This window comes from Eucyclogobius newberryi, unplaced genomic scaffold (genome assembly GCF_026437365.1).
Source record: "Eucyclogobius newberryi isolate DKJ021-1_F unplaced genomic scaffold, fEucNew1.0.hap1 SCAF_10, whole genome shotgun sequence".
Classification (NCBI taxonomy): Eukaryota; Metazoa; Chordata; class Actinopteri; order Gobiiformes; family Gobiidae; genus Eucyclogobius; species Eucyclogobius newberryi.
The window spans coordinates 10780999-10925177 of record NW_027315724.1 but is presented as its reverse complement, the minus strand read 5'-3'; the positions used below and the strand labels follow the sequence as shown (position 1 = coordinate 10925177).

General features: G+C 41.4%; 1 protein-coding gene across 1 annotated transcript; it reads right to left on the bottom strand.

Moving 5' to 3' along the window:
* Positions 1-78505: 78505 nt before the first annotated feature.
* foxo1a (forkhead box O1 a) lies at positions 78506-139269 on the bottom strand. Its single transcript, XM_072460562.1, has 3 exons — positions 138488-139269; positions 84013-84204; positions 78506-82728 (listed from the first exon to the last, which is right to left on the bottom strand). Exons 1-3 carry the CDS (start codon positions 139082-139084, stop codon positions 81577-81579), a joined length of 1941 nt encoding a protein of 646 aa, XP_072316663.1. The 5' UTR covers positions 139085-139269; the 3' UTR covers positions 78506-81576.
* Between the last annotated feature and the right edge of the window lie 4910 nt (positions 139270-144179).

Here is a 144179-nt window from a genome sequence, read left to right as displayed (position 1 = left end):
CTGAAGACGTTAGCTACAGGTGCTAGACTCCACAACCTAAATCCTGACTCTGATTTTTGTGGATTTGCTTCCCACACCCATCAAGTGTGAGAACTTTAGAGGAAAAACTGGTCTGACCCTGAGAAACGACTAAAAGATTTGAAGAGAATAGATTTGTTTACGTGTGTGGCCCGGTAAGTCACCTTTAACCTGTTTTTGTGTGTCATTTGTGGGGATATTTGTGGAAAACTGGTGAAGCTGTCCATTACCGGTACTTTCCACTGATTTTTCAATTCCAATACCAATATCGACAATACATTTTTGAGTGTCATCCGATATCAACCGATTACTGTTACTATGTTATGTTATTACTATGTCAACTTCCTAAATGCGCTAAGACTTAACACACTAATGACATTTTTGTACACTCATGACAGTAACTTTACAACAGCACTGTAAAATAAGCTTGATTTTTGTTAAAAAATTCAATTAAGACGTTCTCAAAATGGCTATAATTGGAATATCGGATCAGTATTGAAAGATAGGTAATCGATCCATTACATTTCCCAGTATCAGATAAATGTATAGTCAAATGCTGTGTTTTAGTTGTGTAGTGAACATATTATCTTTACCATTTGAACAACTGGGGAAAATTTTAAAGAAATTAAAAATCCTTCATCAAGAATGTGTCAAAAAAAAAAGTGTCATCATAATCTATTAATTCAACAAATTATGTAAAAAGTGGTTTTCATTTGCTAAAATCATCTTGACGTTCCACATTTGATGATATTCTGTGCTTAATCTTAGTTTTTCCATTGAACTCACGTCACTTTCCTCTTCACTTCACCAGAATTTTGAATATATTTGTTTTCAATCGTCTCTTTGGACTAATAGTATTTTTGTTTTTTTATCTCACGCTATCTTTCTCAACTCGTTACCATATCTGAGTACTACATTTTTAAAAGCGGCCCTACGTTGGTGTTTCCTGCTCAGATGACATAAGTGGCCACAAACCCGGATGACAGGGAGAACCGGCTCTGAGCGGTGCGCTTCTGCCCTGTGTGTGACTCCAGACTCTGGGCACGGAGCCTGGAGCTGGTGCTGGAAGTTCCACAGCTCCTCCAGGGCAGAGGTCGGGACCAAGGCCAAGACCGAGGCCAGGAGTTCCCCTGCGCTCCTCCTGCTCCACCCCGTTATGTAGTCACTAATTTAAAAATACTAAGCTTGAGAAGAGTTAAAGTATCCAAAATAATCACAAGTAACTAAACATTGTTCCTACTTTGTCACTGGTTGCCATAGAAAACATAGATATAATGAATATGATTTAAAGGTTGTTTCAAGTCAAGAGTATTGTTACATAAGTGGAAGTTAAAAAAAACTTAGAGAGAAAGAAAATCTGTTTCCACTGGTTCACTTTGGAGTGGGCCATAAGTGAATCGTACCGGCCGGTTTAAGTTCAAAAGAGAGAATCCAGACGGCAAAAAACAAATAAATTGTTTAAAAAAAAAAAAAATTCACCAAACATTGACTCGATCTTGAGATGAATCGCTGTATTTCCACTGGTGGTAACTTCAGCCGACAAACGTAGCAAAACAAAAGCTAAGCTATGTTCCTGTTCATCAATGCACAAGACTGAAGAGAGGGGAAGAGAATGCAGAAAAAATTGACGATAAATCAAAATTGTTTCTCCTGTATGGCTCCATGGAAATGATACATACACTGGAATATTATAGCCAAAGGTAACATTTCCATGGAAACAAACAGGAGGAGCCTCCTCCAGACAGAGTACAAGGTTTGGTTTGTGGAGAAGCTTTTGCAACTCCCGGGCTTAATAAAAACTTTTGTTAATAATTGTTACTTTGAAATGATATTACATCATGTTGTAGTGTGATTAAAGTACTATGAGCAGTATACTTTATTCACAAAGTTACTGAAGTAAATGTGTTGAAGTAATGTATATACAAGTCATGTACCACTCGGCACTTCGCTACGTCTCCTGCTCCCTCCAGTCTCCTGCTCCCTCCAGTCTCCTGCTCCCCCTCCGTCTCCTGCTCCCCCTCCGTCTCCTGTTCTCCCTCAATCTCCTGCTCCCCCTCCGTCTCCTCTTCTCCCTCAATCTCCTGCTCCCCCTCCGTCTCCTGCTCCCCCTCCGTCTCCTGCTCCCTCCGGTCTCCTGCTCCCCCTCAGTCTCCTGCTCCCCCTCCTTCTCTTGCTCTCCCTCCAGTCTCCTGCTCTCCCTCCAGTCTCCTGGTCCCTCCAGTCTCCTCCTGCACCCCCTCCGTCTCCTGCTTCCTCTCCGTCTCCTGTTCCCCCTCAGTCTCCTGCTCCCCCTCCGTCTCCTGCTTCCTCTCCGTCTCCTGTTCCCCCTCAGTCTCCTGCTCCCCCTCCGTCTCCTGCTCCCTCCGGTCTCCTGCTCCCCCTCCGGTCTCCTGCTTTCCCCAGTCTCCTGCTCCCCCCAGTCTCCTGCTCCCCCTCCGTCTCCTGCTCCCCCTCCGTCTCCTGCTCCCCCTCAGTCTCCTGCTCTCCCTCAGTCTCCTGCCCTCCCTCCGTCTCCTGCTCCCCCTCAGTCTCCTGCTCCCCCTCAGTCTCCTGCCCTCCCTCCGTCTCCTGCTCCCTCCACTCTCCTCCTGCTCCCCCTCTGTCTTCTGCTCCGTCTCCTGCTCCCCCTCGTCTCCCGCTTCCTCCCGTCTCCTACTCCTTCTCCTGCTCCCTCTCCTGCTCCCTCCCGTCTCCTGCTCCCCCCCATCTCCTGCCCTGGCTCTGGATGTCCCGGGCTGATCACTGGCCAGGACATTGAGTTCTGGAGATAAATGGACTAGCACAGAGCGGAGCTGCATCTGGATTTGGCGCTGCGGCCCTTTAAATAGAGCTGGCTTTGGCTGGACTGGAGCAAAATAATTCCTCTGTGTTTCCCTCAGCAGCAGTGTTGACAACAGAGTGATAGAAGAGAAGGAGTCAGTGTAATTCATATCCATGGCCTGTAGTGGGAGTCTGAACACGGTTGCAATATGGACAAGGAAACTGATCAAGGTGGTTTAAGTTATAGAAGACATATTGTGCTTTTCTTAACTACTTATAATTATGTAAAATTTACTTTTATTTAGCGTCGTTCACGCTTGAATTAATCTTGTTTACAAGCTTGTCTTCTCTGCTCCTTCTCTGAGCCTCATAAAAACACTCAAAAGTTTAAAAAGTCACAGATTTCTGAGGTCAAAGGTAGAGATCCGTGGCCTCACTCATTGGTCATGTGTCAATGTATCATTTAGAACAAAATAAAACTTCTCTCATCTCAGATTAACAGCGTAACATGCAACGCTCATCCTTTATTTTTTCGTAGTAAGCATTTGTTTTGATACGTACGGCCCATGTGTGTCCACCTGTCAATCACACCACTCTGAGCACAGGAAGAAGAAAACATTGACCGGACTGAGATCTATCTGCATAAAAATAGAGACTTTGCAGTCTCATGTGTCCTAATGTGAAGCTGTATATAATAGTATAATAGAGCAGGTGGTCCGTTTATAGATTTTCTTTGCATCTTTTTTATTGACACAGCTCCAGAGACAAAGTGACAAAAATCTACAGAAATATTTATCTTAAAAAGCAAATAAAAGCCAAATCAAACTTTGCACTGCACCTCACTTATCTTTGTGCCTACCAGCTGTTGGTTTCTAGTGTTATAGTTTCTGTTTCTCATTCTTGTTTCCTTTCTGTTTCTCTTTCTTGTTTTCCCATGAGTCCATTCCCAGTGTGGAGCAGCTCTCACAAGCTGCCCTATCACTGCAGAGACATGACATTTGTGACATTTCACTAGCAGGGACCACGACAGAGGTAGATACAGAAGAAAAAAACAGATAACTTATAGGAAGTTTGAAAAACACTCTCAGTAGAAGATCTCTTATAAATATAAATGGAGTATGAAAGAATATTTATTGATAATAACGACGATGGATCGACGATGGGGATCGACGATGGAGCGATGATGTAGTGACGATGTAGCGACGATGCAGCGACGATCGACCAACGAGAGTTGGCTGGGTAGAGACTCAGGATGGGGGCTCTGTCTCGGGTAATCAGCCCAGACGATTCAGAACCCCCCCTCCGTAGATGGTGATGTTATAAGGTGAAGATGATAGAGACACGGGGTGAGAGGGTGGGGTCGAGAAAGCAGAGACGACAAGATATGTTGTGAATAGGCCTTATAAATAGGGCTTCTGGGTAATTAGAGGTGTGGTTAGAGAGTGGGGTGTGTTTACTGGTGGAGTAGAAGTTGAGGCGTGGTCCTGCTCCTGAACCCCCTTTGGCGATTAACATCTCCAACCCCACTTCACTAGCAGGGACCACGCCACAACAATGGAGTATGAAAGAATATTTATTGATAAAATCGACAATGGGTCGACGATGGATTGACGATGGGGAGCGATGATGTAGCCACGATGTAGCCACGATCAAGCTACGATGTAGCCACAATGCAGCCACAATCGGCTGGGTAGAGACTCAGGATGGGGGCTCTGTCTCGGGTAATCAGCCCAGCTGATTCAGAACACCCAAAGATGATGTAAAAATTAAGGAAGATGATCTGGATCTCGACGTGAGGCCTGGCTGGAAATTATGTTAACCAAGTGGGGCGAGAGAAGAGAAGCTGGATAGTCGAGGGCCCTCTGGAGGGTAGCCTGAATCTAAAAGCGGTCTGTCCGTTACTGGAGACGAGAATTAATACTGGTGCATTTGAATGGAGTTTTAGCATTTGTGGGTCATCGATGGAGTATGTGGGTGTGAATAAGGTGCGAGTGTGATAGAATGAGGATAAACTGGATTACATGGTGGAGTCGCCTTGCTCCGGAGCGGAGAAAGGTTGGGGAGAGCAAATTTGCATGTATGTAGGAGTTGACGAGCTGGGGATAGTAGTAAGGTCAATGTGAGCGATGAATGAAGGAACATAATTTGAGCTGAATGAGATTTTTTGAGAATGAGTGAAATAAGAGATAGATGAAAGGGTAGTCCGATTTTAAAGTGTTTCCTGAAGATCAAAGAGGAATTGGCGATCATCGAAGTTCGGTGCGAAGCGTCAAATTTTGGAACGGTGAATTGTTAGTAGGTGTTGGTCGATTATGGTGATTTGAGTATAAGCAATGCAGGTGACGGATTGATAGAGGGGAGTAGACAGTTTAGAGACTTATGAGGTGCGGCGTAATAGAATATCCCTTACTGATCTACAAAGACTGGTTGTCGAATGAGTGCCTTCTGAACGATAGTGGGGTATAATACGAACAGGCGTGGAGGACCCGTTAGAGTAGCCGGAAACGAGCTGCCTTCCCTTGGGCCTTGAGGAGAAGAATCATCCTAATGCAGAGTCCGAAGGTTGCCTGAACGGGACGGTAAGCGGATCCTTGGTCTGAAATTAAGGGCTTGTCCTGTAGGATGATGGAGTACGCTGAGCGGTCTTCGATGCATCGAGATGCACGATGGGTTGAGGTGCGTGCTGAGATATGCCTCGTCTGAGAAAGAGGGTATGTGAGATGACTGAGCATCCCGGTGCCCGGTGACTGCTCCGGAGAGAGACGGCGGCTCGGTGCCCGGCGATAGTTCTGGGGAGAGTCTGGGCAAACACACAAGCTCCCTGGGCACACTGAGGACCACTGTGAGCAACATCAGATGTGCCCCCTGTGGCCACACACCAGTATCACGCAAAACCTTGCATCATAGCAAGTTACATCAAAAGACTCAAATTACAGCAGCAATTTTCATTAGTTTACTATTATTACAAGCAATTTGGCCCACTTAAAATACAAAACTCATGTTATTCATGAGCTGTATAGTAAATTATATACAGAGTCCTGCTTTGGCCTGGCTGTTGTCGAGTTGTGGAACAAATGAGATGTACAGTGAACCTTTATTTTTTTACAGTTATTATACAATGAAATACTCCATAAAACATTGAAGCTCACGCGCCCCGCTCTCACCGGCCTCTCCCGCAGCTCACACGCGCGCTCTTACCGGCCTCTCACGCGCGCCGCTCTCACCGGCGTGTCCCGCAGCTCACACGCGCGCTCTCACCGGCCTCGCAAATTTCAATTTGGCAAGAGGTTTTCCGTACGTGTACATATTAATCCATAACGTTATTGACACACAGGTAGAGAAGACGCGGAGAGACTGTTTAGCCAATCAGAATGCAGAACACAGTGCATGATGAAAATCCGCGAAGCAGCGAGACCGCGAAAAGTGAACCGCGTTATAGCGAGGGATCACTGTATACACCTTTCAGACATAACATTTTGTTAACATTAAAACATCAATGTTCCTGTAACTCTTTGTCTGTAAAATATCTAATTACAGTTTTTTTATAAGCATTTCTTCTACCCATAAATTATCTAGTAGTAACAGGATGTAATTATTAATATCCATAAATAACTAATTTTAATAAATGTCACTAGAATATGCACAAATTTTGACTTAAATTTTACATTTTTGCAGGCCTGTCCTTCTCACTTCTCCAGTGGTTGGACACTTTGTCCAGGTTGATGGCTTCTTCTGCTTCTTGCTTTGACTTTGTGCACATCAGCTGCTCCAAAATGTGCCACTTCAAGACCATTTCTGGATGATATGATTAATTAAACTAACAGGCTGTCATAAACCACAGGTGCCCACGTTGTAACATGAGATATTTACACATAAATAAACGCAGTAGTGATGCGTCTTTTGAACCGGGGGTCTCGTGGGGCACGCGGCGCACCCTGCTGTCCGTGGCGCACCCGTGGTCCGTGGCGCACCCTGCGGTCCGTGGCACACCCCGCGGTCCATGCGCATTAGACACGCTTTAGAACAAATCCGCGCTGCACTGCTTGACTAATAAGACTAATTTCTCTGTGAATATGAGTCTGATTGAAATAAAACACACAGCGTTTTGAAACTAAAAATATAGAGAACACAGCGTGTCCCCTGGACAGTGCTTCTTCTGTCCACAAGAATTTTCTACAGTGTGTAAAATGCTTGCGCTTCCTGCTTGGTGGCCGTTTGTGGTGAATTTTATTTTCTGCGCGCCATAGATTTTCTTGTGCGCGCACTATGTGCGAGCAGTGCGCAATTGCGCAGGCGCGAATCTTAGAGGGAACAGTGGAGAGGATGAGTGGGAAGAGTGGTTGAGGGAGGGATGAGTGGAATGAGTGGTTGAGGGAGGGAGCCGGCGTGTGGCTGCTGCCGTGGGTCGGGGCAAGTGTGTGGCCGGCTGCCGTGGGTCGGGTTGAGCGTGTGGCCGGCTGCCGTAGGTCGGGGGGAGCGTGTGGCCGGCTGCCGTGGGTCGGGGCGAGCGAGGCTGCTGGCGAGGTTCGTGCTCGGAGCTAGCGCCGTGGTTTGGAGTTTGTGTGGTTGCTGCCGTGTGGCGACTGCCGTGGATCGGGGCGAGCGTGCACGGTGGCAAAGGCGGTTAGCGCTCTTGCCTCCCAAGAAGGAGATTATGGGTTCGATTCCCGGACCAGACGAACATCACATGATCTCTCTGGGTGGAGTCTACATGTCCTCCCCGTGTTACCATGGGTTCTCTCCGGGTTCTCCGGCTTCCTCCCACCGTCCAAAGACATGCATGTGTTAGGTAGAATTGGCAACTCTAAATTGGCCCTATGGACAGGTGTTGAAAATTAGCATATTCTGCTATATACACTTAAAACATTGCATCTGGTTTGTCCAATGCCCAATGTCCTTAAATAAAAATAAACAAATAAATAAAAGTGAGCGTAGCTGTGAGCTGTTAGCTGGTAGCTGAGAGCTGTAGCTGTGAGCTGAAGCTGTGAGATGAGAAGATTAAGAAAAGTGAGGGAGCGTTTGAACTCTACATTGTTAGGACAAAATTGGGAAGTTGCCAAGTCCCTATGAAAATGTTTAATCTGTTTTAAATTAAGCTGTATGACCTGGCTACCGCCACCAGGTGGAGCTGAGAGGTCGAGCTGCGGCCTTGGGGTAACGGTGACATCATCGACTGCGCGCCTCCGGACGGATGTGGAACCAGGAAGTGCGGATGCTGACGAAAAAAGGATATTTATTGTCTTAGTGTCTGAAAGAAGTGTCCGGCGCGGTAAGGTCTCTGGTGTACGCCTGCGTGGAGACCAAGCCCCCGGAAGCCAAGATGGCCGCCATTGAAACCTATGGAGCGTGCTCATTGACGCATGGTTCCAAAAAAGTTTTTTAGTTCCGCATTACGTCATCGCCATAAGGCTTTGGCGTCGGGAGCGCGCACGTCACAGCAGCGTGAAAGACTGAGAACAGTCAACACGGACTTTTGGAATGATTCGGCTTGAAATAGTCTGTTTACGTAACGTATAATGATGGATTGTTATATCCATCTATAAATATACATGTATCATATTGTAAAGCTCTGATATTTAAGACAATTATAAAGTGTTAAGATAAAAAGTCTGGTTTAATGACAATGAATTACATTTGCTCATTTAGAGGTGTAATAACGTCCTCATCATTTTCTGTAGTTTTTGGTTTGGGTATTTATTTTGTTATTAACTTTTCAGTTATTTATTTACATAATAAAATTTGGCCAATATGCTTTTTTTTAATCAAATGAGAAGAAATATAAAATATAATAATCAATTCTGTTACATAATTGAGTTAAGCAGTATTTAATTATATTCACTTTTTCCTTTTGTGTCGTTTTTGTGTCATGTCAATCTTTAATAAATACAAAACACATTTGTTTATTAATGTATTTAATAAGAATAATGAACATGAATGAACTTGTTCAATAAATGTAAATCTGTTTATAGCTACAAATGATAAATTGATGTTAGCCACAGTTTTAGTTGAGTTTTAAAGCTACAATGTGGGAGTCCCTTATTAAGGAGTTTTGGAGTCTGTACTGTTCATTATTATTATTATCATCATTAATAGAATCAGAAAAGGTTTATTGCCATTGTCAAAGAACAAAATTCACAAACAATGGAACTTGCTTTGGTGATTCAGTGCAAAATAAAAATAGTAACAATGATAAAACAACCTGTATAAGTCAAATAGAACAAACTGAATAAGATAAGATAATCCTTTATTGTCCACACATGGGGAAATTTTGTTGTTGCAACACAGTAGATACAGAGGAAAAGGACAGAAAACTTAAGGAAGTTTAAAAAACACTCTTAATAGATCGATCTTAATAGAAGAACTCTTATAAACAAAAACTCCTATAGACAGAACCTCTCATTTCTTAATAAGGAATGGAGGGGGAAAATAGAGATAAAGATAAAATAAAAACAGCGTAAGACAAAATAATACTACTAATAATGGTAAAATAAACACTCTTTTTACATCAGTTATATGCACATAAATGTGACATTATTGCGTTAAATACTGAATATCTCAGTATTTAACAAGACTTTGTTTCCATGGCTACGCCGTCTTCTGGTGAAAAGGACTTCAGTAAACTCCTCCGTTCAGCTCCATGGTTTGACTGAGCGACAAACAGAACATGTCACAGCTTTAGATTATACAAGTCATGTAACACACACTTCATATGTTTGGATTATACAAGTCATAGAACATACACTTCATATGTATTAGATTTATACAAGTCATAGAACATACACTTCATATGTATTAGATTTATACAAGTCATAGAACATACACTTCACATGTTTATCCTGAAGACACATGTGACACAGCAGTGGCTCTTCAGAAGAACAATTATCATTTAGTTTTTTTGGTCATAACAAAACAGACATTTTATAAATTCAAAGTCACTTTCTTCTGCTTGTGTTTAGTTTCCGTCACGTGTTCTCCTGAGGCTCGTTCATGAGGGTTACGTGCGCGCTCGGTGCGCGTACACCGTTCTCCGAGAGGTTAAAAATGTATTTTTAAAGTATTTTAGAAACAGTCAAAGAGTGAAATTCCTTCTATTTTATTTTTAGACTAAAAACAATTTAGCATGTTTGGTAATTTTAGAGGCCGAACTCTTGAAATGGTCAAACCAAAAGGCTGCATTCTACGGAGTGGCCACTACTCAATTTGGAGCCAGAGGCAGAACCTACCCTATCCAGATAATATAATACATCCATGGTGGCTGCCCACGAGTCCGAAGGTTCACTAGTCCGAAAATTCAGAAATTTTAAGGTTCACTAGTCCGAAGGTTTACTGGTCCGAAGGTTCGCTAGTCCGAAGATGTGAGTCCGCGCAGCGGGCTCTTCTCGCGGCTCTCCTCACCAAAGGTGTGTGTCCGCGCAGCGGGCTCTCCTCGCCTCCCTTTGCCCTACACACTGGCTTTTAAGACTTTTCTAGTGTTGATGCACTTTAATGCACACTTTTGATTAAACTCACGTATTTTCCATAACCGACTTGTTTCTGTACATAGCCTGAGCTCCTTATCGTATTATTAATGAATGAATTAACTCAAATAGCCCAGCAGTTTCGGCCGCGTGCCGCGGCTCTGTAGACACTCCCGTCTTGGCAAGCTGAATTTCCTTTTTGACTACTAAATCCTACGGTGATCGGATCACGCGTATTTCAATTTCGGAACAATCAAACTTTCACTTTTGTGTATATGATGCGAAAATAGTGTGTATAATTCGTGGATTAATCGATAAAAAGCTCTAAGAACAAACAGCTCTGAAAACGAGATGTCCGGAAGTGACATCACCGGATGGGGGGGTGATGGGGGGTGTCTCTGAAACGACAGGCCTTTAATCACACTTGGGGGTTCATGACATGGATCTATTATAATATCTGGATAGGGTGTGGCTAGCCGCAGCATTTCGTTACAACCCCCAGTGGCCACTCCATTGGTACTGCAGCCAAAGAAATCCCGCGGCCCAGAAAGGTTTTTTTCCCTAGAGCGCAATGTAACGAAAAACTGCTCGTGTTCAGCTGTAAAAGCACCTAGAGCTTTCAGAAATGTTGGATATAGCGACAATTCTTACCTATTTTTGGGTCATTGACTTTTTTAATTTTAAGATTGTTCAGTTGTCTTTAAAACGCATTCTAAGCTGGTAGCTTCGGCTACGCTCTGGCGCGCCGCTCTAGTCCAGCTCGTGACTGTCTAGACCAATCAGAGCGCGTGTAGGTGAAGTGAATGGGCCGAGATGCCTTGAAATATCCCAAATGCCACGACTGAGCTACAGGCGTAAAAATATGGATCTATGAGTTTAATAACTGATCAAATCATGGAACTAATGACCACAACGGATCTGAGGGCCCCTGAGGGCCGTGGATCTACTGCTCAGAAGCGATGTCTTTAAATTGTTTTGCCTGAGAAACTGAAAGAACGTGAGAAATGCTGCGGAAAGAAAGCGAGGAAATGGAACGTTTTGCCGGGTATAAACTAATGATGTTACGTTTCGTATCCATCAGTGTTTTATCTGTATGACACAAGCAGCATAAATACTGACTTAATCATGACTTTAGCATAAATACTGACTTCATCATGACTTTAGCATGTTTTGTGATAGATAAACATGTGAATACATTTGACATGTTGTAGAATGATTGGTATTTGGCGGATAAAAAAATCTGTGATTTAAGAAATCAATCTTAGATCATACGTTTCATGTACTTAAGAATCAGAATTATTTCCATTGTCAGAGAAAAAGTTTACAAACTATTTTATGGTTTTATATTTTATTTGCGATAAACCACAAAACACTGAATAATACACTAAAATATTGAGTCATGACAATAAATAGATTTGGTCAATACATATACAAAATGTACAGTTTTGCACTATGTATATAATATAATCAAACTGGCGTGTAAAAAACAAATTGCATTAATGAGCAAATGTTCTGATGTAAAAGTGAAGAAGCAGCACACCAGCATCAGACCAGAAGGTGAAGCTCATATTTTAATAGCTCCATGAGTGAAAACGGCTTGATTTTATGACGACGCAGTGGCAGCTGCTCTCTGCTCTCTCCTCACCTCGTGTTCTGGTCAACTTTTTCCGGTTCAAAATCCTTCAGTTTTCTTAAAACCAGTAGTTTAATATTTTGCTTTATCTCACACTGGGCTCTGCGCTGCTCTTGTAACTCTCTCTGATTGGTCAGCGCAATCACGTGGCACGGAAACTTGGGCCGCACGTCGCTGGAAAGCTAAAGGCATGCGACACTGAGCAGCTCCTATTGACTTAAATGGGCGGCCATCTTGGCTGCTGGGGGCTTGGTTCATGATCAGACTGACCCAGTTCATTTGGTATGTTGCACAGGAATGCAATATGAAGATAGAGGTTGTGTTGGAGATTCAAACACCTGCTTGTCTCCATGGTGATATTGTTTTGACTGGAATGTTTCACTTAATGGCATCATTTTTATTTCAGAGGATCTGATCTGTGCATGTCAGTTACTCGTCAAATCTCGAAGGTTAAGCAGGGATGGGCCTGGTCGGTACTTGGATGGGAGACCACTGGAATAACAGGTGCCACAGGGAGGCAGTAGTGCACACTGTCATTGTGTCCTTGGGCAAGACACTTCACGCACTTTGACTCCAGTGTCCAAGTATGCTGGTGTATGAGAGAGTGAAAGTGGGAAGGATGGAAATTCCATGACTACAATCTGCTGTGCATGAACATGCACTGAACAAGCAAATAAACAAAACATAAATAATAAAATCTAAGGCAAAGCAATATTTTTTTCCTTGGAGGCGAGCGGGTGACAGAGCTTCCACCAAAAAAGTTACCCATCTCCCTCATGTTAAAACAGTTCTTACAGTTCTTAACCCGATCAAATACAGACGGTGATAAAGATGATGTAGAGATTTAAAGGTGCCATAACATGCTTTTTTTCACGTTTCGTAGTCTATCCTAAGTGTATAATTGATAATAATAAGGGTTGTGCAACACCCTTAACATAATAGTTAAGAAATATCACCCAGACCTTGGACCCCCTCACCAACCCGGAAATGCAAACGGCTTGGTTTGATATTCGCCCCCACCCTTGCGAAGAGCGATCTGGCTCCCCCGCCCAACCCGTGACGTAGCCCCACAGCTGTCTGCTCCGCGATGCGCAGCTCCGCGCCAGTGAAGAAGTGATAGAACTTCAGATCAACACTGCTTTGAGCCGAAATAAATCTGGTGTTTATTCTACAGCGTGCGCAGAACAGATATATCTATATATATATATATATATATATATATATATATATATATATGTATAAAAGTCTTATGTCCATCGCACTCTTATTTCCTGGTTTTTCGGTATCGGATAGAACTTCTCTCCGTTTATTTTCCCGGTTGCTGCATCAACTGCCTCATAAACCTTCACCATTGTGATAATAGTAAAGAGTGTGATATCATTAATGACGTTTTGGGCCTCTTTGAGCTGTGTTTCGTCGTAAATCGAAGCAGAAAAACTCCGGGGCTTGTATTGGGAGACGAGCCTGCAGCAGCGCTGAGCCGGGGGGGAAGGGGCGGGAGGCGGCAGGCGGGAGGGGGAGGCGGGTAGAGAGGGGGGAGGGGGAGGGGGAGGGGGGATGATGACGCGTGCCTGTGAACACCCCCCGTCAGTTTGGAGATTCGAGGAAAGGAGATAGTCTGTAATATAGCTAAACACTGCGGGAATCAATCAAAAAAACACTCTGGGTACATATATGAAGCACAAATAGCAATGTAAGAAGGTTAAAAGCTCTGAAAAGTCGATTTTGCATGTTATGGGACCTTTAAGGAGGGTGCACGGTGGCAAAGGCAGTTAGCGCTCTTGCCTCCCAAGATCATGGGTTCGATTCCCGGACCAGACCAACATCACATGATCTCTCTGGGTGGAGTCTGCATGTCCTCCCCGTGTTACCATGTGTTCTCTCCGGGTTCTCCAGCTTCTTGAGAGCTTCCAGCTTCCAGCAAAATTGGTAACTCTAAATTGGCCCTAGAGAGTGAGAGTGAACTGTCTATATCTATGTGTTGGCCCTGCGACGAGTTGGCCACTGTCCAGGGTGTACCCCGCCTAAGGCCCGAAGTCACTAGGATAGGCTCCAGTCACCCGTGACCCCGAAAGGGAACAAGCGGTAGAAAATGGATGGATGGTTTAAGGATGAGACAGAATTTAGTTCATTACAAAGTATGCTGTGGAATATTTTGGTTGATCACTGACCATATAACTAACATATTATGCAATACATACTTTTAGGAGGTTTTAACCAGACCCAGGGGCCAAATAACCCTCACTTTTCATGGCCCTCTGGCTTCCTGGTGAATTGGTCCACATTATCCTGAGAAGAACTTTTTACTGATAGTTTAAGCCTACCATTGTAACCTCAACAAATATATAACAAGTTTAAAATACTCAGATAAACACTTAAATCTTTATTCTCCTACAAACTAGCGCCATGTCTCTGAAAACACGGCTCTGTATTTTTTTCCATTTCTCTGTGATAGTGTGACATTTACCACCATGTAGATATGGTCTCTCAGTGGGCCATGCCAACTGGTCAATGCCCTATATCCATATCTCGTTGGAGCTAAGCAGGGATAGGTCTGGTTAGTACATGGATGGGAGACCACTGGAATAACAGGTTCCACAGTGCAAGAGGAAATATTGTTGTGTCCTTGGGCAAGACACATTAGCCTCCTTGCTTCGAGTGTTCAAGTATGTATGAGAGTAAATGTGTGATGAAATAAATATAGAATACTGATTCACGTGTCACAGATATGTGCTTATTATTAGCACAACGGAGCGCATCGTATCTCTCGTCTCCCGTAGATTTCTGTCCACTTCTGCGTCAGCTCAAACTGTCTTTCTCCGTCTTCATTTTGCCCCGTACACTGAGGGAACTATATTATGATAGATCCATGCGCTTAGGCACGCGGGAACGTGGGGACGCAGCTGCAGGTGAGCGATAGGTGCGTTTTATGATTGATACGTGGCAGGACAAATGATTTATCCACGCCACGAGGAAATATGATAAAAAATTTGCTGAAAAAAATCGTCCATTCCACCTTTATTACATGTTTTCCACTATTGATGAACTTTCATTAGCACAGTGGGAGGTATGCTTGTGATGGTGTTCCTTGAGATGATTTATGTCTCGTATCGTTACATGGAACACCATGGCTTTCGAGTGCCCTCAAAGATAGAAATCAAGAGGGGAGAGATCTGGGGATCTAGGGATCTGGGAGGTCACTCCATGGGACCACGCTGACCAATCCTATGAATGGAAACTTATGGCCCACCCTGTGTAATACTTTATACACATGAGCTTCACGTGAGCAGCTCACGGCGTCGTGAGGTCTCGTCCCCATTTCAGGTTATCTGTCCTGTCTAATAAAGCCTAGGGACCAAACATCCTTAAACAACAAAAAGAATGCTTCGTATGCTTTAATAATTAGCAATATTTGGTTGTAGAATTAAATTTTTGTTCTGCAGGTCATGTGGTTGTGCCACGCAGTCTAATGAAAAGTTAACACAACCTCCACTAAGGATTTATACACAGATTCTATCATTTGGGAACTGACCCCAATTTATAGATTTTTAAACTTTCTTCATCTTTAGTTTACTCAAAGTTATATTGTGATTGATTCCGGCATGTTTGAGTTAATCCTGTATTGTCCTGCAACTGAGGCTCAAGTGCTCAGAAAGATCCTGTTTTCACCTTCCCCCTATCCTCACCCACAATACGTGTAGAGTTCTAAAAGCAGAGTAACTTTTCAGTAATAAAAACATGTACACAAGTTTGTTGCTTATTACAGTGACACTATGTAACAGGAAATCAATGGACCTGTTTCTATTAAAAAGCCTTTTTAGATTTTAGAACAGAATGTAAAATGATGATTTGCTTATGTTATAGTTCTGGTAACTGAAAAAAAAAAACATAATAGGTCTCCTTTAATAGTCGATTTGCATAATATGTCCCCTTTACGTTTGGTTTGGGTTCGTTCACCAGACGATAGGTTACAGCTTGATAAACATCTTAACAGTCATTATATATTAGACATACAAATTTGCAGTGACCACAGCAAGATGGCGTTGGCAGATGGACCTGACTAATTGTATGAGTGGTCAGAGAACAGCAGTCTTGTGTAAAAATAGGCCACACCACCAAAACAAGATTTCTGCACACGGTTTCTCTTTGTAACTTGTAATCAAAAACCTTGGCTAAAAAAAACGTCAACAGTGTTAGGAAGCGACCAATCAATTTCTAAATAAGGTTGATAATACAAGAGTTATACAGACAGTTATTACAGACAATACATTTTACATAGAGTGAGATGTCATCTTTTTACATTAGCTACTGACTATTTGAATAAAGATCTTAAAGGCGCACTGGACGATTTTTCGGCGATTTGAGAACGCAGGCGGAAGTGCGCATGCGCACTCCCCCGTGCGGACTGATACAACACACACGTGTGTTTGTTTATTAGCGCGACGGATCGCATCGCATCCCTCGTCTCCCGTAGATTTCCGTCTACTTATGAGTCAGCTCGAACAGTCTTTCGCCGTCTTCATTTTGCCCCGTACACTGAGGGAACTATATTATGATAGATCAATGCGCTTAGACACGCGGAAATGTGGGACGAACCGCACGCGGCTGCAGGTGAGCGGTAGGTGCGTTTTATGATTGATACGTGGCAGGACTAATCGGCAGTCCACACCACGAGGAAATAAGACTCAGATTTATGCCAAAAAAATCGTCCATTCAACCTTTAAGGCTACGTTCACTTCATTTGAGTTTTATCCATGTTTATGTTGTTGTTTCGTTTACCTGGAGTTGACCAAGACAATAAATAGTCCCACTTCCGAAAATTGGTCTATTTTCAGATAGTCTGAATGTGATTTTTTTCAATTTTGCAAATGTCCAGTATGATGATAGTCCAGCCATTGCACCAAACTAAACTAAACTAGGTCTAAAACAGACTAGGTGCAAATAAGGTTAAACTAAATCTTAAATAATCTACAATAGCTATATTAGTTAGCTGAATAAGGGCTAACTCAGAGGAGGACAAAAATGAGGATTAAATGTGGATTTCACTTTGATTCAGGAAGTATTTGAACTTCAGAGGAATCCACATACCAGCTGAAGCATTTGTGTGCCACAGTTTGAGAACCACTGTAAAACATAAACAAATATCTGACCTGTGACTTGCCTGTCACAGGTCAGATATTTTTACTGTAGAGACGAGCCTTTTTACAGTAAAAATGCATGTTTTGTAGTGTTTTTGGTATGATAGATATTTTTAATACCATAGAGTGGAACATTCAAGGATCCAGAATACACACTTCTTCAATACTTTACAGTCGTTATTTTCACTCTTTCCTCCGTCACGCCTCAAGCCAAATTCAAACAGAAATGTGCAATCATGTGAAGCATGTGCAATCAGTTGTATCATTCACCTATCATTTATTATATATTTGTGTTGACGCAGACGGACCATGCATATCTCTGACCCGACTGATATTGAGCTGTGGACAAATACAGAGATATAACAGTCTGGATATTCCATACTATTCAAATCTGGTCTGTCTTTAAACTAAAATTAACTTGGGTGCTTGGACGAGCTGCTTGTGGACTCTTAAAAGTGGATCTTTAATTTGTGATTTTTGTAAGGATTAAATGTGGACAAAGTTCAACTCTTTACAGCTCCACATGTATTGTTCACTTACCTAATGCATTCCCAGCATCTTTAATATTCACTGCAATGAGTTTCCAAGCACTTTTCTTGAGTTTCTGAGCAGGTTTTGCCCTCCAAGGTAAAGCTAACAAACATAAGCATGCTAACAGCGCACTTAAGTTGCATACCTATAATCCTCTGTACCTATATTCCTTGGTACCTATGTTTCTCTATATATGTTCCTCTGTACTCATGTCCCCATTTTCTAAGGATGGGGGAACTACGGTACTGAGAAATAATGGTTCCTAGTATTTTAATAATGTCTCGTATTCCCCGGGGCCGCTATGGGTCACCTGCACCGTATTTCACAATTGGACGTACCATTGTTTTCAGTAATAGCGACCCCGGGGAATAGCGGTAATGAAGAATATAAGGCTGACCACACACACTTCCCTTTCCTCTCGGAGAATAAAATGCTGTGGTCTCATTTTCACCAGAATCACATCTTTTACACTATATCTATCCTGTGACAAATCACATGTTACTTTATTACACTTTATCACATTCACGTGATAAACAGTGTCGGTCAGATACAGCCCCTTTAATCATGCAACCTCACTTGATATGCCACACAAGCAAAACAAAAAAACATCTACATGACTACATAGCAAGTGGCAAACCCCACCAGAAAACTTACATAGTGCAAGTTATTACCACATAAGCTTTTTTGTCTTATCTGTATTTCTCGTTCATACATTTAAAAAGACGGTTTCCCAGTTCTGTGCTTCAATATTCAGATTACTCAACAGAAATAGCCTTTACTTTTGGACAGACTGTTGTTACTATGCTTCAGGTGAGTGGCCTCTCTGCGTTTCCGGTCGAATGTTTCCACTGATAAGCAGCGCTGCGTCGGAAGTGTTGGAGTACGAGTGATGACACGTGGACTTTGGCTGCGCTCCACTGTCCCATGGTAACTGTCCCATCAGAGCCCATTTGACAGGTGAGCTTCTGCTGCTACAAGGTCCACTCTGCTTCTCTATTTCTCTGGACTATTTTGTGGTCCAACTGACAAATAATGATGTCAGCAGTTTTGATCAGGCTAAAAAAATACTTGCCACTATTTTCAAAGTTATAATGAAGGGAATAGGATGAGCCCTTCTGATGATGTCATGAGGTGAAACAAGGGCAGGATGAAAATGAGACCTCTGTGTGCCATCTTCATCTAAATCTAGAGCGTTTTATTCTCCACAAAGCAGAAAGTGCGCTGTTGACGTGCTAATGTTTGTTATCTTAAGGCTCTGAACGTGGTGAAAAGCACTTATAAATTCATAGAGGTGGTCCCTCTGTAGAGAAATGGACCCCGCCCTCTGAGTTTGACGAGTGACAGGTTCTTTACGTGTTGCACCAACACCATGAAATCATTAATTAACTAAATAGATGTTCAATTATTGTTTAAATGTTTCTTCAAATTATTTATTGACACATTTAATTAATTGTTCATTAAATTAATGAATTGTACATTTAATTAAAGTATTATTCTTTAAATTAATTACTTGTACATTCAATCAATTCACTGTACTTAAAATAAACTAATTGCACTTTTAATTAATTCATCATATACTTTTACTTAATTACTGACATATACATTTAATTAATTGAGCGCTTTTAAGCATTTCATTTTGGCACACAGAATCCTCCATAGTTCTCAAGCCAAACTACACTCTTTTTCCATTCATCTTTTGTCAAATCCTCCTTTTCCATCAATGCTCTCCACATTTGTACTTTCTCTCATTAGAGTACCCTCTTACATAAACGTCTCGTCTTCATTATGACCCATGTTTTCATCAACCTTCAATACCTCTGATTTATGCTGAGGTTACTCCAGGTCAAACCCCTTCTCATCCTGAGCCTATTATGTCACTGCTCTATTAGCGTTGGAAGTAGGCCCCTGACCCAAAAATATTCTTTAATTTATTGATTAATTCCCCTTTTCCCTTTTTTTTCATCAGTCACTCACTCATCCATTTTCCAAAGCCTCTCAAGAACCTGCACGGAGGAGATTTTTTGACACCTAGTTATTAATGCGTGTCCATCTGTGCTCAGGACTGACCAGCTGCAGGGCCAGGTGGCTAGTGTTTGGTTTAGCTGGCAGTGGGATGGGAGCGCAGAGGCCGGAGATTACTGGTTCTCCCGGTTCCAGTGTCCAGCCAATGGGAGAGGCCGCCCGGACCCCCTGATGGTGCCCCAGAATGCCGGTACAGCGTGGATGAAAAGTTGTTTGGTTTTGATAAGAGACGGATGCTTTGTACTGAATCCCAGACCGATCAAAAACCTGGGGAGAAGTTTTGGGATTGGGTCATGGTTGTGTCGGGTCGGATCCCTGCAGTGCTATTGTTGTGATCAGCGGTCAGTGTGTAATTATGTAGGAGTACAGTTGCTTTGAAAGGTTGTTATTGGGCTTTAAACATGCTCTTAAGTACCTTTGCTTTGGCATCTCATGTTTTAGAACCTAAAATAATGTATTCAAAGCTTTTCAACACGCCCAACTTTTTCTGGTCTTGGAATAATCTACAAAAACACCTTTAATTGGAAGCTGTAGTGTCACTTGATTATTCACTAAAATTGTAAAACGTGTGGTGATTGAGGATTTCCGTCCTTTTTAGTTCTGTCTGAATGAATTATTAAATTGATGTGTCTTGCTAAGGGACGCAACAACAATGAAGTCTAGAGGAAATATGTGTACTTTAAAAACACGGAGGAGGAATTCGTGGAGTGGTCTGTCACTGTAACTACCAAAATGTATAATACTGAAACTACCGTCAAAACAGAATAGTCTCAGTAAAACCGTTTTCTATATGTTCACAATAAAAAACTAAAAACAATTAAATTAAAAAAAGCAGCACAAGGAAGCAAGTCCCAGCAAACTGTTCAACCAGAAGAAGGTGTTTCACAAAAAATAATAAAAAGATTAACTCTAAAATGTCAAAACTATGACCAGGACATGTACAGTACTATAGAAACATTGTATTAGACGTTTCAGACGTTTTGGGAAAAATATGCCCCAAGCAAAAGTGGTTGGCGATATATTATGCGTTTTTCAGGAACTTAGTATTGAACTATTACATAAGAAGATCATCATTTAGGTTGAGAGAGTGACGATGTGGCTTTCGTGTGACGTCACTTTGGACCCATAAATATCATATCTACTTTATATTGCCGGTATATAATATTATTTATCCCATTCATTCAGAAACCCATGATATATTGAGCCCCAAAAAGTATTTATTGTTCATCAGTTATTAAACGCGGAGTTGATATAGTAATCATCACGAGCTCTGAAGTGTGAGACTTTAAAATATTGTCAAAAGCGACAGGTTATGATATAGGTTCTTTGACACTAATGGTAGTCTTAGTTAATGCTCTCTTGACCTCCTTTAGCTTTAATTAATTGCTTTCTCTAAAGTCTACATGCCATCCCAAAAACTAAATGTACAAAAATAGTTCTAAAAGCCTGACATTTTTATTCCACCGAACCATGGGTGCATGAGGCACAGAATGGACAACATGGAACACACTCACTGTGACTAATGCTTTTGTGACTAATCCAACTGCTGTCAATCATTACTCACAGCCGGCTCATCTGCATTCCCATTGGCCGCTGCTTCGCCATGTTGTGCTCTTCTGTAACGTCCAGTCCCATGACTCTACGGGTGGAGTTGGGGGTTCAATGCTACACTTTGATGGGGTCAGTAGGAGGGGATATACACAAACTGGATCACCCCAAGCTGATGTCCTGATTCAGAGATATTTAACAAATGTAGAGGAGGAGTTATGGATCTGTTCTAGTTGATTTTTAGTGGTTGTTATGGAGATTGAATATAGGGATCAACTTTTACTACAATGTTCCTGCTTAAATTCCTGGTTCAACCTGAAACAACAATTGGAGACTGGCTCAAGAATAGACGTTGAAGGATTTGTCAAGTACAGAGGACAATTTTCTTACAAAACAATACAATACAATACAATGCAATACAATGCAATACAATACTGTACTTAAAGGAGACATATTGTGCAAAATCACCTTTGATTAACTTTTAACCTTTTTACAACAGTGTTTCCTCATCATTAGTTTACTCATTTAGATTTTTGCATGTTTGATCCGTATTTTCCAACAACTGAGAGCTCAGAAAAGTCCTGTCTTGACCTACTCCCTATCCCTGGCAACAGCAGTGGGAAGGAACACTGAAAAATAAAGCAATAAATGAGGCACGTTAAACCGCAGAACAAGTCTGGTAATGGTTTATAGACTACAGATTTATGGATTTTTACCTGCGACGTAACAATTCAGGGTGAATTGTAAGTAAGAGTTCAGATAAAATGTGCTCGAAAACAGGATTAATGAACATGATGTAATGAAATGAGAATTGAATAAAAAAACATGGCTAAAAGCCCAAAAAATATATTTTAATGACACATGAAGACGTAATGAAATATGTCACTAAAAATAACAAACAAACAAACATGCATGAGTTAGCCATGTTGCACTTAGCTTGTTAGCCACGTTAGCAGAGCAGCAGCAGGTGTTGTGTGCACATTAGCGTGTGTCTGCTAATGTAGCGCTGTGGAGATGTTGCTCAGACACAGCTCTAGAGGCCTGTGTTACTGAACAACCAGAGCAGCAGGCCACGCTAACCTTTCCCCCGCTGGCCCTTAACCTCCAGGCAGGGGGAGCGCAGGCACGTGATACAGGCCTGGACTCTGCCTCCTCACGTCTGCTCACACTCACTTTACATTCTGTGTTTAACTCTGTAGCTAACGAGCACCAACAGTAGAAAGTTAAGGGTGCGCTCACAGGATAGCTTTTTTAACTGAGCCCCTGTTTGTGGAGCGTTCTGTTCAAATGAACCGAGCCAGGGTCCCTGTGGCCCTCAGAGGCAACTGTTGTTGTGATTTTGGGCCTTACAAAAATAAATTGATTTGATTTGATTTGACATCATCATGTAGCACTATTCATTTAAATGTTGTGTTGAAGTGCTAACGCTGTAGCAGAGAAATAAGCTCAGAGGCAGTTCTCTGAAATAGTGAGGAAGATATGAGTCCAATACGCGCCCATCAGGTTTTGGATTACACAACAGTGTGTGGAATTAACATTTATAATTGAATTGGGAAAATAATTCTTAGAGTCTTGGAGATTCAGTATTGATTCTAAATGGCTTATTTTTGTCACCCCTGCATCCGCAGAGAGTATAAATCTTATTGCATTGAAGGTGATCAACATTGTACAGCAACACTGTCTAGTCGGTGTAATCCCTCATTTGTCCGTTTTCTACAATGGAACACTTTCCATTGTAGAAAACGATTCAGTTGTAGTCTTCTGGACACAGTTTTTAGAAAAACAAGACGTTCGAATTTCATCCAAGATCTCAATCTGTCCTAATCTTATCAAGTCTGAGAACACAGATAGTTAACCTACTCTGAGTAGGCCCTGCCCACTCGGCTGGCCTGGATTGAAAATGACTCTTGGATGAGAGTTTAAGTGTCTTACAGCAGGATTACTATTGCAACAACACATCATCAGTAGGGTAAAACTAACCTGTCTCACGACGGTCTAATCCCAGCTCACTAATCCCTATTAGTGGGAACGTGAGCTGGGAATTCAAAACAAAGGAATATAAATACATAAAATAACCGGTGTCACATGGTCAACACCACGACGTGAACAGCGCCCCTTTTAAGCTACCAGGAAGTACTGGCTCGGTTTCGGCCCAACGCGACGCATCGGCGACAAGACAAAACAGGTAAAAACTGGCGTGTATGATTAGAATTAACCTAACGCGCGCAAGTGTTCACTCTTGGCGGATTAGTGACAGAGGAGTGCGGGGAAAGATGCGTGTGGAGCGCCTGGTGCGAATGAATGAAACGGGAAAGCGGGGAGCGGGGAATGAAAGAGTGTGTGTTGGACAGTGCGCGCGGCCTGTTTATGCCCGCGCGGTTGCTCAGCAAACAAACGCCGACTACAGTTAAAGACGGACTGGCTCCGTCACATTATCCCTCCCTTCCAGAAGGTTGACACTGTGGGACAACCTGGACAAGTAATCCGCTACAATGTTCAACTTGCCGGCACGGTGTCGGATGGAGAATCTGAAGGGCTGAAGTGCAAGATACCATCTGGGTGATCCTTCATAGTGTTGATCCACGTCAGGGCACTATGATCAGACTCCAGATCAAACTTTTGTCCTAGCAGGCAGTAGCGCAAGCTCTCCAACGCCCATTTGATTGCAAGGCCCTCTTTCTCGTCAGCAGAGTAGCGGATCTCGCGTGGCTGGAGTTTGCAACTCAAGTACAATATTGGACGCTCCTCTCCAGGTTCCCCCTGAGCCAGGACTACTCCGACGCCAACCATAGAGGCGTCCATATGTACTAAGAAGCGCTTGGTGAAGTCTGGACTCTTCAGCACCGGTGATGAGCACAGGTGGGCTTTAAGGGTGTTGAAGGCATTCTCACAATCCTCTGGCGACTGGGTTTCGCTTGTCTTTGGCGGTGACTGCAGTAAGTGGAGTGGCAATAGTTGCAAACTGTGGCACAAACCGTCGGTACCATCCAGCTAACCCAAGAAAGGAACGCACCTCTTTCTTGGTTCGTGGCCTTTAAGATTTTAGGATAGCCTCGACCTTGTCAACCTGAGGCCTCGACCCATCTGGTAGCCGAGGTAGAGTGTCTCCTGCCGAGCCTACTCACACTTTGCCGGATTCAGCGTAAGACCGGCTCGCTGGATCTGCTTCAGGACTTGGGAGAGATAACATGATCCTCCCAGGTCTCGCTGAAGATGATGACATCGTCGAGATAAGCCGCGCTGAATAGCTCACACCCCTGGAGAACTCGATCCATCAGACGTTGAAATGTGGCGGGTGCTCCATGCAGCCCGAACGGCATCACAGTAAACTGAAACGGTCCAGTCGGTGTTTGGAATGCTGTGTAGGGCCGTGAGGACTTCTCAAGAGGCACTTGCCAGTATCCTTTGCAAAGGTCCAATGTTGTTATGTACTTGGCGGAACCAATCTTCTCCAGCAGGTCATCAATCCTTGGCATTGGGTATGCATCAAACTCGGACACAGAGTTCAGCTTTCGAAAGTCAATACATATCCTGAGTGATCCGTCTTTCTTGAACACAATCACTACAGGACTGCTCCATTCAGATTTGGAGTGTTTGATGACTCCCAGTCTCAGCATTTCTTGGATGTCATCTTGGAGCTTCCCAACAAGCTGCTGTGGAACACTATACGGCCGCTGTCGAATTGACCGACCCTCTTTCAAGTGGATGACATGTTCCACAACTCTAGTTCTTCCAGGGCTGGCACGGAACAGCGAGGACACTTCCTTGAAGGTCTAGAGTAGCTGTGTGGCTTGTTCAGGAGGGAGATGAACCAGCACAGGGGTAGCAGTGTTGGTTAGTCCCTCCAGTCCGTATCTGCATCAACTTTCCTGACCAACAGGATTTTTGTTGGAGCTTGGACTGGACGCTCTCACCACTCCTTCGGGAGGTTGACATGGTACGTCCGTCTGGATTTCTTTTTCTCTGGATTCAGGACCTCGTAGGTGACTGGCGGGTCTTGCGGGTGACAGTGTACGAGCCCTGCCATTTTGCCAAAAGTTTATGGGTGTAGAATGGAAGAAGCAGCACCTTCTGACCAAATTTATTTAAATTAAAGGTTTACACAGACAAATACAAAAGAGTAAGATGCAAATATTTGAACGAAGGGTGGAGACATGAGTGATGGAGAGGAGAGTATAAGTGTAATTATTTTGTAATCCTGTTGAGAAAGAAGTGAGATACGTCAAAAACATTTATATCGTAAGTGTTGTTCTGAAGATCTGCAAAGTTAAAATATCTTAGACTTAGACTTGAACCCCAATAGAGTCTGGGTTAGTTCTGATTTAGTCTTAGTTTAACCCTGGATAGTCTTAATTCAGAGCCGGTTGGTACTGGTCTAGTTCAAATTCTGGTTCAGTCCAGGATCAGTACAGAGCAGTGTTGGTAAAATGTAGTTGAACAGTCCTGGTATAAAGAGATATTTCTGCCTGTTTGTGGTTAGTTCCATGGTCCATTCATGTTTTGTTTGATACTGGTGTGATACTCAACCAGAACATTTACAGCCATATTTGAGCACATTCCTGATATATTTTAACTCATTTGATTAAACAATGTCAGTATAGCTCAGCATCTTTGATTATCACCATCACACATCACTTTCTTACTTGGGAACTATCTTCAAATACACAAATACTGTCTTGATACCGGTCGATCACCTGAGCTACTGTTACTTTTTTCAGTTGATGCTTTAATAAACAGGAAAGAAAACGTGTGTCAATCATGATGGATTAGCATTGGGTGGAATCAAACCCACAACCTTAAGACAGACTTCACAATACGCTCTTCCATGTGAGTAATTCCCACCGCGTTGACGACGACCGGTGAATGTTGTATAACGTTATAGTAACAATCAGTCTGGGAGTGGCTGTGACATCACTAATCCCTGCTGCTGATGGGACGTCTTACGCACACACATACACATACACATACACATACACACACTCACGTCTCCTGTCCCTGGTGCAGTGGTTCTTAACCTTTATGGAGGTACTGAACCCCACCAGTTTCATAAGCGCATTCACCGGACCCTTCTTAATTGGAAAAATTGATTTTTTCAAATTCAAAACATAGGTATATTATTTTACTGGTGCACAAAATGAACCATGCATCAACATCCCTGTGTTCAAAGAACAAAATCATCAAAACATAATTTTCACAGAAAAAAACCCCATAGATGAATATTTACTGCAAATCAGTGTGACTTCTGCTGTTGTCTTTCAGAGACCAGTTCAGAAATGCGCAGCTTCACCTTGGCAAGTGCCATTCTCAAGTCATTTTCGCAACAAAGGGCTGGGGTCACAAAAGGGCAAGCAATAAAACAAGTCCCCCCTCATTGCACAAACCACATTATTGCACAATCCACATTATTGCATAAATGGCCGCTTTGAATGACTCACTTTGAACAGGTGCACATCCATACACTGGGGTCACAAAACGGCAAGCATCAAAACAAGTCCCTCTCATTGTACTGTCCACATTATTGCACAATCCACATTATTGCACAATTCGTATCATGGTTCTACCTTCAAAACACTCTCTTTAAAGGAGTGCCCATCCATACCCTGACGACATTATTGCACAATCAACTGCCCCGATCATATTCAGCCATTTCATGTCTTAATAGAAATATAATTAAAGCCCAAATTGTTTGTGTCCAAGGTCTGGTACAGTTCTGGGGCTTTTAATGTCTTGGACTGAAAATGGGACGTCATTGGCAGATACAATAGCCAAAACACAATATCAGAAAGAACATAAAGGAGCAGTGGAACCACCCATAATAACTACTGCGTCACACCTGGTAAATGCCCTTGTCATATCATGCTGTACTTCAGTGTGAGCTCAATAACTAACTAAAAGTAGGCTCACTGTGGGTTCTACGAGGTCTAGCTCTAGTGTCCCAGTCCTGTACAGTCTCTTGTCCCAGGTCTGGTCTCGTCCTGGGGTGTGTCTGCTCCGGTGCTTTTCTCTAAACCTTGCTCAAACAGACACATTCCCACACTCCAGGGCGCTCGCTCACACGTCAGACATTCTTTGTGTAGAAATGAAATATTGTTGTAGTAGAAGTGGGAGGAGTGCCTGTGTGGAGGTGAAAGGAAGAGTGCTCATATGATCAGTACTTTTCAATTCAGGACACTCTCATACAACAGTAGTGAGTCTTTGTGCCCGGTCGGGAAATAAATAAATGAATTGACTGAACTACAAAATTAATACAAATATATTTAAAGCTGAAGTACCTAGTTTTCTTACTGTAAAAGGAGGAGGTACTGTCCGGCGTTTAAACGTGTCTTACTTAATATCCTCATGTATTCATTTTAGGCATGTACAAGGTTTTAGAAGTACTTTTTTCAGATGGTGAAATGAAACTGGAGTGGACCACCTAAACACAGCCAATCAGAGCGAAGCATTTGGCTCTTAAATTTAGCTTGAGGAGAAATAAAATACTTTGTTTTTACATCCAGACAGCATGCAGCAGTCTCATTTTTGTCACAAAATCTTGCTTTTACAATTTACTCTTTGGGTAATTTACACTCATAAAACAGAATGCTCTAACTTTCACTCGTCTAAAATTAAAAGGCATCCGAGGGTCAGTAGATGTTACAGATATTAGTAGCTATAAACAAATCATTGTAAAATAACTTGGTAGTTTACCCAAAACTATTTACTCATAGTTGCAATTACTACATTAAGAGGAAATAATAACACAAACAACTGTTGGCGCCTGTTTCATAAAACAGCTTCTAAGTGGCATTAGTTCTGGTTCTCCTCTTGCTGAACTGGTTCTCTTCCTGCTGAGCTGGTTCTATTTCTGAAGAACTGGTTCTCCTCCACTGTCTCTCTCGCGTCCGTCTGTCCGTCTGATGGAGTCAGATCTCTCCTTCACTCTGGAACTCCTCAAGGAGGTTTTTTGTAGTTTTTCCTGGCCGAGAAGGAGGGTCTAAGGACAGGTGACACTGGAACATCGTCCCTCGTCCCTATGGACATTGTTTAATCAGTTTTTTTATCGCCCTTAGAGGCAACTGTTGTTGTGATTTTGGGCGTTACAAAAATGAATTGAATTGAATTAGTTACCGTGAAATACATGTGTAACATTTTACATTTTTATATTAATCATCACAGACATTATTGCTCTATGGAAAGTTGTTCTTAAAGACATGTCATTTATAGCATTCTTTCATGGATTTTCTAATAACCAAAGCATATTTTTATGAATAGAAGTTAAGCGGTACTTAATGCTTAGCGTTAGCCTTATCCAGGTAGTAAAACTAAAAAAAACACTCCTCTTTGGTGTGTTTGTAGTCAAAGTAACGGCGCACAGAGTTTGACACAATTGGATTGGTCTTGGATTGAAATGAAATCAGCCGCTTTCACTTCCACACGAATACAATTTTTAATCACAGCCAGCACACAGTCGAGGAGCTCATTCTGAACCATTTTGGACGTACCTTTTGTACACAGATGTCTGTAGATGCAGTTTTAAGTCGTAAACAAGGAAAATATGTATGTATATATATACACATACATATATATATACATATATATACACATACATATACATGTATATACACACATATATATATACATATATATACACACACATATATATATATATATATATATATATGTATGTGTGTATATATATATATATATATATATACACACATACATATTCTTCTTTTAGACATTTAAACTAATAAGATTATAAAATAATTCTGAACAAATTATATTCTTTTTAGACACAAAAAAATGAACGTACTTGGCTGATTGACAGGGGGGCTGCCAAAATCACAACAGCAGTTGCCTGCTACTTTGTAGCCTTATAGTTTAGAATTATATTGAATATACTATGCAAAACTTCAACCTCTTCACAGAGATAAGCAGCGCACCTTTTCCCATATACTCTAAAATAAATATATAAAATATTCTATATATTTTCTATATTTGCTAAAGTGAACTTGAGCCATTACAGTTTGCCGTTGACTGTCAAACTGCTTCCTCTGCGATGAAACTCTTAAATATTGTGTTACATATTGACAGTAAAATGCTGTTCTTAAACTAAGATGTTGTTGGTTTGATCCTCTGAGCTCCGGCTCACGTTGCTGTTGTGTTGACTCAGAAACGAAAGTGGATCAGGAACCTGCAGAGCGCCCCGATCGTCTGAGCAGCTGTCCCAACAAGCACCGCAGAGGTCTGGAGGAGGAGAGGGAGGGAAAGGAGTTACTGAATCCAACATGGAGATCGGTCCCGCTGATACAGCTCAGGCAATCATTTTCTCTCTTGGGTCCAAATCCGCTCTCTTGGGTCCAAATCCAAAATGTTCCCTAACCCTAACCCTACCCTAACCCAGTGTCTGAAGCGTATCGAGGGCGGCCATATAATTATTGTCTTTTAAGATAGTGATTTGGGCCGCCACGAGGAACGCCATATTGGATTCTGTAACTTCCGTCCCGATTCTCTATATGAACTAGTACCGACCGAGAGGAGGGGAGAGGAGGGGAGGAGAGGAGAGAGGGGAGGAGAGGGGGAAAATGGAGGGGGGGAGGAGAGGAAAGAGACAAATTTCCACTCGGACAGTAAAGTTTCCCTTTCCTTAAACTTAGCCCTCCTCCTCTCCATTCAGCACCAAAGCAGCACCACATCAGCGCCACAGAAGCACCACAGCCGACCTTTTGGTCAATTGCTGTAGCTACTCTTATCTGTGACGTGCATTCAGGGGAGCCTCCCCTGCCAATCTTGGGAGGAAAAAAAAGTTCTTATGAAATATAATAAGTGTTAATATTTGTCATCTAGTATGTATTTAACCCCCCTTTCCCTTTATTCCAATATGGAAAAATATTTTTCAATTTATCAGAATTGTTGCATGTCCCGTAACTCCCGTTCAGATACAGGGAGGCGTGGGGGAGGCGCGGAGAAGGAGGGGCAATGAGGCGCTCTGCCTCTCAGAGCACACTATAATGCCTTACAAACTGAGCTGGCGTGATGCAAATTATGTGTCCTACTGTCCCTCTGTATATAAAAGTTGATAATAATGTCCTGAGACCTCAAGTGGTGACAACTTGACCTGAGGTGTAACAAACTTGATAAATAAAAATCAGTCAAAATGCAAACTAGAGCCTAATAAATAAACAAAAGGCAGTGCTGTTCTCTTCTTGCATCCAATGATTGCCATTCACCTTTAGAATATAATTGACAGTGGTGAGTTCTGTGTCCTTCTCCTGTAATGAACATTAGAACTGAATGATAAACTCAGACTTATCAAAAGTGGAGAGGAGGGTAAAGAAGTCCTCTAGCACCGACAGCTGCAGATGGAGGATGCTAAAACCTACAACTGTCATTTTCCCAGTATTATTTTGACCCTAGAGCTATGTATTCAAAACTTTTTTGACTTGGAGACTTTGTAATTTACTATTGCAGTAAAACAAGATTTTATAAATATTGCTACTCCACCTCCTTTACTGGGTCTATCACAACTGAATATATTATAATTGTCCAAAGAAGTGTCATCGTCTGAGATCCTGAAGGTCCACCATGTTTCAGAGAATAGAAATATTTCAGGATCTGCTTGTTTTGCCCACACTCTAATAAAATCAATTTTATATTGAGCACATTCATATTAATAATTCTACCTTTATTCGATTTAAATGTAGACATATTGAAGTCAGTGTTTTGAACATTATCAGATTGAGCAGTTGATATGGGCTGGCTTTTAGTAGGTTTAATGTTGATTACCGTAAATATGATTTGTAGTTTTTTCGCTCTCTGTTCCATTTATTATTCAAAAACACAATCTGATTCCTTTCCATTTGCATAGGTGCAATAGAGTGTTGGGCAGGTTAAAGCCCTGACACTAATGTTCTCCCTGTAATCCTGACTGGGATCTTTAGAGGTCCATTTGAAGTCTCCATACCTGATTGTCACACATCGACTGCTGCAGATGCAAGAGTAAGGTCGATGTTAAAAGAGAGAAGACGAGATCCATACACATTTGGTTGAAGTCAATCACGTTTAAACAGTTCAAGTCGTTTGGCACTACAGTATGACTTAAGCCAAACATGCAACTGTCTGAGGCGACTGCATTTCACATCTCCAAAGCAGGGGCTGGCAATGGACCTGAAACTACACCAGTGCTTTTCACTGTGTTGATCAGGGAAATAAAGTCCTCTTTTAGTTTCTTTGATTGTTGTAGTTTTAAATCGTTTGTGCCAACATAAACGAGCACAGAAGACACAGTCGGTGATGATGCAGGATGTTTGGAGCGGTGGTGTTGATGTCCTGCACGAGGGCACCAGGATGACAGGAGGTGTAGCCCTTTTCCACGCACACGTCTCTCACCATGGATGATCCCAGGACAAGTGCTGAGATGATGGTGACAATAAGTTTATAAATCTGATTTTTTTTTTTGTATTTTAACCAGAAAGTGTCCTGTTCTAAGTTTTGTTAGATTCTTCCAACATTCTGAACTCTTTTGCCCCTGAAGTGAATAGCAAAAGTATTCTAGAGTTTTACCAGATTTATGAACGTTTCAGAACATGTGCCAAAGCGACTGAAAAAAAATATATTGGTGGAACAATACCTGTGGGATTCCTTTCATCTCAGTGATTCTTCTTGTGGTTATTTTTTACATAAGCAGTAGTTTCTGAAGAAGACATCAAGGGAAAAATGTAAAAAAAATAATCACTGAAATCTTATAAGGAATTCCTCTCATTAAAACACATCCATCTAAAATGCAAGGACAATTACGCACAAAGAACACATTTTCTGATCATTTAAACGTATAGAAAAAAAAGGTAATGCAATGTATTTAATTTGTCTAATCAGAAATATTGTGTAAATGTCGTTGTAACAGATGTGGCCCATGTTCAACCAGGAAGTATTTAAATAAATTGTCAAATTGTGGAAAACCAGGTAATAATTTCAGCTTTATCTTCAATACAATTATCATAACTAGTGAATTGTGTAGTGAAGTGTGTCACTTCAATTAAATATGATGTTTTAACTATCCAAAAATGTGTTATTTCTTGAGATATATCAGAATTTTTGGGGGTAATAAACATCCACGGACTCAAACAACTCACCACAGACTCCAGCGGACATCACTGGCACATGTGCAGGCACATGGCAAACCGACCTGCCATAATTTTTACTTCTACCATAAAACACGCGAAACAAAAAAACATGTAGCTGACCAACGCTTTCCGTAAAAACATCTCGTACGCGTCCAGTCAGCGGCGAATGGTTGGTTATTGTTTGTGAGAACATGGCATGATGGTAACGCCGCAGATATTTCCTCCCATTCATCCACTCAAAGGTCCTGACTTTCTCTTAAGTGAGGTCTTGGCTCGGACTTGTGTGGTTCTCCAGGTCCTCCAAGAATCTTGAAGCTCCGACGGGAAATGGCAGTAGGAAGTTAGATAAAATATAAGAATGGGGTACAGCCGGTCACCAAACACTCTGTCACTGCTGCCTGGTTGTGATTTATGGGCTGTTTTCATATGTGTGCCCCCTGGATCCCTGCACTGCTGGTGGAGTGCCATCTAACTGTATTTGAGCTCTGAACACCTGCAAAGTTCTGTTATTCCAACGACTGTGTTTTTATGAAAAGCGCTTGTGGGGTGTCGTGGATTCTCGTTCCAACCACAATAGGAGGTAAGGTAAATAAAGGAAGTAGAAATATAAATGTTGATGGTGCTGGAAGATGAGTCATATAAATGTTCTTCACTGGATTCCGTCAGACCATTTCAGGGCTTAAACTGACTACAAAACATATAAATCTATAGCTCCGTGATGCGTGCTGCTTTTTGTCATTTCAATAAATGTAATGCTGGGTTCCAGGAAACCGTGATTTTGATTATTTTCCACTTGAACGTTACAAGTTCCAACTCAATATCTCATCGGTAAACAATGAACAAATGAACGTTAAATGAACGTCCAAACATGCCAAAAACAGATTACTTTCGGAGTTAACCTGTAAGAAATGTTTACGTGTAACGTGTCACAGTTGAACTCGTATGTGAAGCCAGGTCTAAAAGATTAAATTGAATTTAAATTGAGCAAACAGTCATACTGCAGTGGAATCCATAGACCTATCACCTGAAGGAGTGGTGTGCGTCCCACAAAACCACACATTTATTCTACATGTAGTCGTAACTCAATAAATAAACGTTCTTTAGCTATGTACATTTTAATTGTAGTTTTCTTTGTATCATAGAGGCCTGGTCTGGGATTTGGCACTTTCTATTCTTATCGTAAAGATCTCGTTGTACACTTAAAGGTGCACTGAGTAACTTTTCCACCACAAGCTTGTCTCCCTTGGGATGTTCCACAGAATAGCATTGAGCTATTTTGCACTTGTTAGATTAGGTTTTTCCCCTGTCACCTGTTTTTCTCTATAAGGATCGATAGGTTTAATGCCGCACTGTGGAACATTGCAGACAAAGGAATCACACTTCCATTGAAACAAGCAGATGGCAGAAAAGTTATGTTACACTCACATGGAGAATATAGAGTAAAAATGTCACTACACAGGCTTTGTTGTAACTAGGACCAGTTTACCAGGATCACTCATACTCTTGATCAAGTTTTGTGTACAAATCCAGACTTTTTTTTTTTTAAAGCATAAATGATGGTTGTCGTGGAAACGGTGTGTGACTTTAGCTGGGTGCACAGAGACGTGGGTGGCCCAAAGGGTGAGTCAGCGAGTGCGGGCCAGTCCACTGCATCTGCTGTCACGTCTGAGGTGCTCCATCTGACCAGCTATTTATTCTCCAAAGAGCAGCCATATGTCCAGTGTGAGAGGACCAAGTCAGACCCCCTGACTGGGGCTCCTCCTGTCACAGGGAGGGGCCCCTTTAAGTGTTATCAGGACTGTGTGCTTGGACCACTAACCCTGATTGATCAATGTTGCAAAAAGGTCAGCAACATTCCGTTTGTGACTATGTAAGTGTGCTCTCGTAATGATCACATATTTTACATTTGATAGATGTTATTAAAATATTAAAGAGGCTGTACTTGTGTGTGAATAAAGTAAAACCTGGTTTACCAGAACCGACATATTGTAAAAACAGCTCTTTTACAAATGCTGTGTGCTATCTGCATCTAATTATAGAGAGTTTTATTTGTTAAGCAGGAAGTGTGCCGTGAGCATGCCAATGTGTGTTAGCTTAACTGTGATATAAACTCTGCTCTGGACTCTGGTGAAACATGATTATAAACGCATTAAGAGAGAAATAACGCCGGACAACTGCAAACAGTTTAAAATAAACTTGCAACCTAGGAATTTGCTTTGGCATTAAGGTGCAATATACAACTAATAATAGTAGCAAAACATATCAAAATGATCAGGCAAATGTAAGCGGAATGTAAAATTACCCACTAAAGTGCAAAAACGGTACCACATGTAACCATCAGACACTGCTCAATCCAAAGGCTCTGCACAGACTTCACTCTGGAGTCACGTCCTCATGAGCACTGTAAAGACCTGTTATAAGCCCTACTTTTTAAATGTTTGATGATTTAATGACTTCAAATATCTCGGGGTCTTGTTCAGGGAGGGAAGGATGGTGCCTGAGATTGACAGGTGGATCGGTGCAGCGTCTGCGTGATGTTGAATGAGGAGTCGAAAAGACAAAGCTCTCGATTTACCGCTCAACCTACGCTCTACCCTCACCTATGGTCATGAGGTTTGGGTAATGACCTAAAGAAATGAGTTTCCTCCACAGGATGGCTAGGCGCTCCCTTAGAGATAGGATGAGGAGCTTGTTCACATTAGAGGAGCTCGGAGTAGAGCTCCCCAGCAGTGCCAACGTTTTATTGATGATTTACTGAGATGCTTTCAGTTGTATGCACAGACTTTGATGGTTTGGTCATTACAGGTGATTTCAATGTGCATGTTGATAATATTTGTGACAGAAATGCTCAAGAGCTTGATGCTGTCCTTGAAACCTTCAGTCTTACTCAGCATGTGAGAGGCCCCACCCACAGCAAAGGACACACTCTAGATCTCATAATTACAAAGGGGGTAAATATTTAAAATGTCAATGTGGTCGATGCTGCTCTGTCTCATCATTTCTGTGTCTTCTTTGACCTGTCTGTTTTTCCCAAACCACCGGCTGGTCCTGCAGTTGTTCAGAGGAGGCACATAAATTATGGCACAGGTGCACTGTTTATGGAAATGATAAACTTTGAAAATGTCTCATGTTCTAATGTAAATGATTTGTTGAACTCTGTTACGTGTAGTGTTTTGAATGTTCTGGACACCATTGACCCTATAAAGGCTAAAATGGTTAAAAATAAGCAGAAGGCGCCATGGAGAAATGATGATTCGGTCAGGGCACAGAAAAGGGAGTGCCGCAGGGCCGAACGGAAATGGCGCAAGTCAAAGCTCCAGGTTCAAAAAGAGATTTACAAAGAGAAGCTGAACTTGTACAACCTAATTTTATGTAGAACTAGGAAAAGATATTTCTCTGAAATTATTGGAAGCTGCAGTAACAACTCGTGTGTCCTGTTTGCCACAGTAAACAGATTAACAAACCCTCCAGTTCAGCTGCCGTTAGAACTAATTTCCACATCCAAGTGTAATGAGTTTGCATTATTCTTTAATGACAAAGTTCAGGGCATTAAAAACGCTATAAATCCCACAATGCAAAACATTACCCTAAAACCACCAAGACACTTAGAGCTGACTCATTTTACACCAGTAACTGACAAAACTGTCCATGAGACCAGTCTGAGTTCATCTACATGCTGCCTCAATGTGTTACCCACCAGATTTCTAAAGTCTGTGCTGAACAGTTTGTTAGCACCATTCACTCACATAGTCAACATGTCGCTTCAATCTGGAACATTCCCAATGTCTTTGAAAACTGCAGTCATAAAGCCTCTCCTAAAAAAGAGCAGTCTTGATGCCGCAGCACTGAGTAATTACCGACCTATCTCTAATCTGCCATTTTGGGGCAAAGTCCTTAAAAAGGTTGTTTACCAACAGCTCACAGATTTCCTCTTAATAAACAACTCATTTGATGTTTTTCAGTCAGGTTTTAGACCTCATCACAGCACCGCGACTGCTCTTGTCAAGGTGACAAATGACATCCGCCTGAACACTGACACGGGCAAAGCCTCAGTCTTAATTCTGTTAGATCTGAGTGCTGCTTTTGACACTGTCGATCATGGGATCCTCTTACAGAGACTTGAGGACTGGGTGGGCATCACTGGCACTGCCCTAAACTGGCTAAGGTCCTATCTGGAAGACAGGAAGTACTTTGTTGAAATTGGTAGCTGTTTCTCAGACCACATGACCCTGACCTGTGGAGTGCCCCAAGGGTCAGTCCTGGGTCCCCTTCTGTTCAACCTCCACATGCTGCCGTTAGGTCAGTTGATCTGCAGTGAAAATGTGTCCTATCACAATTATGCAGACGACACTCAGATCTATGTTTCACTGTCGGCAGGTGACTATGGACCAGTAGATTCACTCTGTCACTGCATCCAACAGATCAGTGTGTGGATGCAAAACAACTTTCTACAGCTGAACTAAGACAAAACTGAAATAATCGTTTTTGGCCCACAGAAACAAAGAGTCTCGCTCTAAAACCTACAAACCAAGTTAGAAATCTGGGGGTAATAATGAACTCAGACTTGAACTTTAACAGCCACATCAAATCAATAACATCAGCAGCTTTTTACCATCTAAGAAATATTGCCAAAATCAAAAATATAGTGTCAAAACCAGATTTAGAGAGACTTATCCATGCGTTTGTCTCCAGTAGATTAGACTGTAATGGCCTGCTCACTGGCCTCTCCAAACGAGCTGTAAAACAGCTGCAGTGCATCCAGAACGCTGCTGCTTGGGTCCTGACTAGAACCAGGAAGTACGATCACAGTAGTCCTGTTCTCAGGTCTCTGCACTGGCTCCCTGTGGCTCAGAGAATAGACTTTAAAGCAGCACTGCTTGTGTACAAGTCTCTCCATGGCCTAGCACCAAAGTACATCTTGGACATATTAGTGCCATATGAACCATCTGGGACTCTGAGGACTTCAGGGACCGGCCTCCTGCTGGTGCCCAGAGTCAGGACTAAACATGGGGAATCTGCATTTCAGTTTTATGCAGCTGTAAAGAGAATGAAATCCCGCACACTGTCAAACTTGCAAAACAAAAGTTTAATAGTAAAGAGGCAACGTTTCGGCGTCTAGGCCTTCGTCAGGCAAATGGCTATAAAAGTTTTATGCAGCTAAAATCTGGAACAGTCTTCCTGAAGATGTGAGACAGACTTCTACTGTGACAATGTTCAAATCTAAGCTAAAAACATAAAAACAGTTTTGTTTAGCTGTGCATATGACTGAAAGGATTTTTCTTTGCACTCTTCTCTTTTGTTTGTGATTTCATTAGTTTAGACAATCAGTTGGATTGATTGAAAAAGGAGTTGGACTCCGAAACACGTTGGACGTGTAAAAGTACGTACAATCAGTTGGACTGATTTAAAAAGGATTTAAAAAGGAGTTGGACTCCGAAAACACGTCTGTGGCCAGGTGTTTTTTTTGTTGTTGTTGTTTTTTTAGTTAATTTTATTGTATTTCTGTTTCTGTAATTTCTTTGTGATTTGAATGCATTTTTCCTGCTGTGTGAAGCACTATTGCCTTGTGTATGAAATGTGCTACACAAATAAACTTGCCTTGCCTTGCCTGCTGTTCCTTCGTCTGTTCAGGATACCTCCTGGGTGCCTCACTGGGGAGGTGTTACCCTAACCTGGGGCATGTCCCACCAGGAAGAGGCCTCAAGTAGAACCCAGGAGATGCTGGAGGGACTATGTCTCTCTGTGGCCTGGGAACCCCTCGTATCCCCTCAGAGGAACTGGAGGAACTATGTGTGGGGAGCAAGGTCAGGTTATAGCCAGTAGTTTCAAACCTTCAATAACATTATTTTGATGGAAAAACAAATACAAAATTTTGTAACTTTAATTTGTAATGAATTTCAACATTTCATCAATTATCAAAATATTCTGTGTTCAAGCCATCATAAGGTTTAAACATGTCTGACTCAGTGAGCAGAGGGCACACCAACATCAGTTTAGAGAGGCACAAATACACTTTCCAACATCCATCACATGCAACAAGCCTCTCTCCCTTTCTCTCCTCCCTCTCTCTGCTCTGGGGAGTCCCACATACATCAGGCCTGTGCTCTTGTGCTCTTGTGCTCTTGTGCTCTTGTGCTCTTGTGCTCTTGTGCTCCTGTGCTCCTGTGCTCCTGTGCTCCTGTGCTCCTGTGCTCCTGTCCAGACTTGCAGATAGAGAGGAGCAGCTCCTCTCTCTCCGGTTGGGCCTGTTTGTGGGCGCTGTAATTAGCACCGTGTCATGAGTGGATGAGAGTGTAGATTAACAGTAACACCTGAGCCTGTTGTAACTGCTGCAGAGGTGAGACACACAGCCTTACCTCATCTCGAGACATGTTGTCATCACCACAGAGCGAAGAAACTCCAGTCAGGACAGTTGGAGGGACATTAATTGTGAAGACATTGAATATTTACAGTAAAACAGGCCTATTAGTGTTAAGAAATGACGGTAAAATACTGTATTAGTAATAGTTAATATTCTAGATAAATAAAAACATTAAATTTGTTTTTCTGTGTGGTAATATGTATAGTTCTACCATATGTAAAAAAAAATATTTTCATATTTTTACAGACTCACTCAAATAATATTGTTAATCTATTTAATATACAGTGTAATTTTTCTTCATTTACTCCAAAGCAAATGTTCTGTGTAAAATAAAAAACCCTCTTTAAATAGCCTGCTATGTCCACTTTTTCAATTAGAGTTATTTAATATCGATCCAAAGTAAATCGTTTGGATTTTTAAATGTTTTATTTATATGTTTAAAAGGTATGAAGTATTCCAGAAATAGTATGCCATTCTGTTTGTTTGTATCAGTTAATTTTGCAATAGACTATATAAGAAAAAATAAATTCCCTTCTTACCCTCCGTGGGTTCTCACGTCCCCTTTCTCTAACCTCGGGTCCTCTACCAGAGGTTTGGGCTTGAGGGTTCCTCAGTATCTTTGCTGTTCCTGCACTGCACTTTTCTGGACTGAGATGTCTGATGTTTTTCCAGGGATCTGCTGTAGCCACTCCTCTAGTTTGGGGGTCACTGCCCCGAGTGCTCCGATGACCACGGGCACCACTTTGGCCTTCACCCTCCACACTTTCTCCAGCTCTTCTCTGAGCCCATGGTATTTCTCCAGTTTCTCGTGTTCCTTTTTCCTGATGTTGCCATCACTTGGTGTTGCCATGTCAACCACAACGGCTTTCAACCACAATGTCTAGTTGGTTTGCCATTACCATTCTGTCTGTCTGTATCTGGAAGTCCCACAGGATCTTGGCTCCGTCATTCTCCACCACCTTTGGGGGAATGTTTCCCACTTTGACCTTGGGGTTTCTAGTCCATACTCCGCACAGATGTTCCTGTACGCTAGTCCAGCCACTTAGTTATGGTGCTCCACGTGTGTTTTCACTGCCAGCATCTTACACCCTGCAGTTTTGTGCTGGATGGTCTCAGGGGCCTCTTTTTACAGCCTACACCTTGTGTCTTGTCTGGTGAGGTCGATCTGGGCCTCTATTGCTCTGGTGCTCAGGGCCCGTTCCTGTGCAGCCATGATGAGTGCCTCTGTGCTGTCCTTCAGTCTGGCCCCTTCAGTTATGGTCCGGTGGTACATCCCAGGAAGTGGCTTGTCCTCCCAAGATGGTCCCTCCTCCAGCACCTCTTCCTCTGTTCCCCATTGCCTGAGACATTCACTGAGCATGTCTCTGGACTTTCATAAAAGGGGACCTGGACCCTTGGGGCGGAATGAGCATCCAGTGTGGGTCCTTAGGCAAGACCCTTGGCGCTACTGCCTACCTGATACAATCATGAGTGACAATGAAATACATATAGATATTTATACGTAGATATAAATACAAAGTCTGTATTAGGTGCTGGGGAACCAGAGCACCTTGATGACCAATGGGCTACTGGAACAAGGTGGAAATGGGCAAGATGCGAGAACAAGGCTCTGTTGAAATGCTACTACTTCAGTAACCCTAGTCAGAGGGGCTATATGCAAAGGTTGTGGGATGCATAGATACTTCGAAACCTACAATTAAAGCTAAAGCTAACGGTGTTCCTATACCCACAAACAGCAAATGCTATCACAGCTGGAGGAAGACGAGGTACAACACTGATGTGGTAAAGGGGAATAGGACTGCCAGGTCAGAGGGGAGATAACAACAACCCAACCAGATCTTGGGTTCGAAGCTCCAATAAGTGCGATCATGCTGAATGAGGCAGTGACTGACCTGAAACATAAGATCATGGCAAAAATGAATGCAAGGCAACCCCGACACCCCTCACAGCAGCTAAGTGAAATGCCATAAAAGTCTCCTGGACGATGTGAATGCAGCGTTGAGCGTGATCCCTTTGTCAATTATGAATTACTCTACTTTTTAAGTAGTAGTTTAAGTAGAAGTTTAAGTTTCAGTAGTAGTGTTGTTTTTTTGTACATGTAGTTATTGTAAAGTATTATCAAATTCTTTAAACAACATGTTTCAACAAATAACAGTACAATTATGGTCCATCAATTTAGGTAGTGCAAATTGTTTCTTTAATTACAAACTTGCATTGCATTTTAGAGTTATTGCATAGTTAATTAATATTGTAGACCAGATATATGAGCCATGTTTCCACTGGTTCACTTTCAGCCACTCAGGACGGTCCTAAAGGGTCTCCTCTGTCTTAAATGAACCGTATTGGCCTGTTTATGGTAAATCCTGAGAAATTCTAGCTTCCAAAGAAGTCTGGCTCTCTTCAGCTCCCGGAACACATTGGAGTAAGATTATTAGATAAGAGAGAACGCAGACTTGGGAGTAAACAAGACAACAAAGAGCAGCTACTGCCTTGATCTTGTAATTAATCGCCATATTTCCTGTGATGATAACTTCATTTATTGAGCTGAAAGACATAGCAAAACAAAGCTAGCACACCTTAGCATCAGTTGTTTCCTGTATATCAATGCGCAGCACTTGCATCAAGGCCAAAAACTATTAATTTCCAGTGCATAATGCATCAAACATCAAGCAAACCAAATGTAATACATAAAGAGAGGTGAAAATTCTAGATTAGCCTTTATTGTCCCTGTAGGGAAATGCAGTGCAGCACCCGGGAGTACCCATCTCCAGATCTTGTTCTCGGCTTGGTTAGGACAACCTTCACTGGAGGATTTTACCTATGTGTGGTGCATCCAAAATATGTCACCACATTGTTTTTAGTTAGATTATTATTTGGTAATTTGGTATTGTACAGTAATTAAATATATATGTTATTTTGGTATGTTAATATTAAGACATTAACTTAGACATAGTATGTGTCATAATTAAGTGCTTTCCTGATTTTTGTAAGTTAAGGGAGTAGGGCGGAACCTTCGAGCAGAGGGTGTTGCACCAGATTGGGTTTTGAGGGCGGAACTTCCTGTTCACGTCAAACGTGATCTGGACATAAAAAGGAGTGCTTCGGTTCACCCTTTCTTTTGTCTTTTACAATATTTTCAGGTCAGTACACGGTGCAAACCACCAACACATAGCACTATAAGGTCATTACAGTTTTATCAGTAGTTTGTACTGTTTTGATGTTGCCTGGTACTTTTCGGCGTGTATTTGGAAGTTAGCTTTCAGACTAACAGTAAAGTTACACGCGAGATTTCGGCTGAAACATCGCGAGATTTCGGGAACTCCGGTTTTATGGTTTTGATTCAGCTTTATAAGCATGTATATGCAAAGTATTTTATTTTTTGTAACTTAAACAAAGAGTTTAGGCATTTGTACAGGAGTTTGTGTGAGACACTTGACATTTGAGATGCTTTATATTTGTAGTAATGTAGATGAACCTTTGACAGTTTGTGAGAGTACATTTTTTTGTGTTTTAATGTCCATGCTATAAGCCAGTTGGTATTATTATACTACAACAGTGGTATTTGTGTTTTATTTAAAATGTGAATTCATAGAAAATGTGTCACTTAAGCAAAGAAAGTATATATGTGTGGCTGTGACAATCTATTTGTGTACAAATGCACAAGAATTGTACATTGTATTATTATCATTGTTTAAGAACAATTAAAAAATGTGATCTGGACATAAAAAAGGAGTGCTTTGGTTCACCCTTTCTTTTGTCTTTTACAATATTTTCAGGTTACACAATTCCTGCTACGGCAGTCCCACCTTGGGGCCCATAACAGATCGTGGGGGCTCGTTCCGGGATCAGCACGCCATTCGTCCATGGGCCACTGCTGATCTAGTGATACAGAACGTTGGGACCACAACGACTGCATGTTCCGGTGCCAGGGGTGATCCAGTGTGCAGCAAAGGGGCCCGTGACCAGTGAAGAAAGGGTACACCAGCCTACAGAGTGCAGCACTGCAAACCCAGGCATACGAGACCAGCAGTATGTCGGCCAACATCAAGAAAAAGCTTCACCTGCTTACAGCCACTGAAGCTCATCTCATCATAACAACTCTAGGTGATATTGAAGGACTTGATGCCACAGAGTTAAGCCAAGATGATGAGGAAAGCTGCATTGAGTACCTCACCATGTACTTGACATGCGAAGCCATCCTGGAACGGGAGGACCAGGGCTTGCCGTTACTAAAGAGACTTGAATACATCATAGATGGGGCCATCGCCAGTCGCAGTCAAGATTCTGTGCTTTTGGGAGCTGAGGCAAGTGGTAGTGAGCAGGCCACTCCCCAGCAACAAGCAAGCACCAGGGACACAGACATGCAGACATTACTCGCCCGTTATGAGAATATTCAAAGTCAAATTAACCAAGTCCTGTCTGGTGCAGCCTCTCCAGAGCAGGAGAGACTCCACCCATCTCCAGTTAATGCACGTCGTTCCATTGGTCAGCGGGCAGCGCCAGTCCTGCAAGCAGCAGGTGGGCCACTTGTGGTCGATGGCTCTCCTTTTCACTCAGACAGTGTTCCAAGCCACAGTGGTGAAAGCATGATAGCTATGAAAGATTTGCCACTGCTGTCTCTTAAAGAGTTTAAGATTCACGGAGGAATGATAAGTGATGCAACATCTGAAATAAGTTACAATAGCATATGTAAACAAATTGATGAGGGTCTCAAAGAAAACCACACTCAAAATGAAGTAATCAGAGGAGTACTCCGTGCGATTAAGCCAGGCAACTTTCGTGACATGCTGACAATAAAGGATGATCTCACTGTCACGGAGCTTAAAAGTTTCCTGCAGTCTCACTTAGGTGAAAAGAGTAGTACTGGAGTTTTTCAAGATTTGATGTGCGCAAAACAACATGAAAATGAGACACCTCAACAGTTCCTATACAGAATGATTGGACTGAAACAAAAGATCCTTTTCTCACTCAGACAACCAGATACAGTAGTTAAGTATGATATGTCCACAATCCAATGCATATTTCTCAACACTTATATGTCAGGGCATAGGAGAAAAGCATGAACGTGTTCGCCAAGATCTGGAAACACTCCTAGGACTGTTAGTGATGACGCACTTCTCCGCCAGGTAATAAAAACTACAACAGAGGAGAGTGAAAGAAAGCGCTGACTTGGTCGTAGTGGTTTCACAAAAGTTGCTCAGGCACATGCCACTAACACTGAGCAGCGCAAAGAAAAGAACAATGTCCGTGTGAACCAGATTGACAAAGACTTGACACTACAGAGGCTCAGTGCACAAGTCGAAGCACTCACTCAGGCTATGGAAAGTCTAAAAGCAATAACAGGTCTTGTTCCAACTCCTGAAAGGAAAGAGGCCGTGTTGAAAGTGCAAAGACCCAAGACCTGTCAAGAATGTGCTGCTCAGGACAACCCAAACTGCAACCACTGTTTCGTCTGCGGAGAAGGAGGTCATCGCGCTGTGGGGTGCCTGAAGAGGACCAAGCCGTCGGGAAACTGGAGGCGGTCAGGGCAGAGGGACCACCCCTGATCGCCAACACTCAACTGTCCCACACAAAGAAAAAGAGAGATAAGTCAAAAACTGACAAATGTAATGCCAGTTCACAGAAGACTGTTGACACTGAAAAGCCACATGGTTTAGTTGCTCCATTAGTTGGCCGCCAATCACACCTCAAATGCATGATGGCAGGTTACCTTGTGACTGTAGTATTAGACACGGGGGCTGGGGTGAGTCTTATAGACCATGCATGGTTAAATAAGTATTCACCAGGTCAAAAGATCAGACCTTTAAGTGAACTGATGGACGATGATCTCAATGTGAGGGCCGTCACAGGTGATTCAGTACCGTATGATGGTTGGGTAGAGGTAGTAGTCAACCTGGAAGGTAACAATGACCCAGACCTATCTATACGTGTACCCTTCCTTGTGAGCTGCCTCCAGATTGAAAAACCCATTGTAGGGTTTAATGTCATACACGAGTTCATCAAAGACAATGGGGGGAACTACAAACTTATAGAACTTATTAGTAGAGCTATGGGGATTGAGATTTCTGCTGTGCATGCCTTTGTAAGCTTTATCCAGACACAAACGCGTCCAGTAATTGAGCCCGCTACTGTTAAAGTAGGGTTTAAAGGTGTTACTGTATACCCAAGTCAAGTTGCTTACATTAAATGTAGAGTTCCAGAGAGTGTTAGTTCCGAAGTGTTGTTTGAGCCTGTACTTGACAATGTCCACCTTGAACAACTTAGTGTTGGAGCAGGGCTTTTAGAAATACAAAAGACAGAGAGACCATATATCAAAATACCTGTTTCCAACTATTCAAAACAAAGTGTGACTCTGCCCAGCTCGATAGTTTTGGGTTCTGTTGAGCCTATTGCCAAAATAGTTGAGACGGACAACCTCAAGGACATTTGTGAAGCACCCATTTTTATCCACTCTGTTGACTCTGTGCCTAAGTCCAGCCAAGACCCGGAGCTACCAAAGACAGCTCGCTGGGACCCTCCAGTCGACATTAGTCACTTGACACCTGAGCAACAGAATGAGGTGAAACAAATGTTATTTGAGGAGTCTGGTGCTTTTGCTCAAGATGATGGTGACATTGGCAATATTCCCACTTTACAAATGACTCTTAATCTCAAAGATGCCACTCCAGTAAAGCGTACATACACAGCTATTCCTAAGCCATTGTACAAAGAGGTCAAAGAGTATATTCAGGATTTACTTGCAAAGGGCTGGATAGTGAAATCAAAGTCACCCTTTTCTGCGCCTGTTGTATGTGTGCGAAAACGAGATGGCACATTAAGACTTTGTATCGATTACAGACTGTTAAATCAAAAGATAGTGCCAGATCGCCACCCGCTTCCACGTATCCAGGACCTCCTAGACACCCTAGGTGGCCACAGCTGGTTTAGTATTCGCGACCAAGGTAAAGCTTACCATCAGGGGTACATGGCTGAGGGATCTCGCCACATGACTGCCTTCATCTCACCCTGGGGACTTTATGAATGGGTTAGGATCCCCTTTGGCCTCAGTAATGCACCTGCTGCCTTCCAGCGCAGCATGGAAGAAATGCTGAACACTCTGCGTGATGACTGGACGATATACTTTGCTATTCCAAAGGTTTTAATGGACATGTGGAAGCTATGCGCAAAGTCCTAAGAGCACTGCAGCAACACGGAGTCAAGCTCCGCCCAACAAAATGTGAAATGTTTAAAGCAGAGGTCAGATACGTGGGTAGGCTGGTCTCAGCAAATGGAGTCAGGATTGATCCAAAGGACATTGATGCGGTTAAGTCACACAGCGAAAAGAAACCGACAAATGTGGGCGAGTTAAGAAAGCTCCTTGGCTTTTTAAGCCATTACCGTGTCTATATTCAGGACTTTTCCAGAATCGCTAAACCAATGTACGGCCTGTTGGAAGTTAAAGGATGTTCTGAGAGCACTAAAGGGAAAAACAAGAAGGGAAAAGGTGCTCAACTACCATCCAAGACTCCTATTACCTGGACAGGTGAGCATGACCACACCCTCAAGCAACTCATAGACATTTTAGCCAATCCACCAGTCTTGTCCTATCCCAACTTCGAGCTGCCTTTTGTCCTGCACACTGATGCCTGCGAGAAAGGACTAGGGGCCGTGTTATATCAAGAGAAAACCCACCCAGACACGGGTAGAAACATGGAAAATCTGCACAGGAAGGTCAGCCCGGGAGTCAAACACGCAACCTTCTTGCTGTGAGGCAAAAGTGCTAGCAGCTCTGCAATGTTCAAACTCGGTGTGGAGGCACAGAGAAGTGAAATAAATGCACAAAAAACTGACAATAAGCCAGAAGTAGTGTCCTGTTTACTCTGGCTTTAGCCACGTCTCACAGCCACACAAACTTGGAATTACTAAACCTATTTTTGTGAATTGCTGAGGTCACCCTCATGAAGAAAAAATATAATTCAGATACAATTTAGATGTTATTATTAAGATTAAGTAAACACGTAGCAGACTGCATGGTGCATTCTGCTATTAACAAAACCTCTCCAATGTGCTCTGAAGCAAACTTGTCTTGAGAGCCAGAGGCAGTCTCTGGTGGAAGTAGTCCATACATATCCCTTGATTCATCACTCCCATTATATCCTTCTCCTCCAGCTGATGTTCTTCTGCTGATGCTACCTCCACATATCCAATCATATCTCCTCATATCTCCACATATCTCCTCATATCTCCTCATATCTAACCATATATCCACATATCTCCACATATCTCCTCATATCTCCTCATATTTCTTCATATCTCCTCATAGCTCCTCATATCTCCACATATCTCTTGATATCAAATCAAATCAATTTATTTTTGTAAGGCCCAAAATCACAACAACAGTTGCCTCTGAGGGCCACAGGGAGAAATGAATCAACAATGTCTGTGGTGGCGATGGAGTCAGACAATGTCTGTGGTGGCGAGGGACGATGTCCCAGGGTCCTCTGTCCTTAGACTCTCCTTCTCGGCCAGGAAAAACTACAAAAAAAAACCTCTTTGGGAAAAAAGCGTAGAAACCTGGAGGAGTTCCAGTGAAGGAGAGATCCGACTCTCACAGACGGACAGACGGACACGAGGAGACTGGAGCTGGACCCACTCTTCAGGCAGATGAGGGATCGTCTGAGTTGAGCTGGACCCACACTTCAGGCAGATGAGGGACCGACTGAGGCGAACTGGACCCACTCTTCAGGCAGAAGAGGGACCGTCTGAGGCGAGCTGGACCCACTCTTCAGGCAGATGAGGGACCGTCTGAGTCGAGCTGGACCCACTCTTCAGGCAGATGAGGGACCGTCGGAGGCGAGCTGGACCCACTCTTCAGGCAGATGAGGGACCGTCTGAGGCGAACTGGACCCACTCTTCAGGCAGATGAGGGACCGTCGGAGGCGAGCTGGGCCCACTCTTCAGGCAGATGAGGGACCGTCGGAGGCGAGCTGGACCCACTCTTCAGGCAGATGAGGGGCCGTCTGAGGCGAACTGGACCCACTCTTCAGGCAGATGAGGGACCGTCGGAGGCGAGCTGGGCCCACTCTTCAGGCAGATGAGGGACCGTCGGAGTCGAGCTGGACCCACTCTTCAGGCAGATGAGGGACCGTCGGGGGCGAGCTGGACCCACTCCTCAGGCAGATGAGGGACCGTCCACACAGGGCAGGGACCACTTCACCAGGGGAGGGGCATCTGGGTCCACAGGTCCTCAGGAGTGAGAGAAAGAAAAGAAGGCGGTGAACAGTTTGCAAGTGGAATCAAAAAATAAATATTGTTTGATAGCATAAGTAGTCAGAATATCTCCTCATATCTCCACATATCCAATGATACCTCCACATATCTCCTCATATCGCCACATATTTCCACATATCCAATCATATCTCCTCATATCCAATCATATCTCCACATATCTCCACATATCTCTACATATCTCTACATATCCAAACTTATCTCCTCATATCTCCATATATTTCCTCATCTCTACATATCACCTCATATACTATGATATTTCCACACATCTCCACACATCTCTTCATATCTCTTCATAACTTCTCATGTCTCCACATATCTCTTCATATCTCCTCAGATCTCCATATATCTCCATATCTCCTCACATCTCCACATATCTCCACATATCCCCTCATAATATAGCCACATATCTCTCCATACCTCCACATATCTCCTCATATCTCTACATATCTCCACACCTTCACAGCTCATTCAGGCCTGTCTCTACACTATCCAGGTGAAAGACATTCCCTAAACACTCGTGACAAACTGTACTCCCGGCCTCTGCGCATCAGCTGGGAAAACAAGCAGTGCACATTCCTCCAGTGATCCCCGCACGGCCCGGGCCTTCTCACGCAGCGTTCAGGGCCCGGCATGAGCGTGGGAGAGAGGGATGGACCGCGTTTGTGTGTGTGATCTGGTGTCGCAGACAGGTTGGCGGTGTGAGGGCTGAAAACAATAACATATGCAGGAGCGCTGGGATTGGTTGCGGCAGGGGGGCAGGTCTGGTTTGAATCGTGTGTGTGTGTGTGTGTGTGTGTGTGTGTGTGAAAAATATGCGCTGGGATGGAAAGTAACAAAGTAGAAATACTCATGTTACTGTAAATATGGTTACTTTTTCTTTCTTTGAGTAGATTTTTAAACATTTACTTATACTTGTTTCAGCATGTAAGCAAAAGCCCCATTCACATCTGTATCTGCTTCATTCTACTTCTACAAATCTGCAAGGTTTATAAATGAGGTTAACCTGTCAAGTCTGTACTGTAGAACCTTCCAGCCAAAGCAATACGATCTTCATTGAGACAAAGCAGTTGGCAGACCCTCCACCACTATGTAACCAAGTTACATATGTAACCAAGTTACATAGTGCACCTTTAAACAGGTTTAAATGAAATAGACAACTCTAACTATATTGTTGAAAAAGGTGCGCGAAAGCCCACAATGATCAAAAGGGTTGTCAGGCATTTTGTGTTGCCAGTCTCTTTCCTGCAGTGGTGAGATCCCGGTGCAGAGGCGGGGCTCAGGTGTGGGGGTGCAGCAGGTGGTGTGCAGCAGGTGGTGTGCACAGACCTCACAACAATTAAAAGTATATGTAGAGGAAGCTCAGGGGAACAAGTCATCAGCAACAGTCACTGAGCTCGTCAACACACGCCTCAGAGCCAGAGCTGCTGTTCTCACCCCACCCCTGCTCCCGGCCCTGCTCCTGCCCCCGCCCACTCCCACCTGCGGTCAGAGGTGGCCACTACTCACATTTAGTTGAGGAACCTTTTCAAGAAATTGTACTTCTTACCGTTTTACCTACTTGAAAAATATTTTTGATTGAAGTAATGGTCTCTTATGTGAGTAGAAGTTCTGGTTTCTCTTCTCACTGTGAGTAAATTTACGAGTGGAAAAAGCGTTATGGCATGAATGTGATGATATGATTGTGTGTTTCAATTTTTTTGTCTATTTTTTGAAGAGTATAAATGTACAAGGACACAATGACAGTATGCAATATCGCTCCCCTGTGGCACCTGGCATTCCAGTGTTTTCCCATCCAAGTACTAACTAGGCTAATCCCTGCTTAACATCTGAGATCTGACAAGATCGGGCATTGACAAGTTGGTGATGTAAAACTCCTTGGTAATAGAAACCGATCCATTGACTTCATGTTTAAACTGCAAAACTGATAAGCCTCTTCATAGTGACATGTTCCAGTTGCAAGACATAGAAGTAATAGAAGAGTCGTCAGGAGTGACGGGAGCAACAGCAATGGATGTCGTCCCAAGATGGCTGCTGCATCAGCAGCCATCTTGGACTGGACAGGACAGTTACTGTCCTGCACAAAGCCGGACAGTTACTCTTCTTTTTTTCTTCTTTTTAAATTGGTTTTGACGAGCTGCCTTTTAAATCTTGAAGGCGCAGTACAGCAGTATTAAATATAGTTCAATTCAATATATTTTTGTTTTTGTTGAGCTGCACATGCATGGGTTCCTATGGCAGAACACTCAAGTATCCTGTCCTGACATGGAGCCCGTTATATGCAAAGAATGAGAGAGGATCTAGGATATGGTTGCAAGCAGCAGATTGCCATTTTTTAGTGTCTACACAACATTTTAGAACTCTACATGTATTTTCTGAGAACTGGAGCTTCAGTTGCAGGACAATACAGGATTAACTCGAACATGCAGGAATCAATCACAATGCAACTGAGAGCAAACTAAAGATGAAGAAACACTGTTCAGCTCATTAAAGTTGATATGGCATAATATGTCCCCTTTAATTACTTTTTATGTGTATTTCTGTAGCTCATGCAGCTTCTCCCCTCCCTCCGCCGCCCAGAGGGAACACAGTCCTCCCACAGTGCTTCATGTGTCGCCTTTACTGTACACTTACCACACACCTAACAAGCCCCCCTGGCGACATCCCTCTCCTCTCTAGGGGGCGCTCGGTTTGGAGGCAATGCTCTGTTCTGTTCTAATAAGGCCGCTGACTGTCCCTGCTCCTTCATGGGCCTAGGTTCCAGCAGGTTCCCACTCATTGTCCTGGAAACAGAGGAATGCTGCGGTCTACACCTGAGCCCACCACGGATCTGCTGCTTTTATTAATACATTTACTGTTACTATGTTGTTGTGTGGACAAAACGGTAAACTATGACTGTGAGAGTGAATGGCTGTCTGTCACTCTCCACATAGTAACAGGATTTGATAAAACTAGTCACCGTCAATGACCAAAAAGGATGAATAAATATGATTAAATAAATAGGGCTGCAACTAATGATTATTCTGAAAATTAATTAACTATTATTTTAATTAATCCATTTGTTGTTTTGAACACAAAATGCCTGTAATGGTCAGTTTTTACAAAATTTGACCAAAATGAAGTGAAAGATAAGATATTTAAATCAAAAACATTAAATATATGGTTCTTACTCTTACTAGATCTGTCCAAGTTATTAAATCTCTTCTCTGAGTACTTGGCAAGCTTTTTATTTTTCAGCCTCATGAATAAATAATCCCTTTGTGACCTGATTTGCATATGTGGTCAATTTAAATGTATAATGATAATTTTAAAAACAGCAATAAATTGCGGTCAAATTGTATTAAAAAATAAGCAACAATACAAGAGCTGCAATTTGAATGGACGCAATTAGCAAATTGACTGCAATTTTTTGTAGTACCATCATTTCCTCCACAAACCAAATATCCTGTTGTATTCTGCATAAAAAACACTAACCTTTAGACCTGTACAACATGTTCTGAAAGGACATGTTTAATATGTGAACTTTGAACATAATCCTATTATTACCCAATCAAAATTGCCATACGAATACTAACAATTTTTACTTTATTTAATTTGATTTATTATTATTTCATTTTCAGATATGACAAAGTACCACCGTGGACTATAACACGTGTGGTTTTCTTTTGGTATGCAGCGACAAGTGAAAGTAAAAACTACCTTAGCTTCAGTTTGTTTTGAACACTACGAGTGCAAATAACTAGTGAGTGACAGATTTTTTTTTTTACACAGATTTTGCAAAAAAGTGTGGTTATATTCTGTGTGATAGCCGCTTTATTAGCAATTATAGGCGACAAAGTATTAGCATCTTAGCTCCTCCTTATCTGACCGGTGAGACAAAAATCGAATCAAGCGCGTACTGTGCATGTAAATCTAATCAGTGTGTTAATTAGTAAATGGTTTATTGATGTAATGTGCTTAAATTCCCAAAAGAAAATAGAAAAGTCCAGTGCAAATATGACTTTATATATGACTTTTAACAGTATGTTTGATGTTGAGATGTTCCATCTCAACATTATAATATTCTTTAAGAGCACTCCAGAGACAGGACAGAGCAGCTCTCATGTGCTGCTGGGAGTGTTGCCTCATGGGTAAGAGTTGCCGCGGCGATACTCCGGCGCTCTAGGTCCTGGGGACTCCAATGATGCCACAGGGGCCGCTCTGTGCTCACAATGACTCCACTGCACTTTAGAGAATGACATAATTCTCCAGCAGTGTGTGGCATAACCGTCCTTCTGTTGTGAACACTGCTTAGTTCAGGCAGAAGAGACCTAAAACGTTACTCTAGTAGGCCAGGAACTTGAAAGGGCACATATTTGACTTCTTTGAGCTATAAACCATTGTAAAACATGATTAAAAACATACCATAGTTGTAGGCCTCATTCACACGTCACACTGTTTATGGTGTCCTCTTCTTCTGAGCCTCAGAAAACACTGTCCTAGATTTGAGGCATCAAAAGTAGAAATTGGGAAGTCTGCACTGATTTTTAAGTCCATAACTCTTTGCCGGACTCCTTCTTGCTTGCTTACTTGCTTACTACGTTTTGTTTATTTCCCCATGGTAGTTCCGTCTACTGCTTCTTGTTTGCTTACTCTTAGGAATGAATACCTCACTGACCGAAAGTCATGTGTGGTTTTCGATACATACATTATTTTAAGTTGTAAAACGTGAGAAGCCAAAGCAAAGGTATTCAAGAGCATGTTTAAAGGCCAATAATTAAACAAATAATGTACAATTTGTGTCCTTTAATTAACACACTTTGCTCAGAGCAAGGTTTCAGCTTTGATTCCCAGGCTCACCTGCTGGTCTCATTATGGGTCATTCTACCGTCTTTTGGCAGGTAGAATGCCTGCTAGCCTGCTAGCTTCATATCGGACGGTTCTAAGCTGTTGTTCTCTGCCTAATTTGACTAATTTGACTGGCTGAATTTCTCCTTAGACCAAGATTTGAGTAGATTGTTGTAAACGGAAGTTCGATTGAATAACCATTTCTGTTCAAAGAAGGGTTCGGAAATCGCCTCCTTCACCTCTCTTTTAAACCATCCCGTGTTCCTGTATAAAATATGCAGGTGACTGCTTTTTGAAACCACGATAATGACATCCAGACAATATTTTACCAAAGCTACAGAAAAGTGCCAAAATGTGCATGTACATGTCTTACTTGAGGTTCATGTGTCACATTAAACATGAATGCACCACCTGTGTGTACACCTCCACATTCATTCTCAATGGCCCAGCTCCATCCATATTGGGTTTGCACATCAGCACTGTTTTGTTACTGCTGTTCACTTGACTCAACCCATTCATCGACCTCACCTCCCTCTTTCCCCGGTGTATGCTTTATTACCCAACATTAAGCCCCTGTGTTATTCAATCGCTCCTGTTTCCTGCGGCCTGCTCCGCTTCTCCTCCTCTCTTCTCAGAATACGCCGGTTGGCCTAATCGCGCCGACCGAGATGCATGCCTTTGCACATGGCAGCACACATTAAAACGCCGCCCTTAATTCCTTGGCGCTGTGCCCGGCTCCGTCCCACCAATTACCGAAGACCTCCACCAACACCACCCCGCACGGAGCAACCAATGGGGGACGGCTCGTTGACACCGGCTACTCCTTCAAAGTCGATAAGTGGACGCAGGGCTAAGCTGGTGACATTGGGAACAGTGCAGGAACATGGGGAGAAGAGACAGCAAGGGTCCGGTCATTAGGAGGGTCTGTGTGGGTAATAAAAGGAGGGAGTGGGAGTTTATGTGCGATTAATTCATTCAGAGAAGTAAGAGGAGGGTTGGAACAAATCAGAAACAGAATCAGAAAAAGGTTTATTGGCTTTAAGGTGTGACATAAAACAATGAATAATAAAATAATAATAATAGCAACGTCTATAGAGTCAAATATGGCATCCATAAATTAAGAATTTACTATAAATGAAGGTAAAGAATAAAAAATAAACACAAAAAATTACAGATACAGAAAATATTTACAGAACAAGAAGCTAAAAAGGCTAGATCCAACTGTGAATGAGCTCACTGTGGTTTAATTATGTTTGTTTGCGAAATTTCTAACTTCTATGTAGTATATTATGTGACACTGGAGATTTTTAAAGTCCCATTAGCCGAGGGTTAACGTTCTCTGCCTATGAGGATAAATCCAAGAACTAGTTTACACCACAACAACTTTTCACAAAACTGCAATGTTTTTGACAGTGAATTAGCTTCTCTTTTATAGTACAAAGCTGTATGTTCATTGAATCATTGAATGCTCCACTGAAACAAGTTGTTTCTTTGGAGACAGGAGGCTTTTCTATGCTCAAAAAGACTGGACAAACCTTTCTTCTCAAAGTGGGATGACAGCGCAGACTTGGTGATGGTTTTTCCCACCTAAAATAGTTTATCTTCACATTTTGTTTGTGTCTAAATGCAGATCTAATTAGGTGTTAATGGCTAGTTTTATATATTTAAAAAAGCACAATAAAACAGAATCAGAGAGAGAACAGCAAACAACAAACAAAGCCAGGAGGCCATTTAGTCAACAATCTTTCTGTCTCTTTTCAAATCAAGTCTGAATGTTTTTTTTCCATTTTGAGCATGTACAATGTAATGTCTGTCCAGTACCTGATTGTCAGTGCAATTTGTGTCATCCATTTTGTTATGAGGGCCTTTTTCGCCACAGAGGAGTATGTTCCAATGGTAGCTGTTAATGGTCCATTTTTCTAACCACACCGTTGCCATATAAACAATACTCAAGATGGCTGTTGTTATGGGCTAATGATGCATGAGGCTAAAGGATACAAAGATCATTTTTAGGGAAGATTATCCAACAGAGAGGTCTATTTAGTTCCTTTAGTCATCCAGGTAGGTTGCATAGCAGAAGAACATGTATTTCTGTTAATTGGACAAAAGTTTTAAGAGTGGTGAAACGTCATCGCTCTTAAAAAAGAAGTCACTTCTTCAGTTCATCTGACAGAGAACTATGTGTCGGTCTGAAGGGAGGAGCCAACCACAGTGAAACTAACACAGATGTACTGTATGTTGTAGCATGTTGTATCATACTATAACCATCTAGTTTGTGCTAGTTTGAGTGTAGTTAGCTCCTCCCTTCAAACAGATATAAGGCACTGAATTACAGACACTGTCAGAGGAAGTGAAGAAGCTACTGGGACGAGAGGCGAAATATTTCACTCTTAAAACGTCACTGCTGTTGACAGAAATGAATTTTCTTTTCCAACAGAGACAAAAGATCATTTCATGTTGTGAAAATGGGTAAAAAAATCCTAACCTCACGAAAATGACAGTACGCTCTATGGATAATTATGTCTGGGTGATACCACAGGTCGGCTTATGATAACTGCGTCCTCGCCATGGAGTAAAACAAAAAGGTTAAAATGCCGCCCATTTTCTTTGTCACACCTAAAATGCAGAGAGATACAAAGTGATTTGATTGATTGATTAAACCCTTTCAGTTGCCTAAGAATAACGTTTTGATATCTAGGCTAGTTTTACTCTATAGCCATTGCTCTGATTGGTCAAACTGGCGGACAAATGCTTCAACTGACAGATAACATTTTTTAACAGCTTCTGGCTATTTGAATACAGCCAAGCTAAACACTAGCTTGGCTGATGCAAATTCTGCAATTGACTTCATCAACATAAAAAAAATCCAGTCCCAATGTTTTGCAAAAATGACTATAGATCAGTGAACGCAGCAGGCTTCACAAGTTGAAATTAAAACTGGGAATAAACGCTGCAGTGTGCACCACAACAAAGCTCAACCCAAAATGTAAAAAAACTATAAAACTGTTAAAAAAAAAAGAAGAAAAAATGGCTGTGGTTTCCTTTACTTTGTTCTTTGACACATGCATGTTCTGTCTGAAGAAATGAGCTTGAAAACACGAGTGCTTGGTTGTGTAATGGAGACCACAGTTACGCACACACTCAGATGTGTACATACAGAGAAGCCCCAGCCCAGACTAAACCCAGACCATCACCGTTTGTTATTTCTGCAAGCATCTGTTAAAAAGACCAACTATAAGCCTGGGACATGTTATTGTGCTTTAATAAAATTTAGCTCATGCTTAGATATAGAGTAGATAAAGAAATTCCACTGTGATGTGTTTTTATTTTCAGAAGTAGAAATATATTTGAAAACTATAATTCCCAACAATATTCAGTATCAAAGGTCGGTGTGATCCTTTATTCATCCAGAAGTGATCTATGGTAGAAAGACGTTTCAGTTGAGTTCATCTGGAAACTGTTTTGGAAAAACAAGATATTTTGACTCTCAGTCATTCTCAATCTGTGGACTTGGTCTGAGAACTCTGATATTTATCCTTCTCTGAGTAGGCCCAGCTCACTGGGCGGAACCTCCTCACAATAGCCTGTCCTGTTTCTGTCCTAACAGCCCTGTAATCGGCCATAGAAATCCTTTTGTCACCAGGCAGCAACTCCCTCATCACTGACTACCAGATTTCAACTTTCCTCGCTGCATCTGACAGAATATACTACATTGCTCTGTTTTTGAGTAGGCATCTTGTCCTTAAATTGCTGCCGGTTTAAAATAAACAGGGATTTTGTGGCCATGAGTATTATAACTTAAATGCATTTTTGTTGATTAAATAAATTATTATCTCAGTTTACTTACATTTATATTGCTCAATTCTATACTTTACCCAAATAGTGGGCGGACAAGTACCACGAGGACATGGATGCGCTCAACATCCTTCCCCCATACGTCCTCACTCAAGTCAGTGAGTACATGTCAGAACTCGTGGATTCAAAAACTGCCATGGATATGAATCAAACAGCTCAGAGTATTTTGACAAAATTCGATCTATTCTCAGCCCTCTTAGGCCAAACTGGTCCCATAAACTATAGGTGACCGAATTGCTCCGCAGAAGGGTGACCCAAGGGACAGACTAGGACTCGTCCTGGAGTAAGGACAAACCCAGTCGGCACATCAAACACTCAGCGATGGTCGGGACCATTTTGGGGAATCCCTGGACAGTCTAGGCTTTGACCTACGCTTCCCCCGATATTACCACGAAAACAAACTTGCTCAGTCCAAAGCCAAATCTCAGAAGAACTTCATCTCAATTAAAAACACAGGTCGTTAGCTCTGTCTGGTGTTCCTGCGCGTGTGGAAAGAGACTCTAGATCATTCCTCCAATCCCACAGAGTCAGCTGTGCTGTACGATAAGTTCCTGAGCGTGAAAGACATCCTCTGAGCGCCCACTGACTTCACAGGTCAGTTTAAGAAGAGGAGCAAGAGCTCGAGCTCAACAACAGTTTCTATGAGAGGAAGCATCAGGTGCAGAAGGCATTATGTGATTTATCGCTGGCAACAGCTACGTCGCTAACAGGAAGAACGCTAAACTCTGATTGAACCGACTGCTACTGGAAAGCATCGCCATCTACCTCATGTACAATCTCAAAGGTGTTCAGGGCCATTGAATGATCAGAGCCCATTGGTTCTTGAGTGGAGAACAAAGTCATGTTGTTGCGGCTGGTGGTGTTAAAGGATTGGTTGGCTGAAGTCATGATGGCATTCAATGGAGGTGCAATGGGTTGCTACATCATTGAGGTGAATTTGGGGGATTTACAAGAAGGATACATCTCTGTCTCCTCTGGTCTGCAGGCAGCGCAATAAGAGTCACAGCAGTTATAATCTGATCGGTCTCAGGGAGCATTACAACCATTGATAGTGAAACAACAACTGATATTGAAACCAAAATCAGCTCAACTGGACTTGCAGTGGAATGCCCAAAGAAAGTCCAAGTCCAGATACATAGACAGTACATCACTGTGTCACCCTTCCCTTATCTCTTCAGAACAATTTCACTCTCCTCCATCTCCTTAAAACATCTCCCTCCTCTCCATCACCTCGACTGAACATATCACTCTCCTCCTCAGAACATTTCACCTTTCATTCTCTAAACAACCATTTTCTCACTCACTGTTTTCATTTGATATCATACTCTATTTATTTCCTGTTAAGTGGCCTGCCCTCCATGATTTTTTCTACCCACCCGTATCTCCGCTCGCCTGGTGTTTACATGGTGATGTGTGGAGTGTTGTCGAGCAGGTTGTTTTGAAGCATCCTGCTGCTTGTCCTGGTACACATGTTCTCTGGATGCAGTGTCAGGTAACCGATATGTCCAACCAGAGTGTAAACAAGGCCCTTCACTACATGTACTATGCGTGAAAAGCATGAATAAACTCACAAGTGCTGCTATCGCTGTGCCTACGCGGATGGGCAGTAACTGTTAAATAATAGCTCTAGTGATAGTTTTATATACTGCAAATGTATAAGTACAGCCAGTTCCATCAACTGTATTATCAGTAGTAGTGGGGCAGTGGGGAGAAAATATATGCTATATTGAAGGGCCAGCACCCATTGTTCAGGAAAACACCTTTTGCACAGTTCTACAGTAAGTGAGTGATACATGTGGACTGATATAGAGTTTAAAATGAACCAGTTCTGATTTTCATGTTTTTAAGATGGTAAAAATCAGGTTGAAGCACTTTTAAAGATTTTGATCTGAATGTTATGAGAATATTCTACCGGAGATGTCTTCTGCATTTGAGAGAAGTGCTAAAAAAGAACAGTAGGAGAGATTGGCTCAGAAGGCAATCATCTTTCTAAAGGTATTTTGTTGGGAAGAAATTGTGAGGAATAGAACATGTTAAACCATCATCCAAGTTGTTGGATCAGAACCATGTGGAAACTGTGAAATCTCTTACTATCTCAGACACAGCTGGCAGGACAGATCATTCTGGAACATGTATGAACACCCCTTTCTGAGAAACTTTGTGATATTTTGTTCTGAATTCTTCGAGTTGTCCTTCAAAGGGGACAACTCGCTGAACAATATAGATGTATTATTGACAACAGAAAATAAACAGAAATACACTTCATCCACGTTCAAAGGTCTAGAAAACAGACACCAGGCGGAAAAAGACAAACTGGCGCCCAACAAAGGAAAGGAGGGGCTAAAATACTTAGGTAGGGGTGGAGACAATTGAACACAGGTGAAATCATCAAAGCAGGTCAGGCGATCAAATAGGCGGGAAACCAGACAAAGGAGGAGACCTGAAAAACAAGGTGGTGAGTATGAAAATAAAACAGGAAAACCAGCAACTAAACAGAGCTGGATGTGACTGTTCTCTAGCAATAGCCATAGAGGGTGTAGTCGTATTAGAAGTGCAGACACATTTTGCTTTTGATGGTGGAAAATCTCTGCGAACTGTGGGTACATTAAATTACCAACCTACATCAAGAACAAGATATATTTAGCACGCTCTTATGGACTGGAACCAAAGTGTGGTGTTTTGCACATGTTCCACTTGTTTTCTCTGATATAACCATTGTAATGTTTTGCCAGTGTAGTAGTAACAGTGACTCACTCCTCTGTGTTGTTGTTGTATTTGGGTCTTTTCTTTTTTGTCCTCTCTGTCCTGCCATAGAAACCCTGTGTTTACATCCTGTCTGCTCTCAGCTGCAGCCTGTTTATTCTGCAGAGCGCCGCGTGTGACTTTGCAGCTATCACTCGCAGGAAATACCAGGAGTGGCGTGCCAGTGGCATCTAACCACAAAGCAAAACTGGGCGGAGATGGGCATTTTTCATATAAATCATGGAATATGGCTGTGGGCAGGTCTTTGCAGCCCCAGTGAAGACCTACAAATAGACTGGAGCATGTCGTAACAGCTCGGAGCAACACAAAGGTCGCTGTATTAGACGCTAGCCTGAAGTGAAGCCACAGAAGCCAAATATTACCATTATCGCTGTGTTAAAGTCATAGATATTAATAGACTACTGAGTTCAACTAAATCAAATCTTTGTTTACGCTGAGGAGCCCAAAATAGACACGTCCAAAGGGCGGCCCACGAGCCAATCAGGGCACTGGTCAAGATTCTAAATATAGATGCCAGTTTCACCGTGAAACCCCTTTAGATAACATGTTATTTTGCTTTAGATAACATATTATTGAGCATGTTATCTAAAGGAGGGTTAAATACGTTTTTAAATGTAGTGTTTATTTTCGTGCACTTTTCTTGTTCTGAAAGCGCTCTGAATTACTCTGTTTATGAACTCTGCTCTTCAAATAAACCTGCTTTGTCTTGAAACAAAAAAGTAATCACATTTTAAGTTTTCACTTTTTCACCATCACCTTGGCGGTCCAAACTTATTCCACACTTTCTTGATGCATTCCTAGAATCCTAATTATTCACTGCCAAGAGTGAACAGCAAACAACAAATCACTCGCAGGAAATACCAGGAGTGGCGATCCCAACAGAGCTTTTCACATCTTTCAGAGGCCAGAGCAGAGTTTCAGGGTAATGCTAACAACAACTAGCATGCTAACAGTGCACCAGCATTACTTACAAATAGATGCGGACAGCCCACAGTGATATAATTTTGACACTAAGATTTGCATATACCTAGGGCAAAACAAATGTACTTTGTCCTGTTGACTCCGTATTAGACCCTACACTTTTGTGAAAAATGTGTATGAGTATATTTAATCCTTCTCTGATGAAGAGTTTATGGTGACTAGAGTGAGAATGCAGGAGAAGGGTTTTGCCTAGGACCACAACAGCAGTATGCACTCAGGTGAGGCTTGAACCAAATATCATCTGGTATCAACCCACTGTGTCCCACCCCCCAAAGCAGCTATCAAAATTCTGTTAAAGAATGCATTTGAAACAAAATTTACTTTCTTGAGCTGCATCAAAAACAAACCTGAAGTTGTGTTTAGCTTCACTCACTCACATTTGTTTGATCGATTCTCGACCTCTGAGCTTCAGAAAATACTTATTATAGGTAAATCCAGAGTTCTGTCGTTCTGAGCATTTCTGTCTCATTCATTACAACTACTTATATTAGTAAGTCATGGTAATTCTTTCTTCTGCCAGTAGTAAGCGTGCTAACATCTAATCTTGATGAGGGAAAAACTGATTGAAAGCAATGTGTGCTTTTTGGGTATACATTATTTTAAGTCTTAAAGCATGAGCTGCCAAATCAGAGGTACAAGAGCATGTTTAAAGGCCTATAACAATACAAATTAAAGCCGCACGCGGCGATAAAGGCCCTTGCGGCCGCGGGGTACTTGCCACCGCAAAGAGCACACCTCTAATCCCCCGCCTACATCACCTCTTCCTCGCAAACAGCACAAACTTTTACACTGCTTCATGGAACATTTTTACAGCCGCGTGTGTATGTATATTCATTTTATATTTCATATTTATATTATATATAAATATATATATATATATATATTATTTAATGTTATTTATTATATTTTGTATTTATTATATTATTTATTTATCATATTATATATATACTGTATTATTTATTTTATTTATATATATATATATATATATATATATATAATATAGTTTATTTATTATGATACATTTTGCCATTTTAAGCATCTCTTTCTGTCAAGCTAATTCCGCCAAAACGCTAAACAGGTCAGCTCTTCAAAATAAAAGTGCACTTTCTAAAACCGGAAGTCAAATTTACTTTAACATGTTTCGTCAAAAGAAAATACACAATTGGTTCTTTACATTAAAAAAAAAAAAAAAAAAAATATATATATATATATATATATATATATATATATATTAGGCTACCCCAATAAAATTGTCTGTTTGCTGTAACCCGAGTCAACATTTTTCAAGTGGCTCGGTCGGTAGGCAAATTCTTATTTTTTTTACTTTGAAGGCAAAAAAAAAAGATCAAAGATAGGATAACAAGCGTGATAAAAATATTCGACACGGTAGTTAAGGGAAGTCCGGTCGGTGAGTCTGCGAAATAATTGAAAAATTAAAGAATTTGACGTTTTTTCAACAAAATGCTGATAAAAAATTTCAGTCTGCTAGTTTCACACTGAGTTGGTCGGGTTACGGCAAACAGACATATTATTTTGCTCAGCCTTATACCAAGGAAGCCAGGAAGACAAAATAAAGGGGAGGAACTACAGAAATGGAGTGGGACTACAAAATGACCCGGACTACAATAAAATAGCGTGAAGCTAACAGCAGCACCCATAGGAATGCATGGTTAGTAGCTAATGTCGAGCTAATATTAAGATATTAAATGAATGTAGAGCTGCTAGCCCCAGATTAGCATTTACTAAATAAACACTCAAAGCTATAAAAACTCAAACTAGAGTCACGTCATTTTTTCAAATTGTGCCTGGTCTCAGATCACCTCCTTAGAAAAATGTTCAGTTGTCAGTTGTAAATAAATAGTCTCTTATGAATTTTTAAAAATCTAATTTGGAGAGGGCGTTAGAGAGCCTGTACATTTGCATATTGCGTTCAACTTGGAAATATACACAAACGCTACGTCAAAACTTTCACACAAAAAATGTAGAATTTTTTTTAATTTCCATAAATCGCAATTTTGTTTAAAATTCACGATGACCATACCATAATACGTATCAGCTTCAGAATTCAAACACTACTTTGCTCATGGGTTTTGTGTCTTGTGGCCAAGTTTGAAGTGATTTTGATCAAAACTGTAAGATAAAATACCAAATGTACGACGAGGTGCACATTTGTTAGCGCCGAGTTTATCCAATATGGCCGACTTCCTGTATGACTTAGGGCGGGGTCATAATATTATTTTTTACATGTCCTCCCATGAACTATTTTTTGGAGTGAGCGTCATATTTTTAAGGCCACTTTTTTGGGCGTCATGCTCCCATTGGCCCCATGTTATTTGATTTTTGAGGTGGCCATACTGAGTCGTCTTTCAATATTTTTTCATGAAACCTTCACTCAAAATTAGAGCTCACAGAGTTCTAATTTCCAATACCACTCATGTACATATCCGTCTTTGTTTAGTACTTGATTTTTGCGTTTTTCTAGCCCCCGGTACCAATTATAATAAGTCCCTCGCCGGGACGATACTCGTCCTTCGGCTCGGGCCTAATAATGTGTCATATGTGTCCTTTAATTCAACAGAGTATTTTGTTGGATGAGCTGGACAAAGTTGAGAAAGTAGGGACCAATAATTGCAATAAAACTGGCTGTCATCGCATCAACACAACAGCACAACGCCGTAAGTATTGGTCAATGATAGAACAGCAAACTCCAACAGAGCTGAGATAAGTAACAGTCATGAAAATATTAGATTCATCATTTTAGATTAGCCATGACACAAATGATAAACTGTGGACTAGCTTGTGTTTCATTGTTAAGGATTGCATCGAAAAGACAAGTAAAAACTAGCATAGAGTCGTAGCTAGAGCTATATGTAAATTAGCTGCTTTTATATCAGTTATAAAGTAAGGTTTCAGTATGCTATTATTTGGCATTTTGACGTTAGTGATCTGATCCTCTGGAGAAACGAGACGATAATCTGAACAAGAGCGCACTCACATATTTTAGCCCCTTTAACTCAAGGGCCTCTTCACATTTTGTTTAATCTTCTCATACGCAGACATCTTAATAGGAAACCACAGGCGTGCACAGTGTGGAGTGGTCATGAAAATACTACGTCAACGTGTGGGTGTAGGAATGTCAAACAATCCGATGGGCTCAGTCTCTCCCGTACGCAACACCTCTAAAAATAAAATTTCTGTGGAGCAATATTCGGCTGTTAGAATAGAAGCGAGTGACCATACACTATACAAACCAATCATTGGTTAGGCTCTTCGATTTATATTTGTCTCAAACAATAAAAAAAAGGGAATATTCCAAGTGAAGTGAAGTGTATAAATGCCCAGACGGTGGGGATGGTGTGGAGGAGGAGATTGAAAGGTTGAGGTGGTTCTGGTGAAAAGTGGCTGCAAGGGGTGGGTGACCATGGGCGTCTTGAGGTAGCTGCTGGCCCCGGGGCTGAGCGATTGGAAGCCCTCTCTCAAATGTGTTTTATACAGTTTTAGAAATTTATATTAAAAACAAATCCCGGCCCTAGCTCTTTTGGCATCCTAGGCAAGATTTATGATGGACATCCACAGTATTCTAATACTGGATGGTTTTATGCATTATTCCATTTATTAAGGATCCCTGAGAAGAGAATTAAGAATTTATTTTGTGACAGGTATTTTGAAAGCATGCATGTCTGGGTGTCCTCCTTCGAAAACCTTTGAGGAGAAATACCTGTAATTTTCTGTAATCTGGGGTATATCAGATCAACAAATAATATTTTTGCAGCTGTAAATTTCTTTCTTTTAATCAAATATTATGATTGGGCATCTCTCCAAGACTCAAAGACTGGCATAGTTGGGGTCACTTGTGTCCAAATCCTTTGTCAGTGGTTACCACTGGAGCCCCTCCAGTGTGTGTGTGTTTGTGAAACTTCAGTTCAGACTACTGCTCTTCCCTTCGACTGTATTTTATGTTGCTTCTACAAGACTTAAACTAAAAGCCATTACGTGGTTATTTGCCTTTAAAATTAAATGCCTTAAAAATGTTTTTAAAAAATCGACATACATATTAATTAATCAGCTTGTAGTCAGGTTAATGTACAGTAGATGTAGAACCTCAGTTGGTACAACCCCCAGTTGGTTTAGTCTTTAATGTCATGCTATATGCTGTTACTGATCAGGCACACTCAGGTGCATGTATGTCAATTTGTGTGGCACATTTTGCGCCCTCAGCACATTCCTCTACTGCCTATGCCACATGCTCTGTCTTACTAATGAGATATTTGTCATTAGATTAAATATGACAATTTAGCAATAGAATTAACGTTGTTTTAATTGAAATTGTAACAAATCTTGGAGTTTACTTTGAATTAAATGTTTTAAATGAAAATGTAACATTTTACAAAGCTAGGGGAAAGAGCTTTGAGAAGTCAGTCAAAATAGTGTTGAGAGACACTCAACTGCTAACTGGCCCTCTCACTCTGTGGGCCCCTGAGCTGCAGCCCTGGTAAGGCCTTGTGTTAGCACGGCCCTGTACCCCTGAGTGACCAGAAATGTTATGTAAGTGTGCAGTTGCTAAAATAATATTACTCAAGTTGAAGCACCTAGTTGATTAAGTTACTAAAAAGGTAACTGATCATTACCCATCTCTGCTCACAGCATCACCCATGCAGTGGAGAGCAGGTCTCAGACTCATTACACTACTTACTGTATCCACTGCTCCATGGGCCCCACAGGTCTGGACTGGCCCGCTTCACGTTCAGTCTGTCAGGGGAGCATCTCCACGGCTCGCCAGGCGACACAAATAGGTCCCAGTGCGACTCCAAGGCCCCAAAGACACCGGCAAGATAGGGCCTGTGTTCAGAGAAGGGTGCCCAGGTGACAGGACCCATGGGTGCTTTACAGGCCAGGCTCAGCTCCACTCACCAGGGCATAAAAGAAAGTATAGGCCTCAAGCTAGTTATTTATTGAAGTAGTTTGGGTTCATATACGGTATTTTCCGGACTTTAAGTCGCACAAGCCATAAAATGCATAATAGAGAAGAAAAAAACATATATAAGTTGCACTGGAGTATGAAATGCGGTTGCAAATGTGAAAATAACAAATAATATCACATATAAGTTGCTCCGGAGTATAAGTATAAATATAAGTATAAGTCGCACCCCGGCCAAAACTATGAAAAAAGGTGCGACATATAGTCAGGAAAATACGGTATTTCTTGATGTTTTGTTTTGAATTATTTCCAACTAATTTAAAATAAATAAAATACAATATTTTTTCTGTTATTCTAGGAACAATGTGTATCATATGAACCATGATATTTAATTTGGATTTTAGTTTTATTTAGTAGTCATTGGGCAGCTATATGGCAGGTACTTCCCTGATAACAATTTAAATGAATGAATGAATAAACAGAAAAGTTATTGTAAATTAATTTGAGAAAATGCAAGATGTGATAAATTATGATTTTAAGAGCTTTAATATTTGTGACGTTTGATCGAGGAATGTGATCAGATTAGGATTTTGGATACTTTGGTACTTTCTGGTTCATTAAAAACAAGAGTCACAACTGACTTTTTTTTTTTTTTTTTTACTGCCTGTCACTGTGCCACTGACCTAGACCAGTTACACACAGTTCTGTAGACCTAAATATGACCAGAATAATCACCTTCACAGCCACAATAGCCACAGTTATATCCAGACCACAAGCATTCATCTTTTCATGTGACACAGAGTGTGACGCTTGAGTGTATGCAGGTCAAAACTGTGGCCTCTCCCCTGATTGTGTCACAGGTCTGAATAGGCCACAACGGTTTAAGTATCGACAGTACTGTTCATTTAGGATTAAATATCTGTGCTCCAGTTCCTGCCAATGTCTGTATAATGTACCAGTAGTGCATTTAGAATCAGAATCAGAAAATATGCACAAAATTCACAAACATAGGAACTTGCTTTGGTGATTTGGTACAACATAAAACAATCAACAATGATAAAACAACCAATATTAATCAAAAAAGGCATGCATTGCATACAAAACAAAAATCTACTATAGGATATAAATAGGCTTATCATGTTCGCAAAATTTACAGTTCAATTTACCAATGATAAGATAAGATAAGATAAGATAATATATTCCTTTATTGTCCCACATGGGGAAATTTCATTGGTGCAACGCAGGTAGATACAGAGGTAGATACAGAAGAACAGATCACTTATAGGAAGTCTGAAAAACACTTTCAGTAGAAGATCTCCTATAAATAAATAAAAACTCCCATAGACAAATAAATAAATACATAAATAAGTGAACAATGCAAATTATAAAAGAAATTGTAGTTATTGTGACAGGTGTTAAGAAGTGTTCATGAGTCCAACAGTAGAGGGAAAGAAACTGTTCTTGTGGCAGGATGGACCGTAGCCTCCTGCCTGAGGGGAGTGGCTCAAATAGTCCGTATCCAGGGTGAAAAGGGTTGGCTGTGATCCGACCTGCACATCCCAGAGCCCTGGAGATGTATATGTCCTGCAGAGATCTCAGCAGAGCGCACAATGCGCTGTAGTCTCTGTTTGCCCCTGGCTGTGGCTCCAGCGTACCATACGGTGATGGAGGAGGTGAGGATGGACTCAATGATGGCCGTGTAGAACTGCACCATCATCTCCGCTGGCAGCTTGGCTTTCCTTAGCTGCCTCAGGAAGTACATCCTCTGCTAGGTCTTCTTGATGAGGGAGCTGAGGGTGGGCTCCCACTTGAGGTCCTGGGTGATGGTGGTGGCAAGAAAGCGTAGGGAGTCCACGGTGGTGATGGGGGAGTATGTGATCATTGTCACTGTCTTCTGGGAATTGAACTCCAGGTTGTTACCGCTGCACCAGGATACCAGCCGGTCCACCTCCCTCCTGTAGACAGACTCATCCCCGTCCGAGATGAGCCTGATGTGCCCCATTTTGTTTCATAAAATAAACTTACAAACAACATTAAGGCAAAGGTTTAATGGCAACAGACAATTATCTAATTTAAAGCAGAGATTTGGATCTAAATTAGAGCTATTGAGAGCTGTAAACAGTATTGGTGCAAATGTAGACATTGGCTGTTGGTCGATATTTCATACATATCCAAATCTGTAATATTCTCCACATCACGTCAATATTTTTTTCCAAGCTGCAGTTTTAGATGTATCTTTTTGAGTTAAATTGGAAATAGAAGACCAATGACGTTATGATGTGGATGTATGGTTGGTTGGTTGGTTGGTTGATTGAATGATATAATTTATGTAACCACATAAATTATATCATTCAACCAACCAACCATCAACACAAAATCTTAAAAGAAAGAAGTAAAAACTAAAAACTTTAACAGTTGCACACATGTATAAACAAAAATGATCCCATTGCTTGGTAAAACGTTAATGTGTGAACTTAACTGCTGAAGATCCGAAGACAAATAGCCTATCCCTTATCCCCACAGCAGCAAGACAAATACCAGTAATTGGGTTGGCCTGGGGGAAAAAACATAATCTAGGCTCCAGGTCCCGATGTCTGCATAAACACCACAGCTCATTTACTCTTCACTGCAACACTAAATGAGCAACAATTCTCGCAGAAAGAGCCTCAGCTGACCTGAATGCTACAGGTTAAACGTTCAGGCCCGTCTCGAGGAGTGGAGGGGCCGGAGGGAGGATCCTGACTTTACCTCTCTGACAAGTCAGACAAAAAGCTCAATTTTCCCAGTTCTTTCATCTGCTGCCTCTGCCCACCTCTGCTGCTTGCCTCCTGAGTAATTTATGCTTTGCTGGAACCGATTAGCCCCGTATGACTCCTGGTTTGAGGTTAGCTACATTCCACATCCGTCTCCGTGCTCCCTGTAGTCTTTGGACTGTCACACGTTATAGCCTGGAGAGCAGGGTTTCAACAGTATCAGCTGCGAAGGATAGACTATTGAGATATCTTGAGGTCAGGAGATGTGGTGCAGACAGAAAATAGAGTGTCAACATAAGCTGAAAACTTGAAGGCTATAGAAGAACAATAATGAACAGAAATGGGCTGCTTGAAGACTACAGTTTTGCACATAAATTTGTGCATTCCCTGACCGAGAAACCTTGAAGTGAACGACAATGAAAGACGGGAGAAGAGATCAGGACTGACAAGCATCTAGTCAGTGATACTAACAAGCTGATCTAGTATTCAGTAAATTCCGAAAAACCTACTTTGAACACACGCTTAATGCTTGTAATCCTGGGAATTCCCCCTTGCTATTTTCAGAATGTGGTGTCTCTGAGAGGCAGATGTTTGAGCAATAACGTCAAATGCCAACACAATCAAATGTAACAGTCATAGGTACAGTCTGCAATGTGTCATTGTGGGTGGGGCGTGGTCTGGTGTGGGCGAACACTCTCCGTTGATTCAATAGGAAATGCAATGCATTTTTCTGTTAAATTATGTGTATTTTACGCACAGCTAATTCAAGTTAAGTGAAGATTTAATGGAGGTTATTGACATAGCATTAATCCCAGAAAAGTAAACGGTTTGTTCTGTAGATTTTAGAATACAGCAGGCGGTGCTAGCATCACGATTTATACACATTTTGGCAAGAATACATAAATGTTTAAATTTGAGGGGCAGTGGTTTGCGTAAAGCGGACATCCTGTAACCAGAGGGTCAACATTTCAATGTGCAATACACCTGTGACAATGTGCAATACAATGTGAACATGTAATTGTGATTGGTGGTGGTTCAGAGATGCTTTTGGCACAGATTGGTAAATCAACAATCTTTGGTTTTGGGGGAAAACGTCCATAAGATATTTATTGACAACTTTCTCAACAGACGGAGATTGCTGTTATTAAGCAAAGACCACGTTGATCATTGTTATTTTTGTCCAGAGGTTCTGTGTGATCTGACACCATTAGTATTGACAAGATTGCGCCCCAGGCATTTTGTCTAGTTGAAAAAAAATAATAAAAACATCAAAAGGAAAATTAACAGGCCTATAGTCTTCTCCAACTTTTCTCCTTAGGCTTAGAGCTGAACACTAATACATATATGCAATCACTCTTTTCATATCTCCACCAAAATAATTGCGTGAATGCTTCAGGGACAGTAACTGAAATTAGCCTGACTACAGCCCTCGGTATGTACAGAGTTGTCTACGCAAATATTGACTCATCCAGGAATGAGTGTGAGGCCGTGCCGATAAGTCATTTTAATCGGTGGTTCAAATAAGTCCATGGTCTACAAATGAAGGATTGTATAGTTTGTTTTCAATAGCTTTACAAGGAATTATACAATAAGAAGTAAAATATGCTCAATGTTAGGCTTTGTTTTGACATAACCCTAGCCTAGCACCTACTGTACTGTGTTTGTTAACTTTGTGGTCAAGTGGCTCAACTTTCCCCCCTACCCAATTATGCCACACAATACGCTTTGCACTGATGGCTATGCTAGGCTAGCAAATGTTTATTTTGACGGCATAGTTTGTCATTACTTGATTTGGAACTGGTCCAATTTTGTACATTCTTATTAATTAAACTCTTTAAAACGTGTTTATTCTGTGTTCTGTGTAGTCAGGCAGTGCTCAGTTTAGTAGGTGTATCAAAATTGGACCCTTTCACAGAATTTATACTTAAGTAACCAATCATTTTAGCTCATCAAAAGTAGCTGTTTTACATCTTAAGTCAGACTTTACACAACTCTTCTGTTTTCTAAAGTTGAATTTTACAGACTTTGAGCACATATTTTTCAGGAAAACGGTAAACATTCCAAATAATAAATTTCATTGAACGAATCTCAAAAATAAAGTATGTCCCATGTATGGTTACTATAACAACTTCAGTGCAAACACTGGAAATTAGTAGATACATGTCACAAGAGAAGTGGCAATTTTGCTCGGATGCTCAGATCCAGGCCTTGTCAAACTCACTGAAATTCAGATTGATTGAGGGAAATTTGCCCTGTTGAACTGACCCATCCTTCCTCTCACTCAGGGCAGTCAGCACCAATATCAGAGCATGTAAATTGATATGATGTGAGGTGATATTTTTATAAGTTAAGTGAGAACTTAAGAAAGTCATTGAATGTCTATAATGAAGAGAATTAAATAGAACAGATGAACAGATTTCCATGGAGACTTATAACGGGCAGAGACAGTTATCAATGTAAGCATTAAAATCTAATTGGCCACAGAAGAAACAAAAACAAGCAGGGCAGGACCAAAGGAAATAAATACATAATTAAATGGTTCCATTTGAAAATAACAGTGGTGGGCCGTCACTGCCAGCAAGGCCTTCAACAAATAAATAAATTAATAAACAAATCAATCTGCGTACTACTAAGCTGTTTTTTCAACCCGTAATGGTGGAAGGAGGAAAATATATCGATTTGGTTGAGGATATAATTATAACTCTAGAGCCATGGCATCATAATGATGGTAATATCAAATCAAATCAATTTATTTTTGTAAGGCCCAAAATCACAACAACAGTTGCCTCTGAGGGCCACAGGGAGAAATTAATCAACAATGTCTGTGGTGGCGATGAAGTCAGACAATGTCTGTGGTGGCGATGAAGTCAGACAATGTCTGTGGTGGCGAGGGACGATGTCCCAGGGTCCTCTGTCCTTAGACTCTCCTTCTCGGCCAGGAAAAACTACAAAAAAACCTCTTTGGGAAAAAAGCGTAGAAACCTGGAGGAGTTCCAGTGAAGGAGAGATCCGACTCTCACAGACGGACAGACGGACACAAGGAGACTGGAGCTGGACCCACTCTTCAGGCAGAAGAGGGACCGTCTGAGTCGAGCTGGACCCACTCTTCAGGCAGATGAGGGACCGACTGAGGCGAGCTGGACCCAGTCTTCAGGCAGAAGAGGGACCGTCTGAGTCGAGCTGGACCCACTCTTCAGGCAGAAGAGGGACCGTCTGAGTCGAGCTGGACCCACTCTTCAGGCAGAAGAGGGACCGTCGGAGGCGAGCTGGACCCACTCTTCAGGCAGACGAGGGACCGTCGGAGGCGAGCTGGACCCACTCTTCAGGCAGATGAGGGACCGACTGAGGCGAACTGGAGCCACTCTTCAGGCAGATGAGGGACCGTCCACACAGGGCACAGGGCATCTGGGTCCACAGGTCCTCAGGAGTGAGAGAAAGAAAAGAAGGCGGTGAACAGTTTGCAAGTGGAATCAAAAAATAAATATTGTTTGATAGCATAAGTAGTCAGAAGAAGAAGAGGATAGTGCTCAAGCTGTCATACTTCCCCCAGCATAGTTACTCCTAGGGCAGCGTAGCTGAAGCTGTGGGTTTATCTTTCTGTTCCTAACTACTCTGACCATAAGCGATTTCGAAGAGGAACGTTTTAAGCCTGGACTTAAATGAAGAGACTGTGTCAGCATATTTAACATGGGTCGGGAGCTGATTCCATAACACAGGAGCTTGGTAGCTAAACGCTCTACCTCCTACAGTACTTTTAGAGACTCTTGGCACCACCAGAAGGCCAGCATTCTGAGAGCGAAGAGCTCTGTTTGGATGATATGGTTCTATAGCATCTTTGAGGTAGGATGGGGCCATGTCATTTATGGCTTTGTAGGTCAAGAGTAGAATTTTGAATTTGATTCTAGACTCGACGGGGAGCCAGTGAAGAGACTTCAGCACTGGCGTAATGTGCTCTCTTCTTTTTGTTCCTGTTAGTAATCTTGCTGCTGCATTTTGAACCAGTTGAAAGCTTTTTATGGAGCTTTTAGGACACGCTGCAAGCAGGGAGTTACAGTAGTCTAATCTAGTCGTTACAAATGCATGGATAAGTTTTTCGGCATCACTTTTAGGCAGGATTCTTCTGATTTTGGCGATGTTGCGCAAATGGAAATAGGCTGTTTTACAAGCTTGATTTATATGAGCTTTAAATGAGAGCTCCTGGTCAAATAAGACTCCAAGGTTTCTTACAGTAGAACTGGAGGCTACACTGACATTGTCCAGTGTGACTATCTGCTCAGATAGAGCGTCTCGTAGATGCTTAGGGCCAAGCACAATGACCTCGTTTTTTTCAGGGTTAAGAAGCAGGTAGTTTAGTGTCATCCAGGTTTTTATCTCCTTCACACAAGTACTAAGTCTGTCTACTTGATCGCTCTGATCAGGTTTCATTGATAAATACAGCTGAGTGTCGTCTGCATAGCAGTGGAAGTTAATGCCATGCTTTCTGATAATGTTGCCTAATGGTAGCATATAAAGAGTAAACAGAATTGGACCGAGTACCGAACCCTGTGGCACACCGTAAATTACTTTAGAGCTTGGTGAGGAGCTCTGGTTTACATTAACAAATTGGAACCTATCAGATAGATAGGATTTAAACCAGCTGAGGGCTGTTCCTCCAACACCTACATCACATTCTAACCTCTGCAGTAGAATGTTGTGGTCGATGGTGTCAAACGCTGCGCTGAGGTCCAACAGAACCAGGATTGAGACCAGTCCATCGTCAGCGGCTAATAACAAATCATTTGTGACTTTAACTAGTGCAGTTTCAGTGCTGTGGTGGGCTCTGAACCCTGACTGGAAAACTTCAAATAAGTTATTGTCCTGCAGGTGGCGACAAAGCTGTTTTACTACAACTTTTTCAAGGATTTTAGAGACGAAGGGAAGATTTGAAATAGGTCTGTAGTTTACCAATAGGTCGGGATCTAGATTAGGCTTTTTCAGAAGAGGTTTAATGACTGCATGTTTGAAGGACTGTGGAACATAGCCACTTTCGAGTGAAGTATTTATTATATTAAGAATAGGGTCTATAATTAGGGGAAGAATGTCTTTGAGGAGTCTGCTTGGAATGGGGTCTAGGACACAAGTTGAGCTTTTAGAGGACATAATGGCTGAAGTTATCTCTGCTTGATCAACAGCTGTATATGATGGTATATGATGGTAATAAGAGGTGGATTAATTCGGGTGGGACTGTGTATGACCTCACTGAAGGCCCAAGCCCCAGACCCACGGCCCGCCACTGGAAAATAAGGAATCCTAAGAAAAGTTAAGGAATAATTATTTTATTTCATTTTTCAGACAGATTTTTCTTTTTTTCAATATAGTTTTTTGTCGTTGTATAAATGTCTGTATTTGTTTACATCGGATTCTAGATCCAATATGGCCACAGTTGGAGGTTGAGCCTATGATGCACCGCTTTACTATTAACACCTAATGTCCTCAAATGACCAATATGTCATCCATCATATTCACTGATAGACTTCTCAATATAACACACCCAGCTTAAATGTCAAATAATCAGTCATCAGTCATCATGTAATACCTGATTTACGTATGCAGTTAAGCTAATCTTTTGTAATGCTTTTGTGGAAAAGGTTAGATGACACGCAGGTACAAAAAACCTTGTGTGATCTGCATATACAGACGGCATTAAAAAGGCCGTCTGTATATGCAGCTGATACAGCTGATCCAGCGCTAACAGCATGCTTTAGCTTCTCAGTCTACGAAATGCTTCGCTAATGGCCAAAAACTCTTGTTACATTCTCCTTGTTAACAGCTTCTTTGTTCCCATCAAACAAAGAAGAGTGTCCCCTGTTTTCCAGCGTCTGAAAAAGAGGCCTTATATGACAGGGAAATGCAGGCCACGCTGTGTGACAGTTTGAAGTTGAGCACACATGAACTCCGTGACTTCTTCCTACATCCCCGTGCTAACCCTGTGTCCTGAAGTGGCCCCAGCCGACCGTCTCAATGCATTTGGACTGCTCACTCAGGGGGAACATAAGGAACGCATATGGCCCTTGGCAGGCGTCCACACCCACATTCCGCAGCTATGTGCTCACAAGCGTCTTAAGCTAGCTGCCCCCTCCCTCGCTAGTCTTCCTCTCTCCTCGTCTTACCCGTCCTTGGCACACTCCCCCCCTCTGCACCATAAAGAACCAGAGTCCTCACTGCTCTGTGTTTACTGCCGCAACGAGGTATTTTAAATGTATTTATTGCATATGTGGGCTCTAGATGTTTACAAGTGTGTCAAGGTTAGACTTAGTATATTCGGTATCAACAAAAACATAAGATTGAAGTATTGTATCAGTGGGTAGTTGTGAGTAAAATAGTGTCTACAGGGTCAATTTAAACAGATGAAAGTGACAGTGCTAATTTACTTTTGAGGATAAACTAAAATATAGCCGCAAGCGGCAATGATCGGCCCTCGCCACGCCGCCGCCACACCGCCGCCACGCCGCAAGAGGAGGGGGCGCTAACGCGCCCCAATTGTCCTTTTATCACGCCTACTGCTGAATCTGTGACGCTGTCACATGTTCTCCCCTTTGTTTTACCATCAAAAAGCAATTTTATTTTGAATTCTTGGCAAAATGTGCGGCTTTGCCGCACAGACACCGTGACTCTTTGAATGAAAATGTGGATAACTTTTGATGGTCCTGAAGATGAGTCTCACCAAATTTCAGGTTAATAGGGCTGACGCCCTGGGAGGAGTTTGTGAAAGTCTAAAGTGTAAACATGTTCTGGCCCCATTGGAATAACATGGGAGGTTTCGGTCATCGTTACGGCAACGCCATAACAATTATGACATGGGTCTCATTGACTTTTTTGATGGGGATGCTAAAATTGAGTTGTGTGTCAAATTTCATATAATTTCGCAAAACTAAACATTTAACCTCCATATAAAATCTGTAGGGGGCGCTGTGGCGCCAAATGAATTTATTTCACTTCAAGTAGGTTTAGGGCAAAGAGTTTAACAACTGATTCTAATTTGACGCAATTCGGACTTTATCTGCGCAAACGGCAGAAATTTTAAATATGGGAGATTTCTGAAATTTTAGTTACAGTTTGCGGCTTCGCCGCACAGAGACCGTGAGAGGTATCAATGTAATTTGGATAACTTTTGATGTCCCACTCCTCAGTAGCATTTTCACCAAATTTCAGCTTTTTAGGGCCAACGCCCTGGGAGGAGTTCGTAAAAGTACGACGTTTGGAAAGACTCCGAAGTCATGTTTAGCCATTTTTGAAGCAATATGGCCGACATTTGGTTCGGGGGACGGCGTTGCCGTAATAATATTTTTTACTTCTCTTGTCACCATCTACCTCTGCGCCAAATTTCATGATTCTACGATCAGATTTTTTTTGGGTCATTTCCCATCTCTCAATGCATTTTTGGTACATTTGGTGGCGCTGACGCGCCAATTTTTTTTATTTTAGAAAAGGGAAATAGCCAGAATGTAGAGAGGCACGATTTTTAGAGGTGTGCAAATTTTTGTGACTTTTCGTCAATGTTCACTGGGTGAAAAATAGGGGGGTTGGTCCCGAGAAGAAGAAGAAAGAAAGAAAGAAAGAAAGAAAGAATAATATTCCGATGCGAAAACAATGTTTCCCATTTTTCAAATATCATAAACTATACATTTTCGGAAAGCGCTCGCGCTTTCCTACCTCATGGTGTGGGTCCCTGGTCACTGACGGGTACTTTCGATAATTTTGAGTGGGCTCCGCCCACTTTGTGTTTTTGGCCCTCTATACAGTAATAATGTTCAATTTTTGCATTACATGCTTATATGCACGGAACATGCAAGAGATGGGGAACGTATTCGTGAGCTACTTAGCGCAAATGAGTGAAGCGGTCGTCATCCCAATGTAAAGTGCTCGTTTAGTGCGAACTTTTGCACGGGCTTCGCCCGTTTACAACGGTAATGTTCCATTTTCCTACAACTAATTAGTATGCACGGGGCGTGCATGAGTGGAGGAGTGCGTTAGTGAGTGTTTGGAAGTGGGCGAGCGCTTCGCGCTCGATTTCGTGCGCACTACGTGCGCACTTTCGCAGCCGTGCTTCGCACGGCCTTACGAGATTAATAGGCCTCTCGCCAGCTTGTGGCGCTCGGGCCTAACTACCCACAGCCAATGTTAATGCCAAAGAAAATGAGCATAAACGGCTCAAATATAAGAACAGTCCTAATCTTTTCTGTCAGCTGTGGTTCTGACATTTATAAGTACAGCTGCATTTTAAAACACAAATGTGGCTTTGTTGTAGCGTGTTATGTAGAAAATGCTAATACATTATTAGCATCGGTATTAGCATACAGGTCAAACGTAATGTACTCCAAGAAATCTTCTAACAACGGAAATATGGCTTGTTAATTTCTGAAACTTTCCAAACTCGTCACTTCCTGTAGAAATGTTATGTCTCCAACCAGCCACAATTTAATTACTGTATATTCTTGAATTGTGACGTACATTTGGCATGAACCAATAGTGATGGCATTGCTTTAATTTTTTCTTTGAGCCAAGCTTTTACAACTAACTTTAGACCATGGTTTACCTTGCTAAATATTCCATTCTTTATTTGTATTTTCTATCTATTTAAAGGAGACCAGTCCATTATCATGCGCATTTGCTAGCTAGAGGTATAACATTGTCACCCTTAGGCACATTAAAGGGTATAGCTAGTATCAGGCAAGGTTTTTGTTTTATATTTTCAACGTGAGTAACTGCTAGCTTGCCGTTACAATATGATTTTATTGTTGAACTAAACCATGGCAGTGTATTCAGCTATAAATATCAACTAAATTATGAGAAGGTAAGTTTTCTTGCTAAGGCTTCAATTGATAGCAACTGTTAGTTTGGACTTAAAGAAACTATAGACTATAGAAAGTTATCCAAGTGGACTGAGTCACCAACATTTTGTCTTAAGTTAAACTACAGACCTTGACTTTAAAATACATTTACATCTACTCTGGCATTGATTTGGGAGCAATAAACACTACCATAAATTGCCTGAACATTGGGTACAAACTTTGAACTTCTGCTCCAAATAACATTACAACTCCTGGCAAAGCTTTCTGTGGGGAAGATTTTCCTGGAAGAAGATTGGCTTCAGTATACCGTATTAATTATAGCTCTGTACATCCCTAAACATGGAGAAAAACAAATTATTTTGGTTTAAACATCCCGAGCTGTAGCAACAACTCCAGTGTGCAACTTATTTAACTATTTTATGAGACAAGTTCCCAGTGGGTTGTGTAGCTAAAGGTTATCCGTTAACTTCCAAGTCAAAGTCAAAGACATGGGGGCCAAGCGCTGCAGTTTGCTGTCTGGGGTGACTGGGTTCAGTGGTGGGGGGAGTGTGGTGCGGAATGTGGCTCTAAGGAAAAGCCAGGAAGAATTATTACAGAACCAGTGAGACGCCAGAACTTGAGAGCGGGAAGCTTTCAGGGACACAGTGCGAGTGGTGTGCATCTCTCCATCTCTGTGCACTTTTCATTTGTAAATAATAGGTCGTAAAAAAACAATACATTTGTTGGATTTAATTGGATTTGGTCAACTAATTGCAAAAGTCTCTCCTGTTGAAAATGAGTGAAACCAAGCTCTGTAAGTAGTTCTGTCATTTCTTCCAACGATCACGATCCTTCACAGCATCATGGCCCGCCCAATGATTCACTGTTCATTTGAGATCACAGCTTTCAAAAAAAGACTTAATATTCAAACTTGTTTGAACTTTTTAGCTTGTTAAAATGGTTTCTCCTCTTCATAAATGTATATACTAGGGTTCGTTTTTCATGCATGTTTGTTTGAGTTAGGGACTTAAGTCATTCAACCCCCTTATTTTATGAATGCCTTTTATGTTATTTTGTTTTATGTCGAACAGGAAGTTCAACAGACCTGAGGCTTGTACTAAATGGTATAAGAAGTCAGTTTGGGGTCAACCCTGGTAGTACTGCAAAGATGGAGCACTAGATCGCTCTGTAAAATTGAATGTAAAATAGTTAAATATTATATGAATATTATTTGCTCATTCGTGCTGTTTGGCACAGACAATAGACAGGTCTTCCCATCGCCATGTTCTAATTGGTCGGCTGGTGCTGACCCCGCCCCCTGTCCTGTAAATGCACACAGCTTCATTCAGAACCCGTTTTGTGGTAAGGCTTATCCAGAGACGCTCATGTCTGGGTTGGTCTATCCAGGATAAGTTTAGCCAGCTTTGTAGTATTGCCCTCTGTTTCTATTAAGTCATTTTAAATCAATTGTGGCTTAATACTTTAATACTGAGATTGGGTGAGGGTCATTGTTGCCCTTTAACTGTTATATTGCTCATATTTGTCCAGTTAATAATTACTGGGTCTTTTATGGAACAAAACTGGGATGAATTTATACTTTTTTTAAAGTAATTATTTAATCACAATTGTTGAAAGTTATCTGAGGCACACGCTCTTTAGATCCATAAAGCCAGTTGAGACCAATACCTAAGAAAAATGTTCAAGTTTAACATATGGAGTTATATTGGTCTTAAATTCTAGTGTGATTCAAAGAAACTCATATTTTATACACAGAAGTACATTTATTTAAGTCTTAATACATTAATATAGAACAAGTTACATATTCTTTTGATTGCAAATCACAGAACACAGTTCCAATTACTTTTGTATACGGTATAGGTTAATGTAACAGAATTTAATTTTCAAATGGGAAGTTGAAGGAGCACTTTGTTATAAAATGTAAGCAAAAACTTTCTACTCTGAAAAATTATAAAACTTGGTCCAAGATTTCTTTGACTGATTAAATATATCTCTATTGTGTTAAAAATGTATTATATATATCTTTACAAATTGCTTTTTGAAGCTGTTTCTAAAAACGGTGGCTAAATACAAGAACTACAACATCGTCAGTTTACAAAAAGCTTCGCATATCAATCACTGCATCATCTATTTAGTCTCTAGATAAACTTCATTTTCCCAATAGAACTATCTGGAACGCAGAGTTTTGACAAAAAACAATAACAAGACCATAGAATCTCACAGCGCTATATTACAATAAAACATCTCTGAAAAAAGAAACATCTGCAACACAAAATGATGATATACAATGCATAGATTTAATCATTGAAAATATGGAGCTATAATTTAGAGTGAACCCTGTTACACTGACTACATGGATTCATTATAGTTTATTCGAACTTGAGTGACCGGCACAGCTATTTAGGCTATATACAATCTGAACATATGGATGATAAAAGGCTATAGATATATATATGACTTAAAAAAGGCTGATTTGGCTACACCAGAATGTGTACTCGCGGCACCAACGGCAGACAGCGGCTTCAACATGGCTTCTCAGTAGAGCTGCTTGAAATGTTTTATATATTCTACTTTTTTCACATCATTGTCATGCTAAAGAGTAAGAGTATAATGGTAGAAAAGAAAACGTAGATTACATTAAAAAGAAAAGTTGTTAACCATGTCTCCAGGAACACGTGGAGATAAACAAGGATTATAACGACATTTCACATCAAATCAAATCAATTTATTTTTGTAAGGCCAAAATTCACAAAAACAGCTGCCTCTGAGGGCCACAGTGAGAAATTAATCAACAATGTCTGTGGTGGCGATGGAGTCAGACAATGTCTGTGGTGGCACATGTGATACGACTGGTAAAATCATGCTTTTCTTGGCCTGACTTTTTATCAAGACTTTTATAATAATGATTAGATATGTAATGATGTTAATGCTTTTAGTTGTAAAGGGAGTTAATTATGTATTGTACCATTATACTCATACTGCATAAAATGTGTCAACAAATGAACCCGTTTTCCAAATTAAGTTTCAATAAGTTGTTTTGCCAGTTATCTTCATGAGAAGCCATCTTTACTTGACACGATGTGTGCCTGTGCATAGTGAGTCACATACAGGCTGGCAGTTAGTACAGCAGTTAGAAAAGGCAAGTCAGGAATGCGTATTTACAAGCGTGATGCAATTCTTAACACTTAGTGGCGTTTTTCAAGAACAACATAGAAAACAATGAAGAAGAGGCATTATAAACACATTGGTGCTATAAAGTCACATGTTCATCGAATGTCTCCAAAACATATAGAGGTAGGAGGGGCGAAGTCTTGTGAGAAGCTTAAAGCTGAGCCAAGCGCAGGTGCTTTTGGGCTTGTAGAAGGAACTGTAGAAGAAACAGTCACACTAGGTTTTCCAGAGAGGAGACGTGTAAAGAAACAGGCTCACAGTGTTTCTATGAGGGTTCAGCAGGCCCACCCTGATCTGAACATTCACAGTGCCTCCAACTGTCAACTTTACATGGGCTTGTCTTCAGTTCTGAAGAAAAGTGTCAAGCAGAGAGAAAATCAATCCGCTGTTACTTCAAAACATTTGAGGATTTTCTGGACCATGGATATTTACAATAAAAAGCCTTCAAGCCTGATATCTGCTTTGTTAGGCACAATAAATAGGCCCCTGTGGTTTTTAAGGTTTACAGGTTGAGACAAATAAAAAAAAAAAACTTTCTGTGAGCAGGTTATGCACCAGCATAAATCTACACAAATAATTTAGGTCTCAAATATATAAATCAATCTATAAACATCCACTACATTATTTGAATATACATTCTGAAATATATACAAAATGTCTGAGCCTCAGGAGATTCTAAATATCCATTTAAAAAAAGGCTTTGAAATAAATGCGTCCAGTTTTCAATTCTGCTGCCTTGATTTTTGCTTCTGCTTTGTAAACATTATATACAATTATGTAAAATACACCAATAAATGATTAATCCGACAACATTCTATATACATTTACAAGATGACAAAAGTTATGTGACATCATCTGGTCATCCCATGAGGACTGCCACTTGACTCGATACCACTCCTCCACGCGCTGACAACCTACTGCATACGATCACCTCCATAACCCGTGTAGTGGCAGTTGGCTCGACTGTACAGAGTAAACAGCATGACCTTTGTGCACTTGTGGATTGTGCTTGATGCTGATGAGATGTAGCTGGTTCTGGTTTCAAGCAATGTTTCCACCAAGAATTCCAAAATGGGTCAGTTCGATATGGATTGTCAATCAAAAACAAAGACGTGGCTAGAGGACGAGCTTTTTGTAAGATTACAAATCTATCAACTATCATACTTATAATTAGTAACAAAGTACCTTGAATGGTAATTTGGGATTTTGGAGCTCTAATAAGGGGTATTTGTTGGTAGGGTTGTATTACTACTGTGTGGAAATAACGATGAATTAAAAGGAATCTTGGCCTGGATACCAAAAATATGATTTCAACTAAGGGCAAAAACTGTTTAAATAGTAGAAACAAGCCAAAAACGTTACATTATGATATATGCCTTTAGTTGCTATCAACCATGGTGAAATTGGTGGAAACAAGGCTTTACAACTACAATTGCTGTAGTTTTAAGAAAAATAGTCATTCAACCCGTGAAGTTAAATTTGGCTTTCTTTTAAGGCAAAGTGTTTGGCACTTAGTTTAGAGTTAACCCAAAATATAATTCAAATTTAACAGTTCTGGGGCCATTAAAAGTCTTTACGGTGGTGGATTGCGAAATGTTAATGAGATCCAGAGAATTTCCCCCCAAAAAAGTCCGCGTCAGTTTTCACCCTGACACCCAGCTGTGCGTGGTGGTCTTCACTCCATGGGGGAACCCTTGCTGACCCACCACCGGTTCAAAGTTAAAGTCCAGAGAATCTCCGTCCATCAAAGTGTCATGGAGCACCGTCTCCATGTCAAACTCAAACCTCTCAATAGACATGTCGTCCAAATCGCTGGGCAGTTTCTCAGAGTGCAAGGGTGGCGGGGGTCCGGGCCTTCCGTATCCGTTGGTGTTCAGGGGGCAGAAGCTCCCAGGAAAGCCCCCTCCGCCGTGATGGAGGCCGTACGGCATGTGCAGGTGGGTTTTGACCAATGGCAAGCGATTTTGGTTGAGAGACATGAGCATGCGTCCATTCATTGAAGGCGGAGTATGGGCGGGCGGCTGGCTGTGCATATTGTGCGGGTGAGCGTGTGGTAGGCAAGGGTGTCCGTTCCCCCTCATGATCTTGTGCTGGGCGCTGCTGTAAGGCGGCAGCATGGATTGGGACACCACACTGTCCACCGAAGGCATGAGATCCCCGTGCGGGTCCGTGTCCGAGGTGAGGAGTTCCTTCAGTAACCCCGCAGTGCAACCGTACTGTCCCATACCGCCTCCGAAAGCGGACTTCGTCTCAGGAACGCTCTGCAACGGCATGGGCGGTAAACTACCCATCGCCGCCTGGCCGTAACCACACTTGCGGTAGTCCTGCTGTGATTGGGACACCATGCTCGGCGAACTGTACGCAGGATAACCGGGGCTTTGTTGCATCATGGGAGAAGGCGACGACTGCGAGGAGCATGGAGTTGTTGCCCCGCCGCCGACCTGGGAGTTATTGGGCGAGAGCAGGTTGAGGTTGTCCAAAAGGTTCTCCATGACGTTCTCGGTGCTGTGTCCCAAAGAGCCAGTCATTTCCGACAGGCTGGGGAGCGTGGCCGTCATCTTCGCGGCAGGGGGTCCAGGGTAGCCCATGTGAGCGTCGGCTTCACCCAGGTCGTCCTCGGTCACAAAGGGGGACAGGCGGCCGCTCAGCGTGCTGGCGTTGGAGCTGGCTCTGGGTCTGAAGCTGTTCCAGGCATCGAAGTCATCGTTGCTGTGGGAGTTGGGGCTCCCGGGCCACTTGGAGTACGAGCCTGGACTGTCCGCGCCCCCGTCTGGACCTCCCTGCATGGAGGACAGCTGTGGACACACAAATACACTCAATTTATACATGCACTGTAAAGATACCGTTTACTGATAGTAGTTCAATGTCATTATTCTTTTATTTTTTTTCGAAATTATATTTATTCAAGGCTATAACTAACAATGATTTTAGAAGTTAACTAGCCAGCAATTTTTCATTGAGTTGACTTTAGTTGACAAACGTACATAGACTTTTTTTTAAATATGGCTTCTAGAAAGCGAATATTTACATGAGAAAAACCAAAACATTAAAAACATTTTTTTTTGAAATTTTATTTCTTTCAATGTTTTTTTCTGTGTTTCAGAGTCTATTTAGTCCAGTTAACAATTCAAATGATTAAAATACGACTATGATTATTCATTCTATCACAATCTTATAGATAGTATTTTAAAAATGATGTTTTGTATTGTGTCTTCATCGGGCAGACAACCGAGATTCACAGTGATTGCAACAAATTAAGTAAAACTATGTATTTTATTAATTGTTCACTTTTCATACAGGTTTAAAAACTGTTTTGCAGCCAGTTTCTGTTCAGTACACATCCTGTTGAACAAACATGGGCATTTGTGGTAATACTTAAGATCAATTTATCCTAATGGCTTCAATTAAATAATTTGAACATTTGATAATGAACATTTGAATTGTAAAAACAGTATGTGAGATGTTAAACACGTGTGGGTCCTTGTCCGACGTGTGAGTAGAGAAAGTGTCATTATAGTAATTGTTGTCACTGACTGGATGCTACACAATGAGGCTGGTTCCAAAAGCAGGTCACAAAGTTCAAAATTGATGAAAGCTTGTCTAAATACAGTTTTAATTGCATGAATGGTCATTATAACGGCTTACGTGTACAGTAGTGTTAAAAAGAAAAGAAAAACTGGGTCCATCCATTAGCCCAGTTTAGAACCTTTTGTTTTCATATTCAGGCTGAACTAAAACGGCTTCACACATTTTTTGTTTTGTTTTTTTTTAAATCTAAAAAAGATCTTTGACACATATTGACAATGCTTGGCTCGACTTATTTATATTCATGATCAAGTTGTACAACCAAAGAACCGAAGACGCAAACACCTTGGCTTGGTGGATTTGAAATATTTTTTATTTTATTTGATCAGTTTTGATTGTGGGCTGGAATATTGTACAAATATATTTGTTCAAAATATGTTTTCTTCTTTCATGCTGAATAAATTAGTAGTGAAAGAGTTAATCTCAGTAAATCTAAACATCAGTATTATTATTCTGAATTCAGAGCATTGAAACCATATTGTTCTGTGGTGTACCTTTTTCTTGGCAGCCCGGCCCCTGCTTTTGCTGAACTTGCTGTTGTTGTCCATGGAAGCGGCCCTGCGGCGGGGGGACTTGCCGCTCTTGCCTCCCTCTGGGTTTAACATCCACCAGGAGCTCTTCCCCGTGCCCTCGTTCTGCACACGCATGAAGCGGCTGTGCAGGGACAGGTTGTGCCGGATGGAGTTCTACACGAGACAAACAGAGGAGAAAAACATGTTTAGTGTCATTATGAAAGAGCAAGTTTCTCTCCAGTTTGCCCTTAAAAGCCTCTCAACCCATTCATATAAATACACTCACTCCCCCTCCTTCTTGGCGGCAATTCATGCTGTTCTTAAACACTTTCTATGAATGTTGATTTTTTATGGGACAATATAATATTAATCAAAAACACTTTCTTTCTTAATCTTCACCCAATTGAAAAAAGTGAAATTGTTAGTTGGACCAATACATTTGTTTTTGTAGGTTGAACCAGGTTTTTGTCAGTGCACAGCCCTTCCTGTGCCCTGCCCCGGCTCCACTGCAGCAGAACCATCTGAGTTCAAACTAAGTGTCTTGAACCCCCTGTACCTATCACAAGACTAAATTTAGCCTATGTGTGTTAGAAACCATGGTTTTATTCATCCAGCTCCAGCTGCTGGGATTAGACTAGAAACAACGATAGGTCACTTAACTCAGTGAGCGCTGAATACTTTTAACATAAGATAAGGTAAGGTAAGAGAATATAAGATAAACAAGAACAGTAATTTGTTCCACTGTGTTGACATTTTTATATTGATATGATTTCTAAATCTTGCATTTTCATCTGTTAGACAAAAAAGACAACAAATATTAGAGGCAGGAGATATATCGAAACTTGATAATATTGCAATTTTTTGGCAGATTGTTTGGTCTCTAAGTAAAATGATTAAAATTACTTAAAAAAGAGAGAAACATCAAATGTAATCTTCCAAACATGGATATAAAATGATATTTCTGCACTTTGGCAAATTATTTTACAGTCCACTCTATTCACAATACCTCAACCAAGATGACTTTTGCAGGCATATTTTACTACATTGTTAAAATATCATCTGAATATCTTTATATTTTTGTCTATATCAACCATCGCTACATTTTCACTAAACCTGATATTCTTAGTCTATATTCAAAGTTTTCTCCCGCTACAACTTTTAAAATTATTCATTGTTTTTTGCTCACAGTAATTCTGCTCCACACAAATACAGTAGTACAGAGTAGGTCTTGTCTGCACATACAATGTACATGTGGGCTTGGACTTCCTGCACACTGGGGCCCATTATAACACCACATTCCACTTGACTCCATGTTTTGTCTAAACCAGCGCTGAAAGACCTACTAATATTTGCTCTTCACTGACACATTAATACAGTACTAGGGTGTTGCTTGGTGACACCCTCAGTGGAAAAACTAATTTCTGCGCCGGAAGCTAGTGGAGCATTATCAAAAGTGAGCAAACAAGAGAGCTCGACTATTAGGCAAACGTGGCGCATGGGCAAATTGCATGGGGAAAGTGAGGCGTCAGGTCTGTCACGATGTTTCTCTCAACCTCAACACACAACTGTCCACTTAGCCGACAAGGGAAGAAGAAAGATTTATTGGAGTCATTGAAATAAGAAAGTAAATTAATAAGAAAGGAATAATGGCTACTTGACATGATGCATGTATATATGTCCATGTTTCAGCTCAGGGGTTTATGGTTCTTGCAGCTGAAGCCATTGTCAAAGCAACAATCACACCAGGTATACAGAGATAAAGCGTCTTGCCCAAGGACACAAGGTCACTATGCCTATGCACTGGGGATTGAACCCCTGACTACTGCAAACAGATTTATTCATGTATGACTATCAGTAGGCTATCCATATCTCAAATCCCATGCACAGTCCCTCCCTTCCAAAAGAACACCTGCATTCTAAAGGCGGGTGCTGTTCCATACATGAATGCACAATGCACATACTAATGCTTTTCCAATGGGAGAGTTAGCGTTAGCCTCCAACATTCGCAAACTGAAAATCCGACCACATGTGAGTAACACCAGAGCCATCACCACGTCTAGTATTGTTTTTGTGGATTATTACAAAATAAGCATACAAGTTAACAACCAATGTAATAAACATGATTTAAATTAACATTTTGGCTCATATTAATACACCGAAAACAAAGCCGGCCACAGTCATAGTATAACAATTTACTCTTATTTCAAGCACAAGCAAATCCTACATAAATAAGTGAATTTTAGAAAATAGAGAAGCAAGTTAGATATTGACTCTTGCCAAATGAAACAAACATTTGTCTGCGCTGTCGACAAACTTAAAAAATTAATGGGATAGAGTGTTTGTATCAGGCTGTGTGCGCAGCTGTCATCACATCACTCCCAGAAGAGTCTATCCAGTTTCAGAATGAGGAGGAATAAGGAAACAATTTCAAACCAAAGATTATATCTATGAATGGGAAAAAGTCCTCAAAATGTTACACAGGAAGCTGAAACCCATGAACAGGAACAATGGTCACATAATAATGCAGGCATATAAGAGAACGACTCACACTATTGGCTTACTTACAATAGGCCTAGTTGTCTAACTGACACTGAGAGAAACTTGAAGGAACAAATAATGTGAACAAAAAATGTATGTAGCTGCATAGAAAATAATTCATAATACTGGAAGTGGTAATTGTTGCAGCAGTAGCACTAGTAGCAGTCATTTTAACAATATTGGCATGCCAACTTTGTACAAAAGGTGTTTTTGTTGCAGTCTAACAGCTACGTAAACATGGAGTGAAATACCATGTTATAGTTAAAGTCAGAGGAAGTAAGGAATCATCTCAAAAGTTATGTGACTGTCAATATTTCCATTGAAAAAAAATTTGATCAGAGCTATTATCTTAATGAGCCTTGCCCAGACATTACTGAGCCGCTTGTTTTAAGGGAAGCACTCAAAAGTCCCCACACGCACTAGCAGTTAGCGTGCATTAGCATGTGTTAGCGTGCACGGCCGGCATGCTAACGTCATCACGTGCGCCCCTGCAGTGAGTCACCACTTGTCCACATCTGGTTCAGTCTACTTCGAACCCAGAGCCATAATTCAGCGGCGCGCTTCCACCAGCCTGAATGTCTGCCCCTCACATGCAAGAAACAAGGCGCACGGCATCATTACGTACGCTCCTCGATATTTTTAATCAATTACTTTTTTAGACTGTAAAAGCAGAGAAAAGCTAGCTTACATGCTTGTGGCATATGGTTTTTGATGGTGCGGGTCAAAATTAATATTCAAAATACCACCAACATAGCAAGGGCTGTTAGCAAAGATTAGTCAAAGATTATGCTAGTGTTTAGGCAAAATAACGTAACTTAATGGCACCATGAAGAAGGAGAGACCAGCAGAGGGCGATAGATTGCAGCTTTTTTTGGGCTCTTTTTTTTTTATCTGAATCTAATAGCTATGGGGAGTCATGACACAAAAATGTCAATACCAAAGCAAAAAAAATGACTGGGTGACTTAGTTAGGGTCTGAGGCTGACATAGTAGCAGAAGTAGTGTAAGTAGTGTTGGTTAAATTAAAGTGGCATGACGCTGGTAAAAGCTCTCTATAGAGTATCTCTATGGTTTGGTATCTGTACCCAAAGTGCACTGACAAGACCACAAATATCACAGAAAATACTACATAGACAAATAGTTATGACAGTGAATTTATCAGCTAAAATCTCTAGATAACTCATTATAAGCCTACTCATTTTGTGCTGTTGTGAATAAAAATAAATCCTTTAGTCCCTCCAAAATAATTAGTCGACTGATAAAAAAAAATATTAAGATTAAATGACTAAACTGGGGCTGTAGACCACAAATTTCAATTACTTTTGTTGCCAAGTCCATACATAGAACATTAGCCAAGGATCAAGTTGTGTGTGTGTGTCTGTGTGTGTGTGTGTGTGTGTCTGTGTGTGTGTCTGTGTGTGTGTCTGTGTGTGTGTCTGTGTGTGTGTCTGTGTGTGTGTCTGTGTGTGTGTCTGTGTGTGTGTCTGTCTGTCTGTCTGTCTCTGTCTGTCTCTGTCTGTCTCTGTCTGTCTCTGTCTGTCTCTGTCTGTCTCTGTCTGTCTCTGTCTGTCTCTGTCTGTCTCTGTCTGTCTCTGTCTGTCTCTGTCTGTCTCTGTCTGTCTCTGTGTGTCTCTGTGTGTGTGTCCGTGTGTCCCGGGAAACACCAAATCTGTCACAGCCTTTTGCCCTTTTATTTATCCTCTGTCCAATTACATTTTCAGCCCTGATTGTGCAATACTCCCTTTCTGAGTTTGTTCCCTGTCTGATTTTCTGTTAAGAGATGTTCCCATTTTTGGATGATATTTAGAAGAAGTATTCACCTGAGTTATTTACCTGCCTTCATTGTCATTTTTAAGGCTTTTCTGTTTAAAGGACACTTTCTTTTTTTTTCCAAGGTTTTGGCTCATTCTGTGTTGCTTTGATAAAATCATTGAATCCAGATGACAAAACGTCTGAGTGATAGATTTACTAAACATTAAATGCCAAAGCAGAAGTACTCAATAGCTTGTTTAAAGGCCAACAACAATACAAAATAATGCAGAATATGTTTCCTTCAAATAACCTACTTATATTTGCAGTGTATGATGAGTGCGAGCAACCATGTGAACGCTTTAACTGTCAATTATTTAGACAAATGACCGTACCATCGGCCCGTTCCCAACCCAGTCTGCAGCATATACACGTGGAAGACCTTAGGCTCGGACCACATGAAGCTTCTCTCAACCCTTTCACAAATCAATGCAATTACGCTCCAATCAAATGAGCTCACCCCGGCAGCCAATGGCGTGGCTTGAGTGTGCATGATCCGAGCGATGGGATGGCCCACTGCTCACCCATTACTCCCTCCCCCCGGTGAAGTGCATGGGGCTGATGGTGACAAAAGTCTGGTCATGGGAGGAAGACTCATGACTGCGGAGGAGCTAGTAATTTCAGCCTGAGCTGTGGCAGGAATGAGTGCAATGTGAGCACGCTGCCGGGATGTCCTGCTCCAGGCCTATAGCAGTCTAATGACAAGGCGCATACATGGACACTGCATAGAGGTCCCAAATATGAAAATACTATTTACATATTTGTACTACCACGAAAAATAAGCTACATGTACATGCAGCTAGTATTACACATGTTTTTGTCACAAATTAAAAAAACAAATGAATCATTTCTAAAACTAGAATAGAAACTAGCTACTCCTTTTGAAGTATCAACAAATATGTCGGTGTAATCCCTCATTCGTCCAGGCGTGTTCCATAGTAGAAAAAGCTTCAGTTGTAGTCATCTGGACTCAGTTTGAAAAAATAGACGTTTCGACTCTCATCCAAGAGTCATTGTCAATAAAAGAATTTAGATCGAGAACTCCGATATTGATACTGTTCTGTGGTAAGACCCGCCCATTGGGAGGAGCCTTCCTGAAGTAGAAAGAGTTGCTTCCTGAAGTAGAAAGAGTAACGTCTATTTTTTCAAACTGAGTCCAGATGACTACAACTGAAGCTTTTTCTACTATCAACAAATATATATATACACATAAGTAAACAGGACAAAGTTTGGCCTTTCCTGAATAGTTTTACTGTAGAATAGACTTGAACTTCATCAGGCCAAGCACGGCTCAGGTTTGTACTGCACTGTGAGGACAAGGTTAATCTGAATTTATCAGCGCAGTAAAGAAAACGGTGATCTTAGCTCCATGGTACTTTTTGCTTGCGCCGCGACAAACCGTGCAAGCGCCCCTTCAACCTCAGCCCAGCGAGAACACTGAACAATATACAACGGCTGCCACTACTGTTACTACAGCTGCTACTACAACACTACTATGTTTTTATATATGCTATACTTTGTTCTTAAACTAGTGTCTTTGTATATTAGTACTATTTTTAACCACTGGGAATACTAATACAGCAGCAAGCTACTAAAAACGTATTTTTGCGGTTGATTTTATTTTATATTTCAATATTACATTTTACAAACTCAAATGTTATGAATGAAATAGCATAAACATAACACAAACAATTCAAACTATTAATCAGCGCCATTTAACACAAAGAAAAATTCCAATTTCATCCTTGCAGGCATTTGTAGTACTACTCTTTTCCTCATCCCCAAAACAACAACTCCAACTAATACAATTGCAACTACTAAGTTCAGTTGGCACCTTTAGCTAGCGATACAAAACAAGGCCACACACTCAAGTTTAAAGCTAGATTTGGAGTATTTTGCCAGTGCTGCTTGGCTTATGTGACCGTCACTGTGTCAGACATGTGATGATGAGCGGGTTTGTTAAGAGTTGATCTAGAAGGGCTGGTTGGAGCTGGCTGTCGATCTGAAGACTCATTCTCAAGGGCCCGATGGAAAAGGCTCCAGTCCTGTCCCGCAGTGTGTGACGGCGTGCCAGCCTATGACCTCAGCACAAATTAATATGGTTATGATTATAATGTTTCACTACAGCCAGTAATAGTGGGGCTGCAGACGACACGCACACCCAAAGACTATGTTTAAGGAAGGAGCCATGAAAGTATAGACATTTTTGGAGTGTCAACACAGTTAAAGTACCATAGATTTGTACAGAAATGAAGAAAAGCCTGGTTTAAAATAGTGTAATTATGACAAAAATATTGGGGCTGAAACAAACTATTATTTTCATAATTCTAGTTTGTTTGATTAGTCGACCATTTAAAAGATTATTTCTAGTGTAAATTTATATTTTTAACCAATTAATGGTTGAATAATGCCACTGGAAGGCTTGTAGATAGCAATATATTTATGAAAATCTGATTCCTTTAAATTCTATTTCGTGATTTAATCATGCCACACATAGGTCTATATTATTGTACTATAATCAAAAAGTCACGATTATATTTTATGAAACAGCGTCTATAGCTGCGTTTCCACTTGCATTTTAGTCCGGGGCCGCCCCGGATCTGTTTGCTCCAACTTGTTCCCACTAGTGAAATTGTTTTAGAGCCAGATTGGAGCCGTGCCACTTCCCCCGGCCGAGAAGCAAGAGCGGCCCCGGTTTCGCTCTGGAGCGAGTGGGAAAAGCCAGGAGCGAGACCGGCAATTGAGTGTTACATTCTTCCCCTGCCCAGTAATCTCCAAACCGTAGTACAGAGGCTGAGCAGGCATATGACTCGTTTGCGACCCGATTTTATTTCGTTACATGAACCAGGATGCAGAGAGCATACGGACCGGCAGCGGCAGACAAAGGCGCGCAATAGATCCATGGTCAGCACTAGCTCATAGACGGAATCAGGACAAATCCAACCTGGCGGCGACCGGACCGGTCCCGCTGTTACAGCTCAGGTAATAATTTTCCCTCTTGGGTCTTGGTTAACCCTAACCCCTAACCCCTAACCCTAAGTTTTTGTAGGAGTTTGGAGACGGGGGAAAAATGTAAATGTTTGCTCACCTGTGAGATTGAGCAATCTATACATTTAAAAAGTTTAATGTCAAAGTATCCAAATGTACCCCGCCTAAGTCACTGGGATAGGCTCCAGTCACCCGCGACCCCGAACGGGATAAAGCGGTAGAAAATGAAGGAATGAATAAAATTAGCTCCATGCGGGATTCGTACCCATGATCTCCTATACCACAAGCCATGTCCTTGATCGCCAGGCCAACACATTTTTTTTCAGATTTTTTGCTGCGAGAGAGAAAATGTACCTCCCTCACCTACCAGGTGTCGCAAAATGGTGAAGACGGCTCGTCTCTGACCGCAAGTGATTTGGGCCGCCACAAGGGCCGCCATATTGGACTCTGTAACTTCCGTTCCGCTAACTTTCGTCTCGATTCTGTCTATGTGCTGACCATAGATCCATGTGCGTGCCCCGAAAACGAAAACAATTGTAATTGCCGAATCGGCCCCAGTCTCGAGTGGGAACGCAATGTCAATTGATCATCCGGTCTAAAGATGGCCGCCAACTGAGCCGGATCAGTTTAGTCCAGACTAAACTGGTCAAGTGGGAACGCAATATATGTTTAACTTTTTAACAAATGTTTAAACATAGCTTAATTAAGTAAGTACCTTTTCTGCGCAATTGAGAGGAAGGTTTGGTTATTTTGTTAATACAATAAAATTTGAATGGTTTTGGTTTGAATAAGTAACGTCTACGGCTCATAACAGACACATGTTATACTCTGCACATGGTTTTAAACAACACTGTAGGCTACATTTAGAAAAATAATTACCGGGATTAACAAGATTTAGGGTGATTGTGTTGGCGGCGTAAAAAAGTTTCAATACTATCTTCCTATTGTGACGTAAGCTAAAAGGTTTACATACGTTTTCTTTGTGATTTGAGCCAGAATAAAAAAGCTGGTGAGTGACAAAGACGACCAGCATTCAAATGAGTTTATCAGAGAGACAAGCGCTGATAGATAGTACATTTTATCGGAGACGACGTTAGCACAGCCAAAACACACTCGGAAATGCAAGGCTGCGTGGTCCTCTGTGAACTTTATGACATTCTTCTGCTTATAAAATGAAGAGTTTTTCAATGGACCCACTCTGCAACACACGCGTTTATCTCCGGCGGCCCGATGCGCAGGAATCTTCACATTCCAGATAATCACGGTGTGCAAAGTTCAGTCGTAATCGCGGCCAACTCGCTCGTATCTCTTAGGAAACAGTGGAGGCAGGATTCCCAGCCAGGCAGCCATCACAATCAACATTCCACTGCAAGGTTACCAAAGCAACTCTCACACGCCAGGACTGATTACCCGGCTTCTGCGGTCTATCTCAGCTCGGATAAAAACATGACAACAAGCCTTCCTCTGTCGTAGGAAATGTATGGGCACACACGTAGAAGTTTTTTTTTTTTTTAACCTACGAGAATATCAGATTATTCATAAAAGAAACAATAGGTTCTCAAAAACCGTAGTGCGCATTAGCTACATGAATACTGTGATACTGCATGAACTCCACTGAGATATTTGCTGTGGCAGTTGTTTGGCATTAGCAAGGAGCGCTACAGTGCAGACAGACATTGGTTGCGTCCAATTGTCCACCTTAGTCCCTGACCCCTCATTCACCACGTAGTCCTGTTGTTTTTGTTGGTTTTCCCAAAGATTACACTGTAAAAGCTACACTTTTTGAAAAAAAATGCCTGCTGTACACTGTCTGCATCTAATTTCTATTTTTTTTTTCATCTTAAACCTGGAAGTAAGAGTCATAAGCAGCAAAGATGTTGCAAAAAATCTATATATGTGAATATTAACGATGGAACTAGTTCATTTATTTATTCATCTTTATTTAACCAGGTAAAAAAAACAAAAAAACTTTGATATATATTAAATATCCTTTAAGAGTGAAATATCCGACATGTCATAAAACATTTTCACATTTGCACTAAATAAAAAATAATTGAACCAGAACTTGTTTTGTTTCAGTTCAGTATGGAAAGTGTTCCAGGCTGTGGGAGCAGCTATAACGAAAGCTGACTGCTGAATATGATCAGGTGAACACTGTAAATAGGAAAGCGTACAACCACAAACTGTCTTTACCAATGTCATCCAAGGAGGTTTGAAAATCAGGTTCCCAAGCTTTAAATTCCATTTACAACAAAACTAGCATGTTCCTTAGGTTCTTCTGATTGTTAGCAACGATATGTGGAGAACACCATGCTCACGTTTCAATATCCTGAGCACATTTAACTCAAGCTAGTGACCTACAATAACAATTCAATAGTCCTTCGACCTCATTTCCAAATAGAGCAATATTATGCCCGGTCTCATTCCGTAGGTGTTTTGACACTTGGGACCCCTCGGCTCCCTGAGTCAACACGACACGGCAGCGCTGGCAAAACATGAGGAAGTGACCACATGAAAGGGGCCAGCGACAGGAAGCAGAGCTAACTTCCTGCTGCACAGGAAGCCCGGCGGTAGTGAGGCGGGAGGGAAACAGCCATGGAATGTGTCGTCGTCAGCCAAGAAATCCTCTCTCACCCCGTTCAAAACCCCCCCCCCCCACCAAGTCCGCTTCAGCTTTAGCCCCAGAAGCTAATCCCTGGCTAAGTTTACGAGATGGAAGCAATGCATAGACGTAGTGACCTCAATGTTGGTGCACTGAGGGAGGTGAGACTGTACAGGGCCTCTCCAACTAATCTTAGCACCCAAACAAGGCCAATATCATGATTATGTTCGGATTTATAAAGGTTTTGCATTGTTCATCTTTGGGGCCACAGTTGCCCTGGGGCTAACTGACAGAAATGTTGCTGCTGTTTTCTGTGATATGGCTTCTCCAACCACCACCGATCACACAGGCAAAGTGCCCAAGAGCACTTTGGGCAAAGTATTAGGGACGGGACAGAGGGAAATAACATTGCAGATGAAATAAGGTGTTCTTTCAATGCGTTTCCATTTGCCTTGGACACAAAGGTTAACTTTGCTGAGTTATACCTTAAGAAGGAACAAAAACCAAAAAACTGAACCACACTATTTCTTTAGACAACCTGTAATGCCAGTAGCCGACAAAGCTCCCCTCTATTTTTTCCATACAAATCAAGTCCATACAACTGTCCCAGACTCAGCAAGCTTAGTTTAGTTAACTTAATGCATTATACATTACATTGTACATCATTACCTAATAATAGGCTGAAACAACCTTCATAACTCGCAGCCATTGTTAATAGAATAGGTCGTATTCACAATGCCAATGAACTGAATTTTGGGAATTTGGCTTATTGTACACGTGATTGACAGGACTGAAAGATTTATCACCATTAAATCGAAATTGGATTTTGGGAAGACAATTACATAAATAGCATCCTCTGCAAACTACAAGGTATGCTGTATTATTGAAGCCGCCAGCCCTGAAGTCTAGACCTCTACAAACATGTTCTGAAATACACAGGATTCTTACATTAGTTAGCACTTCATATTGCAGTCCTACCTTACATCACCACTTCTACCACCTGGCCCGTCCGTATTAATGGCAAACACTTAAAACGTGCTGAGTGAATGCGGCTTGTGTGTGACGGACGGGACACGGGGGCAGAGGGAGGAACGTCATGTACCCGCTCAAATGCCTTCCCTGGCTGGACGTCTGAAAGGCCTCAGTGTTTCCTCTCCTGATGCATCTTTCCTGGCAGTGGCGTTACCTCGTCTCACCTCCTTCCTTCACCTCCGTCCTACACTTCATCTCGCCATTCCGACACCAAAATGTTTCCTTGGAATATCAAGCCATAGCGCACTTAAACGAAAGAGACGTTGCGTTGCAAAGTGCAAAAATGGCTTGAGATTAGAAGGAAACTTGATTTTGATACAAAGGAATATACTTGATTGAATGTACGATGAAAATAAAAAAACAGTTGTCTTTTTAGGTCAAAGTTTTACACAATAGTCATTTTTTTAGTATCGATGCTTGACTTAAATATTATTTAATGAATTAGTACAAATATTATAGACCCTAAGCAGCACATTATAAAACAATAGTGCATTAAGTGCTGCAATATATATAATATTGCAATATTTAACATTTTAACACAAAAATTTCAGTAAGAAAAAAACTGGACAGCGACAAAACAAAGACTAATCAAGGAAAATATTGGACTTATGAGAATGACTCATTACTAATAAAATATGTTGTTTAAAAAAATAGATAAAAAAATGTCATACTAATTCTCATAAGAGAAAAGGTCAAATTTTTACCTGTTAAAGGTCCCATAACATGCAAAATCGACTTTTCAGAGCTTTTAACCTTCTTACATTGCTATTTGTGCTTCATATATGTACCCAAAGTGTTTTTTTGATTGATTCCCGCAGTCTTTAGCTATATTACAGACTATCTCCTTTCCTCGAATCTCCAAACTGACGGGCGGTGGGGCAAGACCGCGTCATAAGGGCAAGCACGCGTCATCATCCCCCCTCCCCTCTCGCCTGCCGCCCCCTTCCCCGCGCTGCGCTGCTAAATGGAGAGAAGTTCTATCCGATACCGAAAAACCAGGAAATAAGAGCGCGATGGACATAAGACTTACTAACCATATATATATATATATATATATATATATATATATATATATATATATATATTCTGCGCACGCTGTAGAATAAACACCAGATTTATTTAGTCTCAAAGTAGTGTTGATCTGAAGTTCTATCGTTTCTCACTCAGTCGCGCGGAGCGGCGCAGCGCGGAGCTGACAGCTGTGGGGCTACGTCACGGGTGGGCGGGGCACACACGCGCTCTGAGACTATGTCACGGGTTGGGCGGGGGAGCCAGATCGCTCTGAGCAAGGGTGGGGGCGAATATCAAACCAAGCCGTTTGCATTTCCGGGTTGGTGAGGGGGTCCAAGGTCTGGGTGATATTTCTATTATGTTAAGGGTGTTGCACAACCCTTATTATTATCAATTATACACTTAGGATAGACTACGAAACGTGAAAAAAAAGCATGTTATGGCACCTTTAAATTGATTTTTTTTTTCTCTATTGAAATCTATTCAAACAAGTATTTCGATACTAGTTTTCTTATTGATTAGAATCAAGAGTTTTGGTACTTTTGAAAACCCTAGAGGGAAAGATATGGGACAGCGCCAATGAGCCTTTGGGCAAGGCACTTCACCCACTTTGCCGAATGACCCTTTTAGTGGCTTTCTACAGACTCAGCCTGGTTTCTCACTCTAATTTGTCTCATGTAATTTCCTTTCTCTCCTTGGTTTCCTGTGTAACAACTGACTTGGTAATAATGGAACAAGAAAATAAGGTGATTTGGTGGTAATCTGGGTTGTACATAAAAATAGCAGATACTTAGTCAGGAAATGGCAGAATACAATTTCTGATCAGAAGTAGTCCTTTTTGATTAGACAAAAGTAGTTCCGTTCCGTAGGGCTTGCGGACATTCTTTAAGAAAACAGGTGAAATTTCCTTTAATTTAGTAAGTTTACGTCTGTTTAAAAAAAAATAGTTGGCCGGGTTATAATAAATAGTGATTTATGTACAAGATTATAGGTTAACTATTATCTGTTCATCTGTTTAGATCAATATCACATAAGATAAAAACACTGCACTGCACTTAGAATCTCTGTGACCCTTTTTTAGCCCATAGTTTCACAGAATCCCTGCTTTATAACAACTGACACACATAGACTCCTGGCACTGCGTTTTTTTTCCAATATGGAAGAAAGTGTTGGACTTCACATAGCTTCATGCAGCTGTCTCACTTCTTTCTCCGCACTAAACCTGGAAAATCATGACACCGATGCATCGCCTGCTCCGACTGGCCAGAGCCTAAAGAATATGCAGATTGCTATTTAAAACACCTTAATTCTGCTGTTTATTTAATCAAGTGTTATATAAGACTCATCTAACATTATACTGAAACCATATAAAAACTGAGTTCTTGTTTTTTTTGTTAACTTTTACTCAAGTACAGATTTGGCAGCAGTACTTGTTGTAATTGAGTGCAAATACATAAAATAATAAATGTTTTGTGTTAATTATAATAATGTTATGTCTCACTGGTTTAGTTTTTGTAGAGCTTCAAATCACTGTTGAGTTTTAACTCTAGTTTAAGTTTATTTCAGAGTTTATTTCAGAGATTAAGTCCAGCGTTCACTCTTCTAATTAGTGTGTAATGCAGAGATGCACCGATGAGTCGAAGCGCCGAGAAGTGGGTAAAGTTAGGCAACTCGAGCAGGACATTTGTGCTAAAAATCGAAGTGTGACCGCGCTGTGGGAGCGCTGAGAGCCTTCATTCACATTCCAGCTGTATTTTCCGAGTCCGGCTGCAGCTGACTATGGGATGCAAACACAATCTTGTGCGCTCTCACAAGTTTGTCATTGTGTCAACAGCCATAGCAATCACGTTTTTTTTAAAGAGGAGCTTCATGATCACAAGGAAAAGCACCAGGGACATTACAGCTGATGGAATGATGAATACAGCGGGAGAGGGAGACTGTAGCGTGTTAGTTTAAAAGTTTAAAAGGCTGTTGGTGTGCGCTATCACACCACCTTCGTTCTGTTTGCTGAATACGCTGTGAAAACATAAATTTAACGATAATGTTCTGTTTTTAGCTGCAATTTTTGTGTTCTTACTTTGGCCCTTGCGCATATGTTGTTAGATTTTTTGATCTGTTGTTGTGGTGGGAAAAGGTGCTGTGTGTGGGGTATGCTGTGTGAGGGGTGTGCCGTGGTAATGTCACCTTTATCTTAAGCACCGTCTGTTTTATGCACTTTAAGCACTATTTTCACCAGTGCAGTGTAAATTATGGAAAATGTTGATGATTTGAAGCACAAAAACAGCCAGCTGATTATGCATACTCCACTCTCTCATTGACCGTTCGGCCCACAGTGGTGCATCTCTGCAGAGGAAGAGGCAGTAGAGGGTCACTTTGGCCTCTTTATAGTGTTTCTATAGCACCCTCTGAAGGGCTGCGTATGAGCTCAGTCCGCAAATGCCAAAAGTTAGGTTAGGTGTAATTTTAGTCTGCATCGGAGGGCCCTTGTCAGTAGTGAAGGCCCCTGGGCCTATGCCCACAAGCCAATTAGATAATCCAGGTATGATCATCATCCGTTGCCATAAAAATACAGATCTTCACTTCACATTCCATTTGTTTTCTGTGAGAATTAGCTGAGTCTTGTATAAAATAAATTTAAAAAAACTATGTGACAGCAGAGAGCAAGCTACTGATGGATAATCACTGGCAGCGTGTTAAGACTTTTATGTACAATGTGGATATGTCACCGGCGGAAACCTACGTGTTTATCAAAGTACGTGTTTTTGTCTCAAAGCCAAAGGTCAACATACATTAACTTAAATATAAAGCAGATAAACTTGCTGATAGAATGCAAAGTGGAGTATTTTTGTAAACAGATTCAGTTTTAACATTATTGATTACATTTATCGTATGTACTGTATTATGACGTGACCAGGTGAAGTATTTACCTGGTACATAAAGATCTTAACATGCTGCCTGTGATTATCTATCTGTAACTTGCTCTCTGCTTTGAATTAATTAATTATTGATTTATTTTTGTGAAACTCTGCTAATTCAGGAAGAGGAGCTCCGCATTTTTATGGAAACTGGATCTAGTGGCTCTAGCCAGTCGGTTTTATGAAAAGGGAGTGTCTACAGAGCCGCGGCGCGTGGCAGAAACTGCCATGTTATTTTGTGCCGCGGCACCTGAAACTGCTGCGCTATTTGACCGCGCCTTTTTAGACCGCGCCGGGTTAAGGTTAGGGTTAAGGTCAAGGTCAGGGTCAGGGTCAGGGTTAGGGTTAGGGTTAGGGTTAAGGTTAAGGTTAGCCATGAGGCTATATGGCAGTGCCGCAGTTAGTGAAACTGCAGTGCCGCGGCTCCGCAGCCACGGCCTTATGAAAAAAACCTATAGAGAAAGAAGAAAAAAAAGTGACAAGTTAACAAAAAAAAAGATTAAGCTAACCTAGCCTATTTTCTCTGCTTTGGCCTGTACTCTGTAAACAGTAAGCCTTTTGCTTTTTCCACTTCTGCTCTGCTTATGCTAACTAGCTGCTGACACTTGAAACTGCATGTCAAAGTGACCTGAGAATTTCGCCAACTGTTTCATAAGTTAAACTGATGAATGCTCAAACAAAGAGAAAAATCCCATTAGCCCATGCACACCTACATGCATGCTAGGCGATTTGACTCGTGCACAAGCCACAAGCGAAACCACCATTTTCAGGTTAACTTCGCGCTAAGCTTCGCTCGCACCTCGCCCACTACAGACCAATTCAACGGCAACAAGGTTCGCATGTAGAGAGACACCTGAAAGTGAAAGTGTTTTTTCTGTACTTTTTCCACTGACTAAATGATGCTAACTTGTACAGATTTGAACCATTTGTTGTTTCACTTGGTGTAACAGGGCTCAACCATAATTCCATCCATCCATCCATCTTCTGCCGCTTTATCCGGGGCCGGGTCGCGGGGGCAGCAGTCTGAGCAGGGACTCCCAGACTTCCTTCTCCCCAGACACTTCCTCTAACTCCTCCGGGGGGATCCCGAGGCGTTCCCAGGCCAGCCGAGAGACATAGTCTCTCCAGCGTGTCCTGGGTCTTCCCCGGGGCCTCTTCCCGGTGGGACATGCCTGAAACACCTCCCGAGGGAGGCGCCCAGGAGGCATCCGAAACAGATGCCCGAGCCACCTCAGCTGGCTCCTCTCGACGTGGAGGAGCAGCGGCTCTACTCCGAGCTCCCCCCGTGTGGCCGAGCTCCTCACCTTATCTCTAAGGGAGCGCCCAGCCACACGGCGGAGGAAACTCATTTCGACCGCTTGTATCCGCGATCTTGTTCTTTCGGTCACTACCCAAAGCTCATGACCATAGGTGAGGGTAGGAACGTAGACCGACCGGTAAATAGAGAGCTTTGCCTTTCGGCTCAGCTCCCCCTTTACCACAACGGTCCGATGCAGCGACTGCATCACTGCAGCCGCTGCACCGATCCGCCTGTCGATCTCACGCTCCATCCTTCCCTCACTCGTGAACAAGACCCCGAGATACTTGAACTCCTCCACTTGGGGCAAGGACACCCCACCCACCTGGAGAGGGCAAGCCACCTTTTTCCGGTCGAGAACCATGGCCTCGGATTTGGAGGTGCTGATTCTCATCCCAGCCGCTTCACACTCAGCTGCAAACCGTCCCAGTGCATGTTGCAGGTCCGGGTTTGATGGAGCCATCAGGACAACATCGTCTGCAAACAGCAGAGATGAGATCCTGTGGTCCCCAAACCGGACACCCTCCGACCCCTGACTGCGCCTAGAAATTCTGTCCATAAAAATTATGAACAGAACCGGTGACAAAGGGCAGCCCTGGCGGAGTCCAACATGCACTGGGAACAGGTCTGACTTACTGCCGGCAATGCGAACACAGCTCCCATAATTTATTTTCTCATTTGCTGTTGTGGCTAGTAAGCTGAGCTTACTGGCTAGTAAGCTCAGCTTACTAGCCACAACTTAACTTTTCACTGATGGTCCTTTTATGAAATGCCTTTTCTAAAATGTATTGTAGATTTAAACATGATAGTATTTAGTATTTTATGAAAAATCTAAGAAAATAATAATACAATTTGACGTACTAAAACTTTTTGGCTAAAAAGACCACAACATACTACCTACAAAAACAGACCTTTTAGTAAAAAATGTGGTCAAAATATGGACCAAATGTGAAGGTACAGAAGGAGGTCAGGACAATTCAAAATTGTAAATTATTCACATCTATGTCCACTAAAATTGTAAATTTTTCCAAGGCAAACAATACATCAAGGCACATGTTGAAAATCAAAGCGCTAATAGATTTCCATAGATAGAGGCATAGGTTTAGGTATTTAAAAAAAATAAAAAAATAAAAAAGGTTTATGCTAAATCACATTAAATCTTCAAAAAAGTTTTAAATTAGACATTGATTTTTACTTCTGATATTTGCTTATCATGCTAGTCAGAGATTCAACCAACCAAATTGGAATCTACCATTAAGCTAATTGGCTAGAGGAAAATTAGCTCCTTTGCAATTACACAGCTAGCCATTTTCTGCGTAACGTCTGACCTATAGGCGTTGTAGTAGGCTATGCTATTTGTTGACCACTGCAGTGAAGAAAATGGGCTTAAAGCTCCAGCTAGCTCATGTCTGGAGAGGGGATTGTGCTTTGTGCCGAGTTTGGAACTGTGGTTTGGGCCCGAACATGCAATTAGCTTAGCACTGGCTCAGCAGTCTGCGTGGGAGCTACAGTCGAGGCAGGTAAGCTAGCAAGGACTTCTAAGAAAGGGGAACTACACAAGATTTTTTAGAGCATGGTTTGCCATCTGCTGCTGGATACAGTTTTATCATGTGGTAAGATCAGAGCAAAATAAATGTATCTTCTGTAGTTCTGTAATGGTTGACATAGCCATGTTTGGATCACCGAAGTGGCAGAGAAAGTTAAATGTAAGCCAAGCACCACATCATGTTCCATCGTAGAACACGTTTCAAAGGTCTGGACAATGCTTTGAAATTCAAATTTGACTTTTAAAACATTGTCCAGATGACTTTGAATATTTTTCTACGATCCTTTACTAAACAGATACATTAAAATATAAATAATGTACATTGTACAATGTATGTTCCAAATAAAATATTTTCTGGCTTGATGGCTTTATTAGACCAGACGAGTGTACCCTGAAATGAGAGAGAGTGTGGATAGAGACATTTGGCAAGGCTGGAAGGTGTTGTTGAGGTAGTAACAATCACATGTGCGACGCACATTTTAAGCATTGGTATTTTTGCACACAAATTGATACTTTTTGATACCTCAGTACACTCCATATTTGGTACCAATTCGCCCATCACATAGTGTGTTGCAGTCCCAATACTTGTTGCAGGAAGGGCATCCTGCACAAAAACTCCATCACAGTGCAGCTGTCTTAACTAAACTGAACTTTAACTAAAAAAGGAACAAGACAAAAGGGAAGAAAAATTACATAATAACCATCCTTTAACTAGCATTTGAGTACTTCTCTCTTCCTACTTGACAACCTCTTTATCTTTTTTATCAAAACCTTGGGACTTTGCAGCACAAGACGATGCAAGTCAAGTAGGGTCTTATGGCTTGACAAACTTATTAGTCATAGACATCTATTGCACTAAATCTCAGCTTTGTTGTTTCAGCATAGCAAAGGCACAATTCCACAATTCTTCATAGTTTCTCATCAGCACAAAGCGGTTATACTGTAATCCATCTTGTCCTAGAAGCACTATTTAAACTATTTGTCACTTTTGGTAAATTTTCAATTTCTACTGACTCATGTTATTTCAAATTTAGGGAACGATAGGCCACATGACGAGGCCCAAACATTTGTCCAAGATCCTGTCTCAAGATCCAAAATCAAATCTTAACCACCAAAATGTATTAACATTGTCTTTGTTTTGCCCCTAATCATTCCAACATACAGTACAAAGCAGTGTGTCCATTGCAAACTGTGCAACTTCAAAGACTATTGCTGGTAATTAATGTTCCAGAGTAATTACATAATAGATTGCATAACCCGGATCATGAGTCAGCATTTGTTCACATGGACAAAGTCAGTCCAACAGTCAGGACTCACTTCTCCTCCCACAGTCAGGGGTTTGTAGAGTGTGGACGTATTGATCCGGGCACGTTCTCAGCTCCCTACTTTGCCATTTTGGGTTGCCTAAAAGCTCATAATAATTGGATTTATACATTTTTCACAAAAAGGAACAAAAACAGTGAGCGGTACATAACAAAATTAACACTTTAGTAGCCAATTAAACATTTAAACAGCCGCAGACATATACAAACAAAAACTGTCCCATTTCTCAGACACCACTTCATTTACTAAGGCAGGGGTGGCCAACCAGTCAGAGACGAAGAGCCACATTTTCACTGTGTTACCGCAAAGAGCCACATCATACACATGGGCACACATGAACATCACCCCATCCCTTCCTCTTACGCACACAATTATTATTATTATTATTATTATTATTATTATTATTATTATTATTATTATTATTATTATTATTATTATTATTATTAACAACAATATCATGTCACACACAACCATGATAATGACAGAAATTGACTCCTACAGTACTAAGACCACAAGCCAGTAATTTTCAACAATGAACATTGTGTCTCACACACAAACTCTCAGTTCAACAAAGATGCCGTGCGTCTACGAGTGGCAGCTCGTAGACGCACGGCGTAGACTTTTTAACACCAAAGCAATGGAAGGAGTACTTTTACGGACTACGACAGAGTCTGAGGACAAAGCACTGGAAGTCAAGGCACTGGAAGAAGAACTTTTAGGACTACGACAAAGTCTAAGGAATAAAGTCTGGCGGTAATGCAACACTCGGATGTCAACCGCCATAAAACAACAACAACAACAACAACAAGTCCAAAACCAAAACTAATTTACATACCATGTTGAAGTTCAATATTGCTAGTTTTCTTTTAGATGAGGGCCGTATTCCCGTATTTTGAAATGTGGACAGGCAAGGACGGGGTCATTTTTATTAATAAATCTCAGAAAAAATGGAATATTATCATTAAATCGGGCCGGGAAGCGTTTGATTAAAGTCCGCCTCGGCCCGCGCCATGATAGTTTACAAGTGAAAATTTGCATGCTGCGCGCTGATTGGCCGACAAAGTGTGTGCTTGGCTCTGATTGGCTGCCGAGCCGTGGTCCGGAGAATGCCGAAGCTCCACTTCCGTGCGGTTGAGCGACGCGTATACTCAGCAACTACTCTTCGTCTTCTGGCTGGAAATTGATGTGTGTGTTGGCCCAGTGGTTAGCATGCAGAGCTTTGTGAGATCGAAACCCTACATGAACTTATAATCTTGCGTTTTTTTCCTCGTCTCCCAACTCATTTATTTCAGTATCAAATTAGTTCAGGGGTTTTGGCAGCATTCCTCTCTAGTCCTCTTTTACTATGTAGTTAGGAGACGAGGGGAATAAAATGCAAGATTAAGAATTCATGTCAGGTATCGATCTTACGGACCTCTGCACTCAAAGCCGTATCGCTAACCGCTGGGCCAACACGCGCGCCCGTGGGCAGGACCCTGCGGGCGCCTCCACATACGCAGAGCGCCGTCTGGTACAAAACAAACACAAATGTTGATATGAACGTAAATGAGCCGCATAAACAAACATGCGCAACAGGTGACATTATTTGGAGAGTTCATAACTTCTACTGATAAACATACCAAAGGATGTTCAGAATTAATTACGTCTTTTCAGCTTCAACCCATTTTGAGATGATCCCTAAACACTGTCTTTCGTTCTTACCATATTTTCAATATGGTAAGTCACCACGGCTGTCTTTAGCACCCTGAACACAGGCTCGAATGCACAAGTGCTCAAATAAGGCACTAGTCTCCGGACTTGGCCAGGTCACATGGTAACCAGTCCTGCAGTAAGTCGAACAGATTCTTCTAAATCGGAGAGGACAGTTCCATAGGCCGCGATAAATAACCTTTTCTGCTCTAACGCCATGTCAACAATGTCAAGACTCAATTGAGATTCAACTTGAATTAGATTATGCTTAAAATACACATAATTAGGCAGGACGCGTCTTAAAAGTGGGAAAAAGTTGGGTTTGAGTATAAGAGCAGACCTATGACATCATTGCTTTTTGATATGTTATCCTCAGCCACTCTTGTATGATGCTTGTCATGGTAATCACAGACCATTTTTTTTTGGAAAAAAATTAATGCTGCAATAAGCATGAACAGCCTAAAAAATGGCTGTTATTAATGTTGCGTAGCAGCCGCAAAACACTGCATAGCCTTAGGTGTGAGCGACCCGGAGAGTATCAATGTGTCACTGTTAGCCGCAGTAAAAAAGACCATGTTTGCAAAGTCATTTCTGTTCAGGCCAAACGTGGAATAAAATTGGAACTGACCTGGGGATGTAGTTGCGGTCAGTACAAATGGGATGCCTCTGGGTTTTATCTGTACTGCCCTGTCTTTCCTCTGGGTCAATAAGATCTACTGTAGTGTTATCAGAACCTAACGTAATGTTTGACATCCAGTGAATATGAAACTGCAACTCCCTGTTGAGGGAAAGTCTCCTGCCTAATTCATGGAAATAGAAAGTTTAAAAAAAGTTACTCTAAAACATTCTTCATGGAGATTGGGTTTATGCAGTGGTGGGCCGTCAGGGCCAGCAAGGCCTTCTCTGCTTGCCTAAACATAAATCAGAATATAATTTAAAAATATATATATTTTCCCACAAATATTTATTAAATTATTATTCCGAGAGAGAGAGAGAGCGAGAGAGCGAGAGAGCGAGAGAGCGAGAGCGAGAGAGCGAGAGAGCGAGAGAGAGAGCGAGAGAGCGAGAGAGAGAGCGAGAGAGCGAGAGAGCGAGAGAGCGAGAGAGCGAGAGAGCGAGAGAGCGAGAGAGCGAGAGAGAGAGATCGAGATCGAGATCGAGACTGGCCGTGCAGGCTGACGTCAACCCACAGACAGTAAGTGGATTTGGGGCGAGGAGCTGGACCAGGGCACGTCGCACAGAGCAGTCACTGTGCTGTTAACTTGATTCACTTGGTCGCTGCGGGAGCCAAAGTACCACCTGATGACTTTCCAGGAAAAAAAAAGAAACTTTCACTTGCTCATTGTCCAGACTGGGCCCAACTATGGCAGTCACGGAAGTCACAGGGTTGACAGTTGACATTTAGGTGAGGTTTAAGTATCAGACATATGAAACTACTGAAAAATAACCCACAAAAGGGCAGAAATATCACTTTACACCTGCTATTTAAAAAAAAAAAGTGTTTGTTTTGCAGCATTTTTATAAGCATTTGACATTTACAGTACCGGTTGTTTGATTTGTACCAATATTGTCTTTTTAATCTCAATGTTTTTATTTGTATTCTGTGCACCTTTTAGCAGTTGGAACTACTACTACGTCTACTAATAAATGTTAATTGTTTTTAAATGATAATTTTAAAAAGGCTTGGCAATATGGGAAATATTGATTGATCTCAATTTTCAATTAGATTTGATTTGGTCTTTCCATAAACAAAGAAAAAAAATGACTTTTAGTAATGATTTCACAAACTAAAATTACATATACAAACTTATAACCTGTGTCATTTGACTAAAGTAATATTCAAATTGCTTCCTCCAGAGTCTGGCCTCTGCTCAACACCACATGTTTTACTTGACAGGGGATCGACTGGTGACCTCTCGATTGAAAAACCACTCCCAAATAATTGACGATTTTACATGACACGATCTTTAGATTACCGGTAATTAGTTGCACAGCCCTAACTCTCAATATTTACAATGTCATATAACATATACTGTACAATATTTTTGATATAGCCAACCCCTACATAAAAAATACAAGCCTCGAAATAACGGGCCGGACACGGTCAATGACCGGCGCAAAAATCAGTTTTGACCGACTCCAAAATCAACGCTCCGGACACAATGACCGACGCAAATTTTTCGCCGTAATATATATTTTAATAGGCAAAAACAGCGCGGTGAACATGCCCAAAGCGATTCCTATGCACAAACTCGGGCGCGCTATACTACAGACCACGATTATTGCTGTAGTTATACAGCGGAGGAAGGCAGGCTTAAGTTTCGTTTTGACAGACATGCCACTTCGCAGTCTTCTCGCTTCTCATTGGCCGAGTGGTGTCCGTGATCTAATGGCGATGAAAGCGGGCATCTGATTGGCCGCTGCGTTCGGTTGCGTTCGGTTGTACTCGGAAATGCCCGGTCTAATTTTGCGCCGCAAGTGATATCGAGGTTGGCGGGCGTCAATCTCCTCAGTTCGCAATTCAGTCTTTTTAAAGTTGTTTGCAACAAAAGCTGTAATTTTGCACATTAGGGACAATGTCAGTGTGGAAGTATCCAAGGGCCCCGCCCCCTTTGGAGTTGTTAGCATCGGGGCAATGTATATATATATGTTAGTAGTTTATTTTGTAGGCTGTGATTTTATATATTCCACAAGATCTCCTTGTGTCAAATGCTGTAAACAGTATTTATTTTGTATCTAAGAAACATTATTATTATTATTAAATTAAACAGTATTAAAGATCATGATCTCTGGTTTATTGGAATTCAGTATCTGCTCTTCATATCAAATAACAGATAAAAGTACTTTAAATTGTTTTACATGCTAATAACCAGGTTTAAAACAACACATTTGTCTTGTTCTTATGACGCCGCGATGCCGCGCGCGCTTGTGGGCCCCTGAAATTGCTGGGGGGCCCCTAACTTTTTTAGGTAGGGGGCGCCCCTGGCCCCTAACTTTGAAAATCTATTTCTCAGCCTGTAAATGATAAAGAGACATGTTAATAAAAGTTCATTTTTCATTAATTATGTTATCCTGTTTTCCTTTCCTTGTGACCGATTCAGAATTAGCCATGACAGGTACCAAATGATCGGTACCTGACAGGGACGTAAACATAATTATTTCAAGGCTTGAAATACACTTTATTCACAAAGATTCCCTATCTAGACGTCTTCAGTCACTATATTTCAACCTGGATTTGGTTGATAATGAATTTAAAAAGTATCAATGCACAATAAAAATGATTGTTTGACCAGTCAACTACTAAAATAATTGCTCGTTGCAGACCTACTGGAGAGCAATCGTATTATTTAGAAATGATCGGTATCAGCATCAGAACAACATATCAGTCAACCTTTAAAAGAGACATATTGCTTTGTTCCAGCCATTTAGTTTTGAACTGTAACACAAGCAGATCATCATTACATTACATTTTGTTCATTGTAACCCTCAATAATGATCTAAAGCTGCGTTCAGACCGTGGCGTCAAAGCGTCCAGTTTACATTCAAAGTCTCAAAGTCTCTGTGGACACGTGTCCAGGGTGTTTGGCGTTTTTGCGGCGGGTTTTTGCGGCACGTTTTTGTGACGCAGCGCGGACACAGAAAAGTTGGGCAAAGCTGAACTTTTTTGTGGCTTACGCCATGCAGCAATCTCCCGGAGATTACGCTCCAGTGACGTACCTACGCATTTCATTAACCAGATATGAAGGACTAAAACAAACCCTGCACCGATAAAACATCATCCAGACGCTCCTCACCTCTGAAGTATCTGTTGAACCCAGACAAGCCCCCGAACCGATCGTCGTTTGGACTTTGTAAAGTAAATACACCAAAGCCACGCTCTCATCTCTCAAACTGGTCTGCCATCGGACCAAGAGAACAGCATCAACTCCTCCACCGCACACGTGCTCTGGATGCCTGAACGCGCGTCTACTGGTGAGTTTATTTTTCTGGACGCGAGTTCAGGGCGCCCTGAAAGGGCTTAATGATAGAAACAGATCCATTGACTTCTTGTTCAAAACTGCAAAACTGATAAGCCTCTTCATATTGTCCTTTTTTAGAACTCTACATGTATCATTCAGTGTCTTTAATTTTCAAATAATCACCACTAAGTACAGAGATGTGGGCGGGGATAGGGGGTAGGTGAAAACGGGACAATACAGGATTACCTCAAACATGCCGGACTCAAAATACAACTTTGAGTAAAATAATGATGAGGAAAAACAAGGCTAAAAGCTCATTAAAGTTTAGCATAATCTGTCCCCTTTTAAAGCTCCTTGGCGGTGCAGAGCTGCAGATGGATGGCTCCCCTCCACCTCCTGCAGACACACGATGACCTGCCTGGCTCGGGCTCCTTTCCTCGTGACGCCGCTGCAGGTTGTTTCAGCACCTCGTTCGGCCGTAGGACCAGACGAGTGCTAGACCTACCGCTTCCTCTCCTCCATTGTGAGAGCACAGGAAGAGCTGGTCAGGCCTGATACCGCACGGGCGCACTCATGTAGGACCATCCGAGCAAAAAAAAAAGAAGTTCAAGAGGGTTCTTAAGTATGGGCTGACGGGGCAAAACAGGAGGAAGAGGAAGCAAAAGGCCAAAAGCAGCAGCAACAACAAAAAATGGCTACTTCAGAAAGTTATAGTATAAAAGGTAAGTATATACAAGCAACAGTATAATATCAAACCAGTATTCATTAATTCACTGTGTAACTTTTCTGTTGTCACCTACTTGTTCGCTTATCTACTGAAACTCAAATATCTCCTACTAAACCACCAGGTAACGCCACCAGGCCAAGTTCAGTTGAATCTCAATTGAGTATTTAAATATATAAAGCTTGTGTACGTGCAAAAATATTACGTTTGTGACCTTCTACGGTAAAGAGCTACTCAAGTTATTTGATTTAAAGAGTTATTAGAGTTAAAATGAGACCACAAAGTGCACAAATCTGATTGTAGAGTGTTTTATTCCCTGAAAACCAGGAAGTGCGCTGTTAGCATGCTAGTTGTTGTTGGTGGCTGCCCACGAGTCCGAAGGTTCACTGGTCCGAAGGTTCACTAGTTCGAAAATTCAGAAATTTTAAGGTTCACTAGTCCGAAGGTTCACTGGTCCGAATGGTTCGCTACTCCGAATGCGAGTTCGCGCAGCGGGCTCTACTCGCGGCTCTCCTCACCAAAGGTGTGTGTCCGCGCAGCAGGCTCTCCTCGCCTCCCTTTGCCCTACACGCAGGCTTTTAAGACTTTTCTAGTGTTAATGCACTTTTTATGATTAAACTCACGTATTTTCCATAACCAACTTGTTTCTGTGCATAGCCTGAGCTGCTTATCGTATTATTAATGAATGAATTAACTCCGGAATTAAACTGTTTTCCAGTAGCCGCGGCGCGGTCAAATAGCCCAGCAGTTTCAGGCGCCGCGGCACAAATTAGCATAGCAGTTTCTTGTGAACTTTCGGACTAGCGAACCTTCGGACTCGTGGGGGGTAACCTTGTTGTTAGCGTTATTGTGGCAGCAAAACCCACTCTACTAAAAGTCGTGAAAAGCGATTATAAACTGAATAATGGAAGATGCTCGGAATACGTGAGGAAGTGAGGAATATCTTTGGACTGCTATAAACTGTACCGGAAAAGTACATTTTGAATTATTGTTTTAAAGGCTGAATAACGTATTGCAATTGAATTAAAATCTCATTTCGCATTGATGCAATTATATCAAGGAGGTTACTATTGTCTGGATATGAGAAACACAAATCCAGCTTAAACTCCTCTAAAAAATAAAAAAATGTCATATGTGTGTCTTTTACAATTCTCTTCTCACAGACTGAAATAAGAAAACCATACACATTTTATGAACACATAAAAGAAAAGTATAGTCTGGACGTAAAATCAGGTTTTTAATTGGAAGGACAAAACTAGGGGATCCTTGGATATTGGTGCCATTCCAGAAAATGGCTTCAAAATATTAGTTCAGCCAATATTCTGGCTCGGTCTATAAATTGAGGTGATGTTTGAGCTTCTTCTAATGAAGCTGTTCTAGTTGAAAGATAAATAAGCAGTCCACAACCAGCTTGGATCAGTTTTGTCATTTTTGGGAAATAGAAAATAAATGTAATTTTAGTCTCTGCAAAAACAGTGGTTGATATCAGGTATCGCAGATACCTGATATCAACAAAGTTTGGTGTTTTCAATGGATAGACACAAAAATTTGAAAAACTAAATCTGAATGAACACTGATCTGTATGGTCAAGAGCTTTTAATATTGTCATCAATCCATTAAAAATAAATGTTTTTAACATTTATGGTTAATTCAATTAATTAACTTCAAATAATAATAATAGCCCACTAGGGCAGCACATTACAAAAGTATGGATATCACAATATTGTCTCATGCAATAATCAATATCAAAGAAACTAAATGTATCACATGAGCTGACAGAAAAGTACAGTACTTTTTTATACTTGATGTATCAGTCCTCTTTACTTTTGGAGCATTTTTGGCTCCTCTGCCCTTTTATGCTCGCATACAAATGCAACTTGCTCGTGCATAGATGCTGCAGACGCAACTTGTGCATGTTAGCTACGGGCTTCACAATCTCCGTTTGTGACATGAACAGAGTGCCAACTGTGGGTATTTACAAACCCCGGTGGCTGACGGGGGCGAGAGGGGCATAAGGCCCCCGTGTGTGCACGCTCTGCTGGGCGTGTGAGAGAGAGCCAGATGCCCCGGTACGACCCGACAAACATGGGATATCCTCAAAGGTTTTTCCACTGCTTTCAACTATCAATCAGCAGCAGCAGCAGCAGCAGGCCTGGAAGCGAGGCGAGGCAAGTTTATTTGTAGAGCACAATTCGTACACAAGGCATTAAAATCACAAAGACACGACAGAAATCACAAAACTTTCTATTCATTCAATTTAATAATGTTGCTGGCATGAATCATACATTTTGTCCTTGCTTACTGATTCGCCAGATGGAAAACCTAATGTTTTGACATTGCCAGCATGATGAGGAGTCCATCTCAAACATGTCTGAGGGCTCGTTGTGTATCAGCAGCACAAAGTTCACAGAGTATAAATGAACAGTCAACAGATTAAAAAAAAAACTCTGAATATTTAATCCCAAAAAACATGTTTGAATTGTTTTTGTTCTAAATTTTAGCCTGTATTGAAATGATTCCGCTGTGTTTTGTTTGTCTGAATGTTTCATGATTTTCTTTTATTAATTTATTTTTAAACATAAAACAACAAAAACAAAATGTTTTTAACCCTTATTTTAATCTTTGAGGGTAGCACAATTTTTTTTAATCATTTTTAAACTGAGAATAATACACACATACAAAATGGAGACAATAAAACATACATTAATGTCCAATTAAATATGTTGTAACAGCTCTTGGCAAAATTTGGATGCTTACTAATCAAAGAAATGCAAAAAAATGTATAAAAATATATCTACTATACAAACAAAATCACTAATATTTGTTAGTTGGAAATTGAATAATAGTGTATATGTGCCTGCCCAACTCCTGTGTCATTTTCACCAGTTAGTTCACTTTGTTATTCTCATTCCTCTTCATTATTTTCATTCCTCTGTGTATTTAGAGAGCTTTGTGGTGAGGAACATCATCCAACCCCTTTTGTGCCATGATTTACTGCTGCATATTTTTGACATTATTTATGCACGTAGCTGTTCACCCGGCCTAGCATTAGCCTAATGCACGTTGCTGTTCACCGGGTTAGCATTAGCCTAATGCACATAGCTGTTCACTGGGCCTAGCATTAGCCTAATGCACGTAGCTGTTCACCGGGCCTGGCATTAGCCCAGTCCTTCTCAAATAGTGGGCGTTTGACCCCGGGACCTTGCTTTTTTTGCCACTGACATAGCGTGTAATTGCACATCCACTACAGTAGGTGGCAGTGGTGCCCGCATTGTCAGCGCGAGCGCCACTGACTCAATGCGTGCAGGTATCATACTGTTCTACTGTATTGTTTTGGGTGCAGACGGCACAGAACGGGAAATGTAAAATTCCGTGAACAACCAAGAGACCTCATGAAATAATATTTAACAGGGATGAAAAGATGGCGGATACATACAGAGATAATGAGACAAACGACAGGCTCCAGAATGCTAAGACGAGGAAGTACGACAAAACGTACGTAGCGCTTGGTTTCACTTGGTTTCACACGCGCTTGAGAAACGAGGGAAGGCCAGTGTGTTTACTGTGTCTAAAATCACTTTATTGCACTTTTCTGTTACGGACTAAAACACAATGCTAATAAAGTTATTATTTGTTTTAATTTTACCTATATAGTTCTGCTCTCTTTTTTGTTGTTTTCTTTACTGTTAATAAGTATGCAATGTTATGTAGAGGTCTAGTCTAATTATATTATAAGTAGGGCTGGGCAAGTTAACGCGTTAACTCATCACTAATTTAACACAATCAATTATTTTAAAGCGCATTAACACAGGTCGGATTCCCCTGGTCCGCACCAGTTCTAAAGCCTCGTACAAACCGCTGCGGACGAATCGCGCCGACGCAGAATTTGAGCGCGTGAACATTAGAAAGACAAACGCACCGGACGCGCGTTCTCGACGCGCCGGACTCATGTCCGTAGAATACACTCAGCAGCAGACGTGCGTCCGAGTCGTCCTGCACATGCGCAGTGGAGGAGTTGTGCTGTGCCGCTTTTCTCGTGGTGTAAATGGATTTTAATGTTGGACCATGGCTTTGGTTTATTAACTTTACAAAGTCAGCGGCTAGGCGCCAGCCGAGGCAACCCGCCGGGGGCCCGCGTGAGCAGGTCCCGACGGGCACCGTAGCTGGGGAGATCCGCGAGAAGGGCCCGGTGAATAATCTGGTGCCTTAGCAACTGGCTTAGTGCAGAGGAGTAAAAAAACACCCAGTTTTAGGAATCTACAAACTTTTCTGGTTCTTTTCAATGCCCTGGCAGTGGCAATAAGTTTTAGTTTTGTGTTTGATAACATTGTTTAAGTTAAAATGTACACAATGTATTTATTTTTATTTAACTGGTTAAGTGTTTGTTTGCATAACTAATGTTATGGCGCTTTAGTATCAAGTTCTAAAAATGTACAAACTGTACTGAAGTGTTTTCTGGTTTAGGGACATTTGGTACTAGACTGGTTATGCTGCTCCCTAAAATGTGTTTTGAGTGTCTAATGTTTAATGAGATTACAATGTTTCTGACGTTACCTCTGAAGTGGCCTGTTAATCTTTAATGATGGTGGCTCAGGATTTTGTGAAAGTGAATACTTAATATTTTATTTAACTGCTACTGAATAAAAATGCTGATGCACTTTACACTTCTTTTGAATTCATTTTGAATTTTGCACGTAAAAATGTGATTAATCGTGATTAAAAATTGTAATCGTTGCCCATAACAATAATAATAATAAATATAGCCGCAAGCGGCAATGATCGGCCCTCGGTACGCCGCCACCACGCCGCAAGAGGAGGGGTCGCTAACGCGCCCCAATTGTCCTTTTATTACCCCTACTGCTGAATCTGTGACGCTGTCACATCTTCTCCCCTTTGTTTTACCATCAAAAAGCAATTTTATTTTGAATTCTTGGCAAAATGTGCGGCTTTGCCGCACAGAGACCGTGACTCTTTGAATAAAAATGTGGATAACTTTTGATGGTCCACCCCTGAAGATGAGTCTCACCAAATTTCAGGTTAATAGGGCTGACGCCCTAAGAGGAGTTGGTGAAAGTCTAAAGTGTAAACATGTTCTGGCAATTTCCCCATTGGAATAACATGGAAGGTTTCGGTCATCGTTACGGCAACGCCATAACAATTATGACATGGGTCTCATTGACTTTTTTGATGGGGATTCTAAAATTGAGTTGTGTGTCAAATTTCATATAATTTCGCAAAACTAAAAATTTAACCTCCATATAAAATCTGTAGGGGGCGCTGTGGCTCCAAATTAATTTATTTCACTTCAAGTAGGTTTAGGGCAAAGAGTTTAACAACTGATTCTAATTTGACGCAATTCGGACTTTATCTGCGCAAACGGCAGAAATGTAAAATTTGGGAGATTTCTGAAATTCTTGCTACAATGTAAAGTGCTCGTTTAGTGCGCACTTTTGCACGGGCTTCGCCCGTTTACAACGGTAATGTTCCATTTTCCTACTACTAATTAGTATGCACGGGGCGTGCATGAGTGAAGGAGTGCGTTATTGAGTGTTTGGAAGTGGGCGAGCGCTTCGCGCTCGATTTCGTGCGCACTACGTGCGCACTTTCGCCTTACGAGATTAATAGGCCTCTCGCCACCTTGTGGCGCTCTGGCCTAATAGTAACAATAATAATAACAATAATAATAACAATAATAATAACAATAATAACAATAATAGGGTGCACGGTGAAGGAGATTATGGGTTCGATTCCCGGACCAGACCAACATCACATGATCTCTCTGGGTGGAGTCTGCATGTCCTCCCCATGTTACCGTGGGTTCTCTCCAGGTTCTCCGGCTTCCTCCCACCGTCCAAAGACATGTATGTGTCAGGCAAAATTGGTGACTCTAAATTGGCCCTAGTGAATGAATCTGAGAGTGAATGGTTGTCTGTAATGTCTATGTCTCTGTGTTGGCCCTGCGACAAGTTGGCCACTGTCCAGGGTGTACCCCGCCAAGTCACTGGGATAGGCTCCAGTCAACCGTGACCCCGAAAGGAAACAAGTGGTAGAAAATGGATGGATGGATAATAATAATGCTTCACAACACGTCTCCTTTGTAAATGCTTTCTAATCTGCTATATACATTAATGGAGATAACACCTCAGGCAGTTGTGTATGTTATTTTTTGTCAATTTAAAAGGTACACTATACAACCTTTCCTGAGGATGGTTCACCACCTGTTCCAATGCATTTTCAATAAGAGAGTTAGCGTTAGCCTCCTAACATCGCAAACTATGAAAACAGATGGTAATTTACGATCACTGGAACTACTAACACCTAAGTCTCGTTAGAAAACATTAGCATGTGTAGCACTTTTTGTTGTAGATTACATGTAGATAATGTTAGCGATCTATTGGCCATGTAATTTAAAATATTTCATAAATGTAACATTATAAGGCAATAATGCACAAAAAATACTTAACTCTACTCTACTCTACTTTAAACACTCCAGGGGTTTATTCACCTCATTTTAGAAGCCTAGGCGCCGCCATACTCCGTAATCCTTCTTCCGGTTGTATTAGTGAACACAGGCCACCCAAGTCAAGTGACCAACGTGACTTGTTGGTCACGTGAACTTTGGATATTTTACACAAAACAGTCTTCTTTAAAGCATATTTTAGCACCGAGACTTTTCCCTCATTCTCCATTTAAACCAATGGAGTTTCGCTGGACCGGAAGTGCGATTACAACGGCAGTGCCGATTACATGGGAAAAGAGGGAAAAGGTCAATAGTGAGATGGGAAGTCTCCCGACTGTCACAGGGATGCAGCAGAATCATCTGCGTCCTCGGCCTCTCCATCTTCTCCTCCCCAATGTTTAGGCCTTTAGAAATCCAGCACTCAGTTCTGCCCGATGGCTGAGTGGTTATGCCAGGCTCCATGTGCAATAATAAAACCTGCGGGCCAAAAAATCCACCACTCTGTCTCTAGTCTAGTGCCTAAAATAGCAAGTTGTCCTTGACCCATTTCCCTGACCGGAGCACTATGACTTACTCTGGCTTTGGCATCAGCACACTGTGGGTCACTGTGAACTTAGCAGAGCTCCACTACCACAATAGTTTGGATGATATTTAGTTGTATCCGACAGAAGAGTGTGTGATATGGGCAGGAGTTAGTATTTCTGTAACCATGTGCATCTTAAAAACATAATGAATACATTAAATTAACAGCCCACATCCTTGTACTTAGTTGGGATTATTAGGAAAAAATAACATTTCTAAAATAACATTTAAAAAATAAAAACTTGTAAATGACAATCTGCTGCTTGTTACAGTGGAATGTCACTATGAAGAGGCTTATCAGTTCTGCAGATTTGAACAGGAAGTCAATGGACCCGTTTCTATTATTACGCCGTGTCAGATCAATATTGCCATTTAAAATATACCAAATGTAAAATGACGATCTACTTGCGTAATTTAATACATATCTGCTTAAACTTAATATGTCAGCATTAAAATAAATAATACAAAAATGACAATGACAAAGACAATTTTATTTTGTGTTGAATCTAGCTAAACTAAATTAATGCTAGTCAGACTAACCTGTTTCACATCAATATTGTGGTTTTCAATGAACACAATGTAAAATAATGATGTGACATTTTTGAATATTATTAAATACAAGAAAAAAACAACGAAAAATGTCTAAAATGTCTAAGTCTATAGAATTACCTGTTACCTGCCTCCATTACAGTCCAATCCAATCCATTTTATTTATATAGTACGATTTACACAACCAGAGGGTTCCAAAGTGCTTCACAGCAAGGTAAAAGACTAGAGAGGCATAAATAGGATAAAAGTAATAAAATAAGATATAAAAACAAAATCAAATAGAAAATTAAATCAAACAAACACACTAAAATCAATGGAATAAAAATAAATAAAAGGTGCTGCCCTCCCAACACATATAAAACATACAATCAACACACTACATGGTGTTAAAAGCCAGAGAAAACAGATGGGTTTTAAGAAGCGATTTAAAAAGAGGCAGTGAGGAGGCTTTTCTTATGAGGAGTGGCAGTTTGTTCCACAGTTTTGGAGCTGCCACTGCAAAGGCTCGGTCACCTCTGAGCTTTAGCCTAGCTTGTGGCACTGTAAGGAGTAGGTGGTCAACTGACCTGAGGGAACGGCTGGGAGTGTAGGGGTGTAGCAGCTCGGAGAGGTAAGGAGGGGCAAGACCATTTAAGGCTTTAAAAGTAAATAAAAGAGTTTAAAAATGAATCCTAAAATGGACGGGCAGCCAGTGGAGTGAAGCTAAAATAGGCGAAATGTGCTCATATTTTCTTAAAAGAAAATATGAGCACATTTGAGAAAATGTGAAAAGGCAGCAGCATTTTGGACCAGTTGGAGACGAGCAATTGAGGACCCACTAACCCCCATATAGAGAGCATTGCAGTAATTCAGCCGAGTGGTGACAAAGGCGTGGATTACGGTCCACAGCAGTAAGAGAAATACTAAATGAGTTGTAACTGCCACACTGGTCATTTACAGCATTGTTCTCTGATAACACTCTTAATGGCGTTTTATGGTTATTTTAGAGTGAATGGTTTCTCAGCTGTGAGCAGATTGGAGGAAGAAAGAGAAAAGAAAAACAGGGGAATAGAGAACAGGGGAAGCCAATCGGTGGCTTCCTGAGTTACGCGACCGGCACTGGGCACTTCCTGTGTGACGTGCGCAACAGGAGAAGTACAGGTGGACCAGGTCAAAGTTTAAGTACACCAACTGGGAACAAAACCGAATTCCACAATAATGGCTCAGTACCACTGTATAACTAATAATGCACTGTGGGTGCACGGTGGCATAGGCGGTTAGCGCTCTTGCCTCCCATGGGTTCGATTCCCGGACCAGACTAACATCACATGATCTCTCTGGGTGGAGTCTGCATGTCCTCCCCCTGTTACCGTGGGTTCTCTCCGGGTTCTCCGGCTTCCTCCCACCGTCCAAATATATGCATGTGTTAGGCAAAATTGGCAACTCTAAATTGGCCCTAGTGAATGAATGTGAGAGTGAATGGTTGTCTGTAATGTCTATGTCTCCGTGTTGGCCCTGCGACGAGTTGGCCACTGTCCAGGGTGTACCCCGCCTAAGGCCCAAAGTCACTGGGATAGGCTCCAGTCACCCGCGACCCCGAAAGGGAACAAGTATTAATGCACTTTAATTAGTCTTTGTAAAGAATGAACAAAGGCTGAATTCATGAAGAACAACAGTTTATTAGTGATGAGTTGGGTTTAATTAATGAGTTTGGGTATTAAAGTTACTGCATTCTTCATAAACTATTTTCTCATTATGATTTAAGCCGTGGTTCATGCTTTATTAAGGATATTAAAAGTGCATTAGTGTACTTGACGTGACATAATTTTTTTGGTAATCCTTTAAATTACTTTCTATAAAAAGTTTTCTTCTTTCAAAATTTAACAAAACTGAACATTGCAAAAAAAATGGTGTGTCAGTAACACTTTTCTCTAGAAGTTTCTTGAATTAGTTAATAAAGATAAGCATGTATACATTATTTTAAAAAACTAAACGTTATGTCTACTTTGAATCTAAAAAAATAAAAAGGTTTTATGCTGTAAGGCCAAATAAAATAAATAGTGTGTTTCGGATAACATTGAAAAAAAAAATTCAGGTATTTAAAAAAAAAAAAAAAAAAAATCTCGCACAGGTTTTGCAGACAGTTTTATTTTCTTAGAAGTGCGCGCTAGTGAGAGCAAAATGAGAGTACACCCTGTATTGACACTGAAACACGGGCACGGAGAGGAGAGCGGAGGACTGCGGGGGGAGCACGGGAGACGGCGGGACCGCTGGCAATAGATTCCATGTCCTTGTTTTCCTTCCATAGCATTTATTATGGCATCTCCGCTCGTTCCCATCACCTACACGTGCTGATTGGTCTAGACGGTCTACGTTCTGACCAATCAGCGCACAAGCTGGGTTAGAGTGGCGCGCTAGAGCGTAGCCGAAGCTAACAGCTTAAAATGCGTTTTAAAAATGACTTAAGAATCTTAAAATTAGAAAAAGTCAATGACTCAAAAATAGGTAAGAATTGCCGCTATATCAGACATTTTTGAAAGCTCTAGGTGCCCTGTCAGCCGAATACGAGCAGTTTTTTGTTACATTGCGCTCAAGGGAAAAAAAGCTTTCTGGGCCACACTATTTCTTTGGCTGCAGTACCAATCGAGTGGCCACTGACCTGAGACCAACCTGAAATTCAGGTTGGTCAGGTTACCGGAAATACACCCAAATCCAAAGTGTGTCCTGCAGTGTGATCAAATTAATTAAAATAAATAATTATTATATTCTTACAACTACTCCTACTATTCAGTTTTAAAAAAAATATATATATATATATATTTGTAAAGCAAATTTGTAGTGAATGTGCTGCAGGACAGAAAAAAAGTGTTACATCCCCAAATGCAAGTTACATACATACATACCTTTAATGCCATAATGAAGAACATTCCAGAACATTCCAAGTAATAACATTTCACTAGAGGGCAGCATGTGGTGAACCCTCAACCAAATAAGTAACACATTTGAGCGTGAAACCATAAACAGAGTGGAAAAACAGGCCTAATCTCCATTATTTTATGTCACCATCATTTTGGAGTCAATAACCAGGATGAAAAACAACACTGTGTCTTTCCTCATCAACACCCAAACAGGTCTCAAAATATTCCCCAATCTTGTTTTGGGAATGAAGCTGGCTTTTGCAGCAGAATGTGCAAACATCCTGACCGCGTCCTCACAGACAAACTCAAATATGACCAGAGCAGACTAAACACTCGCACGGAACAGGTTTGTGTGAGTCAGCCATGTTTGCCCCGCCATCACCTTCTCCTACAACTCCCTGTTAGCGTGTCCTTGAGCAAGACGCTCAAAAACAAATAATAATAACTTTGGATATAATTTACTGAATATAAACTATACAGACTTTTCATCATTCGTCATTATTAACACACAATTGTGCAAATTTCTCTCTGAACTCTTCAAACACATGCTTTTACTCCAAGCAAATAATTGAGATGACAGGATCTAGATCTTGATTAGAATTTGATGAATTGCACTAGAGCAAGAATCACAGGGTCCCTCATTATTCAATATCATACATGGCTAATGATAAAATAATACCACAATTATACAATACAGAATATCCTGCAATCCATAACCATTTTGACAACAATATTTCTTTGTTAAACCACGACCGGCACAAACTCAAAATGAAATACACTGATTTGAATAATCAAAACAGTGAAAAACTCAAATGTATTGAACAAATAAGCAACAAAAACTGAAGCACTGTCACAGAATAAGTAGGTATCTAGTCATGGCATCGGCGATATATCGATACAGGCTCTCACGATATTGTATACAATTTAGTGTCAAGATATTTGAGTATTTCTGCACTCTCCAGTGGTTTGAGTGGCCATTTGCACAGAATGCTAGCCACATTTCAAAAGCTGTATTTTACTATTGAATTGAGAATTAAATCCACCATAGTAAAAAAATGTGATTGACCACGGGAAAAAAACGCCACAAGTTGGCCCGGACCAAATAGAGAAAAACAGGGTTTAAAAAACTGAGATTTTATATATATATATATATTAATATATATATATATATATATATATATATTAATATATTAATATATATATTAATATATATATATATATATATATATATATAAAAATCTCAGTTTTTGGACGTCGGCGGGCTTGCGAAACAACTTATATAAAACCTCACGCCTAATGTGTTAAGAAAACAAGTAAAAAAGAAAATGTAGGACTTTATTGTTGTTGATGTTATTAATAATTGCAAATAATCGTTAAATTGCAATGTTTATTCTCACAATAATCGTTATAGTCAATAATGAGCTAAAATTTGAAATTGTGACATCCCTAACTGGAGGTCCCAAAACTCTCAAACATTTACTGCTGGAGAACTGCAATACTTAGTTCAATCTTCGGGTCAGAAAGTCTCCAAACCTCAAACGACAAATGTAAATCTCCTTATCACTGGTGCAAATAGTGGATATCTCGTTATGTACTCCTGGATATTCCAGTGCGGGCTGCCACTGTAGGTGTGTCCGTGTGCCTGGGTTGGTCCACAGTTCCAAAAAAACATCACGTGGTCACGCGGTGCTACTACAAAAGCCTCCAGAAAAACACTGTCTGAGTCACGGTAAATGACTGTTTACTGAGCGTGCCGTGGAGTGATGAGATCTGGAGAAGAGTGATGTGTGTGTGAGACAAAAAAGCATCTTTCATTATAAGTTTTTACCATCTGCAGCAGAGTCAGTGTTTAAAGGGGAGATAACATGCAAAATCATCTTTAATAAGTGCTCAATCTTTTTAAATCTGTGTTTTCTCATGATTAGTTTACTCTCAGTTGTATTGTGATTGATTCCTGCATGTTTGAGTAATCCCGTATTGTCCTGCAACAGGCTCGTGTGCTTAGAAAATTCCAGTTTCCACCTAGCCCTTATCTCTGCCCACATTCCCTGTACTTAGTCGTGATTATTTGAATACATCACAGCATAGTCCTGCCCTATTCAGCGGACTTCATAGTAATCACAAAGAGATTCAGACACTATAATTTCTCCTCGCCATGTGACTCTGGCGTCTTGGAGAAAAAAAGACGTGGGAAAAAGTCAGCAAAAAATGTATTTCTGTTATAAATATTGGTCAGATGCATCTGACAAACATATTAAAGGACTAAAAATGTATTTGAAAGGGATCTCACGGACTGGATTATTGAGTGACTGCAGATGTTTTACAGCTCAAGCGAAGGTAAGTGGCTAGCACGAGCAACTTTCCAACTAAAAGGTATATTTAAGAGTGTTTTATGGGTCAACATTGCTTTGTTCAAACAGCTCTTCTCTGCTGTCATTAATTTGCGTTGTGTCCAGTTAAAGCCCTGTCGCTGTCAGCTTTTGTTTTTCAGACTACTATTTCACCTGCTGGACATTTGGACAGCCTGACAAAAACAGTATCCCCTGTAGAGAATAGTAAGGACATTCAGACACAGCATCAGTGTGACACATGTAGAGTTTAAATATGTCATGTTGACACTTTTCAAAAATGAAAAAATGCTTCTTTCTACAATGAAATGTCACTATGAAGAGACTTGTAACTTCTGCAGTTTTAAACAGGAAGTCAATGAACCTGTTTCTGTTACTAAGCTGTTAAAATCAATATTGTGTTTTACAAATTCACAAAATGTAAACTGATGCTAAGTACCTGAAGTCGTGCTGAAGACTTTAGTGGTAGCAATTAGCCACAATCTGTGTCTGCCTCTCCTCAAAACTGAGAGGGAAAACACCTGCAGTGCACAGTGTATTCCAGATTTCAGTGTCAAGTAAATGTCAGTCATTCCCCTCACCAGACATGGGCACACACTGGCTTGTATTAGGGCGATCTTTCTGTTTGGTTTGTTGAACCTGATTTGTTTGGACTTAAAAAGTAGACTTGTCTTGTCATTTCCCATCCTATAGCTCTTTTCAAAGAGCTATAGCTCTTTGAGCTATAGGATTCCAGAAGTTGCCAGGGGCGCGGCCATTAATTGTAAAAATGTTAAAAGCACCGACGGTGCTGACATAGTGCTGCCAATCTCCAGCAAATACGTTCTACATAGACACAAAGTCGTTTCCGAGCCCCCAACAGAAGTGATGACCAGTCGCAGTCAGAGGTATAAGTAGGCGGTGCAGAATCGTTATGGCAACGCTGGAACTGCATAAAACATGATAACACTGATCCATTATGAGTTTGTGGTAAAAAAGGGCAGAGAATTTGGAGTGATTACAGTGGAATTAATCATTTCTATATATTTTTCTCTTTAATATATTTTTAATTGCAGTGAAAGTGCGTTAAATAAAACAGTAATCACATTTGTAGCAATTTAAAATGGTATATTTTCAGGAAAAAATAAAAAATCGGCTGCTCTGAATTCTAATACATCTGCAATAAAACCCCAATATCAGACTTAAATAAATGAAGGCACTATAAAGATTGTACAAGAGTTTATATACAGTTTTATCTGGTTGGCGCAAACTGGAGCGTGAGAGTTGGCCTGAGCTGACCTGCGTGTGAACATATGATCCACACGTTTACAGCACAGTGAGCTGAGGTATGCACCGCTCCTGCGTCATGTCTCACTCTGGATTTACACTGTCAGAGAGACCAGACACCTGCAGCCGACCGTAAAAGAATAATGTGTCTTTATCATTTAGAATTCACCATAACAGACATATCCATCTTGTCCCTGTAGGAGAGGAAAGTGCAGTTTAAACCACAAACTGCACTTACTAGAAGTAACATTTGAGTTTCAGGGTTAGGGAGGGTTAGTTTTAGGAGTTTAGCAAGAAAAAAAAAATACCATTACCTCACTGAAACTATTACCCCAAAAGCCCAAAAGGTTCTAGGAAAGTATAATAATTTAAGAAAAAAGTGACTTATCTCAGCTTGAAGTAGCTTCGTCCAAAGCTACTTACGATGCAAAATGTTGCAAATGTTTCACTTTTGATCAAATGCTAACTCTCCCATTAGCGTATTGGCACTACCCTATTGACCAGTGCCAGGGTCTATGAGGGTCTTTTACCTCTTGTCAAACTGTAATATGAATGGTATGAGAGCAGGTATGTCTAGCCTCAGCCTGTATGTGCCTGCCACACTGACCTGCTTCTGCGGGCTGGGGAGGGAGGCCTGGGAGAGACGTCAACAACACCGGGAGAGAGGGAGAGAGAGGGAGGAAGAGAGGGAGGGGAGGGGGAAGGAGACGGTGAGAGAGTGAGAGTGAGAGTGAGAGTGAGAGTGAGAGTGAGAGTGAGAGTGAGAGTGAGAGTGAGAGTGAGAGTGAGAGTGAGAGAGAGAGAGAGAGAGAGAGAGAGAGAGAGAGAGAGAGAGAGAGAGAGAGAGAGAGAGAGAGAGAGAGAGAGAGAGAGAGAGAGAGAGAGAGAGAGAGTGAGAGTGAGAGTGAGAGAGAGAGAGAGAGAGAGAGAGAGAGAGAGAGAGAGAATGATTGAGGGAAAATACCAAAATACCAAGAGAGAGGAAAGAGGGGAGAAGAGAGGGGAGATAAAGAAAGAGAGTATGAAAGAGAAAATGAGGGAGGAGATGGTGGGGAGAAAAGGGTAGAGGGAGGGAGGGTGAGAGGAAGAAAAAAGAGGGAGGAATGAGGGGTGAGAAAGAGAGAAGGAGGTGTGAGGGAGAAGAGAGAGGAGATAAAAGGGGTGAGAGAGAAGTGAAGAGGGGGGAGGAGGGAGAGAGGGAGTGTGGACACATGTGGATCTGAGTGGGACAGCAGCAAAACAAAGTTGTGAAAGCAGGTCACTCTGAGTTTGTGAGTTGCTCAATCCCGAGCGGTCACAGTTACATCACATTTTTATGATTATTTTATTGTTATTTATTTATTTTAATATGGACATAGGATTTACATTGGACAAACCAGATGCAATGTTTTAAGTGTTATAGCAGAATATGCTAATTTTCAACACCTGTCCGTAGGGCCAATTTAGAGTTGTCAATTTTACCTAACACATGCATGTCTTTGGACATGTGCGTGTGTTTGGACACAGTGCGGGACGGTGGTCTGGACCGGCTGCACATCCCCCCAAAACAATACAAAGGTCACTCTCGACACACAAGTACACACAATCACTTCATTTGGAATATGGTTGTGTTCATATCCAGCTGCATGTCGAGTCTAAGTCAGGTAAAAGTCAGGTTTAGTTTTTAAATCTCTTTAGTTGATGCATTTTGGGCATTATATTATGATTTCTAAAATAATTTGTTTATTTTTAGAAATCTTTTTAAAATATTCCAAAACTGAATGTACATTGTCATTTTAAATAAGCCTGAATTAGATACAATTAGATACTGCAGCTTTTTAAATCAAAAGCTACTGTAATGTATAAGCTAGCAGGCCAAGTTACAGGTCAGATCTGTGGAGAGGCGACAGTAAGAATGCACGTTTCAAGGTTTTTAGCTATGTACTTTAGAGATACTCGATTGTATTACCCGGTGTGCCGGCAAATTTAAAGACAGTAGCACGAACATAACTCCCAATCTTATAAACAACAATATTTTACTAAGAGGTCTGATTTGGTAACGTTTAATTAAGTGAGCTGCCTACGGATCATTTAACCAAAAAGAGTTGAAAACCGCTGCTCTAGAATAATAATAGATAATAAATATAGATAAATAATCACCATAAAAAAACAAGATCTTTCCTTTCTAACAAAAGTTTAAAAAAAACTATACGTTTTTTTCCATAAAGTTGGCACAATTATGATTCAAACACCTCCCTATTTTAAAGTCCCAGAGTTCAAAGTGTTTTGATCTGCTCAGATCACATCTGCTCGGATCACATCTGCTCTGATTCTCTTTAACCGTGACTCAGCTCTTCAAAAGGTTCTGCCACGCTCAAAACAGAGTCAAGGTGGAAGTCCAGGCTGGATTCAAATGGGTTTGGCTCTATAAAAGACATAGAAAGATCTGCTGTGGAATGCTGGGTACTTTGCCAGCAGAGGGCTTTAATTAACACACGCACATACACACACATATGAAGTGTAGTGGAAAAGTAGTTCCGCTGACTAACCCGAGCCTCCAGACTTTGGCCCGCGGCTCCAGGGTTCCAGTAAATGTCTCCCTTATGTAACTCCCAACAATGTCACCCAGAACCAGGCGGTGTTCACGCTGAGGGCAGATTATAAGGCCAAGTGAGATTTCTGCCCCACGCATGAGTTCACATCATAATTAAGAACCAGCTTTAAGCAGCAGTGGAAGAAATAAACTGAAATTAAATATAAAGAAAGCCGTACTTGATTTTTACTGTGTTAAAAATGTGAAAAACACACAAAAACTGGTTTATTTTAACCGTTTTTCCACAGTCCAAAGTAATTTTTTTCCAGTGAATGAATAGTATTCCCAGCATTATTCACCATGATGAGCTTTTCACAACTCAGTTGCAGACAGCACACAGTGGTCTCATTTTAACCCAAAAGAGCAGCTTTTACAATACATCTGCTCCAGGATACAAATAAACTTGGACAAAAACAGGAAGACACTTAAATATAATACATAATGGTTTCCAAAACCATCATCATTTGCTAAAACTGATAAATAAGCGACCAAATGGAAATAGAAAAAAAAAGTATAACCTAATTCACTATAAATTGCCTGTTGCTTTTAATGTGTCTGTGCATTTCTTTTGAATTTGTTCCCAGTAAAACTCAGAATGAAATTATGCCACGCTGTAAAATTTCAAGTGTCTTAAGCTTTTTATTGGTCTTTTTTGGTAATTGTCCTCAATCATAACAGTAATTATAGTGTTAAGACCAAAGTGTGAAGAATGCTGCTCCTAGGCTTTGATTCAGTTGCCTCGGGAAAATTTGGAAAAAGTATTTTTTTATTTTTTTTTAAAGGAGAGAGATACAAAGACTAAAACATGGAAATGACTGTATCAGAAAACGAAAGCAAAAGAAAATTTAATCAAGTCGATTGGTGAAATGTATTCACTGTTAAAACGTTTTTTCCACTCATTCCACTTTCCACTCAAGTCGCTTCTTCAGTTCATCTGATCTGATAAACTGAAGAACCTATTTAGATGAGTGGCAAGCAGATCTACAACACGCATGGATCATTATGTTATATTTGGACATTTTAAATTGTAATATTGATCAAAAACAACTTAATTGAAAACAAGTCTGATTACTTGCAGGTGAAAACACTTGTGTCCCTAGTGTGATGTCACTTCCTGCAATTTTCTACAGATTTTTAAGTTTCTCTCCACAAATAGCAACTTGATTGGAACAGGTATGAATACACCAAAAAATGTCAAAATTAGAAAATCATAAAAACCTGTCATACGCACAATTCCTAATTATTGGCCGCGATGCGTTCATAAGCACTTTTCATAACTTTCAGAGGCCAGAGTTTGTTTACTTTGTTTCTTTCTTTCCTCTGCTTATGTGATAGTAAAAAAAATATAAATAAGAAAATAAAGCACACTTCCTGCTTCGTGGAAAATAAAGCGCTCTCTATAATCAGACGCAGACGGCACAGAGCAGTTTGATTTTCACCCTGAAAGCTGCTGTTACAATACATCTGCACTGGGACTAGAGGTGGCGTATACATTGAAATGTAGATAATATCGTGAATGTTGTTTTAAAAATATGCACATTTTCCATAACGAGAACTAATGATACAAAAAGCGGATTATGTTGTAAACTTTCAAATAAGTGATACATTTTAGACATTTCACATTTGTCACATACAGTCCATATATTGCTATAAAATATATACAAAAGACATTCATTTTTGTGAGTCTCGCTCAGCCCTAAAAGGGACAAAACAGATTTAACTTAACTACATGAAAAAAAGATGATCAGGTACACCCCCTTTAAAATCCAGACTATTTAAATGCCCAGAGTGAACTTGGCCTTGGGACCTTGGCCTTGGCCCCGTTATTTTCCATTCTATTTGTCCCTTTGTGTCGAACTCATTAAGTGCTCAGCTTCTTGGGGGCCCTCCTCTCTCCTCCCGGCTCTTTTTTTGCCTTTTAAAACTCTTATTGTTCCCCGTTCCCACCCTCCCAGCACGGACCTGCCTTGCTGTGTGCTAAGTCTGGATGCGTGGGCTACGAGACTGGGGGATTCAGGGGTTTGGTGGGTGGAACACAGCTGGCCCTCATGTCTTGGGGTCATGCCAGGTCCGGCCTCGCTGGGCCTGCCTCGGGGGAATGACTGATGTGTGGGGCGAAAACAGAAGAGGCGCTGTTCTGGTTAGCTGATACATATTCAGAGCAGGCAGTGGTGATTCGCCATTAAAAAACATAACCTGCTTTGAGCTCGACCGGACTCGCAACAACTGCATTTAATCTTAATTTGCGCTTGTGATAACGGACACACTGGGAACTGGTTTATCTAAGGACATATATATCATAAAGTAGATATACTAGTACATGTATGGTAATAAACAAAAGTGTTATGCAATATGATAAGAATACAAACAATATAGCAAATACTAAAAAATTGCGATACATTGCATGATAACGGAGTGCGTCACTTGTCCTAGTCCTGGTTTGAGCCCAGTTTGGTCCAGATGTAGATTCAATTTGGTCCTGTTCTAGTCCTGGTCTAGTCCAGATTTGGTTCCCAGTTTAGTCCCAGTACGTGAATGCAGTTAATGTGAACAAACGACGACGGCGACGACGACGACGACGACGGCGGCGACCGACGACCGGCGACTATATTTTGACTTTTCTTAGTACAAATGAGCAACAGCATGGAAATTAAAATCTACAACAAATGAAGCCTGCGTAAATTCACCTGGAAGACCTAACTCAATCTGCGTCGACGACCATGGCAGGGCACTTCTCCCCTGCTCCATCAACGCACTCAAGGGGGCGTCCACCTGTCCGTCTGTGAGAGCCAGATCCCTCCTTCACACGGAGCTCCTCCAGGTTTCTATTTTTCCCAAGGAGGTTTTTGTAGTTTTTCCTGGCCGAGAAGAGTCCCCTGTTTTAGGACAGGGGACTTCCGCGTCATTGCCCCTCGCACTTGCTCCCCATCCTCAATCAATGCACTCAAGTCACACCTCCCCGCTCCCAATCACCGCACAGGCGGTTACATTTAAGCCCCTTCAAACCGTACTGCGACCCACCACCTCCCCATCTCCTCCTCTGTATCCCTCTCATCCTAATCATCCATATCTACCACCACCAGTCTCCTGGGGGGAGACATCTAATTCAATTAGATTATGGAGTGCCCATAATTGCTATGTCTTCCGCCGGGGTCTGAACGCCAAATTACCTTCGTAATAAAGCTTGCTAAACGATCTTTTCCGTGTTCTGTGTCTGAGTCTCTCCAGGGTGAAATTGAGTCAGCAAATTGTAAAATGCAACACTTCTAGTTATCAATAATTTGATAATGAAATTGTGTCCAAAACAGCTTTAAAACAGGCAAAGGCTTATGTTGTGTAAGTGTCATAAATTACGTAGAAACCTTCCATGGAACATATTTAAGTCATATACCACAAAAAAGACAAAATCCTCAATATTGAACATTAGTGATGGAAAACAACTAAATACTACCAACACAACGTTTAAATACATCTTTAACCAGATAAAAGTTGAAATATGGTGACTGAAGGCTTCTACATAGATAAAAAAATCTAATCTTAAACTTTTGATTTAATAAGAGCCATAGTCTTGCTGATAAAAGGTTTTCTCGTATGTGTTTTAGAGTCTGTAGTCTGGATAACGATTAAGATGATCAAAATACGACTATGATTATTTTTTCTAGTCACGCTTACCCGCTTAAAATTACTTGATCAAAGAAGTCTTTTGATTTTCCGTTCAAAACTGCATCATCCTAACAGTTTATGGTGAGCAGCAAATATTTTCTTCCTTTGTGCCAAAATAGGTATGCAAAGCTGCTGAATTCCACATTGATTCAGAACAAATAAATAGGAGCACAAAGTAGTAATCGATCGATGGGATCAGGGACTTTTAGAGCCATGACGTCTTGAATGCAGGAGTAGATGATTCAAACATGCATCGATCACTCTAAATACAACTTCATGTGGGTAAATGACAATGGGAAACAATTGTTGTGTTGTCAAAAGCTCAAAAAAGTCCATTTCACATAATTTGTCCCCTTTAAGTACAGGTCCAGCTCTTCAGAGCAGTGACACCTAACCCTTCCATAAGCCCACATGTAACATTCAGAGGAGTCACTGGGTGCACTGCCCATGCCGTTGACCCTGGCGCTGAACATTTAGCTGGATTGTCCTGTTTTGTCCGGCACACTTTGTTTCCTCGCGGTGTGGGAGTGTGTTTACCCGCGTGGGCAAGAGAATCCCGGGTCAAGAGCGTACGCACAGGGAAGCTCCATTGATCCGCTGCTCACATCAAAGAACCCATGCAGGCGTCCAGCTCCAGCGGCCGCTGTTAAATATTTATCCAGCGGTGACGTGCGTATAGTGGACAAACACGGGACCAGTTGTATGGCACAGATGGTGCTCAAACTGGGGTCCAGGTCCAGGTCATAGTAGGGGTTGAAGGCCATTTTCTGGGGATAAACACTTATCTAACAACCAAGTGGATTGTGATATTATTGTAATATTTCACCATAAACTATGCAAATACAGAAAGTTGCTTTTATTTAAAGGGACATATATTATTGAACTTCAATGAGCTTTTGACCTTGTTACAACTGTGTTTCCTCATCATTAGTTCACTTAAAAGATTCCTGCATGTTTGAGTAATATTGTATTGTCCCGCAACTGAGGCTCCAGTGTTCAGAAAAGTCCTGTTTTTCCCTACCCCCTATCCCTACCCACATCGCTGTACTTAGTTTTGATTATTTTAAAAATGAAGATTCCGAGTGAAACATGCAGGTTGTCAAAAAAAAAAAAAAAACTTTTGTTATTGTTCAACAGTAAGTACTTGGAAAAAAGTCTCCTTTAAAGGTGCCATAACATACGTTTCGTAGTCTATCCTAAGTGTATAATTGATAATAATAAGGGTTGTGGAACACCCTTAACATAATAGTTAAGAAATATCACCCAGACCTTGGACCCCCTCACCAACCCGGAAATGCAGACGGCTTGGTTTGATATTCGCCCCCACCCTTGCGAAGAGCGATCTGGCTCCCCCGCCCAACCCGTGACGTAGTCTCAGAGCGCGTGTGTGCCCCGCCCACCCGTGACATAGCCCCACAGCTGTCAGCTCCGCGCTGCGCCGCTCCTGCCGCGCGACTGAGTGAGAAACGATAGAACTTCAGATCAACACTACTTTGAGCCTAAATAAATCTGGTGTTTATTCTGAGGGCGGATGATGACGCGTGCTTGCCCTTATGACGCGGTCTTGCCCCACCGCTCGTCAGTTTGGAGATTCGAGGAAAGGAGATAGTCTGTAATATAGCTAAACACTGCGGGAATCAATCAAAAAAAACACTCTGGGTACATATATGAAGCACAAATAGCAATGTAAGAAGGTTAAAAGCTCTGAAAAGTCGATTTTGCATGTTATGGGACCTTTAAAAGTATACTTAATTTTTTTATGGGGGGGTTCGCCACTTGCTTTGCCTGGAATGTTCCACAGTATGGCATTAAATGTGTCATTCTTGCATTTAGTCCAAAAAGTTTTTATTGCTACAAATACCTTTAAAAGTTGACTTTACAATATTTCCTAGTTTTGTCACCTGACAGATAGATTAATAATTGCGAAATATGTTTTTCTTTGTTATTATTTTAATAAATAATAATAATAATAATATTATTATTGATAATTCAATTTAACTTTCTTGACCGACAGATATTTTTCATATGTTTCTGGTAAATTTTGATCTAAAACAAATGTATTATTTTAGGTTTACGGAGAAGTATTTTTCACACACAACACCAGTGTTACTTTGAGAAAATATGACAACTTGAAGTATCATTAAAGTTCAGTGATCGGCGTAATCCATGCGTGGTGGCAACAGTCTGCTTAGAAACAGGCCTTAAATATAACTCGGTGGCAGTAGCAGTACTGCATCATGGCTCCATCTGCCGCATCGCTCTTCCCCTCGGCAAGCGCTGGTGCCAGGGCCGGTGTCCAGCTCTGGCCGGCCCCACCTGGCACCTTCTCGGCCCCGTCATGTGTGAGCGGCAGAAGGGCTGAGTCACAACACAGAGACACTGCAGGATACTTAAAGGAGAAACGCAAAAGTACAGAGCAAGAGAGATGAGATAACGTGGTTTTCTGTGTTTTGTTGGTCTTTATGCACTGTACTTACATTTTTGAGCATTAAGAACACTCGAAAATGCAAGATGGATAAGTGTAAGCAAATGAATGGCATTTCTGTGGAAAAATGCAGTTGGCAAACGCTTGCACGCAAAATAATTACACCTCTAACATCCTGTAGATTCTCTTGAGTTGTGAAAGCAATACAAGGCAAGGCATGTCTGGTGAAGGTGTTTGGATTTTAAAAACTCAGTTTATTACAACTACATTACAACTCATTAGACTGTGAATATGAGTCCGATTGTAAAAAACACACAGCGTTTTGAAGCTTAAAATACAGAGAACAGTGACCACTGTCGACTGATGTCTTCTTCTACAGTGTGTCAAACGCTTGCGCTTTCTGCTAGCGTTCCCTCCTCTATAAATTAGACTCACCGTTGTAATGACCGCAGGGTTCAAAGCGGGGAAAAAGTAGCGGCTTAAAGAGGGAATGCCTGATTGATAGAAAGTAACACAAACATTATTTTAAGTTCTAAATCTTATACAGATAATGCACAATATTTCACCATTTAATGACGTCAGACGCCTAATCCAAATGTTCTTGTGGGAATTAAAGCCTAAATGAGCTGCCAGGGCCTGTTTTTCATGCATATCGATGTAACACACCAACATAAATGTAGTCGTCAGCTGTGCCATTATAAAGGGAGCTGGATTTGTGGAGTTCAACAGTTCACAGTAAAAAAAGAGGGCGGCTCGGGTGACTGAGCTAGTGTTATGGAAGGAGTCATTTACCTTTTCAAAGTTTTCTCGGTCTAAGTATTTCCACATATGTAAAGACAATGGAGCAGTCCGTAAAGTGTTAACCCTCCACCTAAAGAGTAGCCAGTTCAAACTTCGTTTGAGTTGAGTGTTTTTGTGTCACTGGCAGGATATGCAGACATTTTACTGCGTCTTTTAGCACAACCAACTTTGAATATATTCAATGGATATGGATATGGATGTTATTTTGTAGGATATTTCGTACATTTTAATGACATATCCACTACTATTACCTCTGAACATGTGATCGTTTTCTATAAAAAAAAAAACCTCAAAAACAATTTTATAGAATACGGAATGTTCTTTAGCCAACAGAAATAAAAGTTAGGAGACAGAATGTTCCAACTGTCAAGGACTGGGCTCAAATAACAATGACATTTATTTGAAAATTGACATTTCTACAAAATGTATGTATTTCTTTTTTGCATTGGATTTTAATTGAAATAATGATTTCCTCTTTATGGAGGAAAAAATAATTCAGACATTTTGAAGAAATATTTTTGTACATTTCACTAAACCAGTGGTTCTCAAAGGTTTTACACCAAATACCACCTGAGAAAATATTTGCCTTCTGAGTAGCACGAGATCTAATCCTGGTCTAAAAAAAGGCTGTTCCAGGTCTAATCTAGAGCTCAGTCAGGTCTCAAATTGAACTACTAAACACAGACTAACTGAAGAGGACAGGAATATGGATTAAATTGACTCTAAATGAAGCAACTGTTTGAATTGCAAGTCCAAGAACAAGCAAAAAACAGAAAACTTACGCAACAAACGTCTATTTGGGATTTCAAATATTGACAAACAACATTAGCATAAGGGCTATGTTGCGCGTCGTCCCACTGTGAGTAGCCCACCCCCCAGTGAGCGCCCGGCCAATGTAGGAGGCCTGCGAGTACAGCCGTGGATGGCACTGGTCTTTCCCACAGCATTACTCAGCCTGCTCTGCCCTCCTGGAGCTCCACCAGTCTTATTGCAGCCATAGAAAAGTTGTCATTCAATTTTTAATGTTTAATGCCCAAACTTTTAGAGACAGACCAATGTATCAGTCGACCTTTACATGATGGGCCATTTTATTTGAACACTAAAGTGCAAAGAGAGACTTGCATAAAATGTGGAAATCTTGGTTGCTTCTGCACTTTGGCTCACTTCCTTTTAAGCGCTACAGATGGAAATTCATTTTTATAGCTATAATCTGGTACAAGTAGTTTTGCCCTTGGACGTTATGTAACTGTACGTTGTCCTTTTAAATAAATTAAATGAAAAATATTAAAATACTGGGTAGAGCAGTATACAATATAAACTGTTATTATATCAAAGTTATTTATTTTTAAGGATTGTTTGGCGCGTGGGCTTAACTGGACAGGACAGTGTAGAATGAAACAGGAACGAGAGAGGGAACGACATTCAGAAAATCCTCTAAACCAGAATAGAACTAAAGCCACTGTGGTCAGCTGCACATGGAGCATGGCATATGTGCTATCTACTCAGCCACCAAGCGGCACATATTGAAGTTATTTCAAATCATGCCACTTGGAAAGAATGATGAAGAATGATCCAAATCTGTGTGACATATCGGCCTCTGGAGAGCAGCTTCAGACTCTCGGTGTGAAGGAGAGGGTTCACAGTTCTTTCCTTCTGCTGCTGTCAGACTCTACAATAAACACTGTTAGCCCTGAATGTGTCATTCAGCTTCATAATCATGTGCAATACTGTCATAATCATGTGCAATACTGTGACATAATGTCAATCATCCTGGTGCAATATTTTCTGTCCATATAACAGCTGTAAATAAGAGTGTTATTATTGAGATTAGAGGAGTTATTTCTAAGTTATCTGTTTTTATTATTATACTTATGTGCCAAATAAAGGTTATCTTAACTTATCTTATCTGAAAGCAGAGCTTACGGCCCGGCCCATCAGTGGCTCTGGTCTGGCCTGTAACAAAACAGCATCTGCCATAATAAACTCACACATGCCAATATCAAATAGTTTACATACGAGTCGATAGTCGAGGGCTACAACTGATGATTACATTGGTGATTGATTAGTCCGACAATTATTCTTCTGATTAAATCGATTCGTTGTTTAGAATATGAAATGCCAGTGGATCGAGATCAAGATAGTGACATTACACATACTTCCTAATGTTAAACCGATGGAGATTTAAGAAACTAAATATTAAGCTAAGCATTCATTAAAACTTATTCTGAAGCTAAATGTGTTTAACAGCAGCGACTCAGCTGTCAGGTTGTGCCTCGGCTCTTTAGTACAGACATTGAGCAAACAGCATGGTAACGGCTAATTTTTCCCATTCCATCCTGAGCTCTATATGAGATTACTAAATTTGACTCAGAAACCGCTGTAGTGAAGTCGTTTAAGAACCTTCTGCTGTACCAACAGTTTTTCATCAAAAACAAACATTTTACACATTCTCCATGTCATTTTTCTGTGGATACAACTGTCTGAATAAGAAAACCTCTTCACTCATCTCATGGCAAGATTAGGATTCCAGATAATGATTATTTGATTATTTAATTAGGTAACAACTACTTTGATAATTATAAAACCATATAAAGTTGTTGCATTCCCAAAACAAGTGCACCATTGTTTCTCCACTGTGCCACAAGTGCTGTGCCACATATCAATTAAACTGTATTGAAATTGACCGATATCAGGACGGTGCTCCGCACATCAGATTCTGTAACAGGTGCGTAGGAAAAAGGCGTACATGACGCTAAAAGTACTAGGGAAAAATCCCGCACACTGTCTAACTTGCAAGTGAAATTTATTTACAAATGAAGATGCAACGTGTCGGAAACTGGGCCTTCGTCAATAATTTACTAATTAATGCGCCGCTCGACCTAAACCAGAGCGTAGACGGCCAAAATAGTTTACAAGATTTCGACCAGGACTAAAATAAGAACTACAAAAGCATAAAGTAAAAAAATAAAGAAATATCGTATATAAAAATGTAAAATACTGCTGTCGAGTCCTAGCACCGCAACCTGAAAAGAACATTCATAGACCTTCATCGTGAGTGTAGCTGGCTAAAATGTAAATGATCTACTGCTCTAATGTACCGTAGTGGGCCGCATAGTGCCTTTCCTTAACAACCCTCGCCCATAATAACGTGATAATCATGCATCAGGCTCAAAAGGCAAACACTGAGCCCATTCAACTCAAAGGTTAATATGTGTATGGCTCAGGTCTGCCTCATAAAGACCTATATAAAGTGGAGGCAAATGAAAAAAAAATTACAATAAAAGATTGCAGAAGAGAAGACGGCAAAATGTTTTCAACTTTTTGTGACACTCAAGATGGGGAAAGAAATATTAATAGACTGAGTTATGTCATTACGATGTACAAAAGTAAACGTTTTAGGTATCCGTACTTCTTCACTTCATTTTACAGTGGATACTTGAGAAAAGGTTTTTGTGCTTTCTACTCCATTATGGATGTCAAAACCTGCGAGAAATAAGTAAAAATGTTATTATGTATTGCAATACATCGATTTTGAGCTCCTGTACCTGGACTTTTACTTAAGTCACCACTGCACACACAACTCAATCCAAACAAGATTCCAAATGTTTTTATTGACAGAAGATTAGCTTTAGACTTCAATTAAAAAGACCCAACCATATCATTGATTACAAATTACTTCCTCTCAAGCTCCATTAAGATTAGATTAATTGTCCAGTCCTACTTCAAATGATGTAATAACAGAATTAGTAATTGAACTCCACATTTTGCAGAGTCAGTCAACAGCAGAGCAGCTGTGGCTGCAGAAGGACCACTGAGCGCGAGGACAAACTGGGAGTGACCCTCACAGACTGGGGCAGTACAAAACAAATATGGGTGCCAAATATCGGCTACATTTTCAATATTGGACCGATATGAATGTCTGGGGAAACCCTCTGGTATCGCAGCTGTCCGATAACCGATATAACATCCTAATAAAACACTTTTAAAAGCCTTAAAGGCATAGCTCACACATCTTTAGCCAAAAAAGTCTAAAAGCACAGAGGGATCAAAATGAGAACACTGTGTGTGTCTGCATCTGATTATAAACAGTTTATTGTCAGAGAGTGGTAACTTTGGACCTCTGCAGTTTAAAACAAACTCAAAATCAGCTGCAGCACAAATCAAGTCCAAACCAGAGACCAAACCTACGTCTTAAAAAACATATTTCTCCCAACATAACTTCAGTCACTAATCTGACCCTCACAGAACTGAACGCTCCGAGTCAGCAGACCTGTGCAAATAACCTCCAGAAGGCTGCACGTTCAGATGATTCTTAGGTCACTCTCTCTGTCCAGCACAAGCAGATGTGCTGCACGCTGGACTTGTCATGTGCCGCCGCAGCGTTCAGGCTTTCATGTCCAAAGCATCGGCCAATCACAAGCGCTGCCTCCAGCTCACGTGGTTTACGTTAGAAGTGCAGCACGAGGAGGTCATGGTTTATGCTTGTGTTAGTCAAGTTGTCAAAGTTTTGAGGAGAAAATATTTAGACCATTTCAAATGAAGACACTGCAGGTGAACAAGGGAAAATTCTACAATGAAGTTACAAATAAAGACATTTATTTGTAATTTAATTATTTGTAACAATTAAGTTACAAATTAAGACATTTATTTGTAACGTCATCTGTCGTTGGATGACATTAATGTAAGAAATATGTAATATAATATGGTATCTCAAGTGTTTCATGATGTAATGTTTTCATATAGAAGTTACATCTGTTCTCTGTAGTGCAGTGAGGTGCGCTGAGGCGAGAGAAGACCTGGAGCGACCTGCAGCGAGAGTCAGTGAAGCCAAAGCTCCTCGCAGTGATAATGTAAAAGGCTTTCACACAAGAGCAGGCTAATGCACAGCTCTGTGTACACATGCAACAGCAAACAGTGCACACTGTGGTCCTTCTGAGTCACCTGCGAGTGGAGACTGCACTCTACAGCAGTAGTTCTCAAAGTGGGGGTCATTGAGCATAAGCTGGGGGTCGCGGGATGACTTCAAGACATGTTCAAATTATGACACTGTATTTACTCTCTTTTTGAGAAATTGGGTCCAATATCACAATAAACTACAAAAAAACAGAAAACCCTATTTCATTTTGCTGTGGGGGTCCTGAGTCATTTCATAGTTTTTTGGGGGTCCCATCTTACCTCTGATACTCTGAGGAATAGCAGGGTACGCACAGAGAGTGACCCCAGAGCATCACTGTCACACACAGTCACACAGTCACACACAGTCACACACACACGTGCGCGCGCACACGCCACACACACGTGCGCGCACACACACACACACGACACACACGCGCACACACATGACACACACGCCACACGCCACACACGTGCGCGCACACACGCCACACACACCTGTGGCCTCTGTGCGCACGGGTTCTCACGCACGTTCCACAGAAGTGCGTACAGTTTCAGAGCAGACGTACCTTCCATCCCGCGGAGCTGTTGCTGTCACCCTTGTCCTTAAAGTACGGCACGCTCTTCACCATCCAGTCGTAGATCTGGGACAGAGTGAGCCGGTTCTCAGGGGAGCTCTCTATGGCTTTGGTGATGAGGTCTGCATAAGACATGTTTCCCCAGGCGTTCCTGCGGGACGAGCTGCTCTTCCTCTGCGCAGCGGCAGCCGCGGCGGCGGCAGAGGGGCTCCCGGCCGGGCCCGGGGACAGCAGAGGCACCTGTGGCTGCGGCAGCTGCGGGCTCTGGAGCTGCTGCTGGTGGAGGTGATGATGCTGCTGGTGGGCAGGGGGCTGGTGTGGGCTCTCCTGACAGAAGTCTGCGCACAGCAGCCCGGGGTCCTGCTTGGGGAAGTCCTCACTCTCCTCCAGCAGGCTCAGGTTATTGATGAAGTCGCACCCGCTCGGCTCCTGCTTCACAGACGGGACCGGGGACGACGTGTTCGAGTCGCCCGGGGTGAGGAACTCCGGCCGGGGAAGGGGCCAAGTGCATGAACGTGGCCGGGAAAGAGGCTCAAACTCTGGGTCGATCTCCACCAGATGTGGCTGCTGCGGGACCGCTTCCGCCATGGTCCAGAAGTGTCCGAGTGTCAGCGTGACCAAGTGTCGCTCAAAAGTCCTCTTTTCACGGGTAAAGTCCACGGGTAGAAAACAAGAAGTCAGAGTGTGGAAAAAGCGTTGTGCGTCGAGCGGTCCGGAGAGTCACATCCCGCGCAGCGACGCTGATCCACGGTGACAGAAGTGACTCGTGTGTCCTTCAGTTCTGTGCGGAGCGTCGGCCGGGTCCGTGTTTTCGTGTGTGTCCGTGGGTCTGCCTGTATCTCCTGTTGACTCTGGTGTACAGCATGTGAGCGCTTTACTTGGAACTATCGTTCAGCCGCAGGTCCCGCCTCCTCTCTGACTGACGCACACGCTCGGCCAATCAGCAGTGCCAGCTCCGCCTGAATGTTGTTTTCATCGTAGGGGCGGAGCCACTGTTTTACTCCAAAGAGTCCGCGCCAGAGCGCACGTGACATACGTCAAGACGTGAACCAAACACTGACTGCAACTAAAGTCAACGATTATTGTTTCGATTAGTCGACTAGTCAAACGATTATTTCGATCATGTAGAGACTTGAAATACATGTTTCTATTAAATAAAAAGGAAATATGGTATGAATATGGTATGAATAAAGTGATGAATATCAGGATTTTTTTGACAGTTTTACCACTGTATTTCATATAAAAAGATTTGTTCGATCTGTTACTATCAAAATACGTCTACTTTTTTATAGTCCATCCATCCATCCATCCATTTTCTACTGCTTGTTCCCTTTCGGGGTCGAGGGTGACTGGAGCCTATCCCAGTGACTTTGGGCCTTAGGCGGGGTACACCCTGGACAGTGGCCAATTTGTCGCAGGACTAACACAGACACATAGACATTACAGACAGCTATTCACTCTCACATTCATTCACTAGGGTCAATTTTAGAGTCACCAATTTTTTACCTAACACATGCATGTCTTTGGGCGGTGGGAGGAAGCCGGAGAACCCGGAGGGAACCCACGGTAACACGGGGAGGACATGCAGACTCCACCCAGAGAGATCATGTGATGTTGGTCTGGTCCGGGAATCTAACCCATGATCTCCTTCTTGGGAGGCAAGAGCGCTAACCGCCTTTGCCACCGTGCACCCCGTGCAAATTTACACAATAGTTATGATAAGACTAAAGGGGCCTTCACACCGCGGCGGCCAAAGCGTCCAGTTTACATTCAAAGTCTATGTAAACGCGGGTCGAACGCGTCCTGCATTTTCCGCTGCGCGTTTTCTACGTTTTTGCGGCGCGATTCCTGCGTTTTCGTACGCTCTCGACGCTTATGAGGCGCCCGAGGCGTCCAAAGCGGCCGGCGCGACTATGTTCAGCTTTGTTCAACTTTCTGCGGCAGATGCGCCGCAGCAGCCAATCAGAGATGACGTGCTACACACAACCCGGAAAAAGACCCAAAACAAACCCCGCAAGATTAAAAAAAATCTTGGAGCAAATAATGATATTGACTAAACTCTGCTCAGCTCTGAAGTATCTGCGGGTCCCAGACAAGCCCCGGAGCCCATCGCCTCCGCTTTTGGACTTTGTAAAGTTAATAAACCGAAGCCATGGTCCTCCATTTACACCACGAGAAAAGCAACACAGCACAACTCCTCCACTGCACATGTGCGCATGTGCGCAGGACAACTCGGACTGCTGAGTGTATTTTACGGACATGAGTCCGGGGCGTCAAGAATGCGCGTCCAGGGCCTTTGCCTTCAAATGTACAGGCGTCTAACTTCTGTGTCGGGCGCGAATTTGACGCTGCGGTGTGTACTAGGCTCAATGATACTACCCATTAATACATTTATTTTTGTTAAATGGTTGTTAAAGAGTCAGAAAATGGTTGTTGTTGTTGTTGTTGTTGTTGTTGTTTTATGGCGGTTGACGTCCGAGTGTTGCATTAACGCCAAACTTTATTCCTTAGACTTTGTCGTAGTCCTAAAAGTTCTTCTTCCAGTGCTTTGACTTCCAGTGCTTTGACAAAGCCCAAGAGGTCATGAGTTGTCAGAAAATGGTGTCTGTTGCGTGTAAATGTGTTTTTGATTGAATGTCGCTTATTGATGACATCACAGAGGGATTTTGTTTTAGAACACAGCTCTATTTCCTGTAATGTTCTATCTTTATTATTCTTCACAAACTGGAACTTGACTAAAGTAAAACAGTGATAAATATTTACCACAGAAACTATCCCACCAAACGAAGTAGTAATTAGAAAAAAACATGAGAATCTGTCATATGGACTTCGAACTTATAGTCAAGGAATCCACACTGATTCGTTTACAAATTGAGCGATGGTAAGTCAAACTCTGGATTGCACCGCCATCTTGTGGACACTGGGACGTATTACGAGTTCAGTCACTGTCATCATCACATCTTCTTTCTGCAGCTCTCATTGGGTGAATACTTTCACTGTTGTTTTTCTGAATTTTGGAAGATGTTTAACTTCTAGGAATTGAACAAGTGTTGCATTTTACCCAAGTAGCTGTTTACGTCATTCATTATACCCAGGCCATTTTTTATCATTATTAGAATTTAAAAAGAATAGCATTCCAAAGATTATGCAAAATGTCTTTAAACACATTGTCATTATAATGCATTTAATTAAAAAATATGTACTTCACTATTTAATTTTTTAAAGTATCAAATATAACACTCTTAATGTAATTAATATGTAATACACAGTGCATCAGTGAAGTACAGTATTCAAGTCACAACAAAAACATACATAAAACAAACTGACCTGTTCTAATGCGCCCCAATCCACCTACTGTCAAATCTGTGGTGCTAAGGGATATTTGCGAGCAATAAAGCGAGGACACGTCTTTCTTCATGCGTGTTGATTTATCACTGAAGAAAAGACGGCCTGCATGACGCTCAAGAGCACTGAGGCTTCCCCTGCTGGCCTGGCAATGTAATTGCACTTCCAACATAAAATGTTTTAAATCGGCTGGTTGAATCAGCTGGTTACACACTCCCCCACGAAAATAAATGTTGTCCTCAACATTTCTGTATGTACTACTTAAAGCAACAATTACATCAACAGTGAACGTCAAAAGTTTAAAGTGAAAGCATCAACCAAGGGATATCTATCGACACTAACATAACAACTTATTAATTCAAACGTCATAACAAATCTATTGGTTCCAAATCCCTCACATCCCATAAAGATACAAGTTTGGGTTGCTATGGGTGTAAACCGTTTGTGGCCATGCTTGTGGTGCATACGGTGGTACAGCAGCGACGTAATAGCATGACTGAGTCCCAAGTGTGTCATATCTAAACATTAGCGGCACTCTACGATCTCTCTGTGGCCGTGAAGGTTGTTCACGAGGCTCTTTCTCTTGCGCACTACCAACAAAAGACATGTCAGCATCATCTGCATCCTGAATAGGAACATCCACATCTCCAGCAATGTCCTCAAGCTGAACTGGAGCCTGTGCTGTAGGTTGGTTTGTGTTACGACTAGTCTTTTTTTCCACTGGTGTCATTTTCAGGCATAGTTGGGGGAATCCAAACATTTGGCGGTGAAAAATAGAAATCCTCATTATCCTCTTCATCCTCAGACTCCTGTGTTGTTCACTATTTGGTCCTTTTTAGGTTTCAGAGGTGCTGCTATTTTTGTTTCCAGCGGCAGTTGATCACAGGGCAAAAGAAGATTTCGGTGTACTACTCTAGTTTTGCCTTTACCCTGTTCTGGTCTGAGCTCATACACTGGAATGTCCTTTCCGACTTGTCTTACAACCACGTGGATGTGATCTTCCCAGTGATTTTTTTTAGATTAGATTAGATTAGATTCAACTTTATTGTCATTGCACAGAGTACAGGTACTAAGACAACAAAATTTCTTAATTTCCCCGGGCCGCCGCGGGGAATCATATTGCGCAAGAGCACGCGGTCATCTGGATACAACAGAGAGCTCCTGACTTTTGTGTCGAATATCTTTTTGTTTCTCTGGGCTGCTTTTTATGCAATTTCTCTTGCAATATTATATGCCTCCGGCATTCCCTTGCGCCACTTTTCAACATATTCTAGTTGACTACCCCCTCCTGTCTCAGTAGGCAAGTTAAACAACATGTCAATGGGTAACCTTGGGGAACGGCGCTACAGTAAATAAAAGGGCGAAAACCCTGTCACTTCTTTTTTGGTGCAGTTGTAAGCAAAGATAAGCCTATTCAGAGAATCTTTCCAGTTCATTTTGTCTTTGTCCGTGAGAGTTTTGAGCATCTGCAATAATGTCCTATTAAACCGTTCAGTTTGTCCATTCCCCTGGGGGTGGTACGGGGTAGTTCTCGATCCGGTGACATTACAGTACTTGGTCAACTGGGAAAACAACTGACCACCCTGATCGTGATGAATGCGTGATGGAAAGCCAAATTTCAGGTCATAATCATTCAATATTTTGTCAGCTACAGTTTTGCCAGATTTTGAGGTGGTGGGATACGCCTGTGCAAATCTTGTAAAATGATCTACAAAGACCAATATGTGTCTAGATGGAGGAAGTCCACCAGTTACCAGTTCAAATGGCTGAGTTTTCACAGTGTTTACAAGTGGGGCTCTCGATTCCCTGTGGGGCTTTTTCTATTCAAGACAAGCACAACTCATTACATATTTGGCTCGAGCCTTCCATGGAATGGAATGCGACGAGTCTTTGTTCTTGCCATGGTTTCTTATTATTATTATTGGCTCGAGCCTTCCATGGAACATGGAATGCGACGAGACATTGTTCTTGCCATGGTTTCTTATTATAGTTTTTCATAGTAAAATTTTGCCACAACTCGGGCATTTTTGACCCTCTAACATTGATGAATGTCACACATGGGGGCATAGACGTGATCGGCTCGGCCCAAACTCCAATAAAATGGAGGTTGCGAGAACGCCCGTCGCAACAGTGCCGACTAGTTCAAAAAAGAAAAAACATGAAACTCTTAATCTTTTACGATTTTTTTTCAAAATCGTACTTGTCCTAGGTTTTTTGTCCGATTGAGCTCAAAACAACACCTTTTGCATCTAAAGACATTGAAATTTAATAAATATCCAAAAGAATGTTGATATTCTTTACGGTCTCCGCGTAACACGCCCTCAAAAAGGCTTAATTT

Bases quoted from the DNA above. Each gene is read 5' to 3' on its own strand.
- foxo1a (XM_072460562.1), bottom strand. From the start codon at position 139,084: ATGGCGGAAGCGGTCCCGCAGCAGCCACATCTGGTGGAGATCGACCCA. The intron at 84,205-138,487 runs GTACGTCTGCTC...TGTCTCGTGTAG, and splicing joins ACAGCTCCGCGGGATGGAAG to AACTCCATCCGGCACAACCT. The intron at 82,729-84,012 runs GTACACCACAGA...GTGTGTCCACAG, and splicing joins GCCGGGCTGCCAAGAAAAAG to CTGTCCTCCATGCAGGGAGG.